The 125,359-nt window shown below is 32.0% G+C and overlaps 3 protein-coding genes and 2 long non-coding RNA genes across 8 annotated transcripts; 2 read left to right on the plus strand and 3 right to left on the minus strand.

Moving 5' to 3' along the window:
• The first annotated feature begins 42,708 nt into the window (after positions 1–42,708).
• Positions 42,709–51,559, plus strand: LOC121132594 (vacuolar protein sorting-associated protein 26C). 3 transcript variants are annotated; one of them, XM_071894161.1, is made up of 3 exons: positions 42,709–42,899; positions 50,252–50,712; positions 50,775–51,559. In XM_071894161.1, exons 2-3 carry the CDS (start codon positions 50,392–50,394, stop codon positions 51,363–51,365), a joined length of 912 nt encoding a protein of 303 aa, XP_071750262.1. In that variant the 5' UTR covers positions 42,709–42,899; positions 50,252–50,391; the 3' UTR covers positions 51,366–51,559. The 3 variants fall into 3 exon arrangements, with proteins under 3 accessions (XP_071750262.1, XP_071750261.1, XP_040583957.1); XM_071894160.1 differs by lacking the exon at positions 42,709–42,899 and adding an exon at positions 49,310–50,107; XM_040728023.2 differs by lacking the exon at positions 42,709–42,899 and having other exon boundaries at positions 49,310–50,712.
• Positions 44,281–44,863, minus strand: LOC139907692 (uncharacterized). The gene is made up of 2 exons (XR_011784420.1): positions 44,497–44,863; positions 44,281–44,421 (listed from the first exon to the last, which is right to left on the minus strand). It is a non-coding gene; the product is annotated as an uncharacterized lncRNA (long non-coding RNA).
• Positions 51,560–52,014: 455 nt separating the features above from the next.
• LOC121113888 (uncharacterized) lies at positions 52,015–56,840 on the minus strand. The gene is made up of 5 exons (XM_040707751.2): positions 56,436–56,840; positions 56,076–56,377; positions 55,371–55,499; positions 53,664–55,194; positions 52,015–52,645 (listed from the first exon to the last, which is right to left on the minus strand). Exons 1-5 carry the CDS (start codon positions 56,670–56,672, stop codon positions 52,532–52,534), a joined length of 2,313 nt encoding a protein of 770 aa, XP_040563685.1. The 5' UTR covers positions 56,673–56,840; the 3' UTR covers positions 52,015–52,531.
• Positions 56,841–58,998: 2,158 nt separating this feature from the next.
• LOC121132593 (uncharacterized) lies at positions 58,999–61,404 on the minus strand. 2 transcript variants are annotated; one of them, XR_005869375.2, is made up of 3 exons: positions 61,153–61,404; positions 60,305–60,651; positions 58,999–60,026 (listed from the first exon to the last, which is right to left on the minus strand). It is a non-coding gene; the product is annotated as an uncharacterized lncRNA (long non-coding RNA). The 2 variants fall into 2 exon arrangements; XR_005869374.2 differs by having other exon boundaries at positions 61,145–61,404.
• Positions 61,405–61,806: 402 nt separating this feature from the next.
• Positions 61,807–91,729, plus strand: cno (adherens junction formation factor afadin). The gene is made up of 9 exons (XM_040728021.2): positions 61,807–62,198; positions 81,019–81,481; positions 86,622–87,017; positions 87,074–87,456; positions 87,521–90,079; positions 90,145–90,252; positions 90,317–90,799; positions 90,878–90,993; positions 91,053–91,729. The coding sequence occupies exons 1-9, from the start codon at positions 62,076–62,078 to the stop codon at positions 91,246–91,248; spliced, it is 4,827 nt and encodes a 1,608-aa protein (XP_040583955.1). The 5' UTR covers positions 61,807–62,075; the 3' UTR covers positions 91,249–91,729.
• The last annotated feature ends 33,630 nt before the right edge of the window (positions 91,730–125,359 follow it).

A 125,359-nucleotide genomic window follows, 5' to 3' on the forward strand; every position in this document is an offset into this window, starting at 1 on the left:
TGATATGATAGAAACAGCCACAATCTATAAAACCAATGTAGTAAATATCAATGTGTATGGATTGACACTGGATAAAAGGTTATCATTTCAATGACATCAGTTGTATTACATAGTAGCTTTGAATAGTTACATATCCATGGGAGAGGCTATCTGTTATAAGTGATAAGTCTTAAATCATGTAATATGTTATTCAAAAGTAAAGAAGAACTGCACTTTTTCGTAAGGAATCAGATGAGTAATTTATGGGTCAAATCAAGGTTAATAGAAATACAAGGTTATACAATAACGCTTTTCCAACTGATGTTTGACGTCTAAGAGTACATAATGTTACTCTTAAACATATAATTACTAGTATTATTATGCAGTTAATATACTGTTGCTATACCCTATGACGTCAAAATCTGTCGGTCTTGCCCAAGAGTACGTATTACACATCAAATTGAAAATTCTGGCAAGCCTGATTTTATGATGTTATAAACTTGGATCAATTATTATTTTCTTCGCAGTTAGTGACAATAAATAGTGTTGTGTCGGTCCTCATTGAAGACTGAATACTGTAGTCCTGTCCAGGTTAGTCTGGTCCAGTTCCGTCCTGCATATCAGTCCTAAAAAATTATAAAGTTGGGTCTTTGTGACGTCACTCAACTTTATTTCTTCTTTGTTTAATTCGTTATATTACTGACAGTCTTAAAGACCGGACCGAATAAATAGGACTAATTAATCACAAATAAAAAAATAAAAAATTCTTTTATTTCTTTCCCTATTTAAAATAAGATTTTTTTTTATATTTTAACTTTTTTGGAAAGAAAATTGGGGGCCTTTTCTTTTTTTCTAGTTTTTTCTTTTTTAGATAATTTTTTTTTCATGCGGACATTTTACTTATAATGGTACTTATCGAATGTCTTCTTTTTTTTTTTTGCCTAAATTATATACCAATCAAGAGCAGGTGTCCCGGGGGAAATGAACTTCCCTAAAACCAGCGCTGATACCCCCTTGTACTTCCTAAAGGGTCACTAATTGACTGTATTGAGTTCATGTTCTCAAGAACCCCAATTTTATTTCAAGAGGATGGACTACTGCCAAAACTGTCTTGGCGAGTTGTGCGTCCAATTTTGAACATTTTTTATACACCTGATTGATACCCCCTGGAATTTGTCTTGCTGCAAAGAAAAACAAATTTTATATTAAGAGTCATTAAGGATCAGCTTATGGAAGTTGGAGAAGCTGATTCTACAAGAAACTGTGGGTGCTAACTGCACAAGTGTTTTTAAGATGATTAATGCCCTGTTCCATGCCTAAGAATAATATAATAAAAAAATTCTTAATTTATTTAATATCGATATTTCTATCGACAATAAATATTATTTTATAAACTTTTAATCATTCTTATTCTATGTAAAACTGGAATGAGCTCGTTTTGAATGGACGATAAGGTGTAGCAATCATCTACATCAAGTCAATACATTTTGAAAGTTAAAACAAAAACAATGTTGAAAAAAATCAAAAAGAGGAGATAACCCTTTGTAGCATCCCATATACAGTAGATATTGCGCAATAATTCATAGAAATATTTTGGTCAATTAAAGGCATTGTATTCAAATTTTAGGGATAGGTTGAGATTAGAGATGGGACGATTTATCGGAATCGGTTGTTTTTACTGGAAAAATAATGTTTAATTTTCGATACTGATTCTTAATTATTACTGGTATTTAACTATTTATTACTTTTCAAATTTTAAATTTTTTTTCGTACAGTTGTGGATTTTTGAAAAAAAAATAAAAAAAAAATTTAATTTTAATTTTTGGAATGTTTTATACAAATTCCAAAAAGCAAACCTCCCAAAAAAAAAAAAAAAAAAAAAAAATTATATATATGGACGACCCTGATACCAAAATAGTATTTTTTTTTAAATTATTAAAGAATCGGAATCGACATCGGGAATTTTTACAAAAATCGTATCAGGATTTTTTTTTTTTAATCGTCCCATCCCTAGTTGAGATACCCAAGACTGTTAGCTATAGTTTGAAGGCTTCATTTGATTTATGAAACTTAATTTTTATTGAAACGATTCATATTTGCTCCTTTAAAGTAAAGGATTAATCCAAATAATTTGTTGATAGAAATTGACAATAATTTGTATAAGAGTACAAACGTAATCCAGACTTAATTTGGGGGGATATTATTCTATGTTGTTTTTGTATTGGCAGGACACTATAGCTCTGTACGATATAAACAAATATGATAGATAATTGTTATGTCATTTCGTTGAGACTTCTTGTCATAGAGCCACCAAATCAATAAACAATTTAATCATAAATATAAATATTGACATTTCAATATAATATGACAAACAAATTGATTCGTACTTACAGTGTAATAAAATAAAAATAGTTTTTGGAAAATGTCGAGTTGTATCAGTTGGTCCTTGAAAAAGTTCCAATTTTAAAGCGCACTCTACAATGCATTATTTTAACAAATACGATTGTCGTTTTAAAAAGTCTGTGCCGCCAAGGCCGACAGTTAGCACTTCTAGCGCATCTAGGTTATATCTAGTTAGTAGAATCTTTTGGAAGAACACACGCCAACTTTCCGCCAGATCCGTCTATTTCTTTCTGTTTGGAATTCGTTTGAATCGAAAAAGTGGAGTGATTTTCAAGAAATGGACGAAAAAAAATAATTTCATATGCTAAGTAAACATTACTTTATGAAAGGCAAAACACCTCATGAGACTAAAAAGAAGCTTGATAAACATTATGCCGATAATGCATCTTCAATTAGAACAATTTATAAGTGGTTTCAAAAAAATTTGGAGTGGTCATATGACCACAAGTGACACTGAACGTTCTGGACACCCTGTTGAGGTTAGTACTCAAGAAATTATTGATAAAATCCAAGATATGGGGATGGATGACAGAAGAGTGAAGGTGCTTGACATTCTTAGTGCTCTGGGTATCTCGAGGTGGAACTTTATTTCCCTACATTTTACGACCACAACTGCTGATGTGTGAGCTGGTGCATTGTCTTGATGGAAACGGACATTTTTGTGAGCCAATCGTAGGCTTTTTTCATGCAGCTAGATTTCCAAACGGTCCAATACCGATGAATAATATGCACCTGTAATAGTTTTACCCTTTTCCAGATAGTCGGTTAGGATTATTCCTTGATAATACAAAATACATTCATTATAATCTTTCCCGCCAATTCCTCGATTCAAACGAATGTCAAACAGAAAGAAAAAGACCGATCTGGCTTAAAGTTGGTGTCTGTTCTTCCAAGAGATGCTACTAACTAAACATAACCTCGATACGCGCCAGCAGTGCCATATCTTGGACCTTGTACGGACTTTTCAAAAAACCCTCGTATTATACAAAAGTATTTGGGTACAATAGAATATTTTGTCATTTATCTTGCTTTAGTCCTTACTAAAGGAATTATTATTCGCACAAAAATGGTGAAAATTGATTGATCGATAATGATGTCATTTAGCAAAGATTGTTCGTTCTATACGATGATGCATTCTTTCAAGGGTACCAATGATGTCCGAAAGTTCACCTCCCAAATTCAAATATCGGCGAATTTGATTATTTTTTCACTATACTGCAAAGACTGTGGACACAAATATACAATGATCTCAAAAACCCTTTTGACAAGTTCTAATATATATATAATATTTGATACTACTTAATTCCAGACATATTGTAGATTTTGAGCCAGATATTGGATAGCGTTTGTGCTACCCGGTATTTTGACTAACAAGAAACAGAGTTCAGATGAGAAAAGAGGAATTAGTGCATCTATTAGTAGCTATAAAGTGTTTATTGCTCAACGGTCTGATGAAAGATAAGAGTAATTTACGGAAAAAATCTGAAGACTATCTTGATATTGGCTCCCGCTAGATACACAGCTTTAACCCCAAGGATTCCCCTGCCACAATACTCATTGTGGAATTATGCGTCTGAATTCATTAAATATTCTCCATCAATCTCACTTCTGTATAAAATGACTCTTAGGCTAATTATTCATCGATATAAAAAGTACAAGAAAGAAACTGCCGACTGAGATTTTTAGTTTTTTTAGTTTTTATTTTATATATAGATAAAGTTTTTTAAATATTATATTTTAAGTACACAGATTTGTTTCTAATTAAGTTAATATTTTAGTGTTTGAAGTATGAATATAGAGATCATAATAAAGGAAATTAATTTCAATCTAAAAAAATTATTTGCCTTTTTTTAAATTACAAATTTCTTATTTGTATTTTATTACATGATATTGAATAAAGACCATGCTTAAGAGAAAATTAATATATATGAATATTAAAAGTATTTTGGTAATTTTAATTTATTTATGCCGAATTAAACTATTAATAATTCATATAAAAAAGGTAATGATTGATTGTTGATGATTTTATAAGAGAGTTTATTCTATACGATAAGTTTTTTTTTTTTGTTTTTTTAATTCTCCTTTAATTTGTGAGATGGAGTTGCACTGATCAAGTATAAATAGAAATTATTGCATTATAATTACTCTATCTGAATTAGGAATATACATTAAAGTAACTCTAAGAACGACCGAGGCACGAACTTACGCACATTGATTCAAGAGATAAATATCCCCCGAGCGCCTTGTCCATTAATCTACGTCGTTCCATGACAGTTTTCGGACTGATTCGGGCGAAGCCTTAAATTTTTGAGAATCGATCCATCCCTATTCAAATGTTTAAAATAAAGGATGTTTACAAGAGATGATTCATTATTATCAGTGGAATTGATATTTGAGTGTGCATACAGATTCAAGTGCATATATAATTAAAACTCCGTCCTACGATTTGTGTCTTTAATGAACAATCTTCTTTAAGGGATGAATTCCTTTGTAGCTACTACATATAACGAGTGCGTACGTAAAAAGGTACAATTAAATTGTTTTATATTTTGTAACAAAAATGGCCAAATACGACTTATGACTTGAAAAATGAACAGCAGAGGTTCAAGGCAACAGCCCCGGATTATTCAATATCTTCATGCAAGTCGGAGGAAGAGAACAACTATATAATCGTGATACCATCAGGGAAGACCCATTTTGTTGTAGTTTTTTTTTTGGGGGGCATTTGGCTTTTTTGTCAATATTGAGAGAATGTTTTTGTTTTTTTATAAATGGAATATTTGAGAAATAATTTTTTTCTTAAGTATTAAAATTTTTGGGAAGAGACTGAATTTGAAAGAATAACCAAATTTTCATATAATATTATGACATATATAAAAACTTCTTAGAAGATGAAGTTTTTTTATTGTTGTAACTATAAAGGTTCTACTAATGCGGGAATGGGTGGCTTCTTGGCCCCTATGGTTCAAGTAATGGTCCTAGATGTTCTAGACCAAAATTATATGTCCGCTTACTTCTTCAAGGGAAGAGAAACAATTTGGACTGATGCTTACAACAACAAGGTGCTGAATGGTATGGGTACCATTCTTCCACGGATCAATTCAAATGACAGCAGGATAAAGAAAACTGTCATAAAATTTCTGGCAACCTTCATAACCACATCACAAACTCTATGATTTTTTTTTTTTTTTTTTTTTTATTTTTTTTTTTTGGTGTGGAGTAAAGACTAATGTCACACTTCATCCGAATGTTGGAATTGATCAAGGCTGCCATTATCAGGGAGTGAGTCAAATATCCTGAGGATACTGTCATTAAGGTTGTGCCTTGTTTAAGAACCGATTCGAGACTTTGATCAAGGAGAATGAAGGACATATGTCACGTCGTTCCGTTCTTTTTATCACGCAGCCTTTCCTCAAAAAGAAACAAAAGAAGAGCGCGAAATCATCTAGTTGTTAGCCAAATAAGTCAATCATACCGACTGATATTTATATCTTAAGTACTGTTGAACTATCATTTTCATATTATTTCGCCACATTTTTTAAAATGAATTACATATATATATTTCATAATATTCAAATCATACATAATATTTTATTTGATTCTGTCATATAATTAGAGATGGGATCTGTGTAAGAGCGCGATGAAAAGGCAGGAATGAGACATATTCTATTACTGAATGAATATTGTTAATATGAGCTGCTTCTTTTAGGATTTTGGAGGTAGAAAATGTATTTATTTTATTATGCCTTTTTAAATTGGTGGACATCAAAGATAAGCAAGAATTCTTCTACCAGAGGGAGATGTTGAACACACTCAGGGCTTGTTAAATAATGAACAAAAAAGAAAAATCAAGCGCTTTTCCTTTTCTAATATATATCTATACTTAATTTTTTCTTTACACACATCCCCTCTCTAATTATAATATTACTCAGTATATATAAATACAAATGTATAGCTACGCTTAAAATAAAATATTACTAATTAAAAAAAGGCTACCCAACTCCTGCAGGGCTAGTTTTGCCGACGATCCCACGGGAGGAAGGCATTGTGATCCTGATTCTATCCTCGTTACCACTGTTGTGTCTTGACGAGGTTGAATAGACGCAAACTATTAAATAAATGAATCCAGGACGAGCGAGAGAAATGAGGAGAGAAAGAGACATGGAGGAATAAAGCAACGATGTAATTTAATAGGAATACGTATGTATTCCTATTAATACATAATCATTACAACTCCAACAAACATACCCAATGCACGGCTATTTATAAGAAGAATAGTGAGGGTAGTACTTTATACATGTATTAACTAAAAGATGAGAAGGAAGGAAAATATTACTGATAGCCAAAATTTATCCATAGAAATATTAAGATGGCCTATACATATATACAAATATACGGCGAGAGATCAACAGGAAATTATTTCTTGTCCTTTCAGAAACGAAGCATAAGTACAGTATAACTTATTACTTTTTTATTCATCAAAAAGAAAACAATATGAAATAGCCATGATGTCTGAGGTAAGGCTAGGGAATCGACAGCTGACAACCAAATACGTAGGGTGTTTTTGTTCTAGCGAGGTAACACTGTGATGTAAATAATATTTTGCTTAAAATATATGAATTTGATTTTTTTTTTTCAAATTTCATTTCATAAATAGTTATAAGCATTTAAAGTTTATGTTATAAGAGCGGAAATTTTGGCATACACACCCTGTACTATATGTACATATATTATATAGTTAGAATCTCTCCCAGATGATTTTTTTTTAAATATATGTTTCCTCATTAAATTTTCTTTGAAGATATCTGCTTTACGTTAGAATAAACATACAGGAAATTGCATCTTTTATTTATGAAGTCCTAACATTTCCTCTCATGAGTCGAATTTCTGACTTAATGAAGATTATTACTGAAATAATAAAAACTGTGGTCCCCCCCCCCCTTAAAAAAACAACCACATTATCATTAAGGCATATACATAATAGTCAAGTGAGAAAACGTTGAAATGTCACACAAATGATTAATTATTATACCACCTCACTATGACTTAAATTAAAATATTATATATACTTAAATTTTGAGAGGATTGAAAAGAGTAAAGGTAAATTCTCAAAGCACGTAGGTATAAAATATTTCAAGTAAAAATAACTATTTGGTAATACAATCAAACCTTGTCTAAAGGCTACCAGTTTTAAGTCCGTCACTACACGAAGTGACATATCTAGATTTCAAATGTATCATTGTTATAATATAGGAATCCTGGTTTAAGGGCCAATCGTTAATATATGTGGTGTGTTCACATAAAACAATCTTGAACAAAAATCAACAAAAGGAGAAAATACAGGATACAGGCCAATACAGGACCGTTAGAAAATCTTGGAACAAAATGAACGTTGAACAATTAATTACATCTTGCGACTTTAAATGAAATTCTAGATAATTTTTTTTTATTGGACCTTGTTTATTACTCATTAAATACCATTATTTATGAATTTGAGTACCTTCGGCCTCAATCACACGCACTATGCGATCCCTGAAAGCTTCGCAATCGTTGAAAATAGTGCTTTGACATTAATCGCCACTCTTCCTCAACCGATTGCTTTAGGGACTCACTCAGTCTGTAACGTTGTCTACAGACCTTGCTTTAAATTCGCCACTAGATACTCTGATCAAAATGTGATCAGAAGTCCTGAACTTCATTTTTTTTTTTTTTTGTCCATTCGGTCCTGCACCATTTTTGCCGTCAGTGCAGGAGCTCCGTCCTGTTGCAAGCAATAATCGGCTTCCTTTAAATGATTTGTGATCTTGCAAACCTAGGGAAGCGCTTTTGTTTGCAAAATCATCAAGTAATCCTTTTTAGTCAATCTGTATCCAACGGGGAACCAAACTGGCTTCATTTTGTGACCTTCAGATGAAACAATGCCTAACATCATTACAGAGGGCGGATGTTTGGTGGCAGACACAGAAACAGGTTGCAGTTGACTTCTCCAAAAGATCCGATCCGATCATTTTGTCTTTTGTACACGGATCCACTGTAAATGTTTGCTCGTCTCAGAAGAACAAAATTCGGTTTCCGTGATACCTCATGGCATTGTAAGCCTTTTGCACCGATCAAATCTTTATTGTTGTTGAGTGAGCAAGAGTCTTTCAATATGTCAGGGAGACTTGTCAACAGATTTATGAAGCATTAGAACGATCCCTTAATCGCCAAGTATTTGATCGTCATCTACGGATTTTTCAAAAAAGCTTTATTTGCCGTTTCAGGCTTTAATTTTATCTGCATTCCACTTTTATGAGGATCACTGATGTCTTCCCCATAGTTGACCTTAACCCTTACCCTCAAAACGGTGATTCTGCAGAGATTAAGGGTCATTATTATATCAGAATTGCTAAATCTGGCGCCACTAAACGAGTCACTAATTGCCTTTTTTACTCCATTTTCGTTAAAATTTATCCTCTTAAAATTAGAAAATAAAGCTTTTAAAAGGTAAAAAATCAGCTATTATTTTTGTTAACGCAACTTTTGCCTAAAATTAACCAGAACCTTATCCTTCTTTTAATGTGAACATCAAATTTGGCTGCAATTAGTACAATTTGGAGTACACCCAAAGGGTTAATGTGAATAATTTGTTGACAGAAATTTACCATAATTCTTCAAAGAATACAAATGTAATTCACTCTCAATTTTGAGAAAAATCCCTCTAGCTTGATTTTGTGTTGATGGGCCACACATGTTTTACACAGAATAAGACATCTTCCATTCTCTCTCCATTTCTCATATTCACCGTTGGTATAGTTGTCAATCGTCAGACTGTTGGTAATTACGATCCAAGAATCATTTTGTGAAGATCATCTTTATTAAAGAATATTTAGTAGTGTGCATAAAAAAATATTTAATTGATAAGACAATTAAATGCATAGAATCCTATGAATAGTATATTGATTTTCTGAACCAATAAATGCAAGCCCGGATCCATATTTTTTTTATAACTGCTGATGTGTTACTCTAGTTTCCACAGTAGCAAACGAGGGAGGAGTTAAAAAGTCTGGAACATCAATATAGAAATACCCACATATTACTCGCAAAAATGGATCCTCTATGAATAATTACTCATCGGTCAAGTACCCGTTTTTATCCGTATCAACCATGACCTTTTATGTACAAATATCTGTGTAGAAGTGATGACCAAGCAAACAAAGTAGCCATTACGGTTTTTTTACTTACTCATCGGTAAACAACAAGTAGCTACATCGAAAACATGCAAACACCGTAAGCATTTGGTTGTCAGCTATCGATTTCCTCGTCTACCTTAATAGTGCATGATTACATTATTTTTAATAAATAAACGAAGTAATAAGTAAGACTATACTTATAAGTTCCGTTTACAAAAAGACAAGAATACAATTTTTTGTTCATCCCTCGTCTTATATATATATATATATATATTGGCTATTTCATTATGTCTATGAATAAATTTTGGCTATCCTATAGAGATACAAATGTATAGCTATGCTTTTAATACAATATTATAATAAAGTATCGAATGAAATACCATGTAGGATTTTATTATTATGAAATAAACATATACGGGTTTTTATAATTCATTTTAAAAATTGTGGAGAAATAACAATGACAATGATAGTCTGCCCTAGAGTACTTAAGGGATAAATAATTGTTTGTAGGATTGACTTATTTGGCTAACTAGCCAGATGATTTTGGGCCTTTTTCTCTTTCTTTTTCGATGAAAGGCTTCTAGCTACTTAAAAAGTAACAGCGTCTCAAAACTTAACAAGCAAATCTTACGTAACATAGAGAAATAAATTGTTTATTTCCCAAACTTCATTACCTTCATTATGTATTACAACTTTTCCCTACTAAAAACATATAAAAAACAAAATGCTTTTGTAGTTAGCCAATTATTTCCAACAGTGGAATTATTATTTAATAATTGTGTTTCTTAACTTTTGACATCTAAACCAGAGCTAATTCGAATTCAACCAAAAGATTGTGAGAACACAAATATGGAGAAGCTAAGAAGCAGGAAAAAAGGCAACTGACAACCAAATATATAGTATTTTCTTTATGTATGTTAAGTGTTCACTCATCTTCAGAGGATAATTATCAATTCAAAATTTAGGAGTAGGCAGTTTTATTAAAATGAAGTCTTACATATATTGATGACAAAAATGGTCATATATTGTCTTTCAAAAATTTGGAGAAAAAATGGTTCCTTGCCCCTCCTTTCAATGCTCAAAGCTAACATATAGCAAGTTAAAGTATTCCAAACTTTTAGAAAGTAGTTTTTACTTTTAACAGCATTTAAATGCAGAGCAAAAAACGACCAACTGTTGAAAGTATTTGCATACAGAAATATAAAAGCATTTTAATAATAAAATATGGGAAAGCTATTTTTGACCAATATCTAAATGGGTAACGCTGGTATATACCTAGCAGTAAATATGCTATGTAAACAAAATATTTGCTGGGGTTTACTTTCTTTCAGTCTATTATTATGTAATTATGAGGGTTATATGTTATTTAGCATATATTAAAGATACAAATTACTCACAGGTATTAAAATACCTGAGTCCACCCGGCTTGACGAGGAAAAAAACCCGCATCCATCCCTATATTCAAATAAAAAATTTATTTTAAAATCTTGTGTGGTATAATCTATAAACCATACAAGGAGTCGATTGGTTATTATGATGTTTGCTTGTGTGCCTATAGCCATTTCGAACGACACTGAGCTTCCTACATTACGTGTTTTTTATACATTTGTTTTTTGTTTTTTATTGCCACCTTTTAAGGAAATGATAACTACAAATAGGATGTGTCATTCCTCCAGTGGCCATTTTAAATTGTTTTTCATGCACATTTATTGTATATTATCTTATGGGTACATAGAAATACCTAACTAAGGAAATGGGACAAGTATCAAAATGGGTAATTATGGAGAGATTTGTAACAACTACAGTGATTGAAATACTCAATTTGAATATACGTAATTGGGTCGAGATATTATTTTGTTGCCATATTTGTTTTGTGAGCTGCTGTGATTATTCGACAAATGAAATTTATTTTTTGTTCTGGTTTTACTATTTTTACCAAAGACAAAGTTTATAGTTAAATGACTAATAAATTTTTCAAGAAATGAAATTATTATTGAGAAACACTTTTACTTCTTATGGAAAAAAGTGGTTCCAATATTGGGTGACTACATCCTCAGTCTCCCCACAACAATCAGCAGTGGAAAATTAATACAGCACTTTCTATTCATTGGCCATTAAAAATTCAGAGCACCTCTTCTTTTTCTGTCCGTCCGTACAACAATTACTCAACAGTGATGATACAACAACAATAGGAATACAACATCATGAAGGTTAGTTGCAACATCGTCAATTCATCCGGAAAAGTTCAAAATATAAGCCTTGATAACAAAAATAGCGACAGGTTATGTACGCGGCAAGAAGGAATAAAATTACGAAAAATAAATTGTAATTTTTGACTAATTATAAGAAATAATTAAATTAAGATCACAAAATGGTAAAGAATAGTTTGCAAGACCTTCTAAATAGATATTATGGCAGTCGATAATTTTAAGCTCTTCTTCTACTGAGTATCCACTCTTTCCCTCGAGTTCTTTAGATACGAGTATAATATACAAAATTATCTTAATATTTGGTGTCTTATATTGATTGTAATATGTAGGTGTTATTGATAATGAAATATGATCTCTTTCAATCTCGTCATGGGCACAACCTTACATGTCATGGATGGATAACATCATCGCTGTTGATTTATTCCTGAGACTAAATCATCCGCTAACAGCATAAAAGACAAGTATTCATAATATGTGATGTCAAGGGGGTGGTGACGATGATCAATATCAACGATGGAGCGTTTTATGATATTGGAATACTGAATGGTCAACTAACTCTTTATAGTATATTTTTTTTATTTCCGAATATTTGTTTTTAATAAATGGTTTGATTGATTTTACTGTCTTTAATTTATTTTTATGCACGAACTCTATCTTTTATATTAACAGTGTAATACGCTGTCTTAATCCTGCAGTTTGGTGTTTATCTTTATTCTAATTATTTTAGTATATTAAAGAAGTAGGAAGTTAGATGAATAATAAAATAAACGAATTGTGTCTAAGAAATGTCAACAGGTCTATATTATTACTATTTTTCTTTTTTGGGACAAAAATATATTTTTATAAAAAGACATCATCCAAAAGTTTTGGACAACATTCAACCAAAACTGTGAAATTTACAAACAGGGTTGTTTTTTATTGTTTTTTTCAATTTAAGGAGGGAGGGGAGTTAATTTAGTGCCATAAGCAACCTTAACTCAACCCAAAGTCTCATTTAAAAACCACTCTAATGATATTATTTGTCGATAACTACAGGATTGATCCTACCAAGTGGTACACATTTTATTATTTTCAATCCAGAATGACATTGGTGCAAATCACGGAGGAAGACAAAAAGACATCCTTTTGGTCATGACACTCTAATTTCTCAGTGCACTCTGATTTGTTTTTTTGTTTGCTTACAGTTTCTTCAGACAAGTTTTTAGAATCAGTTATTAGGGTTAAACATTGAAATATAACAAATAGGAAAAAGGATTGCATTTTAGACGGAGAGGCCTGTATATAAAGTAATCAATGGACAGTGGTAAAGCGTATCTACATTCTAAATACTAATGCTTTTCATTCCCTGAGAAAAAAATTTAAAATTTCGGGAACCCAGGAAATATTAGGATATCGTAATTAAATAATAAATAAAGTGAAATTTAAGTAATAATTTTGACACTTTCCAAGAAAATAATAAATTTAAAACTAGTCTTATTCATATATTTTCAGAAGTAAATTTTGGTAAACCTGGGATTGTAGGTATAACTGTGAAATACACAAATAACCTGTGGTCTAAAGGATAATTCGATATGCATATATAGTTATAACAATCAACCCATTGGCGTTGATGTATACAAACAGTCCAATATTTGAACTAGTTTAAACATTAAATTTTTCCATCAACTTATTTTTTTTTTTTTTTTTAATTCTTCTTTAGATATGAAGTACTTTAAAAATTGACATTTTTAGCCAAGGACATTTCTAGCATTCATCCCTTGGGACCTCAGAGGTCCAAAAATATCATAGGAACATACTTGGCTATTTTATAAGTCTACTACCTAAATTTCAGACTCATCTGTCCAACCATTTTAAATTCCATGTCTGATAACACCAAACACAGACTTATAAATATATACCTATAAGATATGATTATATATATATATTTTTTTTTTTTTGGAGGGGCTTCAGACACTTTTAGGGGGACTCACCCTCATCCGTGTGATTTAATTAAAAAAATTTTTTGTATATTTTTACAGGTATACTATTTTTTTATTTTCCCTACTACTATAAAAATAGTCAAGGGAAGTGCGTACAAACTTCCAGATATATGGACCACTTTTTTTATTTAAAAATTAACTCTTTTAATAGGAGGAAGTTTTGAAATGTGTAAATTATTTTTCCATTCTCTGGATGGTCTATCGTGGAAATATGTGTGGGATCTTATTCGCTACTACCCTTAGAGTTTGAATGACAATAGTAGGGAGTGTCTGCGTTGCCTAATACGCATCCATTGACAGTTTAAAAAGTTATGAGCCTCAAAAGTTCAATAGTTGTCCTTTTTTTATTGTCCATACCAAATTTCTAATGCCCGTAGGTTACATTGAGGGCGGGAAACACCTTCTTGACCAAGATAATATTATATTCTTGGCATTCATGGTCCCTGTTATCCACAACCGATGAAAACGCCTAATAGTAAGAACCAGCCATGTAAGCGTTCAGCTATTTTGGTGTTCCGTTCTGCGTTCCGTTCTATTTTTCTTCTTTTGTTCAGCGTTCATCGTTCAGCCATTATTTTCGTTCCGTTCCACGTTCCAATTATAAGGTAGTACCAGGCTTGTACAGTATACATACATACACTAACTTGCTCGTTAAATACAGCTCTACAGTTTTTGAGGCATAAAAAAGTCGGATACTCAAAATGAAATTGCTGAATTAAATTGAAGGTAGAAAAACGATAAAACTTTGATTTATGTTTGGGGCGCCAAAGCTTTTTTTTTTTTTTTTTTGGTAAAAAATGTATATGGGAATAACAAAAAAAAGTTCAAAACACTAATAATGTAGCAGACTAAAAATTACAATATTTTATTTCCACAGAAAAAGAATAGCTATGTCCGTTGTGATTCAATCATATCGATCTTCTCTTAATTCCATGTGCAAATATAGATGAATTAAGTCAAAATTAATCATTCAAATCTATAATATATAACTTATGACCAACTCTTAATAGTACTGAGTCATTATAATTAAATTACATATTTGTAGCACGTCAACCCAAAAGAAAGCTAGAACATTTTTTCACAAAATTGAACATCGAAAACATTTTCCAACAAATGATAGTTCATTTCAATGAACAAATGATTCTGATTACTCCTTTGGACTTAAAGTAGCCTAAATTCACCGCCACATTATAGAATTAGGAAATTCATAAATTATATTTCGAAGACAAGATTGGGCCAAATTAAGTCAAATAGATAGAACGGAGTTTTTAAACTACTGTTAACACTCGGATATTTCAATTCATCCCAGAAATTTGAATTCAATGCCTTTAATTGACCGTAATATATCTTTGAAATATTCCCTGTTATTTGATAAATATAAATAATTGAACCTTTGTACATATGATTCGTGTATTTTTCATAAAAATAAATAGTGTGTTTTTTTTTTTAAACTAAACCCTGACATGTAGGCGACATTGAAAAAATACATTGCAGCCAAGATTAATAGAAATCCTATCAATCTTGATTGCAACCAGTAATGTTAAACATATTATCTCACTCAAATATCCACTCAGAGTGAAGTACTTTAAATCTATACAAATAATTACAGCCAAAAATCAAAAACAAAGAGCTTGAAAATGTGTTTTCATTGACTACAAGATAAATTAAATTATTACTGCGTAAAAGGGACATATGTAATAGTTACTTACTTTTTAGAGTGGTTAATTCACATTTACATGAATATTAATATCAGGGGCGTCGGAAAGGGTGGAGACTTTAGGTCCCTCCCCAATTTCAAAAATTGCCCTTGAATTTGCATTGACGTGCTTCTAGGATACTTATATCGTTGAAAACTACACCCCCTTCCGAAATCAATATCACCTATTGGAACGCTAAAATCTCATTTTTAGCGTTCAGCGTTCAAAAAAAAATTCCGTTCTGTTCACTGAACGCATGTTCCATGGACCGCCGTTCAATTTTGCGTTCCGTTCACAAGCCTGATCTGAACCAATGACACCGATCATCATGAAGTAAAAAAAATAAGGACTTTCCTATTGTGATTCTTGAATTGATTAAGGAAGATGTTCGATTGTTCCAGCCTCTTTTGTCTATGTAAAGCCGTCAAATCCCGAACTTTTTGTTACAGTCCTAGACTTGAGGCCCAAATCCTCTTTAACGATGCGCCGGACAGCTGTTTCGCGAGCTCTGAGGTCCCTAGCTATTTGGCAGAATTTGTCACGAGGGTTCGCGTCTATCTTCGCCTTCACACTCCTTATGAGGCTCTCTCTGCTGACCGATTTTGACCTTCCAGACCTGTGACGATCGACAAAGGACTTGGTTTCGTCGTAGAGTTTCTTGGCGTTCTATACAGTGGTCTTACCGATCCGGAAGTTACGTGCAATCACGGAAGGATTGCCACCAGCTTTGATGCGCGCAATGATTTTTTCACGAAGTTTTTCAATTTTTGTATTTTGGAACTCCTGATTTTATTTCTTCAATAAACACCTACAAGGAACTCGGTTTTTTGTTAGTTCTCTCTTTTTATGAAACGCGCGAAATTTAAACGTTATTATCTGTATAAAAGTGTACAAGGACTTATGACTCATGCGTAATGGGTTAAATGAAGCTGAATCACCTGAAAAATCCTAGTATCTACTTAATTATTTCTCTTTCTAAATTTATATTTCTAATTTGTAGACTTGATCCTGAACAACACTACGGAAATTAAAAGGTAATTTTAGTCTATGAGAGAAGTAACGGAGCGTTAATCTAAATACATATCTACAATACTTCTAGGTACACCCTTAAAACTTCCTTTCATACCTCTTATTAATCAAATATTCAAGAAGTCTTTTTTAATTAGTTATTATTTTTACGTGATGCTATTTTGATAATAATTTATTAAATTTGTTGATATTATAAAATGCTATTTTAGGTATTTCTCAGTCTTTATAAAAAAAATATTTTTTTATATAATAAATATCTTATTCTGTATATGTAAGAAATAAAATACTTAAGAGTCTGAGAAAAAATTGGACTTTTTACCATGAACGAATGTTATTATGTAGAGAACAAAATAATTAATCACGTATATTTATGTTATGAATGTGCGTACATATTTTTTTGAAAGTCGTGTTCTTCCATTAACTTTTTTTTCCTTAAAAACTTGTTATTGATTACATCAAGTTATAGAATAGAAACTATCAGTACCTAGCTTGTATGTACAATGTACATTAGGATGAGGCCAATGTCCAACAAATTCTGATGGATAACGCTTAAGCTTTTTTGGTACTGGTTGTTATGGATCCAATCATGACACATTTCTACCATTTCCTAGAAATATATTAGCGTTATTATTTATTCATTTCTAGTATGCAAATTTTGAGATGTTAAGAGTCATTTTTTTACAATATTCCCATGATCAATGTTGTAGAGCACAAAGTAACTATCAATTGCTAAGAAAAACATTGTCCTAGTCGCGCTGAGCACACAGAACGAGAAGAGGATTGAGATCGAAGTACTCATGTGCGGGATAATGTCCCAAACAGCCATCTGGCAGCACACTGGGGCCTCAATACGAACAATTTACAATATCTCCATGCGGTTGAAGGTCAAACAGGACCTAAGACCCTCTCCAGGAGCAGGAAGGAAATCTTCCGTGTCCGTCAATCGCCTCAATTCGGTCTTCAAGAAAAAACCAAGTTCCTTAATAGCTGACAGGACCATAAAGATGAACAAGTTCACATCAGCAGTATCCACTGCTCTAAAAAAAAAAGGCTATAGGAAACAAGGAATCTGTGGACTCATTGTAATCACTAATGATGAGCAGAACTTTACTCTTGACCCTGTCTTCAAAGGAAGAATGATCGAGTAGTGACATTTGTGGATATAACAAAGGAGCACCAATATGTATCCACCACCAAACACCTTGCTTCAGTGATAATGTTAAGCCAGGTTGCATATAACGGGAAGGCCATGAATCCCGTATGGTTCCCTCTAGGATACAGGCTGATGAGTAAGTCAAAATTCTGGACACCAAAGTTATTCCATGGATCAAATCATATCGTTGGTAATTCTCAACAAGATGGAGCACCAATCTACACTACAAAGAATACCTTAGAATGGCTCCAGCCCAACATGCACTTCTGGCAAAGGATTTCTGGCCGCTGCAGAGCCAAGACCTTAGCCCCTAGAATATTCTATCTAGGCGCACGTGGATTCAAAAGCATACAGGAGACGCCACAACAACACCCGCGCCCTGAAGACTCCTGTCAACAATGCCTGGGCCTCCATGAGTGTTGAGTATATCCAGATTGTCAGCAGTAGCTTTTGCCACCATCTGGAGCTCACCATGAATTCTGAGAGTGGATATATTGACAAAAATATGTTCTTAGGGTTTCAATTAATATATACTAAACTTGTTTCCTAAATCACCCAAGATCATGTCATGTACTTCAATACATTATTGTGTTAAAATAATGGTTGGCCGGATATATCCATTATTTTAGGGTGGATTTTAAATTCTTATCTAAAATAGATGTCTAGTAAAACAATTATGAGTTCCAGTCAAAAAATGTGATTTTTATTCTTGTTTTTTTCACTTTTTCCCAAAATTTCACGGGCTTTATTCTGAGATAAATATAATTCAAAGAAATTGGTACGACTAGTTCATATTAATCATGCGCATTACTCAAATAAGATTAAGTTTGTTTGGACAAACTTGGGGCATTAACTCACCCTAACGTATATACTATACATAAATGCAAGTAAATGATGACTTGAAGAGATAATAAATCAATAGTGAAATAAACACACAAAAAACACGTTGATTTGAATGTGAGTACATAGACACAGAATAGTAGATATTTTTTAAATTAAATGTATTAAAGGATGTCTCATTAATTGTGTCGCAGTGTGGCGTTTTCAAAATAGTAAGCTAGCTTGGTTATAAAGCAATGCTGTATGCACTAAACTTGGCATGGAAGCAACACTTTACAGAATTGGGATCAATCAAGTTAATATAATGATACATGGGATTTGATTTCAATGAGAGGTGTATAAAATATGTCCTAGAAAGCGGGAATGGCTTTTTCTAATAAGAAATATAAATAGGGTGTTATCCAAACCTGTCATCATTATTTTTTCATTGTTGAAAATAGAAGATCTAAGTATGAAGTAATACTAGTTAGGGTGCTCATAAAAGACGGAGAGTAAAAATGAAGGTTTGCTTGTTATATACGGAGTGGGATTTGTGTCTATTTCCTTCCTCAGGCAGCTGCTTGCAGCTAATTTAATAAAACGGCATTATCTAAGTCATTCTCTCCTCTGAAACATTCCTCAAATTGTTTGAATTATGCCGTTTATTTGTGTTTTTTTCCTTTATTTTTATCTACAGGCAGGATATGTTTAATGCATCACTGTTTTCAATACATTTCGTTTTATTTTTTGCTTAATGTCATGAATCCAAGGCAATTTACTCGTGAACGTACTGTTGGCCTTCTTCAAGCAGAAATGAGTGTAACTGCAGCAGCAAAGAAGCTATCCAGACGCTCAATTTTTCAATGATGGAACAGCCGTAAGCAAAGCCTTGAAGACATGCCTCAGCCGGTACAGCCTCAAAAGTTGATCTGAGAGGCAAAAATTGCTATTTCAAATTCTATGGGAAAATCACATTAAACTTTAAAAATGGCTAGAGCTAACGGGTATCCAGTCAGCAAGGATACGGTTTTATAATAGTTGTTTTTGTAATGCATCGAGGGAATTATCATACATATAAATAATGTATAGCTGTAACAAATAAGTGGGTTAGGGTGGACATAGTCGTAGAAGATGGGGATTGGCCTCCTCCTCCCCTAAATTATATGGGAACTATTAATATAAATTATATATTCCGGCATGATGAACGGCTGCTCTTGACTTGTGGCCCCTTGAACTGAATATATTTCTTTGAAATTTAAATGTACATATGCATAAAAGGAAACTTGTTATGAAAACACTATATAAAAAGTTAAATTGAAAATAATATGAAAAAAAAAAAACGACATCAAGAAATGTTTAATTATTAAAAAAAAGTTTATCAAGGAATTTATTTAATTAAATAAATTATGAATTTAGAAATACTTTACCTCACACCACGTTTAAGTTTTTATTCGTCTCTATTCTTGTTGTGCACCTCAGAAGAATAATTTATTTCATAAACAAGCTTATTTTTATATTGGGTACTTGAGCAAATAACAGTCATTTTGTTGATTAAATACTAATTATGAATCCAAAGCTGTTGCCAACTTCATGATTCATTTTACTGAATAAGATTTATGATCAAAATAAGTTACTTTTTTATTTTAGTAAAATCCAGTCTGCAATGTTTCAATACTGGCCTAAATTGAAAAACTGTTCTATTTTCGAGACAATAATCGAAAAATATAAGATGATTATTTTTTTTCATCATAATGTTTGGCAAAATTCCCTAATTGCAATACGTCAGGTATAAATTATCATTGATTGAAGAAAGACATCTAATCATATGATGAATCTCCAACATTCTCTAACATTGCGAACCTTATAACTGATTATGATTGAAAAATATATTGGAATATTATAGAATACCTAACCGATTTACCAATTAAATAGCTATAATTGTTTCCTTGTAGTCAAATAAAAATACTTTCCAACAAACTATGGTTATCATAAAACAAAAGATTTTATTTTATATTTTGTCAATATGATCTGTGGACATAATAAATGATATGTTCACTAATTTCCCACAACGAAATCCTTAGTAAAGACAGTGTTTAATAAAATATAGCTGAAACATGTAATATCTGATGTTATTCATTCACATTTTTTGGTAATTTAATTAGTTTATGAAAACATAGAACCTACCCATTTTAAGTTAAGTATCACTGATGATCAAACCCCCACAAAGAATCATTTATGCTAATGTCCATAGAATGGCAGTTGCAATTTGAGTTGACCTCAAAATAAGTCAGTTTTCCAATTTAAGGCAGTATATTAATGAGTAAAATAGCAAATAATTGACTAATGGAGCTAAGTGTCCTTGTTTGATAAATTTATAATTTGGGAATGATTTGTCAGGAGATAAAGTAAATCCATGTAGATACAAGTGAGATCATTTTTTTTTTTTTTTTTTTTTTTTTTTTTTTTTGGTTTGGAATTGATCGATTATTATTTCTAGAGCAATTTGAACCGGTATTTCGTTCAAAACCATAATCTCAAACCGTAAAACGAAATTTAGTCTTTTTGAAATTAATCAAATGCATATATTTTAATGGTGCCGATGTTCTGAACTTGGATATACACATGACATCATCAACCATTCATGAATTTAATTCTGAACCAAATTTATAATTAAATCAATCTGGAACAAATTTTTGTAGTGAAAGGGGTTCAATCGAATTTCTTCAAAATACTGAACTAGTTTGTACCAACAGAAATTTAAACAGTCTGAGATACAAAATACTTCATATGTCATTAATAAACTCAAAGATCATTCTTGATAGGATTTTTTAAATGTTGAAAAAGTTAGTAATTTCTAAGTGTTTAAAATAGTTTCAAATGTATTATTTTGAAAATAAATTAAAAATTAGATTGAGTATTAATTATTGTATGATAACATTAATATATTGATTTTAAAATATGATGAAATATATGTTTATTATTTGTGTAATGGGGTTTTAATATAATAGACTGTAATTCATTTCTAACTCAAATCAAAATATCTTTAAAATAAAAAATTGTATATCTTGTCCATATTTACATGGACAAGAAATGTCATTTAGTGCTAAAAGATTAACTTGATCTGATTAAGATAAAATTTGATTTAAGCAAATTCAACATCAAAGGAATAAAATAAGGTCCAATAACGAGCTTGTATGAAAACTAGTTATGAATATTAAAAAAATCATTGATTTTTATATCTAAGAAGTATCTTATTACTTGAAATTGTACACCAGGTTCAAAAGATGTGACAATTTCAAATTTGGTGTGCGCAACAGTTTTTGCTAAAACTGCAAATATCCAGGAACCACTCATTTGATTCCATGAATCCATATAAAAATAAACTTTTAGATGGAGCGCCGTAGCTCAGTGGACTACAGGCTCTTGAGAAATCATTCTCCGGATATCAATTTGCGTAGGGTGCAATAACCGATCGTTACTAGAGAAGGAAATATAGAAAATGGGCTGAAAAGTCCCGGGCTTCAACCATAGATCGCACTATTTTTTTTAATTCACCTCACTTTCTGTTAGTCCCAACCTTCAAAGGACAGCTGTCAAAATTTCAAAAAATTTCTACTAAGTGTACCGCTACTTTTGTTATTTCCAACAGAATGGATTTAAAAAAATTGGTGTTTTAATTATACACTGATTCATGATGGGAAAAATATCGTTCAAGCTAAGTAATTGCTTCAAATGTGTTACAGAAACAACAATTGCTGACTTGGTCGTAGATACACCAATGATCCAGAACGCAATGGATGTCCAAATGAGGCGGTAACAACAGAAAACATCAAAAAACTCCGCAAAAATTGTTTTGAATGATCGTAGGTGAAGTTGCAATGTTAACTGACATTATAAATGTATCAAAAGAATGTGTTTCCTATACATTGCCTGAGAATTTGTTGATGAGAAAGCTTTGTTCAAAGTGGGTGTCACATTTGCTCACTGTTGACCAAAAACAAAAAAGTATTGATGATTCTGAGCAGTGCTTGGTCATTTTTAAACGTTACTAACCGGAATCCTTGCGTCAATATGTAACAATGGATGAAACATGGATCAATCACTTCACTCCAGAATGAAAAAACAATCATCATCAGAGTGGACAGCAACTAGTGAACCTCGTCCAAAGCTCCCAAAAGCACAATAATCAGCTGGAAAGGTTGCGGCCTTGGTTTTTTTGGATGAGCATGACATAATATTCATAGACTACCTGGAAAAGGGAAATAGCATCAACAATGAATATTATATAGCGTTATTAGAGCACTTGAGGGACGAAATCACGGGAAAACGGCCCCATTTACAGAAGAAAAAAGTGTTGTTTCACAAGGATACCACCGCACCGTGTCACAAGTCAATCAAAACAATGGCAAAACTACTTGAATTGAACTTTGATTTGTTTTTGGATCCAAATTAACCTCCAGATTTGGCTTTCAACGCCTATTGGCTGTTTGCAGATAAAAATATAAATGCATACTAATTTCATGGAATACACTAACAAGGGGTTGAGCAGCAAGACTGAACAAATACATTAGCCGTCATAACAAACCTAACTGCGCACACTAAATAAATGATAGATTTTTTTCGAAATTTGTATATTTCGAAAACGCTTTTAGTAATTTGATCAATAATAAGTTCGATAATTAATTGAAACAAATAAATCAATATAAATGACTGAAAAAACTGAGAAAACAACATTAATTTAAACGATTGTATTAAATAATATTAATCTTATCTTTAATATACTACAAACTATTTATAATGTATTATTCATTTTGATATGTTTTCTGATCGGTAGTACAATCTTTTTTGTCAAATTTTCGCCCTCATTCTTTACTTTTCCGATCATGATTTCTCTTTCCTGTAAGAAAAAGTATCTTAAATACAGAAAAGCATTTTCCTAATAATGATTTTTGCTTTGATACGGAAAATATAACCAAATCTACATTTTTATTAGATAATATATTTTATTAAGTCTTACACTTCAATTTGTTGATTATTAGCAGCAACAAAAAAAAAATAGGTTTGCTTTCTGAAATTATAACTAATTTTTGGAGGATAGAGTTTTTCCAAATATATTCATAGACATTGCTTACAAATTAAAACTATTATATATAACATTTATCATGATGCAGAGAGGTCATCCGCCTCTATCACATATTTTAGAAATCTAGTATTAAAAGGTTTTTGATATTTGAATAATAACGCTAAGTTTTTCTAACGTGTTCACCCTTACAATTTACAAAATGTCATGATGTTTCATTATGATGATAAACACAAACCCCACTCCTTATCTAGCAATGGTAGTAGTAATTATTCCAATGTTGATCCTCAATCTTACTCCGAGTCCAACAAGGACTTATATTTATAACTCTTCAGCTCCCCTATTCGTGAGCAAACACATTCGTGGTTACACTTAATAGTTTAAACATATATACATAACAAATAGCTTGAAAAGTTCCGGGCTTAACAATAAAAAACATAGTTTTTTTATGTTCAAAATTGACTTTTAAAAAATTATTTTAATTACTCGCTTTATTGAGCGGAGTCCCCATAACACTTTACTAGCCATTTCTTAGCTTGAATGGTACTTTTTCCTGTCAAGTCCAGTCCTAGGACTTATCGATCTTTTGTGGAAACTACAACAGCTGAAATGACGTAGTTACTACCAATTATGTAATTTGAGTCGCTCAAGTTCCATGATATTTCATAACCTCTTTCAATGAGACAAGTACCTGCAGGAGATGTGTAACTAGAACGTATTATTATCCGTTCTAGCTATACCTTATTATTTTCTTAGTTTTTTAAATTCTTTAATCTAGCTAGGAGGGAAGAAAATAAAAAGATAGCTTGGACCGTAGGACTGAACGAATGGAAAAAAGATCGGACTGATAAAAGAAAGACTAAAAGGGGTAGGGGAAAACGACTGTAAAGGCGATCTGTCCTTAGACTAATCCAGCACTATTACAAACTGAAAATGAGATCAATACAAAATAGCGCCATCTATTTGTTGAAATCCGGGACTTTTCAGCCCATGAGTTTTTCCTCCAGAATCAAAAAAATATCTATTGAAGTAGGAGCTACAGAAGTATAAATTAGTATTATTTTCAGCTATGGTTATGATAACTAACGTATAGCACGCAATGAAAAAAATGTTGTATTGTTCCTATCCTTCTTTTTTTGTAATCTATGACTAAATTTCATCTGATTTTGAGTTATTGAGGTGAAAATCTATGAGGAATTTGATGTACTCATCAACATCACACAATTATATAAATAAAGTGCCAAATTTTGTGGGTTTCTTTTAAAGATGTTTGGAGATACGTAAAATGAAAAGTATTGAAAAATTACCACGTCTTCCCAACTGATGACCTACAGTTACTTCAATATTAGGGATATTTAAAGCTTAGCAAAATATAATTCGAATTCAACTCATCAATGTCTAAAGAAAAAAAACTGACCAATAATAAATATATTATTTGTTAAACAGGGCTGTTTCTGGCATTTCGAGGGTTCTAGGTCTGTCCCTTAAAGTTGAAGTTACAATTTTTAACATCAATGAAATTATAGAGTTAAGTTTTAATTTTTTATACATACATTCCAAACAGAAGTTTTAAGCCTCGAGCAGAATCCGTTGTTTATTTGATAATGAGTCTCACAAAAAGAAGTAAAGTTAAGGAAAATAGACTTTACATAAAGAAACAAGGCGCCTGATTATACACCTATAGCATCTAAAAATTAAAATTTTTAAAAAATAAATAAAAAACATCTGAAAAACAAACATTATGCTAACTTAAGTTAATTTTGTAAAAATGAATGAAGAATAGTTACGCATATTAAATATACATTTTGACATCTGAACTATTCATTAAAAAGCTCAATTGAAGAAAAAAAGGAAAGGGCCTGTATTTTATATTCTAGGAAAATATGTGAAAATGTGTATTTTGTTGTAGAAATACTTGTCTCATTTAATTATTTTATAAAATAACGATTTAAATCATTAATCAACCATCAAATAAATGAAATACGAATACTTTGTCATTTGACTTCTGACAATCCCCATATTTCCCCTAAGAAAAATACATATGTTATGGTGATTTACATTGTAGGCATACAACTAAACAAGGTCGTTCTAATATTGTTCTATCAACAGGTCTAGTTATAGGTGGGACATTGGGGGCATTTCTCCCTGTCATTTTAGATATTGAATTTTCAATAATCATAAAACATCATTCATAAGAAGGACATGGTTTTAAATGAATTTTGCGTCTATCTCGGTATATATTTAACTACTTTTCTATAACTTATCTATAATCCATTATTTTCTACAATATTAGATAAGATCGTAGGGACCTATTGTTTAATTGGTAAGGAAGATTGCACCAATTAGAAAAAAGAACTGAAAGGACAAGAGAGAAAGGACTGATTGGAAACGCAGTTCTAGGACCGCTGGCTGATATATTGGATCAAAATCGGAAAACCGATATATCGGGTGAAATATCCAATGTTAGCGTCATATTGGAATCGTAGAAAATTTATTAAAATTTCCATATTTACTCCGATATGTTATTTGTTGCAATTAGAAAAAAGGAGGGAATGGAAAAAAAATTGTAGCAAAAGAAAGCTTAATATACAAAGTACTAAAACTTAAATAATTAGCTAAATGAATACCTCTGTTAGAACTTACGTTCTTTTTTTTTAAATTTGGACACAAAGCTTGTCACCTAACTCATGATAATATAATAATAAAACATAAAATATATTTATTACAAAGGTTTGTTAAGTTTGTCTTCCAAAAAAACTATCATCTTGCTAACTTTACTAAAAAAAGGCCTGTATTGTATATTCTAGAAAAAGATGTGATTTTTTTTTTTTTTTTTTAAATACTAAATTTCTTTTTTTTATATCAAATTTAAAAAAAAAGGATAGACAGAAAAGGGTTCCTCACTATTGATATAAATGAATAATTTAGTTGGCCTTTTTTTTGGAATTGGTAATCTGAAGAATGAATTTTCTTTTTCTTAGCAGATATAATTATTATTTAATTCCTGAGTAGTGAACATGCTTTCCTAATTAGATAAATTATATTCAAAACCTGATTAAACATTCGTGTGTTTGATAATACTGCTTATTGGCTTTGGTTCAATAAATTGCAAGATTATCAATTTGAGATGCAACTTTTAATGTTTTTATATGAATAAGTTATGATTTATCCTACATAGTATTAAAATAATTAATGTCTTATGTACGGCTTTGAAAACAATGATAAAAACGCATTTATTTCGAAAACAGAGAAAGATACAGACTTTAGACATAAAATAAAACTTGTTCAAAATTTTAAATTACGTACGTAAGGACCATGTTTAATTCTGATCACACCAGATTCCCGGATTCTAGAGGATAAGTTTGTTTTTCTAAAAATAAATTGATTTTTTTCATAAATTAAGATCTGCCCCACGTGTTTCAAAGTTTTTTTAAGGTATGGGTTGTTGATAATGCACCAAAATAATCCAAAATCCAAAAAATCGAATTATTGTACAACCCGAAAAAGGGAGAATGCATATATATTACATTACATACGAATGAAAAAGCGAGTTAGATAAATGATTCAAAAGGAAATAGAAGATTAGCAGGTTAGCCTTAGAATGTATTTTCATGATGGATAAAGGAGGAACATAATTCTAATTATGAACAAGGAACTTCAGACGTTGTCTGACCCAAAGTTTTACTAAATTAAACTAAATTTTAATAAAATATATCCCTTTTTAATGTGTGTAGTATTAATTAACATTATAATAAAAATTGTCGTTGTATATATATGTAAATGGCTTCATAATATATTTTTAATATAGTGAAACCATATTCATCTTGGAGAAGCCAAGTAAAAGGCTCCGGCCTGCAGGACCTAGCGGGCAGAGCCCTGATAGTGATAAAATAACAAATTTATTTCAGAATGACTTGCAGTATCTTGATGGATATTTTTTATTGTTGTGCTTTTGGTATTTTTGTTTTTGTGGTAGTTTGGAAGGATTTAATCAAATCTATGTTTGGGGTTTGAGGTGACCACACCATTAAAAACTTGTAGTTTGTCACTTCATAATGCAGGCTTTTTGGAAAGGAGAGCGTACTATATCTCCTATAGATTCATGTAGTTTTCTATCTTAAATGATGACTTAAGTAAATAATAACAAGTAGATATCCCATTAATTAGGATATGTATCGCAATATTTGTATAAATTGCCATATATATTCAGGGACTAAGTAATAAGGCAGTAGTGTACTTACGATACCGATATTTTCCGCACAGATTACTGTACAAAATTATAATAATTATTTTGATACTTTTTCATCTAAAGATGCACTTTAGAAGCACTGGCATCGTTTTGCTTCGTTGGTAGAGTAATATTTTCTTATATGAAAAGTAAAAGTTTATATTTTAAGCTTAATTAACCACAAAATAGTGTTATTATTTTACATATTTCAATGACTTATTTTAGAAATACTCTAATTCTACATGAAATATATCATTCAACCTAAAATCAATTAACTTTCATTTCAAGAAAAGTAAATAAATATTAATAATGAGCGATCAAACGTGACTTAAGCCAAAAGACAATGCCTGTCTATGATCTTTAATTTATTGCCCTTCATTTGAAATGACGAGAGATTATTATTCATTCATTTATGGAGGAGAAATTGAAGATTTGATTCTAAGCCTTGGAAATATGATTAAGGATCTATTAATTATGGTAATTGCATGCTAATAATAATCTATAATCAATATTTACATATTTTTACCACATGAGTAATCATATGAAATGTATATATCTTTCGAAATTATCCCATTTCTATATTTATTTACAGTCAGATCAAGTTCTTAACTAAAATCCATAAAGCAAATAATATTTTTTTTTATATATACGAGGTGTGTTCAAAAACCAAATTTATTTTCCAAATTTTACGGGCAACGTATATTTGGTATGCTAGATTTCTTAGATTTTTGTATGGTAGTTCATTCGAAAAAGAATATATATTGTTTAAAGCTATATAATGGTTAGAAGTATTTTGCATGTTCGGTGATTTTTTTATATATGTCCTGGGCTCTTCCATTTGGACGTTTGGGCTTTGCTTTTGATATCATAACCATATAGCTATGATTCGTCTCCAGTTATGATTCTTTTGAGCAAATCAGGTTTATCATTATTGACGTCTGCGATTATTTTTGTTAAAATTAAGCAGTTTTGGAACAAACTTCTCTGGGAGTCGTCTCATGACCAAAATATTCAAAAACAATTCATGGCACAAGCAATACGATATGTTGCAACTTCTCTGATAGTCATTCCAAAATTTGAAAAACAAGTTTCTTTACTGCCTCAATGCACTTGGGCATCCAGAGCAAAGCTCGTTATTGGCATATTTCCGGCCATCTAGGAAGAGTTTATACCACCTATAAGCATTTTTTTTTTACTCAGCACTGTTTTACCGCATGTCACCGTAAATATTTCAAATCTTTTAGAGCACTTAATTTCTTTTTCAATGTACTAATAAATAAATAAAAATCTAGCATAATAAATATACCTTAGCCGCGAAATTAGATAATTCATACCTCGTATATATAAAAGTTAGCTAAATATTTTGAATCACATCATGTTATTTGGCTTTATACTAGGAATGGCTAGGTGGAATACTCGTTTACATGCTAAGTGGAAGGGGCCACAGGGTCTATACTCCCACAGTTATGAATATTTCATAGGGTTCTAAAATTTAAAGGGTAGGTAAATTAAGAAATACACGAAATTTTATTTTTTAAAAATGATTAAAGAAAACAAATTGAAATTCTTTCTTTAAAAAAAAGGCTGTATGAGTAAAAATAATAGAAATTCCTCGTTTTTATAAAAAGGCTTGGACCTTCTCTTTAAAAAGTCATTTAATGAATATGTATAATATTTATTTAAACAAGGCCGACTAATAAAAAGAAAATATTACAAAAAAATCTCCTAAAAAAAATATATGGAAGGGCTTGCATTTTATTTTCTTAAAAAAAGAGTCATTTTTGAAAGTGGCCGCATTTATATATAGTAAAAAAAGTACAGTCGCTTTAAAAAAAAGTATATATTATAAATTTTAAAAAGGAATAGGAAAAAAAGTATCCAGCACATGTATCTTTGCTTCAAGTGTGATTCACACTAAAAAAAAGCACTGGCGTAAGACCAGTGAATATTTTGAAGGTGGTGTCAATTCGAAAGAAGATCTCATATTCTACTATTTTTTTTTTTTTTTAATTAGTTTTTGTTTATTTATAGCAAGGAGGGTGCGACAATTCACAAATGGATTCCCCATGAAAATGTGCCAGTCTGCCACTACCCAAGGACTCATACCCGTAAAATGAATGTAAGAAATACCCGCATAATACCTGCTAAAATGGTTATCTTATGTTTAATTGATCGTCGATGGGTAAAATTTAGAAAAAGTATTTCGATAATTATTTATTGGTGGACACCCGTTTTTACCCGGATATTTACCATACATCTATTACTATCGATGGGTATTTTTGGGTTTCTTCCCTTTCTGTATGAATACTTACACTGCAAGTGATAACTGAGAAAATGAAATAGTTCATATTTTTGTTATGTCATCATTTACTTTATTTTGTCTTATAGTTTCCTTAGTCTTTCCATTCAAAGACTATATAATTTAAAGCTAATATAATAAAAATCTTGATTAAGACCTACATAATATGGAATTAACCTAGAACAGTAATTCCCAACCGTTTTGGTGCCTTGCCCCCTTGATAGTATTAGCCAAGTTGCGGTGACCCCAAGGAAACAAAATTAGTTGAGTTATCCTCTTTCACCGCATTTTTTGGCTAACTAGTGACGAAGTTATTAGACAAGGTTATTATATTCAATTTTTTAGACTGCAGATACAAGCATAACTCGAACTCTTTAGGTTCGAGTTGGCAGTAATTACTCGACATCAGTGTGATGTTTCTTGGATTTGGCGGTTCTAAGAGGCACTAAATATGAAGCTTCAATGACAGCCACGTTTTGCTGTTGGTACATATAATTACATAATAAAGCAAAAAATCGAGCCAATAGTCTAAAATTCACAAAACAATTACTTCCCAAAAGTTTCATACTATTTAATAATTCACTTCAAAATGTTATAACATTTTACTGATATTTTCGGGTAGTATCGAACCAAATCCGCTCCATATTACCATCCCTAACCAGACACATTTGGAATCCTCAAAGAGAAGGCCGAATATCACGAAGTAGCAGGTATGAAAATAGTTCGCAATTCTTCAGCCCCAGTGGTTGATAGGCACATACTTATTCGCAATTAGGGCTTTGGTATAAGAAACAAAATCCAAAATGTCTTAATATTAGCATCTATTAAAATTACATGGTTATTTTGTATTTAGGAGTAATATAACTAAGTATTTGAACTTTATGATGTGCCTCGGAATATTATTATATTTTAGTAATTAGTATTAAAATAGCCAAAAATTACATCATTAATATATCTTTCATTCATGGGATATTCAATTATTGAAAATTCCTTATTCCAAGTACTCTAAATCGTTCATTTAAAATTAGTCATCTCATTTTTTGTTTGCAACTTGTACACAGCATATATAATCAACCAATTTATTTAAGTAATTGAATAACGGTGTTAATAATTTTTTGGAGAAAGACATACCTCGTTTCCACTCAAAAAATAAAAAAATAGTCTTTTTCAATTATACTTTTAGAAATTCTTTCGAAATGTTCTCTAAAATTAAAGCTATTACAGCTATTTTATGTCAAGAAATGTATGTGATCAATTCAGAACATTTCCTTTTAATTGAAATATAATATTTTTAAATAAGTTGAAATATTCCCTTAATTAAAATTGAATTCAAAGATCATCAAAAAGCAGTACCTGGTTTATGATTTAGTTCATGGTTTCAAAACTCAAACATGAAGTAATAGGGGTTTTAGACAATACCGGGTGGTACATCGAAATCTAAACACTTACTAATTCAATGATTAATGAAGGTTGAGTAATTGAAATTAATTCTTATTACGATATATTAAAACATTAACAATTAGTTAGATAAAAAAAACAAGCTTGAGCTCTCTAGCTTATGTACAAGTCGAGAAAATGACACTTGAACGTGATCTAATATTTTGAATTCCCGTAGTCCAAGCAGTTGGCCGTCAACAGGACCACTGTCTACGCCGTCAGAAAGTAAGAAACGTTGGAGAGGAAGAAGGGCTCTGTCGAAAAGGCCAAACTGGACGCAGAGGAGTTAAAGATAACATCCCAGGCCAATCTACTCAAGTCCATGAGGGCACATACAACAGATCTTGGGATTTCACACCAGAGAGCTATCAAATAAGTGGGTGGAAAGAGTCTTGTGACGTTGGAGAGGCCACTTTTGACACTACCAATGAAAGATATACATCAATTTATAGTATTAATTTTGTTGAAACTGTATTGTTAATTAATGAATTATATCTTGTTGAAGTTTAAAATTCAAAGTGTTTAGATTTTTATGGTCCACTCGGTATTGTGTTGAGTAGTTAGGTAGGAAAAGCTCATGAAAAACGGAGAAAAACACAAAGGATTTCCCGGGGAGTTATCTTCTTTATTATTAAAGAAAAATGGTCTGTTAGCCGGTGTCTAATTATTCTGAGCCCTGCCGGGTACTAGCGATAGTAAATTTTATTAAAAAATTATATCTTGTTGAAGTTTAAAAATCAAAGAGTTCAGATTTTAATGACCACCCAGTAAAGGGAGCTCTATACAGCTATAACATGTTTATTTAAATTAAATTTGATGTTAAGTATAATTAAGATGACTTAAAAACTAGCTTCGAAATCATGAAATTTGTATCAAAAAAAATATATCATTATTTTTATGAAAAAATTATTATGTATGCTATAAAAATTTGATACTTTTGAAATATTGAACCTAATTTTAAGTGATTTGAATGGAGTTATTAAAATTTTAAAAATCAGAATTTGAGTGGTGAATATATTTTCTTTCTGGCTTCACAGCTTTGAATGCATGACTATATCTACATAGTAGGGTGTCATTTGAACAAAAAAGTGAGATACGTCATTCCTCTTTTCTCGAAAGTTGCATATTGATAAAAGGAATTCTTACAAATAGATGAAATTTTCCGAACCCCGGTTTGTGCTTAAATGCTTCGGTATGAAGCAAAACTTTTTTCATATAAAGAAAATTTTTAAAAAAGTATTTATAAACATTATTACTCATATCAAAAATTAATTTTATATATTTTTTTTTGTTACTTTATTACCCTGGCTTCTATGGAGCAATATTGTTCGTACCCTCCCCCTCACTTTATTGTTATAAATAAATTACGCATAAAAATGAGATTTACTTGAAAATGTCTGAAGTACGCAATATTATTTTATCCTTTGTTTCTTCACTATTTCTGGTAATTATGAGGTTGGATGCACTTTTTTAATACATTTGAGTATAATTATCCTCTTGATGAACGTTGTGTTGATTTAAGTGCTGCATCCGGCCATTCTTCTGTCCTCTACACATGTGTTTAAGTGTTTGTTAAAAGTGAAGCAAAGCCTTAATGAGATACGTCTAGGAAAATGGATGAGATTTGATGCATTCAGTCAAACAGCGGAACTGGTCATTTCTGTTTGGGAAAGCTTCAGTCTCCCGACAATAAACAAATGTAGTGTGACTAGAAAAATAAAATGTCAAGATTCTACTGTTAAAGTTCAAAACCAATGAATAGTTGTTTTATTTCATTATTTTAAAGCCAGTCTTGACAGTGTACCTTTTAAGAGGCCGACCATATATACATTGACCATGTTTCACCGAAAAGTGGAAAAGCTGAAGATCAATTAAGAGAAATACTTTCAGTAATAGAAGAACATGAAAGCTTGAAGTCATTAATTGCATTGTATGTGATGGTCGCAATACAAACGTTGGGACTTTGTCTGGAATCATTAGAAGATTGGAGCTCTCGATTGGAAGACCAGTGCAATGGTTCATATACCTTCTACATATGAACGAATTACCCTTCAGATAAATTTTTAAATACTTAGATGGTCCACAAAAAGGACCAGGTACTTATGGAGGACCAATAGGCAAAGGCTATCTACAATGATGTATCAAAAAGACCAATAGTTGAATTCAATCCAATTCCAGGAAAAGTAATTTTAATTTCTAGAGATTTAATGAAAAATTTAAGTTCAGATCAGCAATACCTTTATGAAATCGCTATGTTAGTCAATTTGGAAAAATTTCATCAAATTCTTATTTACCACACAAGTCATCTGGAAACTAACATGAAGCAAGGTGGCTTACTAAAGCCAATAGAATTTTAAGATTTTACATATCTGAATCATGTCCAACTAATAAACTTATGAAAATTGTAAGATTTATTTTAAACTTCTATGCTCCGATGTGGTTTAAGATAAAATTCAATCCAACATGTAGTGAATAGGCATTTTCAGTATGCAATAACCTTATTGAAAGATATAGAAAAAGGATATCGTTCCGATTACCAAAAAGGTTCTTAGAAAAAATAGCTTTTTTTGCACATCATGAAAATATATTAATAACTGGTTTGTCTGATAGCGATTCCTTAGAATTAGAAAAAGTTTTAAATGGGAATGTCTCCAGAACCCAACGGTCTAATTACTTACTTTAAGGAAGTTTTTTTTATTCAAAAACTTCTGCTTCTCTTTTCTTTAAATGTTGTTTAGTTGGAAGATGCATTTATTGTAGCACGTGACTTCATATTGGTTTTCTATTATACTTATTAATTGAAAAGGATCAAGTGATATTGTATATTGGTATAAATCGTTTATACTAAGAGACAGAGACAGGTAATTTTACTCTACACTTGCCACTCTACTTTCATTTGAGTCCATATTTTGAAGTCTTGCAACTCTACTTGATCTTATAATTAAACTCGCGAATTGACTTGGACTCGAAAGTTAACACTCCATACTTAGTATTTTCCCTATTCTATACGCAACTAGTCATTTTATCTTTTCGTACAGAATTGCCTTTATCACGAGAATAAACCCTACTTCTACTTACTCTTTCACGGTTCACTATTTATTCCTAAATTAGCGACATGCTATAATACTTAATACATATAAATATGTAATGAACTCACTCACAATATCTCAAACCCGGCCTTTTGATACAAGATTCAACTTTCAAATACCTCTCACATAATAAGTTCTGAATTAAAACTGATAATTTAGGAACTTCCACAATTCATGATTAATATAATTAAAGTAAAATATATATTCTTGTACGAAATAGTCAATTCCTCACAAATATAAAACTATTAATAAATAATTACTATGAATTGTTCACAGTATGACAAGAGCTAATTCTAACTCAACTCACCAACGTTCAAAGCACATATGAGCAGAAAAAACCGGAAGCTGGCAACAAAATACAAAACAATTTTGTAGCTTAATGAAGTGCATATCATATTTTTCTATCCACTCTCAACTAAAATCGAGTTTTTACCCTATTTAAGTATGCTAACAAAACATAATAATTTTGAACTTTTTATATAACAATAATAATTGTTATTTAATTTTAGCTGAAAAATACAATTATACGAAAATTATCTTACCTGGTTGGATACAAGAACATCTTTTACTATTAGGTTGGATATAAACAGAGCAATTGCAATTTGTCTTGGCAAAAATTAACACTTTTTATCACCTGCAATTTTTTCATGAGTATTTGTTTGTTTAGTCTATTTGAACACTAGATGGCCTATCGAATTTGAAAACATCTTCATAACAAACAGAACATCGCTTATTTATTAATAATATTAAGTATGCACCATTTAGTATTAAGTTAATACTGAATAATTTATCTTGCACTTAAAATTATGACTATTGTCACTCATTTAGGTCTGATAAAATTTGGCCACTTAATAGATAAAAAGACTATATTTTATCTCAGATATAGGTTTGTAAATATTCCTCAGGTGAACCAGAGAGACTCGGAAGTCGAAAAATATCAAACATATCGGGAACAAGAATTTGAACACAGAATATTAATCACAAAATAATGTAGTTATAACTCACGAAGTTTATTAATTGAAACTTATGAAAATTAAGAAACTAATAGTTTAGTATTCAAATCAATTATAAGCAATGTGTTAAATAATAAAAAAATCGCTGAATAACTAGTTAGAAAAAGAATTACATTGGGTACAACTACTTAATCCGATCGTAATTATTTTTTTGTAGTGGCGCCCTCTACATTTTTAACATAACTACACTGGGATATAATGAAGAGGAGTGAAGCATGGAGATTGAAATTACACAACCTCGTTTTGCTGAGGTGAACCTTCAATAAATAAATCTTTGATATTTGGCATGATTTTGAGACAAAGCAAGGAACAAAGTGAAGTATCTTAATATACATGGAGATTATGCTCTTAAAAAAAGTATAGGACTTCACTAAAACAACATTTATAATGTAGAAAACAATTTATTAGCATTATATAAACTAATGAAAACCAATACGATCAAGACTGAAGCTTAAACAAAAATATATGTACAAATATTATTTTGAAGTGCCCTCACAGAAAAATATTTAGTGCAGTAGAATAATATTTCATCCTGAATACAGAAATGAAACCCACATTTACTTGCATCAATATTATAAAATACTATTATAATATTAAATACAATAATTTTTGGACAATGAATTCAAGATATATTTTGACAGATTATTCACTCTTCTATTTGCTCCAAGATCACTATGTCTCTTGTGTTTTCTATTTTTTGCACATTAACAAATGGACCATAGCTTTTAACTATGAAATTAGACGTTTCGAAGCTATTAATTCAATTAATAAAAAAATCATCATATAATTTTACTGCGAATATAGCACTTATGGACAAAGTTCATTGTATATATTTGTCTTCCTCTGTCCTTATTGATGGTGAAGAGGGGAAAATTTGCAAATTTTAACTTATTAATATACAAGATAATAGAAGAAATCAATTTCTCAATTTTTTTTTCAAATACGCTGTAACGTTAGGAATTACATCAACAATCTTAACTTTATTTAAACTCACAATATACACAAACTTTGGCACTGGAAGCTTCTTATAATTTCGATAAGGATAAAAAGTAAGCTATTACTCTAAAAACAACCTTAATTGGATGTCTGACAAACTGTTGAGTTGATTTGAAGAGTCAAACGCGTCTATTTTTTCGTTTAATAATTCCAATTATTTACTGCATCTTGCTCAGAAGATGCCAAATTCGTATTTCACCTTTCGTAAGATTAAGGAGTGTTTTGGGTACAAAGACAGATGGGAATAATTTTTTTAGTTTGTTTCTTGTAAATAGGGCATAATATGTAGAACGGGAGGATTTGTTATCCGATAGGATATCTTTAAAGTCCTTATTCAGAAATGTAATGAGTCCACACTTGAATTATGGTAGGTTTCTAAAACTTTCTACATATGTATTTAATGTTTCATTGTAAAAAGATTGTGGTATAAAGATTGCGGACAAAAACATTGGGGTAATATCGTTGTGTACATTATCATTGTAAGACAAAAACGTTGTGGGTAATATCATCGTGAAGCAATATTATTGTGAGTAATCTCATTGCAAGACAATTTATATCCTGTGCAATTGCGTTGCAATTTATATTATATTCGGAAGATAAAACTATTAAATGAAGAAGAAACATCCCAGGAAAGAACCCTTCTAACATGTTATAATATTCCCCGGCATGTATGCTGTGTAGGTGAAGTACTGGGCCCCGAGGCAAGTTGAATTTATCCGCCGCCGCTTTCCTGAGTATCAATGTACCTTGCTAATATCCCAAAATACACTCTGGCCCGCAAGTTGTACAGGTGACGTGCTGGACCCCGAGGCAATAGAAATTATCCGCTGCGGCTTTCTTGAGCATCAATTTATCCTGCTAATATCCCAAAATATACCCTGGCCCGCAGGTTTTATAGGTAAAGTGCTGGGCTCCATGGCAGTTTAAACTTCACCGCCGTCCCGTTTATAAGCATTAAGGAACCCTTCTAACATGCTATAATATTCCCCGGTCTACAGGCTGTATAGGTGAAGTACAGGGCCCGAGGCAAGTTGAATTTATCTGACATCGCTTCCCTGAGCATCATGGTACCCTTCCAATATCCTAAAATACACCCTGGCCCACATGTTGTATAGCTGAAGTGCTGGACACCGAGGCAAGTTGAATTTATCCGCCGCCACTTCCCTGAGCATAAATGTACCTTTCTTATATCCCAAAATACACCCTGTCCTGCAGGCTGTATATGTGAAGTGCTAGGCCCCATGGCAGTTTAAACTTCAACGCCGCCCCGTTTCTAAGCACCAAGGAATCCTTCTAACATACTATAATATACGCTGGCCCACAGGTTGTGTAGGTGAAGGGCTGGGTTCCAAGGCAGTTTAAACTCCACCCCTACCGCGTTTCTAATCACCAAGGAACCCTTCTAACAGGTTGTATTATATATTAGAAAGGTTCAATCCTGGCATTTTTCTTCATCATTCAATAGTTTTATTGTAATATAAATTGCAACGAAATTGCACACAATAACATTGTCATTCAATTAAATTAGTCACAATGATATTGCTCACAATAATATTGTTTCACGATGACATTACCCACAAGTCACAACGTATTTGTCTCACACAGATAATATACACAACGATATTACCCCAACATTTTTGTCTGCAACCTTTTTACAACAATAATTTTACCAGACACCATAGCCTCCAAAGATTTAGGATTATCGGTTGCACTCCTGCAGCTCACGACAGAGCATTAATCTGAGTAGGGAAAACGTCCTTATAATGTAAGTTTACTTCGAATCTCAAGTCATGTCCAAGTCCTTGAATATATCCATCGAGTCCTCATATGACATTCAAGCTCATTTCAAGTCAATTACTATAATATACATACTATATAGGGTCCATAGTGCTAACACTTTTCCTGAGTCCGTAATATAATAGCTTTGGAGTCGAAGACGAGTCGTAACATTTTTTATTTACTTGAAATACTCACAAAGCAAAATTTGCGAAGAAAATTGCAAAAAACTTATGCACAGTCATTTTCCAAAAAAAAATAGTTAATAGCATTTATTGGAATTGTAAAACAAACAAAAACTAACCAATATTTTTTTCGTACTTGAAAAAAACAAAATCAGTTATGAAGAAGAATGTTGTCGAAAAAATAACACTGGATAACTGGTTCATTTTTGCAAATATTGAAAAAATTATGAAATAATATATTCTGGAAATTGGAAAAACGCAATGTATCTTGTTACGTCGGCATTTGTTGGTGCAAAAAGCATCGTCCTGCGTCATTTTTTCTTTAAAAAAATGAAAATTGACGTTTAATGAAAAAATGAAAAAAAAGAGAGGAAAAAAAATTATTCAGAAAGTGGCATATATTTAAGTTAAACATCAATTTTTATTTGGCAAATATATATGCAATCCCATCAGACAAATTTCTACAAACTATATTCTTTTTACTAATCGCATATTCCATTGGAAGTTCATTTTTATGCACCTGAAATGAATGAAATTGCAATTTTTACCGATTTCTTTTATAGCCCATAATTTTTTTTTTTTGATGAAAGTTCATGAAGTTTGATGAAACGGTTTTTTTGTTTTAGGTATAGCATAAGACCCCCTTATTTGACACCCCCTAAAAATCGGCATCCCCGTCTGAGCCTGTCCCAGCTCAAAAAAGGGACCCATGCAAAATGTCAGCCTCCTAGTTTCAACCGTGTGGGAAGATATAAAGGATATTTACACACACACACACAATCTCTCTTTTATATATATACAGATAACCATAAATCTAAAATATATATAACAATTTGGAATTTTATATGCTTTTAATTTGACAATTGCTCATTCGGAGTTCCGAATTCAGAAAGAGAGACACCCATAAAAATTCCTATGAGCTATCTCTGTTTAAACTTTGTATGACGTCATTGTACCATCTTCACAATTTGATAACACATATGATGTCATAGACAATTTATGTGTAAAATTGGTCTAGACTCAATTTTAAATCCGTCCATCGGGCCGAATGTTTGACACCCATGATGTAGATAATACTTGTGTATTAAATTTTTTTCATTAATTTATGGTCATTGGCAAACAAGGCATGAGCAAAGTAACAGAAAATTTAAGATGTCAAGATGGCGCATGTATCCTGAGTTACAGAAAGCAAACAAATGTTTAAAAAACTACAAATTAAACTAATAGGCAAAGGTGAAAATCCAGTGTGGAATGGGCGTGTTAAAAAAATGAAACTGAAAATCAACATGGTGACCCTAACAATTTGAAGAATGTTTTGGAGAGAGAAAGAATAATGCTATTGACGTTCATTAGATCCCCAAAACACTTCTAGACTTCCGGGCACGCCTCCTGCAAGTGTTTCCTCTGTAAATCAGCTGTTTATAACATATTTATTATATATAGTTTCAAATAGTTTTACAAAGAAAAAAACAGATTTGGAGATTGAGCAGCAAATGAGTTCCAGTCAGGCTGTTCGATCATTTTTGAGCACTTGAGTACTTAATGGGAAAAAATAATTGAACAGTGGTCATATGCACGCCCTATTTTTGTTTTCATTTATCCTTCTTTTTTTTTTCTCTCTCTCTCTCCTTGACCTTATACAGCTGAATCAAAAAGGCTTCTTTTAAGATGAACACAATCCTCGTAAAAAAATTCTTAAATGAGAGGCTCTACTCCAAAGCCAAACTGTTGCATTTCCGAAAGGGTGCAATTTTCTGTCAAATATTTATTGAAACAGCTTTTTTTAATGCCAACGATTGCTCTTAAGTTGTGTACCCCTCCCCCCTCTGTGTTAAATATCTTAAGACTACAAGGTTGATAATCCTGAAGAGAAAAACGCATTCAAGGAGAAGGGGGGAGAAAGACTTATGTTATCATTGTTTAAAATACTGATGTGATTATCAGCTGCCTGCTTTATTATGATTTTTGAGGGTATAACGAAAGTATTTAGTAGCAAAATGTTTAATGAAGATATACTACGTATAATTGACTTAGACGTTTTTTATCTGTTACAGTAGATTCAAAAACGTCACACTTCATGAAATTGTAATTCATTATGAACCATAGTCTCAGAATAACAACTAATGAAACAACAAAGTAGAGTATTTCTAAATATATTTGATGTTCCAAGCTTAAAAAAGAAGGCTTAAATTAAATATAATCTACATACTATAAAATAAACTATCATACATTTGTGTTAAATATACAAAATTAAACAATTGGAATCATATAACTAATAATAACAATAAATTATAAATACAGAATATTGAAATAATAGATTGATCCAAGTAATATTTTCTTGTTCTGACATCGGAATTCAGTTAAATATGTCATAACTTTAGGTTGCAAGACACAAGCCAGACGTGGAGTTTAATCAAAAAGAAAATCACTCATTTTTCTTCATGTGGAATTTGCTATATACAATTGTGGACAGGATAGATATATCTCTACCGATGAGATCTAAATAATTATTAATAATAAAGTAAATGTCAAAATCATAAAATTGGACAATAAATATACAAATAAAAAATGTTAGAATTAAATCCATCGGAAAGATTTAGAGCAAAAGCTAATTATGTAGTAATGTCCGGGGATATTAATACTTATTAAGAGCATCAAAAAATATTTTTTTCCCGTTATTTATGCTTATATAACAACATACTATTATGATGAATGAAGGATACACACAATTGCTAATTATAATGCTACACCCAATGCAACTATCCCGTTGTTGTGACCATTTAAGAAGTTGTATTTGCCTTTTATGAGTTTTCTGAGCACCATTTCTTGCAGCCTATCAACCATAGCTAAGCCTTAAGTGATAAAAAAGTAATATTTATTGACTATGTAATATTGGAAAACCTAATGATTATACCCAAGTCTTTAAGTGAAGAAACTAGTGTCAGACAAACTAGTCGCAAACCATCCAAAGCTACTACCCCCGTTGTTGTGACCATTTAAGCAGTCGGTTTTGCCATTTAATGAGTTGTGTATCATAATTCTTGATATTTTTAGCTAAAATAGAATCATATTTTATGGTTACATTTAAAAAAATTGAATATTTACTGTTAGATAGTTCAAAATTCAGAGTTCCATTTCGAAATTAGTAAATATTTTATACTTTTTACTGATAATTTGATCGTCGTTTGGTGTGGATGACTCAAAACATTTTTATATGTATTTCTATAAAGGAAATCAGTACGAACATCCTCCATTAATTTAATGATGGTTCCTCGGGAAGGGATAGGTTTGACCGTGTATTTCTCCTAAAGTTTTTTGAACGTAGATGATTAGCAATGGATAAGGTTATGTTACATGCAATAAGCATCTTTGTGAGATCAGAGTTAAAGTCTGACTTGATGTATTCATCATTAACTTGATTTTTTAGATGAATATCCATGCTTTTGATATGAGATGAGGATAATGAGTGGCGTGGAATTCTTGACAGGGGACTAAAGGCACATTTATATCGACAAATCCAACAAACCATCTGTTTCTCATCCAATAAGTATTTTCCAAATTCCTGGGCCTCCATTTTCAGAAATCCGGACAGAAGGCGACGTTATTTTAGGCATTTCATTCAGTTCTCGATCGACTATCATCATCTCATATATTAATATTAAAAAATAAAGGCGGGAGTGAGAACCTTCTTGATAGAAGAAGATGTATATTATTTAATCAATGACGCCCTAAGTATCCCTTCTCCTCGCACGCTTTTCTATTCTTACCAAAATTATCAACCTTACTTATGTAATGAAAAAACTAAATATAGAAACTGGTGACTGGTACTTTTGCCTTAAACTATTTTGTCTCATGACATTTTTCCTTAGGACATTTAGCTTTAAAGCTTTTTCTTTTCCTGAAAGATATTTCGCCTTAATATATAAATTAATGAGGTTTGTACGTTGTTATTATTTTGTTTTTAGTTTAAATTGATGTTCCTTCTGATTTTTTAAAATTAAAATATGTTATATTTATTAGTATAAAAAGTATTAAATGGTTGTTTTCTGCAGGAATAATGATGGGATTATGCACCAAAATTACAATGTATACCATCAAAATTTCACTATTTAATGAGTTCGAACGAGAAACAAAATACGTAATATAATAAGAAAAATAAACAAACACCGAGAACTGTTCGAATGGAAGAAGTGTTATTCCCTTCTCCATTATTAATTGGCATTATTCATTATGGATTATTAATATTGGGAAAGAAAGACTCATGGATAGACGAACATGCATAATATGAGGCAAGATCATGCATATCCACTTTGTTATGATCCAGGATGTGTCAGAGGAAGAAGTGGTTGACTGTGGTGAGGCAAATTATAAATTCCGTAAACATATTTATAATATCCAAATTATTTAGCACAAATGAAGGGAAACATATGTATATTATATGTAACATTATTTAAGAGTTACATGAATATATTATTATTAATTAATTAAGGAAATGTATAGCAAAAAAGAAATAGAAATGAAGCTAATTTAAAGTGAAAATATTTTATTTATAACAGGTTGGGGAAAAAGTAATCTCATATTTCTTACTTTATTTCAATGCTTTAAAAAAAATATTGCAATCACCCGATTTAAGCCAAGTATGCTCCGTTCACATCAATAACTTATTGCCAACGAGAATCCAACTCCATAATGCCCTTCTCGTAGAAGCCCTTGTCTTATTGATAAAAAACTCGGACAACCAATTTTCACAGGCCCCTATTGAGGGTTTTTGATGGATCTTAGTCGCTTGACATTGACATAAGTGATCCCTTACCATCGACAGTGTCGATCCGCTTCAGAAATTATGCGTTTTTCCCTTTCAGGTAGTAAAATGTTTGTAGTATATACTCACACCTTTAAACGCCTTTTCGTATGATTAGGGTTGTGGGAATCGTTACAACTTATCTGAAAATTTACTACATAGGGAAGCTTTCCTTCACCAAAATATAGCTTTACTTGGTAATATTTAATCAAAATAATATTATGTAGAAAATGTCTTACTGTCAGTTATAATTTATTGTTTGATACAAATAGTATTAAATATTAATTGTCATAATAGAAAATTTTGGTATGCAAGTTTAGAGAAGCACAATTAAGATTATTTGATGATGCAAATAAAATATGAGAAGTATATATTAATGGAGAATAGTAGAAACGGCAAAGAATAATCAAAATAGTCCAAATTATTTAGTATCAAAGGGTGTTAGCGCAAATACAAAGTCATGTGGATTCAATATATATCAAAGAAGTCAAAGTTGTAGGAGATCGTGGAACAAGAGCCAAGAAAGATTGTGTAGACAGTGGGGGTTTCCAATTTCCTCATAAGAATGGGAAAGTTTGTTTGCAAAAAAAGCGTCGACTGCACAATATGTAGTAAGAGAGACACTATGCAAGAGTATGCGGGTGTCTAAAAGAAAACTCTATTTCTATCATCAACTCTATTCAAAAATTTGAACTGAATAAATTACCCATCGATGCGTTGAATGCCCATGGAAATTACTTCAAAAATATAATAGCTACATATGACAGTGGTGCAAATTGTATCTGTCGATGGATCAAGAGTACAAAGTAAATATTGATTCCAACCCAATTAAAAGAGTATCGTTTAGAATATATCTTTAACTTAACTTATTTATTTATTTACACATGAAGGAAGAGGGATTGTTGTATCTTATTAATATATAACTGCTCTATAAATAACTTAATAAATGTATATTAAATTCTGTAAATTTATGCACGACAAAATATATTGTAAGTTAGAGAACATCAAACCCATCATTACAGGAAGTGTACGCGTAACTTCTTAGTGACCACTGACCATAAAGGATGAATAGGTAACTTTGGCACAAAATATAAAGAATAGAAATGAGGCAATAAAGTAACAAATTATTTAGAAATTTTGTTAATAGTTACATGCTGACAATTAAATGATAACAAAACATTCATTCCATTTGGTGATCAACAATTCCCTCAATTTCTTATTACTTAGTTTGGACCTCCTTTTCGTATTGAGGATATTCATCATACTAAAGACTCTCTCAGCATCGCAATTGACAATTGGAGTATTTTTGTATACAAGGTTTTCACTTCTTGAGAGTTCCTTTAGTTTTGTGTAGCCAGGATTCTTTTGAAGCACTTCTTTTAACTTGGTCTTGAATGGTTCTTCCTTCAAATCTTGAGTCAGATTTTCTACTATGGTTAGGCTGGTAAGAAAAGGCAATCTTTCCTCAAGTGCAGTTATTGCCAAAGGTATTTGACGAAAAATTTCCTGCATAAATACGACTTCCCTATATTGTTATAATTTGTGATGGAGGGAGGGGAATTTCGTACGAAGCAGTTAATACTCTCTTTCTTCTTCCAGAATTCAAAAACATCTTCTTCAAATTGGAAATAAGTTCTTCCATTAGAGGAAACTTTTGTTGAACCGTATATATGCAACTCCATGAAATTTTTCATACCTATTAAGGCTCTCCTATGGAATGGGATGTCAATAATCACTTTGGTTGGATAGGAAAGCAATCAAACCCATATTAAGAGGAGTTGTCGTCAAGGTAGTACAGTGGTCCTCTGTTGTTCGTAGCTTCTATTGAAGAATTTGCCCAGACAAAGAAGCCTACATTTTCTGCCTTTGGCGTAGATTTTGGAGCTTTCAGACACCTATAAGACATTTATCCAGATTATATTACTTTGTCAGAGGAAGGAAATTTAGAATCCTAATAAAGAAAGAGGATTTGTGCCCCTTTTTCTTTCATTTCTAAATTTTAAAAAACATCCCGGTTAGAATTGAACGTAAAGAAAACTGTTGTCATTTCTCTTGGATGATGGAAACCCGAAGAAAACTCTGACATTAAGAGTTCCTTGATTAAAGATAAAATTAATATTCTTGGTATAGTATAGGAGAGAAGTCAGATTCGAATAAATAAACTTTAAATGTCTTAATCAAGTTTATACTACTTCAATGGAGGAAATTATGTTTACAGACGTCTATAGATCTATAAAATACCCGATTAATTATCTATATATTATATGTGGCGACTGCATCACTTAAAGCGACCATTTGGACATTAGAGGAAGAGGAGGAGTGGCTCTGAATTTTGTTCCATTATAAATATACTAAGACAAGACCAAGAAGTTAAAAAGGTGGAGGCCTCGTTCCGTTAGCTCTTGCATTGCCAAAAATTTATAAGACGGTATTCATTGATTTGTCCAGAAAAGGAGTGGAGCACAGTGATCTCTAAACAGCTCAGTTTATAGCACCATCATCATTGGAACGGATCTATTAAATCTTATATGCACTTGGCACAGGCCTTGCTCTCTCACTCTCTTAGACGTAGAAGTCCAAGGGGTTCATGTTGGGAGAGCTGAGGGCCAGATTTAGACGTAAAAGTAAACTGGTACATTGTCTTGGAGGCAATTTTTGACGATTTGGGGCCTCAAAGTCCCATCGAAACAAAAAAGAAAAGTGCCAGCTGCGGCATTGTTTATCCACAGAACAACCGTCTATTTGAGGAGGTGTAACCCGGGCCGAAAACAGCAAAAAAAAATCATCTGACCCTATAATAGTGCTCCTTGGTGAGGTTTTGTTATTGCCGGAAGAAGGGCAGCATGACTTTGCCCTCACTGGACACAACGCCGAGGGCCATGATGGGGTGGGGTGCTGACTATTCCTTTTCGGGAAGATTCGGGCTAACTCTCGTCGATTCCCCAGTTGTTCCTTCTGTTGCTGACTTTATTTTTCAACTCCATTAAGATTTTGGGTCAGCATTTCAGACGTTTGGATTTGACAGCGGCCTGTTGGACCCTGTATTTTAGGCAAGGGTTTGCGAAAATTGTTATATATGTTTCAAAAGAATACAAATGTGATGGTAGCCTATAATTGAGAGGAATAATTTTAAATTAGAATGTTCATATATAAATATTTATTTTTTATTTTATTTTCGTGATGATATGTATATTTTTATGAATAATAATAAAAAAGAAACATATTTAATATAAATATAACATTATATGAAAACTAAATTAATTAACATATATTTTATTATTAATTAATTAAAATATATAGTTAAAAAAGATATAGAAATGAAGCTAATTTAATATGAAATATTGTATTAATATATCGAAGAGACTATTTGGTTAAATTAATTGTTAATTTGGAGCTGAAATTTTTCTTAATTTATTGCAAGAAGTTATATTATTCAAGAAGTTGTAATTTATTAGTTAAAATAATAATGATAATTCAACAAATGAAGGAAACGAAAAAGCCAAATTAGATATAAAATTCAAGAAGTGAAAAAATCCTAGGTTGCGAGGCAAAATATATTCGTTCCGAGAATGTTAAGTTAAAACTTGAGAAGGAATATGCACATTCAATGAATACTAAAAGTTGTTAGGATATATCATATTATCGGCACATCATGTTCATTGTTTTCCCATAGTGACCCAATACTAGCGCAATTATTTTATTTTTTATGTCAGCTACTCATTTTTCTATTCATTTTCTCATTATTAGTGTTCACAACGTTGATTGGTTGAACTCAAATTAGTTCTTATTAAGTTTGAACCCGTGGATAACTTTAAAACATCATTATTTCTATCTATGTAACTATAGTTCAATCTTTATTGCGAATTGTTATCAGCTTAAATTTATCTTCTTTTTCTTTCTTGAAAAGATTGTGGTAAACGTGTGCAAGAATAAATATTTAACACAATCTATTTGAAATAACTACGACATAATATCAAAATACTATTAAATGAGAGGACTAATTTTGAACAAATTAAATAACTTATGAATTTATCGAACGTTTTATAGACTATTAAGTAATAAAAGGACTCTATAAAAAGAGCAGTTAAGGTGAAAATAAACAATTCAATCTAAAAACAAGGAAGACTATCTATGTTCCTAACATCGACCTATAATATTGTGTTATTATTGTGACGTACTCGCCCTTATTCTTCTCTTTTCACTAGGGGGGAGACGGCCTATCCAAACTGGCTGCGTGCCTGGAGGAACATGTAGCAGCTTTTAATTTTAGGCCAATCATAATTGAGAACTACTAAATCCTACCTTCCTTTCCCTGAGCCCTTTAGGTAGACTCATCATTCCACGGATTGTACTTTAACCATTAGAATAAAAATTTATTCGAACATCAATTTATCACTAAAACCAGATCAGTTATGAAAAAACAGAATTTTAAAAATGGTATAATTTGCATTAACTCTGAAACCTGACATATTTGGGGGTTAAAAAGTGTCCCAGTAAACATTTTTAGCACATAATATATATTTTTCAAACTATGTAGTTACTATCATTTTACTCTCAACCATCAATATAATACTTGTCGTAATATACCAAAAATTATTTGCTTGCACTTTGTACTTATAAATTATAAAAATAATTAATTAATCCTAAAAAAAAATTTACTAATAATATAAGATTAAAGATAATTTACAATAACTAATGAAAATACTCGAACTATACACTATATCGATTGATGATAATTATTTTTAATTCCCTTGGGGTTTTTTTTTTATGTTCTTCACAATATTTATACATCTAATGTATTCTACATATAGCAGATCCAGTTTTACTGCTCCAGTACCAGAAGCGTCCGCAAAAAAAAATTTACATTTGTTTTCTCATTAAATATTTTCTTTCAATGAAATATTTTTTTATAGTAAAAAACAAGAATTCCTTCCTGTTGAACCCCCTAAATACTCAACAGATTTATAGTTTGGTGCAAAATGGAGATAAATTGTAGCCTATAAGCTCCAACAAATCTTCCAAATCCGACCCGAACAAAATATAGTTTGTACTTCTGTAACATATCAATAGTTGGTTATGTTGGTTTTCAATAGTTTTAAACTATGGTAAGCCTGTGCTCCAAGGTTTCGATATATTTTCTTTATTTTTTATGGTTTTATGTACTGTTTTAGACCCAAAAGACATAGGTCCCAAGTAGGGTTGATTGTAGGGGGTAAAAAGACTAAAAAAGAAGGAGGAGACAAGATGCTGAATAAAAAGTAAACAAAAGCTATGTATATGAATTATGTTCAGGATTCACGTAACCTCAATCATAAAAATATAGAATTTAAATATCCTTCGCAGATGATAAGGGTTAAGTATTTTTGTTTTAAAATAACTTTTATCATTTTTTAGACCATACTTATGATTCAGATACTATGAACTATAATTTTAATTAATAATTCATGTTTTTGGTTTATTCTAAAGAAAAATAGATAACCCTGTCTGAAATGTTGACTTCTATTAAATTACATTAGATGAATCTTAGTCAAAAGACGTGATGATATGACAATGAACTACGCAAGAGATGAACAAGCGAATATACTGAATTTTAGATGAATCAGAATTAGAGATAAGAAAAAATATTATTGATAAATATACAATACGCCTCTTTACACTCATTAATAGGGGGCACTGAGGACAAGTATATAGTCATATATATAGACAAGTGACACTCTTGACTGGGGGCTTGACTTGATTTTGTGAAAAATTAAATGCATACATTAAGAAGAAATCTACATATAAAGACCATAAAAATAGAAAAAGGATTGATCTTTTTTTTTAAAGGTCATTTTAAAAATTGGAAGAAGTCTAAAAAAATGTCGTCAAAATTAATATAGATAAAATTTATTTAAAAGGGTAATAGAAGGCTTGGTCTTTTTTTAAAATAAAATATATGATTATTATTTTTTTTTTAATTTGATTAATATTTCTAAAAAATTTGTAAAAAAGGGCCCAGCATTTTATCTTTTACAAAAGTTTTTATAAAAAATAAAAATATTTATTAAAAAAATTACATTTAAAAAAAAACAAAAGGCAGATTTACTTTTGCCCCAGGCACTGCTTTCGTTAAAACCGACCCTTGTCCGTAGTAGAGATGTAAATCAAACAAAAAATATTTACGTGTAAAAAAAAAATCCTTAAAAAAATAAAATGACCTCGCTTTTATTCGAAATTATTCAATTATCGTTAGACAAAACATACAAATTTAAGATATTTGTCTGCTTCATTACTTTTTTAGGATAGTTTTAACATCTCTACTGCCAGGAACATTGTTATTTAAAAAAAAAATAACTTTAAACTAGAAACTTGAGTTTGAAAATGGATCAATCCGTTTTCATTTATTATTCCTTATGGGGGAAAATGGATTCGTACCTGGACTACATCACTTCTGGGGAACGAGTTAGCATCGAGTTCCACGGTTCTATACAATATAGTTAAATACTATGGCATGAAAAATTTGTTTTTAGCCTATTTACTTCCTATTTGTATTTATTAACAATGTGTGTTGAACTTACAGCTTGAACTTAATATATAAATTTACTGCATTACATCATTATTTGTTCGATTCGTTTGAATTTAAAGCTTAATTGATAAGTGAATATAAAACTCCTACTTGTTTACTGAAGTGTAGTGAAATAAAGTGAAATTATTTATCAGTACAAGTTTTAAGTAGGCGTCTATCAGAGTCTCTTATTTCGTGTTTTTATCCAGTCAATATAGGTAAATGATGTAATAGTGTATAAAAACTTTTCAAATACTATTTGGAGAAAAAAATTATTCCGGCCTAAGCTTCTTTCTCATATAATATATTACTTTATGCTTGATAAAATGTACTTTCCTCCTCTTTTCTTGCTTTCTTTCCAGATTTTTGTAATAGTTGACAGGTTGGTTTGGTGATAATGTCAATTGCATTGTGTACAAATATAAAATAGGATGTCACTGCAACAAGAACAAAGAATCATCAGGATTATTTGAGATTATAATTAAATGAAAATAAAAACATAATGTCCATTGAAGTCGATTTTGCTCGTTGTGATCCTTGTTACTCTGAAGGAGAAACAGTTACTGGAAATGTTATTGTTAAGACAAACTGTGAATTTAAATTTAATTGTGTGAATGCCACGCTCTTCGGAACTGTTGCCTTGATTGACGACCCTGAATTTTTCCCCATTATCAATTATTCCTTTCAGATTCTAAAGTCCAATGATAGTTTAAATAAGTTTGGGAATAATTCCCAGATTCCATTTTCATTTACTTTAAAATCCTTGCATCCTAATAGTACTCCTCTTTTAGAAACATACTATGGATCAAAAATTAAGATCCAGGTAAATACGTTACCTAGTTTTTACGAAATACTATATCAACTACATTACTTCATGCATTCCAGTACTTTTTACGATTTGAAATTAAAAAAGCCGGAGTTATTTCTCAATCCATTACAAAGTCCTTGGAAATATTTATTCATCAAACCGTCAAAGATCCTCTTCCTCCTCAAAAATTTTCCTTCCTAATTACACCCGAAAGTATTGCTCGCTCATCATCCATTACAAGCATTTACAATCTAAAGGATGAAATGAGTATACCCAACTGTCGGATCTACGGAACTATTGACAATACAACAAATCCTTTAAATAAACCCATTAGAGGTTTCATTAGAATAGATCAATGTGAAGAAGAGATCCGCTCCTTAGAAGTTCGCCTCATGAGAGCCGAGTTCATACCTGAAGGGCGAAAGTATACCGACAATTTATTTAAAGATACTTCTGAGATACAAAATCTTCAAATTTGTGATGGTGATATAATAAAGGATTTAGAAGTGCCTATTCACATGTTTCTACCACGAAACTTTAGTTGTAGTTCACTAAAAATAGATGAGGTTCCATTTCAAATTGGGTTTGAGCTTCACATTATAATTGTATTTAAGAACAATTACGTAATTCTTGAGAAAATACCACTTAAGCTATGGAGAAGCAAATAAAGTCGGGAGTGAATCCTAGCAAAAAAGAAACTTAGAATCAATGTTCTTCCTAATAACTTCAATTTATTATATTAGTCATTATAAGTATAGTTCGACCACACAATTTCGGGCAACAAGTATTATTAATTTGTTCATTGTACACATACTGTAATACAATTAAGTGATATTGTATTAAATAGAATATATCAACAGAGTTTTTTTGTTTAGTTTTTTCTTTTAAGAAATATGAGATTACCTGGACAATTTATTAATTTATTTTGGTTGACGAGTTATTCTAGACAAGCAATTAGTAAAGATCTCTACTATCTCTTATTTTATGCCTTAAACATAAAGGTCGTAAAAAATTTCTCAACAGTTATAGAAAAAGGATAGTATAATTATATTTGAAAGGTCATATTGGAGATTTAAAAAAAAACATAATATGTTAAATGAAGACTCTTGGACTATAATTAATACTACCATTGTATATCAATCCATTCCAGAAATTATAATATAAAACCCATATTTGACAGAAATAATTTAGTGAAATAATGGTTCATTTATATTTATGACTTAAAAAAAATGAAAAATTCACTTTCTATTGTTTTATGTGTAAGATTGGTTTTATGTTGATGACTTATTGATAGATATTTCATGTACGTGCACAATATTTTGTTAAATTTATTTATTTTCTAAAAAAATAATACAATGATGATTAACGAAAAATAAATAAAACAACTGAAACAACATTATGACAACGTTTTTTTTTTTTTTTTAAATTAAGTGTGGCAAACTGAAGAAGTCAAATGATGTTACAACCATTCTTGCTCAATGAATGACTCGAATTATTTATGTTCAAATTATAAAAATCAATGAGAAGTATTCCAAACACTTATTGTGTATTTTTTCTAAATAATTAACATTGAATAAGTTGTATATTAATATTGCGAGTGATAAAAGGAATCACCCATCAAAATCCCAGGGACACTTACTCAATTTACTACTTGTAATATTATTTTTTTAACTTCATTATTTTCCGGGAAAAAAATATATAATTACAAAGTTCAATATTTCACATCTAGTAGTGGATAAATATTTCAAATAATACATCATATGGTATACAATAATATATAGAGGAGAGCCATCATCAAGTAGTTCTTTGTTTGATTAGAAAAAATAACCATTAATTATTCAGATGAATCATCGTCATCCGAGTCACCTTTCTTCTTATTTTTCATGGACATGAGTGCCTTTTCACGCAACTTCTTCTCGAGCTCTTCAGTATCTTCTTCACTGCTGCTCTGAAAAAAGGAAAAATTATTGTTACAACTTGATCTAATTACCTCGCAACGAAGTTTATGAATTTGCCTCTGTTTGTTTGTTAGTCACCAGGATTACGGAAAAAGTTACAAATAGATTTTGATCAAACTGGGTCAGAAGATTATATATGGTCACAATAAGAGGCCATTAAATTTTGAGATGTCAAGGTAAAAAAAAACATTAATTAAAAAGGCATAATCGACCATAACTTTGAAACATGTTGAGGTAGATAGCTCAAATAGATATCATATAGGTTAAATAAAGATGCTTCATATTGAAAAATTCCAGTTTAGGAAAAACGAACATAGGCGGAGGTTTGTGCTCTACCAATTCAACATTCTAGTTTAACTGTAAATGTTATATATAAATAGTTAGGTAGATACAAGGGCTTCTCTACCAGGATTCCTTGGGGTTATACACCTACGAAGAATGCCAGGAAAAACTCTCCATTTAATTATTACATAATATAAGTTTATTTAAATAAAAGAATAAGATATGGGTAAGACTATCCTACAATTTATTCGTAATTCTTAACCTAACAACGGCCATTTGATTCTTGCGTGGTAAATAATTTCTGATTTTTTTAAATTAAACACTTAATAAATTTCTAAAATCTAAAATGGCGCGGTTTTTTTATTGAAAATCTTGGTAAGAAATTGAGATTTTTTTTTATTCAAACTAATTGACAATTTTTTTTATATTTTGGAGAAACTGAAGGATTTTTCTCCATAACACACATATAAAATTTGATCTGTAAATTTTCAAAAAAACAAACAAACATGGTTTAGCATGTGTATATTTACTTCAGGATATTTCCAGGCCATATGAATTAATTGTAGTACTAAAATGTCTACTCATACGTAACCGTTGCAACTCAATCTGCCCATTATGAGAAGAAGAAGAAAAAGATAAATAATATCCTTTTTTGGATCATCAAAAATATTTATACGTTACATTACATTATATATATTTAAATATTTTGTTCACTTAATTAATTACCTCTTCTTTTCGCCTTTTATGCTTCTTATGTTTCTTGTTCTTTTTATGTTTCTTATGCTTCTTTTCCTTTTTCTTCTTTTTCTTTGTATGTTCTTCTTCGTCAGATTCGTCTTCGGATTCACTCGAGGTTTCCTTCTTTCTCTTCTTCTTTTTGCTAGGTGGTTTCTTGTGGGAGCTTTTCACAGATCCTCCACCCCCTTCCTCATCGGAAGAAGATTTAGGTCTACGTCTTCTTTGTTTTACCTTTTCCTCAACTTCTGAATCATCTGAACTCTCTTTATGCCCTCTTTTAGGAGGAGCAGGGGGAGGAGGTGCTGTATTATGCTCCACTTGTCGAGAAGGAGGAGGAGGAGGAGATTCAGATTGAGAACGCCTACGAATAATACGCCGTTCTTCTCTACCGCTACGACTACTCTGGTGTTCATCTTCAACTTCTCTAAGACGTCTTTTTTTAGGCTCCGGTTCAGAGCGCCTACGACTTGAAACCTCTTCATGTCGGCTTTCTTTTCTTTTATGCCTTTTCCTTTCAACGGAAGATGAGTCTTCGGACTCAGAGGATTCATCGTCTGATGAACGCCTACTTTTCTTCACCTTCGAACGAGAATGATGCTCTTGATGAGAAGGTCTTGGAGATGGAGAATTTCTATAGTGTGACGATTGCTTTTTCTTGACTGATCTTGGAGGGGAATGATCAGACTCAGAACCGTCTGATGATTCTTTAGTTCTATTTGGTCTTCTACGATCCACCTTGGCACGTTTCTCCTCTTGAGGAGATGCTGCCTTCTCTTCTTCAGAAGATTCTGAAGATGAAGACGATGAGCTTGAAGAGGAAGAAGAACCCCTTGAACGAACAGCAGCTCGGCGTCTACGATCTTTCTCAGCGGCAGCTGTTGCAGCTGCTCTAGCTCTCTCTGCCTCACGTTTTTCACGATCTCTTCTTTCTCGATCCCTTCTCTCTCGATCCCGTCGCTCCCTTTCACGTTGCATTCGTTCTTCCTCTCTTTGCATTCTTTCTCGACGTTGTCTATCCCTATCACGCCTTTCTTTTTCCGCCCAATAGTGTCTTTCACGACGGCGGCGTTCTCTAGACAAGGATCTTTTTTCTCTAGAACGGGATCTCCTATCTCTGGAACGGGATTTGCGGTCCCTAGAACGGGATCTTTTATCTCGAGATCGAGAGCGCCTCCTTGAGCGTGAACGTTCTCGAGACCGAGATCTTCTTTCCCTTGACTTCTTATCACGAGAGCGTGATCGTCTTTCGCGAGAATGACGATCGCGACTATGAGATCTTCTTCTGGAGCGAGACCTACGTCGTCTTCTATCTGTAGATTCTGTGGATGAATCTTTCCGACTCCTATAATGCCTTTTACTTTGGACAGAGTCCGCCTTTTTCTTTATATCCAATCGCCCATTTTCATCTTCTTCGCCACTAGAGTCGCTAGAATTTCTCTTTTTCTCACGACTAGGTGATCGACTCTGTGATTTTGGACTATCTTTTTTTACTGGTACTCCGGTTTTCAGCATCATCATCCTGTTTAGATTGATCTTTCTCAGATTCAAAGCCTCTCTTGTCATCAGCTGAGGTAACTTCGACATTAGATTTATCCTCATTAGTTGAGTCCGGTAAGATTTCCTCTTTCTTATTGTTCTCTTCTTTATTACTAAGTTCGTCCGGTGAATCTTCTTTAAATTGATGTCTACTTGATTCATTTTTTTTCGTTACCAGGACGAAAACGATTGCTTCCACGTTCCCGCGAATGGCTACGTCGATCCCTTGATCGACTACGATCTCTAGATCTTCCCCTACGATTCCTTTCTCTAGACCTACTACGACGCCTGAAATTAAAAGAAAAACGATGCAATAAGTAGGTTAGAGTTGGAAAAGTAAGATGAATACACATAAAAATATACATTTAATAGGTATATAACCTAAATTAGACATTAACTAAAAAAGATATTTTCCGGGGAAATTATTTAGGCTGCATTTATTGACAGCTAATTATTAATTATATTGACTTTAATTAAAACGTAATGTTTAATTTAATAATTCCCCCGTTTTTTCATTTATCCATAAATAGAATTATATTCTACTACAAAAATTTCAAATGCATGTACGTAGTATAATTTAAAAATTGCTCACATTTTCAATATTTTTAATATCAACTTAGGATTATTCCCACTTGTGCGACATTTTTGTCAAATGAAATAAGTTGAAGGTATTAAATCTTTTGCCAATAAAATCTATTTAATCTCTGTCCCGATTAGACGTTCTAATTTATGACTTAGGAATGTACCGAAGCATTGTCATGAAAGCTACTTTGTTCAATACTTAATTTGCGAGAAAAAGAGTTTGTCGAAATATAAGTTGAAGGAAAAAGTGTTAATGTGAAGTTGAGACTCGTATGAATGTACCTATCTCTGGATCTGGATCTCCTGGAGCGACTGTCTCGTTCCCTTCTCCTGTCCCTTTCGCGGGACCTTGAGCGCGATTGAGGAGATCTCCGTCTTGCAGCATTAGCAGCAGCCGCTGTTTCACTCTCTGCTTGCCGAATCTTGATTTCTTCCTTCTTTTGGTCCAAAATCTCTTGAGGAATGCCGCTATCATTTTTTTGAGCTGAGTCGAGGAGAGTCCAAAGTTCGCCCATGAAAACACGTGCATTCTTTCCATTCAGGAACCCCGTCAGATTGATTTGCATTTTCCGAGGATCCGGGTTCTAAAAAGAAGGTAAAGAGAGGAATGGAACCACAAGAATTGAGAATCCAAGAACTCACCTTTATCTCCAACTGATTAAAAATAAACTCCACAACCACGTCATCCTCCATCCCCAAGAGTGCTGCAATCTTCTTGGTGATCCAGGGCTTCAGAACATCCAGTTTCACTTTAGTCAAATCGATTTTCGTTGCTAGAATCTCCTCAAACCGCATTTGCTTAAGAAGCTTCTTCTCTTTGTCCGAAAAACGATTGTCTTGGTCCGCGCTTGTCCCTCGGAAGAACCCTGCATCCGCCATCCTCAATGTGCGACTTACTTACAACAACAAAGTACAATTGGAATTCTAGACTAATTGATTTGGGGATCCCTTTTCCTTACTCTACCATTTCTCCTATAAAGAAATAACTAATATCCAACTACTCTGATGATCTGATTTCAGTCACTACTACTACGTTAATCAGATTTCAGTTCATTGCGCTTGCGCAGCTGCTACCCTTATTTTATTATGCGGCGTCGGAACAAATAGTGTAGCAACGGGCGTTGATCTGGACCGAACTTTTTAACTCTACGCTTCAGGATCGTGGATTGCCACCAGCTAGCACATAAGCTACCAAATAACCGTTTGAAATTATATTTACGCAAGCACATGCTTTAATAGTTTAAAAACAGGGTTTCTTCTTGTATTACTGTGGAGCAATGGAATCAATACGATTGTAACAAAAATGAAGTAAAAGAAGGTCATTTCAAAAGGAAAGATCAAATATTAAAAATTTAGACACATATATTATTTACTTTAAATATTTTTTCACGTTGATACTTTTATTGTATGTATCTCGCAAGCCTTATATCAATAACAAACAAGGGATGAAAGGTACCAAATCAGTTGGTCGTCATTAGCCCAATTTTTAATTGTAGAATTATTATTCAATAATAGTTCATAATTTTTTAAAGCTTATAAAATATAACTAATTCAAATTCAGGCCATATAAACACTCAGAACACTTAATTGAGGAAAAGAAGCAGATTAATAGACAACTGACAACAAAACACTATTTTTATGTCATTTCGGGACTTATTAGTTATTATATTAACGCCTTGATAGGCTTAGTAGGGTATTTTTCAAAATAAATATAAAAAAACTACTACATAGCGACTACTTCTTAGTAATACTTTTTGTATCTAATTCATTATATCAAAAAGTTAACTTGTGAATGTTTTTAATCTATTTTTAGATGCAGCAATTTCACAAATTAATTAAATTTACCTTTTTAGCATTGATATTTATTACCAACAGATAATTCGAGTTATTTTCGTATTAAATGACCAATAAAGGATCCATTGGGGTATATTTGTCCAAAGATATTCACCAATTTATATCATATGAGGATCATTGACATATAATTAGACCTCTTGGCAACTTATTACTCATTCTAATTTGGATTTTAGATACTATAAATTATTATCATAAAACGTTTAACAAAGTATTATTTCATATTCCTGACTTGACTTGTCAGTTGTAAAAGTTATATTATTTTAATGAAACTTTTATTAACGAAGGTTTAAATAATATTAGAATATGGTTAAATAGTCTTCATACCATGTTAAAGAAATATTTAATACCACAGCTTCCGTATCAAAAAATGTATTTAATGATTTAATTACATACATATATTATGAATTAACACTGCAAGGATACAAATTGTTTTTTTATGTATCCTTATTATTATATATGTAGTATTTTTCACTAATTAATTCAGATCAAGATTCAAACCCCTGCTCTATGAATAAAGATTTTTAAATACATCTCACGTCTTCCCCATCAATGAATGAAATAATCTAATGTTAACGATAGGTATATTATACTTTTTCAAATGTAGAAACGAATCGTCACGTTGTTACTTTTATTGTATCTCACAAACTTTCCTCTGAAAGGAAACCGAAGAAAGGACCAAAATCAATAGGTAGCTAACAGTTAGCCAATTCTTCCTAAATTATGTAATTATAAATATTCAATAATTGTGCAGCTTAACAAGAGCTAATTCTAATTCTACTGTTTTAAAGAATCGCATTCAGAAAAGCATATTTTCTTAAATTAACATTAATTAAAATATATATTACAAAGGTTAAAAGCCGAAATAGAATAAATCAAACCTATAAACACGCATGTTAGCTTGAGCGGATTCCTTGTCCATGTGAAATATTTCTCCTCTGCCAGAAGTTGCTTTTTATTATAATAGCACAGATGACGTTACATTATCATTTCCCTTCATGACATGTGCAATTTTTTCCTCCATTTACAAAATTCAACTTGTTAATTCATGGAGGTTGCGTAGTTACTAATTAGTTATAGAGTAATATTCAATCTATGAATAGTTGTCATTGTATTTATGAATACTCAGTGCCCCCTAATGAACAAAAAAAAGTCGCGTAGACCTCTGCATTGGACAAATATTGATAACGTGGTCTTCGTTTAGCCGCTTGCCTTTATAGCCTTGCAATCCATGACTGTCGATATTCTGATTTTCTATTATTATTGTTCTTAATGATTAAATAAGTCAACCATACCAATCGTTATTTATCCTTATGTCCTCTCAGACTATCATTGTCATATTATTTCTCCACAATTCTTAAAATGAATTACATATATATATATTTCATAATATTAAAATCATACATATTATTTTATTCGATACTGTTTTATAATATTACTTAGTAATATTATAAGAAAAACGGAGCAGCATAATAACAAAACAACTTATTACTTCAACAGCTGACAACAAAATACCTAGGTCATATGGTATTTTTGTGTTAGCGAGGTTACGCCGTGGTAACCCTCAACGACCCTAGTGGACGAAATTTTTTTTGTCAAGTAGCCAAATAAATGTGAACAAATATTGATCGCTAATTGGTTTTATAGCTTTGGTCCCATCTAGAACCTTGCAATGATTTCATTTTTTGGGTTAGTTACATAGCTGAATTCAAGTCCACTTTTTCCGTATTTAAATCAAGTTCGAATCTATATAGTTCCGAGTTTAAGTTCCAAATCTATAAAAAATTACTCAAGTTCTACAGATCTGAGTAGATTAAACAATTAAGTAAAAATATTATGTAGAAATATGAGACAATGAATTGTTAATTTTGAAAAAAAATATCCAAGTTAGATTCGATAAAAAATCGACTTATGTCCAATTTTTAGACTCGAATACTACCTTTCTCGTTAAATATGATTTATCAAATGAAATGGTTCGTTATCCTTCCTTTTTCTCACTAAAAGATACGACCTCATCGTACATATAATATTTCCAACAAAGAGCCTTCAAAATGCAGTTCACTTGCCATTAAAGTTTAACCGTTAGAGTCCTTTGAATCAAGTCGTACGTACTCGGCCACAAAGGGATTTTTCTCATGACGTTTAATCATCCTTTTCCTGGGTATAGAAGAAAGAAAAACAACACCATATTCAGGTTATTATTCCATGTATATGAAAGGGTGTCCGTACAAATGTTTAAATTGTGAGTACGATTTTGTTTTTCCTGTCAAAGGAGTTGGTTGAGTCAAAGTAGTAGAACTAAATGTCAAAATATATCAATGATATAGGTAATTTATACTCACCTTAACAACTATTAGAGCCATTATTCATTCAATCTATAAACTAAATATAATTGTTTTTATGATATAGATAAAAGTTGTAACTTGTATAACCATATTGTTCAAGTTACAGTTTGTAAAAAAAAAAAAAAGTTAAAAATTTCACCATTCATCTAATATACAATTATTACATTGCCTTCATCATATATACTATAAATAATTATGCATTTAATATACTTCATCTCATTTTTAGGTGTAAGATAGGTAGTTTATATTTATAGAAATTTAAAAAAATACTTTACTTTTCTCATGAAAATTACTAATAATTAATAAGACTCTTACTCAAGTTTTGAAATGAGTTCGGCGTTAGATTTTGAATCATAGAATGTGTCGTTATCAAACGTATAACATCATTCAACCAGCGGCTCTCAAGTTTTTAATTAAGTTTTGAAAATGAAGGATGGTTATTCATGCAAAGAAAAATATTTATTGAATCTCGATAAAACATTAATCATACTTTTTGTTAGGCCTCTGTAACGGAAATGAGTGGGTTCTGGGCCCTATTTGAAATATTGTTGTTCTAAATAAGCCATTTTTACTTTCATGATTGGTGATAGAGTACTATGAAGTACCCAATTGTTTCTAGTTTTGGTATTGTTAAGTTCAACGATGAGTTAGTTAATAATTTTCTATGTTGAAAAAAAAAAAAAAAAAGTGCGAGAAATACAATATGTGGCGTGAGAGCGAATATATGCGAGTATAACGCCAATTGCAAGAGATTTGTGAGCCATAAATTCAATTATGTTGGCCATAGTTACAATTTAACATAAATTTGTTCAATAATTAAATCCGTTTAATAGATCAGAATGAAATTGGCGCATCAATTAATAGTTGCTACATCTTTAACGGCCGGAATTATTATAATGATTAAAAAATAAGACGTTATGAGAGGTACAAAGAACAATTTGTAATTTGATTGTAGAAGTACAAATTACAATTCTACTCTGGTCATACAAGTACCTATAATTTCATGTAAATACAATGTACGCAAATAAAAAGTCCCTAGAGCCCTTTATTTGTTCTACTCTTAGAGAAACTTAATCATTTTACATGAATTATATTAAGAATTACATAAGAAACAACCATTTCATACTATAATTTACAAGTTGTAATATAAAAGACCCTTATACTTGTACAACACAATGATGTAGGACTTGACATGAAGGAAAGAGTGTGAGATGGATTATGCAACAGATCCTTATTCAACAATAACGTACGTCATCGGAGCTCTCATTATCAATAACAAGTGAATTCGTAGTCAGCGTCTTTCCCTTGAATTGTATCGTTATTTCTAAAAGCAAAGTAAAAAAAAAAAAAAAAAAAAAAAAAAAAAAAAGAGGATGATTTGTACAGGTAAAAAGAGAGGTAAATATAATATGAATTAAATATAGATTTAAAAATAAAATACAACATAGCAGAGCTTGTAGCTAGAGAAGTTATTGTCGTTTTTAAAAATGGCGGCGAGTGTTTGGAGCGTGAGCTGCTAGCTAAGGATGTTGTGGATGGTAGCAGCATCTAGTGGAACACTGTTGTTGCAGCTAAAGCCTATAGGGAGTGGATGGGAAGAAAGAAGTTGCTGCAAAAGGATGAGATTGGGAACAACGAGTGCGTGCGTGAAGAAAAGAATAAGAGGTGTTCCGTGTTGGTTTCGCGTTTTATTTTTATTATTTGAGTGAGGCACCTTGGCTATATTTACTACTACTACTGCTCGTTACTACAACGTTTCCTCCACCATAAGCTGGAGCGCGGAAGAATGATTCTTCCCTGATTTTACTCGCTCGCTCAGTAGTTGTAGTAAGTTATTTAGTGAAATAATACAAATCTTCCTTCCTCCTTGCTTGAGCGTCATTCTTCTTCAAAAAAAGAAGAACTAAAAACAGGGAATTAGTTGAGTGAAGTGCAAATCTGTTTTGTTTTTTGAAACATTTTTTCGGAGTGTGAAGATTGATAATCAATTAATACATCATTGTTAGTGACTCTCATCCAGACTATGAAGATGCGTTAGTTCTTCTTCTCCGACACTGAATTCAAACCCCAAAAAGTGACAGCAGCAATGCCCTCTATGATGAATTTAGTACCTCATCAAATGATGGAAAATTACGAGGCTCTCAAGTCCATCATCACGCAATGGAACGCGAATCGATTGGATCTCTTCGAACTCTCACTTCCCAATGAGGTCAGGATTTAAGAATTATTTTACGTTTTTTTATAATATGTGCAGTTTTACGTGGAATAGATTTGAAATGAAATCAAATGTTTTTAACTCTAAAGAGTGTGACTTGAAAAAGAAGAATTAAAAAAGGGAGGGAGAGACACAGAGAAGGAAACACAGAAAAAGACAGTGAAATAAAGGAGGGGAACAACTCGAGAGAGAGAGAGAAAGAAAGGAAGAGAGAGAGAGAGAGAGAGCGAGAAAAAGGACCTCACTGATTTGAGTCTTCCACTCCGGGATGGATGAGTCAAGAGTGAGTGCTGATCCGCAACAAAAATCCTAGCCGTATTGTTTATATTTCCAAGATCCTCTAATTCACTTATCTCTTTCTTTGATTTCTCTTTTGTTACTCGATAGAATCAAGGATGATTCTTATCCAGTTACTTAATTTAATGCTGAATACAGAATATTGGATTTCTATACTTTGACGGAATTTTCTGTCCTTTGTTTCATACAGCAAATAAAACGCTCACAATGAATAAATATTCGAGTGTCACTTAATAGTAGTGAACAAAGACAAACACTTTAGTTTTCATGTATAGGGCCAGGGGATGGGACTCTAATAACATGCCTATATTGAAATCTAAAGTATATTTCCCCTTATAACTTTAAGTGCGATTAGTATTGACTATTTCAACATTTGTTGTTGTTTCTTCCTATTATATTATTTAAGACGTGTAGTTTTAATTATTGATGATGAATTTGCAAAAAGGTCAAACACAGAGTCATGTAACATTAATAAACATATACTTATATATTTGAAAAATAACATTAAAGTCGAAGCCGATCCCCCTACATGTTTAATTTGGCGTTCGTTCTATTTGTGTTTAATGTGTATAACTCTATGGAATCACTGAACCTGTTTTTATAGGGCAAACAATAGTTCTTATTAACTTGCAAAAAATTCAATATGTTATTGATTTATTTTATATATAGATTGCACACTTATTTGAGTCTCTTACAAGCATAACAAGTTTTTGCAGGCTATGCTACCGCTCATGACTCTTCAAAATGCATGTTTCTCAACACTTAATCAAGATCAGAATAAGGACACTTCCTTTTCACTCTGTTGTGATAATAGTATTCCTCTTCTTATATATCATACTATTATTGGACAAATAATGATTGGTCGGTTAGTGTGTAATCATGCAGTCACACACTGCTTCATGCCTCCCAAAGTATCATATATTTCTCACGCTATTAAATTGACCATTAAAAAAATATTTTCTTCCTCATCCTCTCTGTCCCCCATGAAGAATATGTATGGATGACTCAGGAGAAGACGAAGCGATTTGTAATTTTTATTTATCTGCATTTTTGATTCATGACTTGATTTTAAATTCCTGGAATTTTTTTATCATTCATGTGAGAACAGTGACGATGAGCATTTGCTTGTAACGTAAATTATATAATATGACGAAATGATCCCCCCTTTCCATTTCTACCATTTTAGCAACTCTATTAGGACACTGAGTTAGTAAGTAGTAGTATTTGTTATACGATACCAATATTTTTGAATCGGTTTCGGTACTATCATTTGTATCATCATTTGATATTTTTTCGATTAAAATAATATAAGACAAAAATACCCGTTGAAGAAATGCATTTACTGGGGTGTCTGCAGTATTTTTGTTGGAGGGATAGTGCTTTTGAAATTGAAGGAGTAGTGTTGTCGCCATACCAGTAATATTTTAGTATAGATTCGTTTTAAATGCGTCGGTACTGTACCAAACAGCACTAACAGTAAGTAGTTAAATCTGGATCCAATAGAAAGGAGCTGGAAGATATTTATCATTCATTATTTATATATATTTTGCATCGAGTTTAAATAATGAATTAATTGATAAACTGTATCGAAAACAAAATATAGTAAAAATATTGATACACTTTGCATTAGTTCAGCGCGATCTCTCCATGATGATTCATGCATTCTTTAATTTTTGTTTAATTCTATATACACATACTTCCATATTATAAAGAGAGATATTTGCTATCTTGTTGAATAAATTCCTTCTTCTAAAAAAACATTATTTATCATAAGATTTGTTGAAGTTGATTAGATTTTAAATAAGTTTATATATATAACTTAAATGATATATATTATGAATATGATAAATCGTCCCCTTTTGGATAGAGGGGAGGCAATGAAACGGAATATTCTTATCCCATTTGTATCTTACCACAAGTTATACTTCATTCTATGCATACAGGGAGTTACGTAAACAAAACTAGGCATTTTTCAAGCCATAATAAATCAGCTATACAATATATATGTATTATATAGTGTTGTCTCAGTAGGAATGAAGACTACACTCCCCTCCAGTTTAGTATCGGTCCAGTTCAGTCTTCCGAACCTATATAGTTCGGTCCTTGACGACAGTGAATCAATTTTTTTAAATCATTTCTAGTACTGACAGTACGAAAGACCGGTCCCAAAGACTGATAGGACTGTTCTTAAGCCTGGACTGACGCGTGTTGGATTCGAACCAAAATTCTTAGATTAAATCAGTTCGAGTTTTTAAGAATTTTCACATATATGTAATCTGGTTTATTCTTGCTAATACATCAACTCTTCTTGTAATTAGCAAGGAATACGTCTTTAGTATTTTTCTTACAATCCTCTTGAGTGATACTTGAGTAATTTGACTTATCATCATTAATCGAATATTTCGAGTAATAATTATAATTAGAGTGCAAGTGAGGTCGAATTTTCAAAAAAAAATATTTTGGGCGAGTTTGAGTATTAGAAAAGTCGATTTTCCCCCCAAAGATCCATCACTATTATTATATATACAACCTTTATCAGTCTATTGATTGGTAATGGGAAAACAGAATAAACATTTTTTTATTATCCCGTGTAAATTTTAGTCTAATTATAATAATGATTTTCCTTTGAGCCTATTTATTTACTTCTATCTGTAAGTAATTTAAGAACAAGGTTTCTTTTTGAAGTTTTATATATACTTATGAATTCCGCTGAAAATGGAACACGTACAATATTATAATATAATTAATATGATATGTAGAAAAAAAAAGTAATTATGTTTTATATAATATTATGTAAATATGTTAGAAAATAGAGAAGTCAAGGAAGAAGATCTGACTCTTACTGAGATATTACTATTTCTCCATTATTATTTAAATGGAAATTATTATAGATTACTTTAGTCAATTATAACAATTCTGCCACGGCTGAAAAGTGGAAAAACAACACTTTATTTGAATGCAATTTTCATCCAATACGATCAGGGAAAAGATGGAAGAGGGAGGAACAATTACAATAAGATGGTTTCCCTGCTCACAATACCAATGTGACCCATTGCTTTCTTAGCGATCACATGTCATTTTTGGAAAATATTATTGGTTACCATTTTCACCTGGTACCACCCCATTGGACAGCTGTTTTTATGTGCATGTTGAGAGTAAGTCCTTCTGCACTAGTCACTCACTCCAACATCAATGGTCTGAGTGTCCCAGTCAATACAGTGGGGGGGAGAGAGATAGTTAAGCCATGGAATTTTCTTCCATGGTTAAGGTCATGATGGGAAGAGACTACATCGTCTTCAGGACCCGTTTGGATCCCATTATCGAGCCTAAGAGTGGTGTCATTGAGTTTTAAATATTTAGCAAAAATATTAATTTAATATTTGACTAATAAAACCTAGTTTTTTGGCTAGATCTTGCTGAAATTTTTGATGGGTGACTATGGAAATAGTTATTTACACCCCTCCCATCTTCGGTACATAAATACCGGGTGCAGCGAAAAAATCTTAAGACTTCGTTTTTGCTACGTTAATTAAGGTGTTTGTGAATGCAGTAAATTGTTCCGGTCAAATATTTAAAAAATGGAATAAACAAAAAAAAAAAAAAACTAGATCTTCCTAATTGCCTTAAAAGCTGAGAAAATATCATCTGAACGTGAACAACGAATTTCGGTCCGCGCACCTTTGGGCACTGGCAAGAAACCAACGGAGATTGTTTTGTTACTATGGGTCCAAACCAACTACTGGGACATTAACGTGGTGCTCCAGCAGGATGGTGCGCCTGCAATTCCGTCAAAAAAAAGCCAAGAAGTGGTTGGAAAGTAACTTGCCTTTGTGGCCAAAGAAAATGTGGCCCCCTACTCACCAGATGCCAACCCATTGGACTTCACTTTTTGAGTGTATGTTAAGTTCAAGAGCTGCACCGTCTGTCACCCAAATATCAACAACCTCAGTGACACCGTCAACCAGCACTGGGATGCCATGTCTGAGGACTATAGGTGCATTGGTTGCAAGACCTTCCATGGCCGCTTATAAGCCATCATTGCTCCCAAGAGAGGGCTTCATCGATGATTAGGCTAGCCAAGACATCAAATTAGTTATTTTTATTTTACAGACATACCCTATTATAACTGGTTGCTGAAATACATCTTGATAATGTTCTAGATTGAAAGTGTAAAAATTTTTTCGCTGCACCCGGTATAAGAAAATAAAATAAACTATGTAGTTTGTACCCCACACTCTCCAGATTCTTCTTGCAATGCATACTATTTAATTTGATTACGCTAATAATGATTATGATAATATATACACAATAGAGAGCTCATATCCCTTACATATTACAGTCACTATGTACGACGTACGTACATAATATTTGGCAATTCGTGTATCTGTCAGTTATTCATATAACTTAAATATGACTTTGTCTGTGTCAATTTTTTTTTTTTTTTTTTGTTATGATAAAACATATAATATGTAATAATATGAAGTTATTATATCAGTCCAACAACGCAACTTTACTACACAATTATTTGTCAAGAGGGCGGAATGGGATGAACTTTTTCTTGAACCTCATTTTTTTTATACATATATTTCTTAAATGTTAAAAGTTATAATTTGGCCTCATTAATATATTAGACTACTAATATATTTTCCTTCAATGAACATTAGATAATTTGATTTCATTTAGATTTTTTGAAATGTTAGGAGGAATATAGTCCAAAAAACTTATTTTGTGCAAAAAATTAAGAAATATAATGTTTAAGCCACATTGATCAATGTTTAGAGATTGCGCCCGAGTTTTTAAATTTAATAAAAATAAAACCTAAAAAATAGTCCATAAATGTCAAAATATAGCAATTTGTAAGACATATTTTATCTATTTTAGATCAATTAACAACCTTTCATAAGTTTGAATACGGTAGTTCCCTCAAAGGATTATTTATTATTAAAAATGACCAATAAAGTTTTTTTGTACAGCGTATAACGTGTAATTTTTGCTATCCCCCCTCCGCTCAAAATGAGGAAATTTGGAAACTTCAAGGATGATGCGCGCAACCTCTAAACAATCATCCATATGGCTCAAACCTTACATTTTTTCATTATTTTTAGGAAAAGAAACATTGAACTTTGCCCCCTCAGAAATAAAATCAGATTTAAGAACCAGTTCAGTGTATACTGTATGAAATATGTATATCTTAAAAATGTTGAAAAAGTATTCCAGTGTAGGTCCCAGCCTACAAGTCAAATGAAGTTCAAAGACAATTTAGAAGAATACCTGTCTTCCTCTTGATGTAATCTGAATCCCCTTGACTTTGCAACATAGGGAGGGCATTACGGTTTCATGCGCTATAAGGACTCCCCGATGTGAATAAGAGAGTCAAAAATTCTGGAAGACGATATATGTTGTGTTGTGTTCTTCCTTATGTAGAACGGAAGACTGCAGTCCCTTATAGTTCAGTCTCGGTACGGTCCAGTTCAGTCTGGCATACCTATAAACTTATAAAGTTATGTCCTTGATGACGTGACTTAGCTATATTTATTCTTTTTTAATCAGTTCTAGTACTAATAGTCCTGACTCAGGACCGACAGTCTTAAGGACCGATCTTAAGACTGGACTAAACTTGACCAAATAAATAAGAACTAACGCAACACTAGCTTCTAGTCTGTGACAAGCGTTTCACCAAATTGTTCATAACAAGGACACACACATTGAATGATTTATTGATCAATCGTAGGACAATATTAAACTTGTAAAAAAGTATTGATACATATTATTCTAAAGCAAACATAATCGTTGAGTAATTTAATTTTTTTGACAGGGCTCTTATTCTGGATCACCCTGTATAGATAATATGTGTTTGACTTTATTGTCTTGAATTACTCTTACACATGGAGGATATCCTCCGTTTGCATGGCTTACATAATTATTATTCCTATTATCTGCTAAAAAGTAAAAAAAAATCATTGATACATATAAAGGGTTTCTTTGTTATTATGAAGTATTTTTTTTTTTTTCACTTCACGTGATGGTTCTTATGAATCATTATGGTCCTTCTTTTTATTAACCTTTTCTTACTGCAATAAACATGATGAGATGTGTGTTTTAAGAAAGAAAAAAATCTAACAGACTTGCAAGTCTCAATGATTTGATTTACTTTCTTCCTCATGACATGGATATGAAAACCTGGACACAGGTTATTCTACTTTGAAAATCAATGTTCATGACTAAGAAACTTGTTTAAATTACTTTTAGTTGTTGCATGCAATGATCTTATATTTTTTATGGTGGTATCTTTAATTAGTAGATACTTTTCCAAGTGATAATTAATTTAAATTAACTATATGTATGTACATAATATATATTTTTATCTCATCTTAAAGATGCATCCCCCTAGTAGTAGTAGTAGTAATAATAATTTCTAAATCCTTGAATTCCAACCAATTAAATTGCTGTAATTTTAAGATAACACTTTTTTATTGGTTCATATTGTATGTACAATTTCCTTTTGTGATTCACAGATTCATAGGAGAGTGCAAATTTGACATGATAATTCTTTGCAATTCAAATTATCTTGATTTTTTTTTTGCACAAGTCAGCATATGATATAAAAATTCATTCAATTTTAATCTTGTCATGTTTCAATTGAAGAATAATTTTAATACATGATCAATTTGTATAGTATATGAAACAGGCTTCTTATAAATACATTTTTATAGAGTCGTACTTTTAGAGAAAGTAATGGAAGGTGTTATTAAATTTCATTCTTCATTAAAATGGAATTTAACTTAAATATGGTATTCTTAGTAAGTAATTTATTATTCAAGTGTCTTTAGTACAACACTCTGCTCTTTCCTTAGTCAGGAGTATGAATATTATATCAACTAATTGAAATACTTGAATATGATGATTGAAAAAATAGCGTGGTACATGGAGGCAGTTGCAACACTTCTTGTTTTTGACTCTTTTACACCGAGCTGGTGTGACTTTGACTCGCCAAGTTTGCTATTATTTGAATTTATTTACCATAAAGGTTGTACAAATCAATATTCCCCCTAAAAATTGCATTTGAAAGCAATTCATCAAATTTTGTCACCTTCCCTTTAGCCAGGGAAGGTGACACCAGCTCAAAAATATTAAATTCGAATTAAGAAAATTATACTAAATAATTTTTTGGTACGAATAAATAACTAGAATTCCCAAGATGATGAATTATTAAACTTCAATGTATTATAGTAAATTCAGATATACATATAATAGATGAAGTAAAAAATGCTGAGAGTTTTTTCGCTTTATTTTGACCATAAAATTAGCATAGTTGGGATTATCCGATTTAGTTGGTCCCAAACGGTTTTCAAGCTTATTACAACTCTACGCTTTCCATTATTTTATCGACATTTTACATACCCATATTAACAGAACGGAATCGTTGGAACACAACTTTGCTTTTGCATTCAATACTGTATTGGGCCCATAAACAGCACCATTTTATTTGGCCACCTACTCCACCTTTTCACCTTGGCCGTAGTGAGGCTGAAGAATGTATCGAATTTTCTCCTTTTTTACTTTTATTTTAGAACACTGTAACACACAACTGGCTTTGCCAAACACGAAACTGTAAATACACTTTTTTTAAAGTGTAGGCTTAACCTTTAAGCATACTTTAAGCTTTTTTGATGCAATGTACTTGTATTAATCGTGAAATATATCTCACTTAGAATATCTAGCGAAAAACGCTCAGAACTTTTTACTTATCCTATTATTATAGAACATTGGTCAGTATTATTTATAGATGGGATACATTCAATCTCAAAAACTATTCAAGGGCCTTCTCTAGTTTAAAAAAAAAACATTATTGATATGAAGTTACAGCTTATAAAATAATGAAGTAGAATAAAAAATGCGAGGAAAATTCAAGGAGTTTTGCAATCTCAGTTACATGAGAAACAATTCAAAACGTACGGCATTCTTACAAAAATAATGATCTTTCAAAATATGATTTTACCTCTCATAATCAGTAAGAAATCCTGTATCTCGTATCTTGTGTCTCCCAACCTCTCTTCCAAAAATAAAAAGGAAAACCCCCAAAATCGCTTGGTAGTTAACTATACAGGGTGGGGATTTTAAATCCGGAACTAGTTTAGACATTAATATCTTGGCAACACTAAGATCTATGTTTGTCAAAGTGTGCTCATCTGATAAAACTTTATGAGAAAAAAATACAAAATTCTTGAAATGGTATCCAAATACGAACCCTGTGCGGCCATTGTTGTCCTATCTTACCGGATCTGAACTACTATAAATGGGGCACCCTGGAGAGTCCAATAAACGTGCATAGCGCTTCCATTCTCGAGGCAGTGGCTCACTTGGACAAGGAGTTCCTCGTCAAGGCCTTTGCCATGTTTACGTTCAAGGTTGCTTTGAGTGATTGACGTCACTATTGACCCCGTCATGTAAGAGCAAAAGGTTTGTGAATTACCGAATTAATTTACTGAAATAAATTGTAATATATAGGTACATAATACTTTAATTTTTCGGATTGAAAATCCTCAACCTGTATATGAAACTACTAATGAATCAACGAATCAACGTACAGAACACTGATTGAGAGAGAAAAAAAAATCAGATATATCGATAGCTAATAGCGTTTCTGTGATTTTAATGCCTGGATATCTCAATATAAAGTTGATACTAATTATTAATTTGTGTCTACAATAATCTGTATGATATTATAGAATTGTGATTGTAGTTTTTTAATGTTTGAGAAAAAGGTATTATTGCAACTCTCCTGTCTCCCCTACGCATATTATATGTATGTTATGTACTTTATGTTGGTCTTGACAAAAAAAAAAAAAAAGAGCAAATCATATTATATGTATCTTTTATTTTATATGGTTTCCCAGAGGAAGAGACTTAAACAGGTGCAAAATTACATGGTATAGTGTTGTTACTTTACGGTTTTGCTTGTAGGTACTTTGACTTTGGCTCTCTTAATGATCTTTTAATAGTACATACATACATAACATAATATATAAATCTGCGTGCGTCATACTCCTTGTTCATACGTAATGTTATTTTTTTAACTAACATAATATATAAATAAGTCTTTGCATTATATTACATGCAAACCCACTGTACCCAAAACTACCAGTAGCAAATAATTATTTTTTTTAATTTAAAGGTTTTATTACGCAACCAAACGACAGCAGAAAAAAATAAGTAAAAATGTCGGTAGTTAATATGCCTCCAAGATGACCTATATCAACTACACAAAAGATTTTTATTTGTAAAAAATATGTTGAATGTTCATTGAATCTAATAATTATCCTTCAATTAATGAAGTCTCCCAATAAACAGCTGCTCCTCCTAGCTTGTTCTACAATTATGTATATTTACATATTATATTGATATAAAACAGAAAATTAATTAGGCTGTCGTCCACATACATACTGATTTCGTCATGAATAAATGAAGCTCACTCATTACTTAGGGAGAGTGAAATAATTTTACTTTCTGGTTATTATTATATGTATTTAGTAATGTACAGGGTGGAAACTATAAATTTAGACAGTTTGCATATTATTCTTGAATGCTTTATATATTTCTTATTATATATGTCACAAAACTATCTCCAATACTGTCAGCTAATTCTCTGTTCAATTATGTCACCATCGTGTTGACTGCTACTATGGCAGTAATCCATAATAGACAAATTAGGAATGTACATGCCAAGGTAGGTGACTACGGGAAGAAGGTACTACACCCTCCTAAATAATTTTGTCAGTCCTTATTTAGGACTGAAGACCGCAGTCCAGTTCAATCTCGGTCGGATTCAATCATTGATGACGTTATTCAAATTTATTTATTCTTTGTTTAATCAGTGCTAGTTCTGACAGGCCCCGAAGACGATAGGATCGGTCCTAAGATTGAAATCCACCGAAATGACACAACTCCTGATTAAAATGTTATCAAATTTGTGTTAAAGACAGCGTTTTTAGTCTATAAATGAATGTTTGTTGTCAAATTTTTGTTATTATTTGCACAATTAACAATATTCATTGTCTTTTCTAAAAAAAATGTTGTGTCAAAAATGCCCCCCCCCAGAAAAATCCTTGTAATATCCCTTCGGATGTAGTCCGGATCCCTTTGAATCCAACCGTAATCAGAAGCTTCCTTCATTGACTCCTCACTTTCTGGCCACTCCAATTAACTTTGAATTCTCAGTTGTAGTCTGAGCTTACGAAGTAAAGTTGAAATCCCGAGTCCCACTCATTCAATTCTTAGCTTAATAAGAAAATAATAAATTTTTGTGAATAACTGATAATTCATTTATAGATACTAGATAGCATTGGAGTTTATAAAATCAGTCTCTTAGAACTTCAGAATTTTGAATTGTAATAGTGTGTAAATTTGTAGTTCCCACCCGGTATGTGTATGTAATATAACTGCTTCCATAAAACATTTTCACTTTATCGCATTAGATTATTGTGTATCTACGTGCATTGAAATGTAAAGCATTCACGTAACGCAATATGAATGTATAAAGTAGGTATATTAAATAGAGTCTTTGGTAAATAACTAATGAAAAGTTATTGAATGCGCCAAATAATAATATAAACAATAGGGACTTCAAACATGAGTATGTGTTTCTGTCTGGATTTTAATATTAAAATGTAAATATTATGTTTATACTATCTTGTACATATATATTTTTTGTTTATAATAAATCAAAAAGTGAAGCTCATATTTTATGCTACATTCATACGCTTATACTATATTAGTGTTGGCTTTCGGCCTGGGTTCCTAGACGACCGGATCCTGGACATTTAAACTCATAACTGTAACAAGGGTCTCGTTGTAAAATTGTGTCTTGTTCCGATCCCAAAAAAAAAAAAAAAAAAAACAAATCCGAAATCATCGGAAGATTTTGTGTGGGACTCTGACTCTCATGAGGGTGATCTGAAAAGTTACCGACCTCAATATAAAGGTAACATCCGTTGACAGTTACTACTAAAGTTTCACCCATTTTGGATGTACAGCTGCTATATAACAGTCGTTTGAGTGAGTTGATGTGAGTATTTTTTTGAAAACAAAATCGAGTATGTCAACAGATGCTAGATAGATGTGACGAGCTATTTCAGCCATTTTGGACAATATTTATTTAATGACAACTCCATACTCGATATTTTCAATTTTCACACTTCCTATATTATATATAAGGAGGGGGGGGTATGAGTCTAAAGAAAAAGCTAAGTATAGAAGAAAAACGCTTGATTCTTCTTTTTTGTTTATTATTTATTTAATAAGCCCTGTGTGTGTTCAACATCTCCCTCTGTAAGAAGAATTCTTGCCTATCTTAGGTTTAAATCATATTCTCCCTCGAAAATCATAAAACAGGCAGCTGATATCAATTCAGCTGTACCATATGTACTGCTCCCGTCTTCTCTTCGCCCTCTTACAAAAAATAATCTTTAATTATTCATACTAAGTATGAAAATGAATAGAAATTGCCCCTGGAATACATTTCCAACTCTTGGCCCTTTAATAAAAATGATTTCAAACTCCGCCCATGAACGAAATATCTGTCCAAATTAGTCTTTAAAAAGTAATTTAAGACCGAACTTGAAGAAAAAAAATCTCTTGGACCGAGTGTATCACTATTTTATACGTAATCGTTCCCTCCTGACATATTATAATAGCCTTATACACCTATAGGAACAAACAATTTAGTATCCTTGTGAAGTTATGATATATTTATATAGCTATCTACCTTGTGCTTATTACATTACGTATATTAGCAGTAGGAATACACCGGGTGTAGCATATTTATCTTACATTTTTTTATTATAATGGATATAATTGAAGAGTTATTTAAAATTCAAAAATAAGGTAATAAAGATTGGTGTTTTCTCCAGTTATTTAATAATGCATAAAAGATTTCATAGTTCTTAAAAGATGGGGAGAAGTCTTCTTTATACAATAAATATATGAATTTTTTTTTAGCTCCATGTCCATATATGTCCATTGAGTCCCAAATATCTTACGACCTACAGGAAAATGAGTTCTTTTTGATCTGCATGTATAAATTATCGTGAGAGTCTTTGCGAATATCGCCTCCTCTTTAAAGTCCTCTTCTCCTCTCATTGTAAGAGCAATTAGCCAGTTTGACGAATTGAAACTTATAGAAAACCTATCGGTTATGATACCCCATTATTTAAACTGTAGCATAAATCGATAAAAAGTGAATCTTCAATAATTATGTATTTAACTTTTCATTTAATGAATTACATGAAGGAATCTTATATTATGAAATATTAAATATATGATTTTTCTGAAAAATCCAGGAAAAACATTATCCCGAGAGATAACCTACTCAGTACACACTATCAGAATTGTTTTATTTCCTCAAAATAAGGCCAGGCAACATGAAAAACCAATTGAGTCTTCTGCACAACTTCCTTTCGAAGTCGCCAATAAAGGATAATTCTGAACAGACTGGAGACTCCTAGAGAACAATCTATACTCTTTTCATGCATCAGAGAAGACCTTCATCCTCAAATTGGCATTACCCCCAGCTCAATAGACCTGACCAAATAAATTCTAACTCTCTCTGACCTCAAAGGCGCATTTGAAGCATGGATTACCTCTAGACAACTCCTGTCAAGAGCCGCATGACCCTCCATAAATTCCTGGTATGTTATAAGTATGAAGCTTAACTACATATTTAAAAATTGCTTTGCATGGATTTTGCTGCAGGTCAATTTCCTTTGGAAATGTGAAAACTTTATAAACAGACGGAATAATTATTAATCTGTTCTGCAGACCACAGTGTGCGAGGAAAAATCGTGTACTTTCTGAAACCGAACAAATGGGGCAAACGTTAGTAAGAATGAAAAAGAATTCAACATTTAGGCTTCTTTAATGATATATCTTTCTATTTTTCAGGGCCTCTAAAGGCCCTGCAGCATTTCTTGATGAATACCTTAGACATAACTGTCCACTGTTGCTCGACGGAGGCCTTGAGGTCATCCAAATTTCGATGAGGAGTTGCACAAGCTCTCTTCTAGTCTACGCCCCTACTGACATAGTTGAGTAGGAAAAGTCTGGGGAGGAGGGTAGCCAAACTGGCCCATTTTGCTGTTTTACCCTTTTCTGGCCTCCCTTGACCCGTATGGCCTTGATTGCTGTTGAAAGTAGTTGCTGATACCGTCGTACTAGAGAAACCATCCCAAATTGTTCACATACTTCATCACAGTCCAAGACTTGGCCGGAATTCTAGTCATCCCGTTGTCTATATCCTCCATGATCCCTATTTTCCGGCGTCTAACACGTTCAGGGTACCTCTCAAGACTCTGAATTGAAGTCACCACGCTTTTAAAGACTCTGTCAATCCTCGATTTGACCTCGCACACTATAATTACGTCAAGTTAATGGTTAAGTCCGGCCATTTTTGCCAATGGTCCTGGTTGATTTAAATATAATGTATTTTTTATGATATTGACATCATACCACCACAGGTTTGACCTTCATTTAGTCAGCTTCAAATATCCGAGTATAGTAACAAGTAACAAATGTGATGACCTCAAATTTTTAAAAATATATATCTTTTAAACGCATCTCTGACACGCTATTCATCGACGTCTTACAGCAAATAATAATAATAATGTGTAGCTTCAATCTATCTATCTACCTACCTACCTACCATTCGTAATGGTGGTGTGACGAGTATTAATAGTTATTGAACCATTAAGTCATTAGACTCGGTTAGATGAACCATAAGCTCTTCATGAATACATATTATATATATTTTACGGAACTTCTTATTCTTCCTCCTATTTTATTACGTGTACACTCTGTGAATGATCGATGATCAGTATGAAAAAAAAGGGAAGATAATAGGGCCTTTTCGCTGAACCATCTGGGGGAGAGGGGCTCTTGCTTAAATTTCCAATAAACCTAAACCTTGATTAAACTCAATCAAATGGCTCAACACCTTAGCTTTATTGTGTCTCGTAACCTTTTCTCCAAAAAGAAACATTAAAAACTAGTATGTGCACTCGGTAGAGCGCAAACCCTGTACTTATACTCAAATTAAATTATGTATCTAAATTTATTCCAAAGTTATGGTCAATAGTACATTTTTTACAATTTAATGACCTACTGTGACCATATATAATTTTCATACAAAGTTCGATCAAAATTGTTCTTTAACTTTTGGCGCAATCCTGAAGACCAACAAACAAACTAAAAAACATTGGCAAAAGCATAACATCTGTTCAACTTCGTTGGCAGAGATAAAAAGACCAAAAAACCATTGGTAGCAATTAGCCAATTCGAATTCAACCAATCAATAACGTCTATAGCACGGATACCAGAAACATCGACAGCTGACCATAAAATGCACTGTAAATTTTCATGTTATTGAGGTAACCACATGGACTCTTTGGGGCTCAATTTTAATTATTTTATAAAATAATCAAATTTCCAATAAATCTTAAATTTTTTTTTGATATTCAACAATATAAACTTTAAAATTCAAACTTCTGAATCCCTTTACATATAGAGAATGTAATTAAAAAAAGTCATTTTCAAATGGCCATTGAGGTCAAAAAAACACCATTTGAAGACTGAAACTTTATAAACATAGCTTAAAATGCAACAAAAGATCGAATTAATAGATCCCCCTAAAAATTGGACACACAAGCTAAAATAAAAGTTTAGAAGAAGTTAACTTTTTTTGTGAACTTTTATATGACCTTAACCAGTACTTTATCAGCTTAAAATGTTACAGAACTATTGCTTTAAGGATAAAAAGGCTTTAATGACCACGACATTTCCAAGTTTTTTATTATGACTTGTAAAATAGATTATAAAAATACACTTTCATGTGTAAAAAAGTATTTTTGGGGGGTTGGCCGGATTTTTCCAGATCCTTTTAATCAGAAGTTGGGATAAAATTTAATTCCTCCTAATAAAATTAATAAGCTTGCCGTTAGAGAGATGATCTATCTTTATTGGTCCCATTTGTACATCACATATACACGACAGTAGTGTACTAGTTCATCATTTCTCTTAATATTAATGATTTATATTCTTATCCGAGACTATTGTCATTATTATTTAATTCCTGAGGAGTTAACTTCTTTGTCTGCTTAATTCAACTATGTTCTACATCTGATTGAACATTCGTGTGTGCTCAGACTGAGCGTAACATTGGTGATTAGTTGGGGATTAATAATTGTAAGTACTTGTGGGACTCGGAATATAATTGAGGATCGACATCGCTGTAAATTATTCCCAATGTACTTGTTTATTTCCTTCCCCCCTCTCTCCTCACAGCTGATTGTAGCTGATCCATTGAAAAGCACCTCGTCCATAACATTCTTGAAATTGTCGGGGTTACCATGTTGATTTTTGGCTTCTTTTTTTTAGCATGCCTAAACTACACATGATATTTATAACCACTTATTAGTTTTGGTTATATAGGGTCCCAAGATGGCAGACATCAAGAACAATGCTGACGTCACGCTCTATTAGTCATTATTGCAACAATTATGATTCATTTCCATATTATTATTTTATAATGATTCATCATCAATAGGGGGAGGTTCGTTATGATTAACTTTTGAGGTATTGGGTTCTTTTTTTTATGCATATTTTAAAAAGAATTCGTTCCTTTTGATAAAGTGAGAAAATTGAGGAAAAATTAATTAATTATAAACACATCTTTATATTCCATTACTTTTATTTTTACGCCAATGCGAAGAATATTGTTTATTTGTTTCCATATATTTCAAAGTATACACTTTGAAAAATTATACATATATATATATATATATATTCCTGCATTGTGCTCTGATCAACGACTACTAGCACTAACAATATTCTACACGCACATTTTCAAGAAATCATTGTCAAAAAATTTGCTTTATTGTCATTGTTAAAAGTAGTACATATTATGTACATTGTGGGAACATATAATAATAATACATATATTTTATTCATTGACATAATATTTATGATAAATGTCTAGGTAGGTCTCTGTTGAGCAATGGCCCTTACAATCACGGTTTTATCGAGTGTGGGGGAGGGAGTACACATTTCAAATTATTTCCTTGTATGTTCTAAAACAAAAAAATCTTTGTAATTTGATATACACATTTATGTTGTTGTTTAATTGCCTGACTTTCTTACTTCTTTTTCCAATACTATTAGGTATCTTTTGAATACGACTATATGAGGTCTTGAAATATGATATGCCCTTCTCCTATCTATGCATTATGTATCTACCTATGATAAGTTGCAACTGAAAAATGAGATGAATAATTTTAAATGAAGGATTTTCACTGCTTGGAATGGGAGGATATTGCAATAATTGAATATTCCACGGATGTTTAATATATATTTTTGACTAATTTAATACAATTGGTTTTTTCCCTTCTTTATAACCTACTACTCCTTTTATAGTCCCCTCAAGTGGGAATAAAAATTCTACCTGATTATTCTAGGAAAACCAACATTTTGAAGACTTGTGGAATCACCAATAACTAATTATTTAATCAACTTATCATCTAGAACTTTAAATTGAGATATGTTGCCAGTTTATTAATAATTATCCGTCTAAAACTTCTTAGAGAAGTTGATTTAAGGGGTACAAAAAATCAAAAAAATCGTTGGGTATTAAAATACGGTTAATGTACAAGGGGTGACGTCACCTATCTGATATGATTTTCAAAAACGTGTAAAACAAAATTTTAAATGTGTACTATCATTATGAAAGAAAAATAAAAAACTTTCTGGACTATTAAAACTTTTTCCAAAAGGAATTTATGTTGTCGCACCCCGTATAATAATAGGTTGGGGGAAAAAGTAATTTCGTATTTTTCGTTTTATTTCAATGCTTTATAAGAAATATTACAATAACCCAATTTAAGCCAAATATGCCCCGTTCTGTTTGATAACTTGTTGCTAACGAGAAACTTACTTCGTTATGCCCATTTCGTAGAAGCCCTTGTCCCTATAGGCAAACACTCAGATATCAATTTTCACATGGCTCTATCGAGGACAAATTTATACCTCCAAGTGCGTTGGGCATAGACAGGAACAGGTGGTTGTCACTTGATGGTAGGGGGGATGCATAAAAACTTCCGCGTCTGTTCGATTGCCAGCTTCAAATGGTCGAGTTTTTCACAGTAGAGGATATAATTAAGCGAGAAAAAAATCGCTCCAACCACTGTTGTGCAACGGTTCCGCATACATCGTAAATCTTCTTGTTTGCTTTCGACGCGTTTTTCCGTTTCAATTAGTAAGATTGTAAAATATGGCGCCTTTTTTCCTTTGAAACTTTCTTACTCGACGCATTATAATTTACGACAGAACCGGCCAAGCCCAATACTGTCCAAAAAGTGTTTGTAATAAACACTTACACCTTCATAACACCTTATCATATGATCTGATGTGACCAATAATAAACAAGATATACTTAAGCAAAAAGCGTGGGAATTATAAAATTATTTTTTCCCCAACTTGCCACACGTATAATGACATGAAGTCTACTGTCTATTTTAATAAATGTGTAATTTTTTGAGAGAAATTTACACATTTTTAGGAAAATAAATCATTAGTGATTATAGGCGACTTTGGTCAATTATTGATTAATCTAAAACTTCCTACAATTGACTAATTTAATATATCCTACCGATATATAAGTCGAATTCCACTTTGAATTTCATGCTGTATATTAGTGTTGGGTTTCGGTCTGGAGCGGTCTCGTTATTTTTTAGAAAAATAATTTTTACAAAAAGGAAGAATTTTGGTCAAACTTGGAGAAAAATAACTTAAGACCGACTCGCAAAAAAATCAGTCTCGGACCGAGTCTCAACAATACATCTCTGTGATCCATGAATGAATGATATTCCTCCCTTTTCATCTAGATGTCAAGCAAAATTGTTTTTTGATGTAAACAAAAATATGTATACTTATTCTCTTCGTAAACAGATAAAATAAACAACATATTATTTGGCTATTTATATAAATAAGATATTTATGGTTTACTTCGATGTCATCTTGTGAGGAGAGGATCAGATGCTAATGGAAAGACTCATTGCTAATTCATTATCCATCCCTTTTTCATTTTTACATTGTTTAATATCCAAGGGATATTCTGTAATACACAGAACATTGGAACTAACATTCTTTTTTGACCAATTATGTGCGATTTCATGAAATGAAAGAGATAATTAAGTTAAATTAATCGTTTAATGAATCTCTTCAGGAATTAAAATAACTGATAATAAATAGATTGATAAAAAAAAAATTATTAAGAGACTCATTATACATACGATTGTTTCAATTCAATTCCCTCTTTCAATGTATGACGTATCTACTCTAAAAAATTCCCTTAGTTTGACCATTTTTGCGTGAAAAAAGTAAGGATTTTCCATCTCTATATGGTGTATTCCTGTAATTAACCAATGTCTCACTTAATTCTAATAGATTTTATCCTTCATTTTTTTTATTTTAGCAACTGGAGTTCCATGGTGTAATGCGCTTCTACTATCAAAGTCAAGACGCAGACGATACAGGTCAAAAAGTTGCTACCAAATGCATCCGAGTTTCATCAACGGCTACAACGAAATCCATAATAGAAACACTAATTGAGAAATTCCGTCCTGATATGAGAATGTTGGAAGTTCCGGAGTATGCGTTATATGAAATCCATGAGTCTGGCGAGAGGAGACTTAATCCTGAAGAAAAACCTCTCTTAGTGCAATTAAACTGGCATAAGGATGATAGAGAAGGGCGATTCCTACTCCGACGAATTGATGAAGCAAGTCGGATGCCTGAGCCTACGAAGGAGGACTCATCATTTAAAAGGAAATTGTCCAAACGAGAAAAGAAACAGTTGAAGAAACAAGAGAAAATGAATAAAATCAAAGATAAGGAGAATTCCAAGGACGAAAGTGTTGCTGAGAAACTATACACAGGTATGAGATCAAATCACATATTTTATTCTTACATATCATCCCTTTTTGATTAGAGTTTGATCAGTGCTTACAAATCAGTTATAAAATCAAACAAACAATATCAAATAGCCCAAAAAAGCCAATTTTTAACCCCAACACCTCAAGATTTGATGAAATTGAATATACACGTAGAACCAACAAACTCCAAATCTCTCTTCTTTTTTTTTTCAATCAAATGATTTGTTTTCGAGATATGGAGTACTTTAATTTTGCAATTTTAGAAAAAAACTGTAGATGACACCAAATTTAAAATAGTCACATCTTCTAAACCTGAGAGTAGTTCAATTTCATGAAACAAAATGCCTCTGAAAAATAAAAGGTCATATAGGACCTTAATTTGAACTACTATATATAAAAAAAGTTTGAAATAAAACTTTTTTCCCATATATTTTTACTTTTTAGAAGCACTTTCTTTTTTGTAATTGAAGAGCAGGTTCAAAAGATATGACTATTTGAAATTTGGTATTTATACAACATGGTTTTTGCTAAAATTGCAAAATAAAGTGCGTTTGGAGATAAAAGTTTGCATGTATACTATGTTTCATCAAATTCTGAGAAGTTGAGATAATTTTTTTTGGGGGTAATTTGATGTTGAATGACCCGTAGGCATTAAATCATTTAAATATACAGTACATTATAATTATGAATTCAATTAATGAAAGCCCTCATTTAAAGTTAAAGTTCAGAGTAGGCCATGACGTACATCTTGATTGTGGTATAAACGAAGTTTTTGAATTCCCCCGTTGAATTAAACTCCCATCTATTAGTCGATGGCAAAGAGTGCAGGGCCATTCCTCATACTCCAAATAGTAGTCTCTTTTCCACTCCAAATATTCAAAATACAAATTGTTGTGCTCATGAAGGTACTTAACATAGTAACTTAGTGTCTTTGGACTCTGACTAAGTGCATCAATATATGATTTTGTAGGCAAAAGTTCGGAATAGTCTAACCCTCCAAAGACAATAGGCACCATATCCGTATTTTGAAGGACTCTCCATAGTCTATCTTGCACATGATATTGACATATATACGGCTCAAAGACTAGGAAGAACTTGTAGTGTTTTGACAAATGTAGAAGACAGGTCTCTTCATATTTCCCTGGACAAGGTGCTCCACAGTCTCCATAAATATGCACTTTTAAATAGTTCATCATTTCCCTAATGTAGTCTTCTCGTTTACTTGGAGTCTGGCATTGGTTAAGGATGACGGCTGCCATTCTTTTTTTATTATGTCTTCGAACACTTCGCATGGAGTTTTCGGCTTTTTTTCTTTTCATTTTCTGTTGACGTGGGTGGAGGGTAACGGCACTGTTTTGGATCGTTGCATTTGGTAGGTACGATATAATAAATTCATTCGAGAAGTTGAATGTTAGTTGTGAGAAAGTAGGTGAAGGACTAGTGAATAAATATCCATTCAATGCTCTATGAAAGGTGGTCCTTTTTGAATCCTTCTCGCTACTAATATTACTAATTGTAGTCCGCAATATGACAACATCGAATCCCGCAACACTGCTACTGTTTTGATTAAAGCTGAAGTTACAATATTCTATGTTTCTACACTTTGAAAAGTCTTTATAATAGTTTATCCGCCGTTTCAAATAGCGCTTGTTCTGTTGATATTGATGAGGATTTGATGAGTCTCCTCCTTGGATTAAAATGTTAAGGACCCTGTATTTTGAGTCTGTATGTGTCTTTTGAAAATTTGGAGTTATTGAGCTATTATTAAGTACTACTATAGGGTCTTTTGTGCTTTTGTTGCTATACTGAAAATAATTTATGGCCAAGGCAGATATCAAAATGACACATGTTGTAATGATGATTATTCGAAAACCAATTTTGGAGTTTAGAAATTCCTCTACTTTATTGAAACACGAAAGACACATGGTGTATATTTGTATACCAGAGGTAACATAATAACTCGTAAGCCAAGAACACTTTCCTTGATCAAATGTTGTTTTGGACTAATTCGTATATTTTGTATCTTACTCTGTATGTATTTATTTATTCACAACAAATAAATAAAGAAGGAAAATAAGAGCGGAGAAAAAATAAAAATAAATAACTTCTTTCTTTTTTTAAGGAGTTCGTCCTCAAGGAAACTAAAAGTTCTTATAAAACTATGCCACGTAAATTCATTTCAAATAAATCCCTTTTTGCTCAAATATTCTTTAATCTATTTGTTGTTCGATATACAGATACTATAGTTAGTGCTGGTTTTAGAGGGGGCACTACCTCCAGGCCCTGCTCATGACTAGGGGACCTTTGCAGGATAGATTTGTTCGTGGCCGGTTATTGTGATGCCGGTAATTTTACCTCATACATTTTTTCCTCTGGTATTTTTGCTGTCTTTTTATGTTGTTACCTATGTTCGAACTTTAGTATGTACTGTTGTATCTTAGCTGTATTCTATGAATTAGAAGAAAAAAAAAAAGATAAAATATTATGGAACGACGTAGCTCGATGGACAACACACAACAAAATTATTCTCTTGAAATCAATCTGCGTAGGTTCGCGCCCCATCGTTCCTAGAGAAGAAAATATTATTCACGTATATGGACTTCAAAAAAGATTCCTAGGCAAGATGTAGTAAAAATATTTATTTGAATGTCTTCTCAATGCAACTCCATCTGACCAATGAAAGGAATATTTAAAAAAAAAAAAAAAGTCAGGAAATAAAGAAGGAATCATAGGTATTTATAAGTAGTCTGGGATCATGGATCTATTTCGAAAGGACTCCCAGACTAGTGTTATTTTATTCATAATCATGATCTTAGTTCAGGTGTGAAGACATGTCCGAAACTCTTATCAATAGAAAGAAAGAAATGGTTCAACAAAAATTAGAACATTATAACAACATAAAAAGGTGGCAAATATGTCATGTGGTAAAATTTCCAAGCGGCGAAATTACCGGGATGCAAAAGTGTATGCGGCAAAATTATATAGGATAAGATTTTTTAAATATTAAGTTTGCCAAAAATATTTGGTTTCTCCCGCCCCTTTTTTAACTAAGTATATCTTGCTCTTGTTGGTCGGATCATTCGATAACTATAAGGTGTTGTAAAGGTGTGAGTATTTACTTCAAACACTTTTTGGACAATATTAGGCTTGACCGGTTCTGTCGTGAATTATAGTGCGTCGAGTAAGAAAGTTTCAAAGGAAGAAATGCGCCACATTTTACATTCTTACTCCCTAAAATGGAGAAACACATCGAAAGCGAACAAGAAAATTTACGATGTCTACAAGACCGATACTCTTTCGATTCGTGCTACACAACAGTGGTTTGAGCAAAAAAAAATCTCGCTCAATTCTGTTCCCTACTGTGAACAAATCGACCATTGAAGCTAGCGATCGAATAGAAGAGGCCAGCATTGGTGAATATGAGACAACTAGACATCGTCAAGACAGCGCCAGGGCGCACACATCTTCGATGACGCGGCAGAAGCTCCGGTAGCTTGGATGGGAAGTTCTTAAGTCCGTATCTGCCACTAAGTGACTACCACCTGTTCCTGTCTATGGTCAACCCACATGGGGGTGCAAATTTGTCCTCATTAGAGGCCTGTGAAAAATGTTTGTCCGAGCTTTTTGTCAATAGGGACAAGGTCCCTTACCGAGAAGGGCATTATAAAGTTGGATTGTACATGTGTACAAGTTATTGAATAGAACGGGCATACTTGGCTTAAATTAGATGATTGCAACACTTCTTTTAAAGTATTGAAATAAAGCTAAAAAAGCAAAATTACTTTTTTGCCATCCTATTACATACACTCATAGTCACTCAGCCCACCTATTTGGACCGAATCCAATCATTTTGGGGTTAAAAACCTGTTTCTCAGTTAAATTTCTTCTCATCACTAAACACAATAGTGGAAACCGTGCTAGTCCACAGCTTCTGAAGAAGGACTTTGCTTCTCTCAAGTCTTTAATCCTTGGCCATCTTGATGAGGTTCCTTCTGGGATTTCTTTCAATTCTTGCCTGGATGACTCAGGGTGTCATCTTTAACCTTGGTCTGCCTGATCTGTGTTTGTCCTTAATAGATTGAGTCTCCTCGTACCTCTCAATGGGTCTCTTGATGAGCATGGGGTTGACCTTCAGGTTCCTCAAGATAGCTAGTCGAGATTTTCCTTCAGGTACTCCTTGATTATAGCCTCTGCTTTGGCTTCCACTTTGGTTAACAAAACTTTTATTTTATTCAAAACTGTTTGTTTTGATCTAGTTTCAACCCAACTGGAGTTTAAACATAATATATCGTAACCTTACATATAATTATTTTATATAAAGTTAATTTAACAGGACTTTCTGTGGACCCTGTATATAAAAAGGTAATTTTAGGAAAGTTAAAAAAAAATGTTTTCTTTAAAAAAAGAGATTTCAATAAAAATGCGTTCACCGTCTCCAAGAAAAAGACTATCCTAAAAATAAAATATCATTTAATGAATACCATTTATTCATTAAAAAAGTGCGTTATATGTTTTTTTTAGTTATTTTGAAAGGAATTGGAAAAGGCACTACATTTTATTTTCAAATAGAGAAATTTAATATTTTTAAGGTATCAAATTTTAACAAAAGTTAAGAAAGAAAAGAGCCCAGCACATTTATCTTTGACCTAGGCCCCGATCAATTTAAAATCGGCCCTGACTATAGTGGTACCATAATACTAACGTATATACCATGGTACTATACTATATTAGTATTGGAGTCGGTAGCTGGATTGCTATTTTAGTATACCAAAATTGGCACATCGATGACGTAACTCCCCAAATTTCTGAACTAGTGATGGAGTGATCCCATCCTATCAATATTTTAAGGGGGCCAAAAGTTAATGAAGTTATCCTTTAAAAATAGGATCATTTACTATCATAGGGGAGTCTTCTCCGTATTATAGGAAAGTCGAAATCGAAAAAATTTCTTAAATGTATTTTATAAAGAATACAAGATCTAAAATTCCTCTAATAAAAAGCTATTTAAAAAAATATATAGGTATACTTTTGTAAATATGTATCGTTAAAAAAATTATCAGAAATACGGATACCAATTTTGGTACCGAAACCAACATTATTTGTACTTATATAATAATAATGCCTTCTTTTTTAACTATGTTAGAACTTCCTGATACAAGTTTTACCCGGTCCATATCGAATCCAGAAGCAGTCATGCGTCGGAGACGACAACAAAAATTAGAGAAAAAGTTACAGCAATTTCGTAGTAAAGATGGAGGTCCAGATACTGGGGGTACTCTCAAAATATATGGGGAAGCTCTATGTCGTGATGTACCATATAAAACACTACTGCTTTCAATATCAGATACTGCAGTCTTTGTTGTTGAAGAAATGCTTGAAAAATATGGAATTGATCGAAGAAGTGCTCCTGGATACTGTCTCATACAAGCTGCATCTCAGTCCACAAATATGGATGAGTCTGGAACATTACCCAGGGAATATTTTCTGGATGACGATGATTGTCCTCTTGCTATACTCATGAATCATCCACAGTCCAAGGGTAATAATCTAGTCCTTGTGTTAAAAAGGTTTTTTACTACTTATATATCATTTCAGGAACTGTTACATTTCATGTTATAAGGAAACCTGCGGATTTTCAACCTAGGAAACGGAAGAAAAAGTTATCTCCTGATAATATAGTAATAAATGGTCCCTATCCATCTCCTCCAGAAGATTCGCGTCTTCCAGTTCTAGTTGAATTAAATCCTGACGGTTCGGAGATGGAGCATTCCTTTGTCTTCCAATTGAATATCAGTGTTACTAAAATTGGCAGTGATCCGTCCATGGGCCAAGCGCTACTTTTACCTCCCGGGCCTTTCATACATCCCAGACACTGCGTCATTGCGCACACTGATGGGATTGTCACCATTACTCCAAGTCATAGGGACGCTGAAACCTATATTAATAACCAAAGAATATTTGACATTACAATACTCCAAGTAACTATTTATTCTTAACTTATTATGTGTCTAACAATTAATTTTTCTCGTCTTTAATTTTAAGCATGGAAGTGTTGTTCGTTTCGGGAGAGGAAATTATTTTCGATTTATTGATCCAATGTTTGAAGAGCGTATGCGGACTTCCACTACTCAAATTAATCCACCGCAGAATATAAATCATAACAATAACAACATCTCCAGACATACACCAACAAATGACTCATATAACTCCAATTTAAACCATTCTAATTATGTGCATTATGGACCTCCACAACAACAGTCTCAACTCTTTCCAGGAAAACATGCTCCTCCTCCTATGGGCCGAGATCATATTCTTCCCGCAGTTCTGGAATTTAGTGAAGATACAGAAAATGATTTCTTTGATTCAATCACTATGAATCTTGATGTAAATTCCGTCCAATTCAAACTGGCTCCTACTTATACAATTTACATGGCTACGAGATTTAGAGCTTCTACTCATTATAGACCTGAATTAATTCCTCAAGAAAGAGCTGTCCGATTGACAGACATGCTAAGTCGTGTAGCAGAAAAGATATTTGCAGTTATAAGGACTTATCCGAGGGATGCACCTATCCTTGCATTTTGGATGGCCAATTCATCGGAATGCCTTCATTTTCTTAAGTCGGATAGACATATCACCGCATTTTCTATTGAAGCTCAGGATATTCTGGCAGAAACTGTCCATTCATCTTTTAAACAATTAGTCATACGTCTTCAAGCGGATCTAGAATTAGTTATGCCACAAATATTTGCCCTGGAATCTCCGGATTTTCCAGATGCCACAGTTGGGATTGTCAAAGTTCTTTCTTCTGCAATGAGTTTACTTCGTAAATGCCGTGTTAATGCTGCGCTTACTATTCAACTTTTTTCTCAACTCTTCCATTTTATCAATATGTGGACATTTAATAGAATTGTTGTTGGAACGGGCACAAATTATTGCACTCACTACTGGGGTGTTCTTTTGAAGAAGCGTATAGCCAAGGTTGAGCAATGGGCTGAAAAGCAAGGGCTAGAACTCGCAGCTGATTGTCACTTAGCACGTATTATTCAAGCGGCTCACCTCCTTATGGCAAGAAAAAATAGTGCTGAGGATATTGCCTCCGTTAGTTCTATTTGTTTTAAATTAAACTCCCTCCAATTAAGAACCTTGTTGAAAAGATATGAGCCTGGTCCTGATGAGAGCCCTATTTCAATAGATATGATTGATACTATAGTTCGAGTTGCTGAAAACACAGTCGACGAGCTAACTAATTCTGAGGGAAGAGAAGTAAGGTTAGAAGAGGACTTCCTTCTTCAACTTCCCTTTCTCCTGCCTGAAGATGGGTACTCTTGTGATATTGTAAGAGGTATTCCAGGAGGCCTAACGGAGTTTCTTGCTCCTCTTCAGCGTATGGGCCTCTGTGTAATGACACCTCAACCAACTTCTAGTGGTTTGTGGACCATTTACATGGACTCAGCTCATGTTATGTCAACTGCTTCTTCTCCTCAGCGAAGTCCAAGTCAGTTAAGTCAAATAATTCCACAGGGATATAATAATATCGATCATAGAGTAGCCAATGAACCGGAAATTCAAATAATTAAGCTATCAAAATCTAATTCTGGTATGGGCTTGAGTATTATAGCGGCTAAAGGAGTTGGAAAAGATAAACTAGGGATTTATATTAAAGCTGTTGTAGAAGGGGGTGCAGCCTATCATGATGGCCGATTACAGGCTGGAGACCAATTGATTAAGGTTGATGGTCAAAGTTTAATTGGTATCACTCAAGAGAAGGCAGCGGAAATTATGATGCACACTGGAAAAGTAGTTGAATTGGAAGTAGGAAAGCAAGGAGCAATTTTCCATGGTCTAGCAACCCTTCTTTCCCAACCATCTCCGCTGATGTCACGGCCCACTCCTACTGATATGCGTATGATTCCTCAATCAAAATCTGTTCCTACTCTAGCTGGTGAGCTTCATACTTATCAAAATCACAAACCTGGGCCACCGCCACCTTCAAGAGGAATGGTGCAGCCTGTCCTGCATTCTGGAGGCGGAAGGTCCAGCTCCTTTCAGAATTTAAATGCCCACCAACAATATGTCCCACCTCCCTCGATGGGATATAGACAAGGATCCATTCCTATTTTAAATCGTTATTCTAATCAGACATCTTCTAATGATGATCAAAATTACTATCAAAATATAAATGGATACTATCCGCCTCCTCCACCCTCGACGAGACCAAACCATCCTCAATACCCAGTAAATCATCCTCAGTATCCTATATCTCATAATAATCGCTTCGGCTCGCAATCATCTCTGCAACATCCTCCTCTTGGACGTTCTCCTTCCACACCCATATATAACGACAGAATTCCAGAGGAACATATTCACCATGCAACTCCTCGTCTTGTGGGGACCCCTGTCTCTTCCAATCATCAACCCCCCTACATATCACCCAGACCTTTTGAAACAGATTCTCGAATTGTGCATTTTGATAATGCACCTCCTGCTTCCACGGCATCATCTCAATCCTCTCCAGTTCGTTCGAATACAACATCAACCAATAGAGTTCGATTTCAAGAGCCTCAAACAATTTCTGAGCCTGAATCTAGTCCAATAAGTGTAAGTCAATTATTTTGTTATATTCCTTATTAATGATATTTTTAAATTAATGTAATAATACTTAGGTCGCTGAAAATGAGTTGGAGACCCAATTAGATAAGCTCAGAGTAGCAAATGTTGAGCAAGAGTTCCGACGTCGAGTAAATGAATATGAAAATGAACATGGGTCTTCGGTGAGTACCGAGGAATTAATTTTAAATACTTATTATTTTATTATCCAACTTCTACACTGTTTAGGAATTTATGGAAAATGAGTCCTACCATCACCTTCACCAGCAACAACAACAACAATTTGATTCATCTTCGAAGCGAAGTCTACTTCACAAGAAGCAAAAAGAGCTTGAAGATACTAAAAAAGCAGAAGATAGGATATTAAATGATGCCCAAAACCGTACGGTTCTTCCCCCAGTTCCAGTTGTTCCTCCTCCTGCGTCTTCCGCTACACCTCCACCTTCGACCTCTGGTGCTCAGAGATTAGATCAATTGATTGGTACAGGAGGGGGAAGTAATAGTAGCGGTGGCAATGGAGTCCTCAAAAATGGAAGAACGAGTTCCATGGAAGGAGGAACCCCAACGAAAAAAGTATCTTTTTCTACAGACAAACTAAATGTTGAAATAGAAGATAATGATGAAGAGGACCCTGAAGCATCTTTTGAAGAGTCTTCTTCCTACTATGAAGAGCATTTGCTAAGTTTGGAAAGAGTCAAACAAGATCCAAATGTAAGAGTCATGTGATGGATATTTAAAAAAAAAAAGAAATTTGTTAAACCCTTAAATACATATAATATATTTTTCCAGGCATTTATTAATGAAGCAGAATCCTTGATGAATTCATCAGATCTTGAGGCACGTTTTGATTTTGACAAGTCAACGGGGCACACTCCTAGCGTCATTGGTGCTCAAGAAGTTTATAGGTACATTATATAGTTTTGTACAATCATTTCGATGATTAATTTTGCATATTCTATTATAGGGATCCCAGAACGAGGAGACTTCAAAGAGAGCAAGAGGAAAAGGCCGCATCTGCTAGGAATCCAGATGGTGCTAATTTAAGTTTCAAAGAAAAAATGAGACTTTTTGCCGTGGAGGCTGGAGAAGATACTCCCAAAGAAAAGGCAAAGATATCACGGGCACAGAGGAATATTTCAGAACCTGCAATTGAAGATTAATTTATTATAGTAGTACTCTTCACCTTTCGGTGGTACATGTTGTGTGGAAAAAGATCTTCTTCTATGACTATTATGTGCTTACCATTCATTATTTTTTCTCTTATTTTTTTTCTCTATCTCGCTATTCTAATCTCTCTTTATTATAATTTGATAAAATGTAGATTTGTTTATTCACAAAAGTATATATATATATATATAAACAACTATATAAGTAATATATATCATTATAATTATTTAATTATGAAATTTAAAAAAGTGTTATATTATTATTAAGCATCATACATATATATTTATATATATCAGTTAAATTTTTGTGATATCCTGTGTAAGAGCTCGATCACCGTTTCTGCAGCTACTATTATTATTATTTTTTTTCATAAGACTATTATTCACTTAAATATACTATTAGAAATATATGAAAGTCTATTTTTATGTATATTATTTTCCCTTGTTTTCTTAAACAAATATAAATTAATAATTATTTTTATTTCTAATCTTATTTAAATATTTTTGTTCTGAGGATCAAAATTGTTATAGGTTCTTTAACAATGTATCAAACAACATATACGACTCGTCAAAACAGAAGCAATATAAAAATATTTTACTCAAAATTGAACCTGAATTAAATTTGTTTTAATCGACACACTATTATTTTCAACTTCTATCAACAAATTATTTAAATTAATCCTATGGATGTGCTACAAATTGCACAAAGTTGCGAAAGTTCAACCGTCACATTAAAAGAATTTAAAATGATATGTTTGGTTGGAAAGGGTATATCGGGACAAATTTAAGTCTCATGAATCAAATTGAAATTCTTAACTATAGTTAACATTCTTAGATATATCAACTCATCCCAAAAAATTGAATAAAAAAACCTATAATTGAGCAAAATATGTCTATAAAGTATAGGTTTGTATTTATAATAATGTAAAAAAAAAATGGTTTAAGAATGTTTATGTGAAACTACCAATCAAAGTATTTATCTATTTATAAATCTAGGTATAAGAAAATAATTAAAACTGTGTATTTTAATCTTCAATATTATCATTGGTACTGATAATTTATCAATTATTATTGTCATCGACATTTCACCCGGTAAATATCGCTATCGTATTATTTTCAGGTGCATATAATTTCAACGACTTTTTAATTTAAAGCAAGATAGAATACTTAGCTACTAAATATATCCAAACATTTCATAAACATTGTTTAAAAACTTAGGTTGCGAACTCTACGGTATTTTGTGCATATTTCAAATCTTGAATTGACTCACTTTTTTTTCTTTAGAGTAAGCTCTCTCACTGTTCTACAAAAGCAATTAAATCTTGCATAATATTTTTTTTTGCTTTTGCCTTCAATTAATATTAAAATTGTAAGGCCCACTAATGAGAAGATCTAGTCATGGGCAATCATAGTTAAGAGATCTGCAAGGATGTCGAAATTCGCTCGTCCCTCCTAGAAAAGTACGTAAAATGCTCCACAGATTTTTCAATATCGAAAAAAACAAAAAACAAGCCCTACTATAACTTCTCTTCATGAGATGATACCACTCGGGTGGATAGGGATAAAGTCTCATTGACCTGACACAATGAGATTAAACAAAATTGAAAACCTGTGGAGAATCTTGTCGAGAAAATATTGCAACAATGGAACGCGATTTGATGACAAGAAAAGTTTAAAATCTTACATTTACCAATATTGGACTTAAATTTCGCTGAAATCCTGTAAAAAATAATAATAATAATCATTGGGTCGAAGGATGGAAAAGAGCATTTAAATTTCAAAAGCATTACGATGGAAAGGGAATACATTTACTTCTTATTGAATTAATAATATATATAAATTAATAGCTTATGTCTTAGACTTATTTCGACCCTTAAAAACATACTTTTATTTAAAAAAATTTACTTTAGACCCAAATAGCATCATAGTATACAACTAATTTATGTTCCACATACAAATTTTCAGATAAATGGCTCAGTTTAATCAATAATATGAATAATCCAGTAAAAAATAATTAGTTGATCATTTCACCACTTGGAAAAAAATAATTGGCCACCTCTTCTCTAAATGGACTATTTAAAATAGTATATACCAGAACTTGGGACATGGAAATGAGTCTGTATATTGAAAACTTGACTTGAGTTCAATTTCAAAGACCGAGAGTTAATTTGCACTCAAATGCTAAGAAATCTATAATTTTATAACATATTTTCTCACAATCATTTAATTTTTTCACTGAATATAAAATACTCTTCAATGTTACCTTTTAGTTTAGAAAAACACTTCATTTGAATCAGAATGATTAGAAAAATATCAACGATGAATGAATTGCTACCAAACAATTGAAGTTAGGTAGTGGCCATCATTATTGATTTGTTATAACAACTAATTTATACGGGATTCAAGATTATAATGAACAAATAAATAATTATAGACTTGCAATGAAATCGAAAAGCAATCTGAAGACTCGAACTGAACTCGTTAAAGTTATTTAAACTTAATTTTGTGAGCAAAAGCTTGAGACTCAACTTAAGCCTTGATAGCAAAGTTTTTGGGTCCTAACTGTATTTGGAATATAGGGACTTTCCTCCACCATCTTCGTTTTATGGAAATTGCATGCCTTTATTGCCCTGAGTGATCTGCAATCAAGGTAAAACAATTATTATTGACCTTAGTTAAATTTGTTCTCTCTTATTGTTAGTATGAAATTTTTAGTTTAACATATTATGAGGAAGAAAGATTTTTTTTGTATATTCATAATTTTAGTGGATTAGTTTATAAATTCGTACTAATTAATCATATAACCCAGAAATGATTATCAGGAGTAACAAAATAAATAATTATAGTAGAAAGCGTTAAATAATATAATGACAGCATATTTAGCTGACAAGCTATTTAATTAATTATTTGTATGTACTTCATGGGCCAAATCAGGGTTAGAAAGGGATTGGTTGATTTTTCCGACCTGATTTGATTTGACTATTATCCGTGGATTTGAATATCTTAACTTCATTCTCGACCTACTCTATAGTCTCGTGACAACAACGCAAGGAGAATTTGCTATATTTTAAATGTTTTATTTCAAAGTAAAACACTCGGTTATTAAGATTTATCGAAATGTTAAAATAATTTTTTTTATAGATAAGACATTCAATCATCAAACTAAGTTTCAGGTAGACATATTAAGCCATACCAATATCATACCTAATATTTGATAAGTGAAAAATGCAATTTCTGTAGCGAAACAATGCAGTTTTATCATTTTAAAAGGAACACGGTTGTTTATGCAATCAGTTGTAATAATTGAATTCTAATCATCCTTGTCAGGACCATAATCAGTGACGGTTATATGAGGCTAGCATATAATGTAGAGGAATGAAGCACGGAGATTGAAATCACAAAACCTCGCTTTTGCTAAGGGGAAACCTTAGGTAAATAAATCTTCGATGTTTTGCATGATTTGGAGACAAGCCAAGGAACAAAATGAAGTATCTTAATATACATGAAGATTATGTTATTAAAACAAGCAAATACTTCAATAAAACAACATCTACAATGTAGAAAATACTTTATTAATATTATATAAACCAATGAAAACCAATACATATATTCAAGACTCCAGTTGAAATAAAAATATGCTTATTATTTTTTTTAAATACCCTCACAGAAAAAAATTTAGAGCAGTATAAATAATATTTTACCCTAAATACAGAGATGAAATGCACATTTACTTTCTACAATATTAATCTACAAATCTAATATCAAATACAATAATTTTTGGATACATTTAACAGTTTATTCACTCGCTCCAGGATCACTATGTCTCTTGTGTTTCCTATTTTCTTGCACATTAACAGAAGGACCATAGCTTTTAACTATGAAATTAAACGTTTCTAAGCTATTAATTCAACCAATTTAAAAATCGTCATATAATTTTACTACGCATATAGCACTTATAAACAAGGTCAATTGTATATATTAGTTTTCCTCTTTCCTTATTGATGATAAAGAGAGCAACATTCGCTAATTTACGAGACATCAGCGGAAATCAATTTCTTAATTTTTCGTAATCATCTCTTTTGGTTGCACATTATAGTCTTCCTACCCAAGAATAACTTACAAATAAGCTGTAGCGTGATGAATTGCATCAACAATCTTAACTTTATTTGAACTCACAATATACACACACTTTGTAACTAGAAGCTTTTTATGATTTTGATAAGGATAAAAAGTAAGTCATTGATCTAAAACAACCTTAATTGAATGTTCGACAAACTGTTGAGTTGATTGGAGGAGTGAAACGCGTCTATTGGTTCATTTAATTATTCCAGTTATTTACTGCGTCTTGCTTCAGAAGATGCTCAATTCATATTTCACCTGTCACAAGATTAAAGAGTGTTTTGGGAACAAAGATTGATGGAACTATATTTTTTTAGTTTGCCTCTTTTAAATAGGCCACGCCATGTAGAACGGGAGGATTTATTATCCGATAGGACATCTTTAAAGTCCTTATTCAAAAATGTAATGAGTCCACACTTTAATTCTGTTAAGCGTCTAATCTTTTCCACGGATATCTTTAATCCATAGTCTCCAAAGATTTCAGAGTGTCTGTTCAACTCTTGCAGCTTACGACGCATTTCTGATCTGATTAGGTAAAACGTCCTTATACTGAAAGTCCACGTCGAATCTCAAGTCATGTCCAAGTCCTTGAATATTTACATCGAATCCTCAGATTTCATTCAAGCTCATTTTAAGTCCATAACTATAATATGGGGCCCATAGCGTTAATGCTTTTCTTGAGGGTACAATATACTAGTTATGGAGTGAAAATCAAATCTCGAGTATTTGATTGTGAGATTGTCATCGAAATAAGGACTCAACTCCAAGTCGAGTCGCAAGCCTTGAATCCAAGTTCCCACCTCTGGCAATAATTGACCACTATATCTTAAATTATACATTTATTACTATAATAACAATTAATAAATCCTAAATGTATAATTGATAACTCACCTTCTCTCTGGAGGGAATTTATAAAAGGAAAAATCAAAGAACAAAGTAATTTATTCTATTATATTATATTATTTACATATATTTTCTAAAAAAATGTCATTAAAGCACAGCATTCAATTAATAATATTAAAATCAAGTAAAGTCATACAAAAAAATTCCTAAAAAAACAAAAACATAAATTTCACCTAAACAATAAAAAGTGCCCTGCATTTCGACTCTGCCTGAAATCCCACACACGTTAAAACTGACCCTGCCTAGGTCCCGCACTTTAAAGTAAAAATAGGACTCTGTTCCAAATGATTATTGAAAGAGGGGACCTTTAGAATTAAAAAAAAAAGAAAGACATAAGTGAAAGACTCCAACGACAAGTATTAAATAACAATCCAATCGAAAAATTAAAATATATGAGAAGCATTGCCTGATATCTCCATACATTTTAGAATTTTACCATCAGTTATGTATTATGTGTCTTCTTATTTTAATAATTAAAACAATGTATATAATCGTTATTATAGAAAATGAAGGATATTAAATCATCTTATTAAAATATTTAATTTATATGAATTATAACTAATGACATGAGTATATATATATATAAATAGACATAAGAAAAACTATCGGCTTCTCCAGAGCTGATCTATAAATAGATGGCATAAAAAATAAAAAATGCAAAATCACATTAAATAAAAAGTAATAAATTAAGTATTACGGTATAAAAAGTCGTACTCCAAACGCAAGAGTAATGAAAATATGATAACCTTCAGGGCTGGTGTATTTTTCGATGAACAATGATCCAAACAAGGTTGACAAGATAACCCTCTTGATTGAGCATGATTGAGAGAGTTCCAAGAGGGAAAAATAGGCTTCTGAAGAAGGATAGAGTAAATTCAGGAAATATACAAAGGAGATCATTGATTAAGAGATAGTCCAGCATGATGATTTTACTGACCATCTGGGATAGAGCTATTTTAAAGTAGTTTGTCCTGATAAGATTCTTTGGTGAATTCCAGCTTGAGAAGGAAGTCGAGGCGGAGTCTACAAAGAATGAAAGAATCAGTAGTAATATCGTAATAACTAATATTAATAAAATATATATTACACAATGGGATAATACTAAGGCTAAGGGAGATGAATTCATGAAAGAGATGCACCTTCGTGAGCTATTTAATCTCCATTGATAGTAACAGTAGTTACGATAGAGAAATATGAGCTACCCACAATGTTCGGAAAGAGCTACGATTCATCAATAAATATTTCATTTCATCTCCGTAGGTATACAATTGTATTCCCCCCCCCCCCTCATAGAGAACGGTTACACAAACAACAAAGGCGTTTGGTACCCCTGTACCCGTCTTTTTGGTTCTTAATTTCTATGTACCACCCAACCTCCGTTTAAAACTTCCTCTTCTTTTCTCTACGCCGTAGAGAAAGGTCACGTGCAACAACGCCAATAAATTTTTTCAACTTTATTAACTATGGATTCCGATGCTTCTATTGACGACACCTCAACTAGGATCAGGGATCCTCCTACGCAGGAATTGGTATCTCCAAGAACATCAACGGAGACTAATCCGAACAATATAAGTGCTGACCCAAATCCATCAACATTAGGGTCATCAACACAGGCACAGACTACTCCGATAGCAGGGATGCTTTTCCCAATGTTTCCCTTTGCTCCACCAAATATGAATTGAAACAAGGAAAACTTCTTCAACTACTACGCTGGGATGATGAATGTTTTTTCATCAAAAGAAAACACAGCTCCACCGCCGCCGCCAACATCAAACAATGAAATTGAGACTGGAGAAAGGGTGGGTGAGAAACTGGTAAATTTCTCACCATTCAGATAAGATTTTATAACTCTTTCAAAAAGAGTTTCTTTCAACGGAAGCGAGACTCAACGCTTCCGATTTAAAGTATTTATGAACGCCAATTTTGGCCTTAGCTCATTGAATTATGAAAGGTTAGGGATCCTGGAGGCTAATTCGGATTTTTGAAGTATGCAGCGGAGGCCAACCTAACCAGTTGGACCATCCTCCGTAAAACCTGGTACACAGCCCTAAGACATTTCATTGCCCTATATGAGGAGCTGAACAAGGCATTGAAAATGTCTTCTAATCTCATAGAAACCCCTAACGATTCCTTGGCCTTAGATTTAAGGGAGGCTAAGGAGTTATTAGCAAGCTCATACCCTGAACTCTCTGCCAGTCTTGGCAAGGGTGTCTCTTCAATATCTGACCTTGACAAGGTTGTCAGAGAAAGTAAGGAAAGAGGTTGGGAGCTCATACAATCCAAAAGAAGGATTAAGTACTTGATTACCAGCTGTAACAGAGGAGCATTAACCGCCAACATACACCAAGAGATAACATCGGCGGTTCTCGCTAAGAAAGCTAAGGAATCAGAATTCATTAAAAAACTGGAGAGGCTGGAGTCTTAATTTACTAGTAATCTACTACTACGGGTTAAGTAATAATTATAAGTTTTTGACTACTTATTGTATTAGCGACTTCTATTAATATTTGTTAGTAAATGTATAATATAAAAATTTGGATGTTTTTTCATGATTTTCACGAAGTAAATCAAGTATTCCTGAATTTAAAAATTTCAACTACTTTTTATATTCACTTTTCTAGTGTAATATGGAATATAGAAGATTCTCATTTTTATACCAGCATCATATGGTACTCTATCCTCCAAAACCGTAACTTTTAATCAATAGTACCATATGTCCCGCTCTCGCTTTTTACATACACTCGCTCGATGCCCAGCCCTACAAATTATATTCAAATAAAGGATGAAGTAGAAGGTCAACTTTTTGATTCTATAAGATCCTTCAGGACAGTCTCTTATGTCAATGGATGATTATCTTTCATGATTGTAGGAAAACATTTCACAAATTTGTAAAAAGTATTATACAGTGCCTTAGAAAAGGAGAGTCTGGTGATGCACGCCATCTAAAGAGAAAACTATGAACTAATAACGTAAAACGTTTGGACAACAAACAATTACTATGCTTAAAAAATGGTATCATATCTTGTGATGTGGAGAACATTTCAGCAGCAAAAATTAACTTATTGATATATTAGATAGCTTTGAATATGTGCGATGTGTGAGGTGTAAAAAGAACAGAATTTTATACTAAAAAAAACAACATGTAACTGCAATTCAAAAATAACATTTTTTTATTATATAAATTGAGGACGGATATATACCAAACAATTGTACATTGCCAGTTAAAAATAAAACAGAATTTAGCTGAACAAGGAAATGACACTTTCAGACTTTGAAGTTTGTCCAAAAATAAATCAGTATATTTCTTAAAGCTTACATAGCAGTAAATAAATACAATAAAACGAAATATGGTTTTTCATGAACATAATATATTTAATACATTAATAAAATAAGCTGTAGTTGACATATATTAACAAATAAATTTACAATGTCATTCAAATTGTAACAACTACAAGTATATCGACATCAGGCTGTCATCATACATTTTCTCAAACTGTCCCAGGTTCCAAGACTTGATCCACCAGGGGGCACAGGATCCTTGTTGAGCAATCAAAAGTCAAAGGTTAAACTATGTACATAACAAATTGTACATTATTATATTTAATACAAATGAGGTATTCCAACAACTATAGCAGTGTAGGATATAATTATATTAAAATAAACATGATATTTGATACAATACAATCTGAAATGTGATAACAAAAAATATTTCTTACCCTGAGAAGAGCTGCAGCCACCTTGAAGTTCTGCTGAATCTTCTAAGTAGCGTCTCTTTCCACTCTCCTGTTAACTTCTTGGTGAAGTCCTTCTCCACAACAATCTGAATGAGACAGGAGTTTCTTTTGTGGAGCATGCTCCCTTTTTGTTCACTGAACACATTTTTTTCGAGTTGAAAATAAATTATCACATATTGTAGTTGATGCACCGAGGGTAAGGCTGAGCTTGAGTTTTTTTTAGCACAGTAGGTATGGCTGCTAGAGGCTCACAGTATCGTATCAAAATGTACTGTGTAGTCCAGTTTTTATTTGATTTGGCTATTTCGTCGAGCTGAAACTGCTGTGCTACAGCAAACTCAGCTTCCTTCATCTCTGTGCCTGTTAGGTCAAGCAGTTGTCTCACTTTGTTTGTGTTCAGGAAATCTTCACTCCTTGGATGTAAGGTGCACAAGGCCTGCACCAGTTGGATGTTTCTTACGTTGATTCTTGCTTTCATCTCTCCCACTACAGCATCCGGAGTACTGAAATACAGTCTTTTACACCCAGTTCTCTCTTTCACTTCCTTTTAACGGTAACCAACTATGGTGTCTACCACATAGTCACTCAAGTGGCACAAATTTCGTGGTTGTTTCTGTAGGGGTGCTGCTGCAGAAGGATCTGTGGTCTGACTGTATTGAGAGAATTTATTCCAAAATTTGTCAAACTGAGTATCATATCTCAGCTTCTCAACAAACGCCAAGGCACTTTGGAACACTCTGACACCAGTGTAGAGACATGGACATCTTGAGCTATCCGGTCTTTATGCAGATTAATAAAAAAGAGCCTGCTCCAAGCCACGGCTTTTTTTTTAAATAATTGATTAGTCATCGTTTTCAGTAGTGAAAGATAAGATGCTATACTTAAGGCTTCAGGATTCCGATCGTGACTGTTAAGTTTAAGGTGATGGGATGGAAGTGCTCTGCCCCCAGATGCTGTCAAGGTTATGACGGCACCCCCAAGAATCCTAAGATTCTATCCCATAGTTTTCCTGGTTTCAATGTGCCTCCCAACTGGAACTTGAATCCAAATGGGAGAGGACTGTTCCAAGACCGAAAGTGGATCTCAAAGTGAATTAAAAAATATAGCCAATTACTAAGAATTCAAGACTGTACAGACTCAATTTCACGAAATTGGATTATATTACCCATTCTTTAGACCAAAGATAGGCCAGTGGTCGTCAACTTAATCGGTAACTAGAACTAGGGCTCTTATGGCACAAGCTCAAAAACAGGTTCTAGCTTTGGGTAAAAGGCTAAGTTACTTTAAAATGAAAATTTAGAACTAATTCAAGGATTGACAAATGTACTTAACTTTTCAGGAGAGAAAATTCACACAATATATAATTTTGATGAAACTGGGATCACATCAACTCCAAAAATACGAAAACTCATTACCTCAGAAGGATGTGGAACAAGTTGTGTCGCGAGAAAAGGGCGAATTTTTTACCATGGTAGGTATTGTAAGTGCAAGGGTAACTTTTCTAACTCCTGTATTTGTTTTTCTATCAATAAGATTGGATAAAACCAAAATATATCCATTGAATTCTGAATGGTTTCAAGAAGTTGACTTTATGATATCAAACGTAAGTGACAGTCTCCACTTTCACCATGTATTAACAATCCTGAATACAATAATAAAAGAAAGGGCAGAGATTAAGATAATTCACGGGAAATATCCTTCGAGGATATCCGACCATTTCCAAAGGCTAAACCTAGAAAGAAAAGTAATAGAAGAAGAAACCCAGTGTGCTAGATGGTGGCTATAGATAGCCTAAAAAATGCTTTCCTTCAAGTCGAAAAAAAAAATATATGTATATAAAATAGAGCAAATTATAAACAATCAAAAACTCTTAACAAAATTTAAAAAATTGAGTATTCAAAGGTTTATTTAATGTTTACTAACCCCCCTTAATAGGAGTTGACTTCCTACCTTTATACTATCAACATGTCACGCATTTTGTCTTGGAGTTTAATTCGTTTTAGAGAGGTTTAAAGTTCATTTTCATATTTTTATTAATTTAAAAATTATTATAAGTGTACAAACAATTTTTAGCTTAATAATGCTGGTTCAGGATGGACCTCAGCCATTTTCATACCAACAATATCTGGATCTTCAATCGAAAAGTAGGACAATGTTCTTTTCTTTTTCTTCTGCAATACAATAGGGGTGTTTCTTGTAATTGGAAGCACTCTATTATTGAGCGGAACATTTTCGCCATTTGTCACTCAACCTTTGACGAAGGGTGAAAGTGAACAGTATAATAGTAATAAAACAGATCCAAATAAAAATAGCAATGACGTCAACCTGAAATGGAGACCGTCACATATAACGAGTGAGCTAAGAGTGTTAGATCCCATCCCACGATGGGAAAACAAGGTTCTATGGAGCCTCAAAACCAAAAATAACAAACTTGGAGTCAGAAAACCTAGCTCTATTGAGCCTAGTAATCAGAAGGTGCAGCTCTCAGCGCATGAAAAAACTGCAAATCAAGGCCCTCCAAGTAAGAAACAAGAGAGGGATGGTTATTCTAACGAAACTTCTCCATCTAAAAGGCCTCAAAATTCAACACAGGAGTCTGCTAAGTAACAAAAGGTTCCGCAATCGAAGCCTAAGCGTAAATTTCAATATGCAGAAATTGCCGAGAAGGCCATAGAAAATTACCATTGTGATGGTGATCACATCTCCCTTGTTGAGTGGAACTAAGTGATAAAATACTGGACACATACTATATACGTCTCTTATCCATCAGAGAATCCTCCACTAAACCGTTACCTGACTATGAAGGTCGCCGCTACACCAACAAAAGAGACGTGATATATGTCAGTGATGAAGCTACTTAACATTACGTCCGAAAGGTTATCTTGAACGATCCACCTCCTCCCACCCTCGTGGGGAGAGGTGGAGAAAATGAGAGAGGAAAAAAATGCCAAGGAAAGGCTTACTGGATTCATCAGAGGGGTCACAGGAAACATTGGCGATGAGATACTTGCTCAGATCATTGCATATCAATGTAACTTCTTTCGTGTTAGAAGTAAGGTTGAACTGACCAAATCTTAAATAACACAGTTAGAAAAAGTCCCAGACCTTGATGTGGATCAAGCAGTATTAGAAGATCAGCAAGCAGGAAAGGTGCACTTTCAGGACCCTTGAAAACGCACACGTAACTCAAGAAAGTGAGGAAACCGTGAAAAAGGTGATAGACCAAGATCAAAATTGTGAACCCTGTATAGATAAGTATAATCAACTCAAAACAACTGCCATTGTTTATGATGGTGCAAGTAGTTGCACGGAGGAAATTGTAAATGTCTGTGTTGATGCTGGCACTAATAAAAATAAATGTAAAGATACTCCAAAGGCCAAGGATATCGTGGTGTCAGAGAAACTGCTACTGAGGATCACGGAATACCAGATGAGTCAAGAGAAGACCTTCTAAATTAAGTAGCAGGGGTGAAATACTCTGGAAAAAATTCAAATATTTATTCAAAAAGTCGTGATGGCAATAAGTAGTCCAAAATAGATATGTTCTTTGATTTGGCTGCCGAACCCCTATGATTGGACAAACCCAAACAAAACAAAACAAAATGATTAGCTGCTCTTATATCAACACTCAACACTGCAAAGCAGCTAACTATGAATTAAATCTCAGAAAATCTCAGATAACCTTAATAACAGAGCCATACGCCATTAACGGCTAAGTAGGTATACTATCCATTGCAAACATGGGTCAAAACAAAGAGCATGCATTCGAACTGCTTATCCTTAACATGGCTTGTTTCAGAATTATCTATTAATACATGTCCATCCCTCTCATATGTGAGATACCAAGCCATTCAAGAAGAGGATGAAGATCTTAATATTCTTAAATTTATGAAATGTACAAAAATGAAACAAATTATTGACAATAACTATAAAATTAAGTAGGGCTTAAGATCAATTTCTACTGTATTAGCACATATACCGCTTTGTGTAGTCGTGTTCTTTGCCGTATGTATGTACCGTATGCGTCATAAGTCCTTGTACACTTTTTATACCGATAATAACGTTTAAATTTCGTGCGTTTTCTAAAAAGGAGAAATAACACAAAAATTGTTTCTTTTTTTTTTCATTGAAAAAATAAAATCAGCCGTAGGTCTTTCAGGTGTTCCAAAATACAAAAATGGAAAAACTTTGTGAAAAAATCGTTGCCCGCATCAAAGCCGGTGACATTCCCTACGTGATTGCATATAACTTCAGGATCAGTAGGACCACCTTATACAACGCCAAGAAACTCTACTACGAGACATTGTCAACCCTCACAGGTCGAGGACTCACCAAAATCCGCAAAAAGCACATAGAACCAGGATTGTGAAGGCGAAGATAGACGCAAACCCACGTGACAACATCTGCCAAAGGGCCAGGGAGCTCAGGGTTCACAAAACGGCTGTCCGGCGCATTATTAAGGAGGATTTGGGCCTGAAGTTTAGGGATGTAACAAAAGTTCAGGGTTTGACGGTTTTTCAGAGACAAAAGAGGCTGGAACGATCGAAGATCCTCCTTAATATATTGAAGAAACCCAATAGGAAAGTCCTCATTTTTTAGGATGAGAAAATTTATACAGTTGACCCAGTCAGAAACTCCTGCACCCTTCGGTACCAAGACCCGTAAAGGTAAAATTTAACGGTCGTTCAAAACACCCAGCAATGCATGATGCTCTGTGTCATTAGTTCAGACGGTAAGGCGTTTCCACCGGTGTGGATAAAAGGGACCTTGAAGGCCAATGAATATAAAATCATCTTTGCCAAGAAGATGTTATCCACCCTCAACACAACCTACGGCATTGGAAATTGGTTATGGACATAGGATGGAGCACCGTGCCACACTTCCATAATGACCCAAAAGTATTTGACCAACAAATTAGGGGCGGTTGGATTTTGGTCAAAGGAGATGTAGCCACCCAACTCCCCCGACCTGAACCTACTTGACTAAAACGTGTGGAGTGCCGTAGATAGGAAGGCCAACGGCCACTACCACAGCAAGGTGGAAGAGGAATGGGCCAACATTCCGGCAGACGCCCTCAGGAAAGTCTATTGTAAGTTTCGAACCCGCCTGGAGCTCTGTATTGTGGCAGAGGGCGGAATTTTTGAAAAATAATATAAATTTTAACATCCTTAATCTCCTTTTCAATAATTTTTTTTCTATCATTAATATTAAGCAAAGTTTTCTCTTTCTTTCTCCTCAAGGAAAAAGGGTACAAGGACTTATGACGCATACAGTATAGTTTTGTAATGTATATATATTTATACTATTTTATAATGTATGAATGTACTTTGATGAACAGCAATAAATTCTTAACTAACTAACTAACCCCTATTAATATTTTGTGTATGTCTGTAATTGTAAAAGAAAAAGAAAAAAATATATTTTGTGAAAAATAACTAAAGCTTTACAGTTTTATTTGGGGAATTTTCTTAATTTTTTCTACGTAACATGGTATCAAATAAACCTTTTATGTTCATATAGTCAAACTATTGAAATATTAATAAATTTTTATAATTGTATTACTTCAAAAATTGTAATATCTAAAGTGTACCATATCGCCCAACGAGAAGGGTGACACCAAACACTTAGTTAGATTTAGTTACTAATTTGTGGGCCTCAGGCAAAGCCAATTGAAAAATTAATAAAAAGGCGAATGGATCACGTTTGACGCTTCTCCCTACTCTTGTTCTATGTATTTAAATTTCTTTTTTATAGTATTGTGATCAATCCTGCAATCGAACAGAGCTAATCCAAATCAATTTGGCGCCCTATACAAAATATTAGACCCTAACATTTTTCTATAATATTACAATATTATACTGTTACACGAAGCTGAATATATTAATTGCCACAGACATTCATGCCAATTTAAAATTGAACTATGTACAAAAAGAAAACTGTAGACAAGTGTTTCAAAAATAAAAAATTATAACTGCACGAATATATGTATAGTGTATACCATTGATATACACTTATAATTTTCATACTAAGATATGCAGTTATTAACTGATCGGAACAGTGCATTCAGGTCGTGTTGAAGCCGAAAATATAGAGAAGTTTTTATCCTCTCGGAACGGAAAAATGAACAAATTAACGGCGAACGGATTTTTTTTACAAAATGAACGGAAAAGTAGTGAACGGGTACAAGCCTGGGTTTACCATATAGTTGTTTCTTGAATTTTTTTATATCATAAAACATCCTTTATAATAACTGAATCAATATAACCTCTGAAACAATCTTTCTAAAATATCCAAAATGGTGATTTCCAATCTAAAAAATATCAATAAGAGATTTTACGTAGTTTAAATTTAAAACGATTCAATTTAATCTGTAAAAGGACCTGAGGCTTAAAATAACAAAAGAAAACTATGTAAACTCATTAGTAGTCCTTCATAAAAACATTGATTATATAAATATATACAATATTTGAATTTAAATTTTAAAATTTTCAAGTCTTACATTTGAATATTTTGGATTTAAAAAAATGGTGTAAATATAACAAATCCTATCGTAATGATGGGTAGGAGCACATGGAAGAAATCGCCCCCTAAGAATGAGATCTGAATATGGGTCTCCATATAAGTATTTGTATAAATATTCTAAACACAATTATATAATTTTTTTATAATCTTAGTATGGAAATAATTTATTTGATTTCAAAAATATTTTATAAATAAATTTAAAAAAAACAACTCATCTATCTAATTGTTGTAATATTTTTCAAATGGAAAAATAGTTAATTCTCAAAAGAAGCTTAAATGTTGTCTTCATTTTAACAACTAAGATTTTTAGACTGTATAAATATGCTCGGACAAAACTTAAAACAAATTTTGTTGAAGAAAGATATTTCCGTCACACAATTTTCAAAATACTTTTATAACTAAGCTTAACACCTGAAGAATATTAAAAATTGTCATTGAAAGAAAAACTGGATTTAAACTCCGTTCTGAAAGCTATTTGGATTTAAAATGAAGCTCAATTTTGTTCATAACTAAAAACTATGTAGTCATAATACAATTTAAATAAGATATTGAAAGCATTAATTAAATCTTGTAATAATAAAAATCTTTATTATACAATAACTATAGAACACAACCAACAAGAAGTAAATAAATAAAAAATCAGAATTTATCAACCTCATTTATGAATTTCATAAATTTAAATAACGTTACACTATCATTTTAAATAGTATCTTGCTTATTATAAACTATAAAAAATTGATTACAGGATCTCCAATCGTTGGAATAGTTAGATCATATCAGTTAATTGAAAATTAAAAATTTTTAGATCAAATTTTAAGGCTCAATGGAACATGTTATTCACCTTCTTGTAATGAGTTCATGTGCTTCAGTATTACATTTTCTTGCTTTTTTGAAGTCAAAATATAAAAACTATATAAATGAAGATATTCTATTAAGTATTCAAAGTTATACTTATATTATACATGGGTTGGCGCAAGAAATACAAGATTTTGTTTATTGGAGAATAATTAAATTGAATTGAGTCACAAACATGTAATTAATGGCATTATTAGGAGTCCAAAGTATCACAACAGTAATATAACAAACAATAATCCTTGAGTAACTAAATAAAAAAGGTGAGTTTTAGAGGTTTCCTAGGTAGTGATCATCCATATAGCATGGTAATTCATGCATTGCTACATAAAACTTCTCTGGGTTTTTCAGAATTATCCTGTCAGAGACAGTAAGAGTTTTACTTTTTCTTAAATTGACTATATACAATGATGAAAATACAGAATAGAATGGATATATTAAAAACTCTTTAATTCTACTATGGATCCAAAGAGGACTTACAATAATAAATCCGCAACAAATCCCAATACGCTCTGTCTTTTATGAGAACACCATATGTTCAATCAGGTTCATTTGAATATAATTGAATCTATTTAGGAAAGGATGTTCGCTACTCAGGAATTGAATAATAACTACGAAGGAAAATAAAATTCCTTTCTTATATTACAAACGACTAATTAACGTGGGAGCTAAAAAACACACCTGATTTACATCATTGACTATATTGACATGGATTACACTAGGTAAGTATAAGAAGTAAAGGAAATATTTTCCTGTGTTCTATACAGCAGTGGTTCCCATAGTGGGGGTCACGGGACACAATGGAGGTGTCGGGAGATGATTTCCAATGAAGAAGAATATAATTTAAATTTACATTACTTTGAGTGGCATCAAAACTTAAGTAATGATGACTGTACTATTTTTTATGTCTATAAGAGGTAGAAGCATCGACAGTTGACAACAAAATACACTGTATGTCTATCAGGAGTGACGTAAATAAATCACCTTGGTGCAACCTACGCACATCGAGATCAAGAGAATAATTTCTCCCGAGCGTGTTGTTACTGAGCTATCATTATTCTTTAATTCTCGAAGAGAGAAGGTATATGTGTATAGTAATCACTAGTGCATGAAAGACGAAAAATAACACTGATAATTCGTTGCAGATATATATGTGTAAGTCCTTGTTGGACTCAGAGTAGAATTGAGTATAGACATCGGAGTAATTCCTATCTTTATAATATTTAAAAATATTCTCTCTTGTTCATATACTTCTTTTTTGTAATCCATTATTTCAACAATGAATTAAAAAAAGGAGAAGTCTTATTTCATATAGCTAGAACAAGTCTTTTTTGATAATAATTAAGTTAAAAATAATCTATACTCCACTCTACAAAAGTTTAATATTATTTTCTCCAACTAATCTTTTAGATGATTAATTAACAGGTAATCAGTATAATTGTAAAAATGCATTGATTTTTTCAGTCAAACCATTGCATATTTTTATGATGTCTAAACAACCGAGAGGAGTTTTCGCTTTAAGATTTTAAGAATTCTAACAGAAGGTTAATTATTTGATTTATTTATTGTACTACAACTCTAAAGATTCAAACTACATACATACTACTGTTTTGTGTTTACGTAATGATCATTAATCCATATAATTAATAAAAAAATATATAATCTTGCAAAAAAACACTCATTAATTTACCTAAATATTATATGAACAATACCTATTTATTATAATATCAATTTAAATTGATTTAAAATATACAATATATATATATATATCAATAGATTAAATTTTTTTTTGGCTAAATGTCCGTTCTGCAAATCGTCCCTTGGCAATATAGTTCAACAAATTGTTTTATATTTTACATATATTTTGAAGTACAAAATACATCTGATCACAACATTCATGCAAATACATGTTTTTATCACTACAATGAAGAGACGCAATACTGTAAACTTTTATTTTTCAGTGAACAGAATTCTATGAATTTCTTATGGTACAAAAATCTACTACCGATTTTCTTAATTTCCATCAGGAAGGACTGTTATGTCAATATGTAAATCAGTTATATACTTTGCGTCTTTCCATTGTCTGGTGGAATGTGCTGCTATGATGCCCGTTTATGGGACAAGTCATGTAACGTCCATAACGTTTTTTTTTGAGGAAAAGTTGTCATTAAGCATACATTTTGGAAGCAATGTCAATAAACTTTCCAAGCAAAGCTAACTTTTATAAAGATAAAATATTAGCAACAATTGTCATCCTTGTCTTTATTGTTATTATCATTTCCGGGTGTTACGGACGTTACTCGTCGACAAAGCGCTGATTATTTAAGATCAAGCATGCTAAAATCACTGTATTTAAAAATAAATATACTCTTTTACCAGAGCTGCTACAAACAGATGCCCAGATATCACCATCGAACAGGCGACTCCTGAAGAGATTAAGAGCTTCACAGACAAACAGGAGCTTGAGGGCAAGTGGAAAGATGTGCCCACCCTTCATGGCACACAGGGAGTGCATCATATAGAGATTGTGTCATAGGGACAGATCAAACACAGGATGTACTCAACTGCTCATTCATCATACCTGAGTACCTTTCTTTTTTTAACTACCAGAACCACAAAAAGACGACACAGGAACCGAAATTCAGTTCCTACGAAAAAATGAGAAGTTGTTGGTTCCATTAATTTTGATTTTCATATTTAAAATATTATTTTATGTTTTCAAAATGTATTTAATATGATTTAAGGCCTAGCTTTTTAGCTTGTAAAAAAGAAATAAAAATCAACAAATAACATCAAATAATAAAGCCCTGAGTCAGTGTGTGATAATGTGTCTGGATATATGCATTTTTGTTGATAGTTGTGTGTGTGTGATAGAACTGTCTGATTCTATAAGAAATAATGAAAAGATAGGCATGCATTAAAAATGTGCACAGTTACAAACAGCTCTTTCCATACCTTTCTTCAACAACTGAACAGTTGACCGTTCGTAGTTTCCAGGAGAGGCTGCGTTCTCCCTGTTTGGCTGACAAGCAATATTCCTAAACAGGGGTAACTCAAAACGTTCCCTACAAAATGCTATTTAACATTCTTAGTCTCTGAAATATAAATTCACAGAGTTTTTATCATGTGCTCAGTGAGACCAAGAAGCATGTCCATTTTCGTAACGTCCGTAACGATGGGTATTTTGTCACGCCTCTCAAAATCCAAAGGTTCCAAACATTTCATATTGCAGGCTTATCTTTATACCAATATGTCTAACTAAAATATTTATATTCCATTTTCTAATTCAAATTAAAAGTTTATTAATTTTAAGCTTAGTTTCCAAATTTCTCTCTGAATTTAACGTCCATAACATTGGAATTGACCAAGTTTATTTTTTTCTTCGAAATTTGATCTACTAAATATAATCTTCTTTTTCCTATTCAAAAGGTGTTTATTCTATTTAATGATTAAATCCATAAAAAAGAAGAAATTTTGTGTTGTTTAGAAATATAATCACACATTTTATTTTTAATATTAATTTACGATCCCTATGTCAATGTAAAAAATGCTGAAATGTTTTTGAAATAAACATTTTTATAAATGAATCCGAGAACACAATAAACAATCCTCTTTAAAAATAAATAACATGATAATTAATCCTCAGTTACTTGTCCTAAATTTTAACGTAAGTACTTTCCTGGGAGTTAAGTGAGCCCATTATTAGTATTGTTAAAATTAATTTGCCCTTACTTCCATATGATGCCCACTATAAGCACTACTTATTTACCATTATATTTTATAGACCTGTGAATTTATAATCTTTAATTCTAGTTGGAGGAAAGAATATTAAACATTTTAGACTATTAAGGAAAGGTTACTTCTAAATAAATAAATTGTTAATTTTCAAACTAGACATGTTATATAAATATGAAATAGAGTTTAAACATTTCTTTGAAACTTCGAGTGTTAATTCAAAAATGTGTTAATTACTTAGAAACTACCATCTCAAAAAAATTGATATAGGAAATATATGAAAAGTTAAGAATTTAAATAGAAAACATATAAAAAATCTTTGAGTCTTTGGGTTGATAAATACCTCAGCGAAGTAACAGATGATTAAATATTAAAAAAAAAAAGTAGTCCGTTATTTCTTGTCTGTACTTCATATATTGATTTATATAACTAATCCAACTATTAATTATTACCATAGTTTTCTTTGAAGTTTTCATGTCTGTTGGTTTTTCAAACCAACGAGAAGAGGAGTTCAGAAGTTGAAAAATCAATTGGTAGAGGAAACAAAGTCATTGTTCAACAGCTTACGGAAGACAATATGATTGACGGGGGGGAAATTGATGACCATTTTGTTCAAATGCCAATAGATGAACTTTATCTTTAAGGATTCTCTAAGCACAGAGGTCATCAACGAATTATGCAACCAAATTAGTTAGATCCTTGGTTCTCAAACTGTTGTACAGAATTGGATATATATATATTCAGTCTTTTTATTGTTAATAAAGTTTGGTCAACAATTTTTTATACCGTGTTTGGGAGTAAAGCAAAGACAATTTTTATTGTCTAGTATTTTATTTTTGGCTTTAATAAATTTAAAAAAGATGCTACAAGAAAAAAAAATTATGATTTTTTAAAAATAAATTTATAATATTTAAATTAATTAAATTATTTTATTTTTTTGATTGGCTTTCATTATTTAAAGATTTTTGCCCAAGCATTTAAGTTATAGTTTAAGATCATTATTTGATTTAAGAGGCCTTATTGAGTGCCTCCCAATATGACCTTCCAAATAAGATCCTTCCATTTCTTTTCCTTGTGACAATCTATTTTGTCTACATTAAGTGTAATTTGTGGCGCCTACTAAGGCTAAATAAGAATGATTTGTTGATAGAACATTAGGCTTGACCTATGTTGGCCAACTGCTTACTCGAGGGGAACTTGTGCTGGATGACGTGACTTGAGGCTAAGAATATTTTATTTAATGCCAAGTTAAAAGAAAAAGCTTGGTTCCTCCCACCCCTCCACAAAATCCAAAATCAAAACACCACAACCCATAGAGAAACTAATTATCAAGAGACGAATAAAAAGATTGACCTTTGACATAGGGAGTTTCTTATTCTTCATTTTTTGAAATGTCCGGACACAGGGTCAAAATCCGTTCCTATTAGACCGTCAAAACTGGTTTTGTTATATTTTGACCACGAAATAAGAAAATAAAAGGTCATATTTTATATTTAAAAAAAAAGAACATTGTTACTAACGGCGTCTTTATAAAACTAGTTGCAGATTTCCTTGTACCTATAGTTTCCTTTTTGATTGGATGGTTTAATTTTATTTTATTATTCTCGTGGTGTCTTATTATTGCTTGTCTTTGTATAGATTTTTTTAGGAACTGTACTATTTTTAAAATATTGGTTTTTGGAAAATGAAAAAAATAAATAATTTGGAAAAAAAATTCCAATTTTTATTTTTTTTTTATTTTATTTTTATTTTTATCAACAGCTATTCATACAAATTACATTTTTTTTAATTTAAAAAAAAAATCTATTGCTACTCTCAAAAAATTTCAAAAATCCACAACCTAAATTTTATAGTAAAAATCAAAAATATCTTAATTGGGCACCACCTGCAGACGCCTTGGCTATGAATATCAACATGTATAATTTCAAAATATTATATAATAATTAGATGATAGAAATTGAAGATAATTCGTAGAAGAGTACAATTAATTTTGGCTGCTTTAAAGGCAGAAATTGACTATAATTAATGTTATCCTTTGTGTTCACTGTTATTAATTTTAAAGCTTAACGCAAGTACCACCGAAACCCCCTAAAACTGACGCTCCTTGATGATGATCTTGAGATTTCCTCAGATGCTATACACTGTAGCAAATTTGAGAGGGTGACATAGTTTCGTAGGCAACGCACTCAGAGAAGTAGTACTACTGAATTTTTTTGCGAAAAATTTCTTAAAATAGCTACGGATTTTTAAAACTTTTAAACAAAAATTAAATAAACAGGTGAATCCAAAAAATTTATCTTGAAATATTTTTTTTTGCAAAATTTTCGTTATTGTATTTTTTTTTGCAAAAAAATTATTTTTAGTAAACAGTAGAAGATTTTTTAACTTTTATTTCCAATAAATTTAATATTTGAAATTTAATTTTTGAATTTTTTTTTCAAAAATTTTTGGAAAACTGCAGTGGACTTTTGAAATGTTTTTCATTTTTCTTTTGAAAGGTCTCTTAAAATATCATTGAATACCCTCCACCCTTGGATTGGTCCAAACGTAATGTGGGATTGCCAAAAACTACTGCAAATTCATTCAATATAACCAAGTATTTATTAGCAAAATGTTTAATAAAGATATACTATGTATAATTGACTTAGACGGTTTTTATCCGTTACAGACGTCACACTCCATGGAAATTGTAATTAACTATGAACCTTATTCTCAGAATAATAACAAATAAAACGACAAAGTAAGAGTATTTCTACATACTAAAAAATAAAAAATAAACCATCATACATTTAAGTTAAATATACAAAATTTAAAAATTAGAATGATATAACTAATAATAACAATAAATTATAAATACAGAATATTAAAATAATAGATTGATCCAAATAATATTTTCTTGTTCTAACATCGGAATTCAGTTCAATATGTCATAACTTTAGGTTGCAAAATACAAACCAGACGTGGAGTTTAATCAAAAATATAATCACCCTTTTTTCCTCATGTGCAAGTTGCATATACACAGGATAGATATATCTCTACCGATGATATCTTAATAATTATTAATAACAAAGTAAATGTCAAAATCATAAAATAATGATAGATTTAAATCCATATCTTCTTCCAATCTTGGTACGAACAGCTTTTAGGACCACACTTTCATTTATTTCATGTTTATCTAAAAAAAGAAAAGTTAATCTATGCAGTCAAATTTTAAACCTTAATTACTTATCTTAGATATAAAAATAAGACTCCTTTATAACTGATAAGACAATTCAGGCAACCATTCTTGACTTAATGTAGTTTTCTAACATGACATTGTAAAGATTTAGAGCAAAAGCTAATTATGTAGTAATGTCCGGCGATATTACTCCTTATTAAGAGCATCAAAAAGATTCCCCCCCCCCTTATTTATGCTTGTTAAACAACATACTATTATCATGAAGGATACACACAATTGCTAATTATAATGCTACACCCAATACAACTACCCCCGTTGTTGTGACCATTTAAGCCGTTGTTTTTGCCTTTTTATGAGTTTTCTGAACACCATTTCTTGGAGCTTATGAACCATAGCTAATCCTTAAGTGACAAAAAAGTAATATTTATTGACTATGTAATATTGGAAAACCTAATGATCATACCCAAGTCTTTAAGTGAAGAAACTAGTGTCAGACAAACTAGTTGCAAACCATCCAAAGCTACTACCCCCATTGTTGTGACCATTTAAGCAGTTGTTTTTGAAAGTTTTCTATTTCTTGGAGCTTATCAATCATAGTAAGCCTTAAGAAGAAACTAGTTGCAAACCATCCAAAGCTACTACCCCCATTGTTGTGACCATTTAAGCAGTTGTTTTTGCCTATTATGAGTTTTCTGAACACCATTTCTTGGAGCTTATCAATCATAGCTAAGCCTTAAGTGAAGAAACTATGTAGTGTCAGACAAAATAGTTGCAAACCATCCAAAGCTACTACCCCCATTGTTGTGACCATTTAAGCAGTTGTTTTTGCCATTTAATGAGTTGTGTATCATAATTCTTGATAAGTTTAGCTAAAATAGAATCATATTTTAGGGTTAGATTTAAAAAAAATTGAATACTTAATGTTAGATAGTACAAAATTCAGAGTTCCATTTCGAAATTAGTAAATATTTTATACTTTTTACTGATAACTTCATCGTAATTTGGTGTAGATGACTCAAGACATGCTGAAAATTATCTCAACTTCACAATTTACAATGAGGGTATTTCTATAAATGACATCATTACCAACATCCTCCATTAATTTAATGATGGTTCCTCGGGAATGGACGTGTTTACCCGTGTATTTCTCCATAAATTTTTTGAACGTAGATGATTAGCAATGGATAAGGGTATATTACATGTAATAAGCATCTTTGTGAGATCAGAGTTAATGTCTGACTTGATGTATTCATCATTAACTGGATTTTTTTAGATGAATATCCATGCTTTTCATATGAGATGAGGATAATGAGTGGCGTGGAATTCTAGACAGGGGAATAAAGGCACATTTATATCGACAAATCTGACAAGCCATGTGTTTCTCATCCGGTAAGTATTTTCCGAATTACTGGGCCTCCATTTTCATAAATCCAGACAGAAGGCAACGTTATTTTAGGCATTTTATTCAGTTCTCTATCGACTATCAGCATCTAATATTATATTAATATTGAATAATATAGGCGGGAATGATAACGTTCTTGATAGAAGAAGATGTATACTATTTAGACAATGATGCCATGAAAATTTATTCCTTCCTCCTCGCACGCTTTTCTATTCTTACCAAAATTATCGCCCTTAACTATCACTAAAGCATTAAACCAAGTAGCCAAACAAGGACAAAAGTGATAAACAGCTAAAAAATTTCTTGGTCAGAATTTACTTTCTTTGTCCGGCAGAGGGGGTATTTTGTTATCATTTCTACATTCATAAAAAAAAACTCTAGCTAAAAACTATAAACTATAATATATTCGTGTGGAGGATGATGTGGGTTTTTTTTTCCACAACGAATGACCTATTTTTAGAAAATAAATCCTATTTATATTTTTTTTCCTCGATTAAATTTTTTTTCTAGAATGAAGTCCTTAAAAATCCCTTCATTAAATAGTCAACATTGTTTTATAATTCTATACATGATTCTTAATAAACAGAAGTGTCCGCAAGAAGCTACTCAAATGAAAGAATATTTTTTTATAGGATTATTTTTTGCTCAGGATGAAAAAATTTCAAAGAAAAATAGTAGTATTTTTTTTTTCCAAAATATTTAATATTTGGAATTTTGGTGTGAACATCAATGAATTTTCGATTATTTTTTTTTTGAGAATGTTGATTTTTTTATTTTTTTTTTTGCAAAAAACTCAATATTTGCAATTTCCTTTTTAAATTTTTTTTTCAAAAGATTTAATTTTATGTAAACCGCTGTGAATTTTTGATATTTTTTTCGATTAGCTATGGATTTTGGAATTTTTTTCAACAAAATCAATATTTAAAATTTTTATCCAATAAATTTAATATTGGAAATTGAATTGTGAATTTTTTTCCAATATTTAAAATTTTTTTATTCAATAAATTTAATATTGGAAAAAATCCAAAAATTGAATTTTCAAAATATTTTTGTAAATAGCTTTTTTATGGATTTTGTTTTTTTTTAATTTAAAAAACCAAGCCCCCCCCACATAATCCTTGATTTACAGCTCCATCTATGGTCAATGATATTTTACCTTAATCACTTAGATTATTTTTACATAATCAATAAATAAATGATGTATCAAACTTAAATAAATAAAATCCTTTATTCAAATATATATCACATAATTTTGGTGATATGAATGTACAAGATCCAAAAAAGATATGACATTTACATAAACTACATTGTCATATGCATCACATTTATGTAGGATATCATTTAACGATTTTTACTCAGACATAATCGTCTAATATTAAATATATCTATTAGATACATTTAATGAACTTACAGTTTGACATTAATTAGGGACTCTTATCCATTAATTGAGATATACGTAATTACTCAAGATGAAAATATATTTTACACTTGATTAGTACCTTTTAAGGCCTAAAAGAGATGCAAGTGAAGCTGCACATAAAACACTATATTATCTAATTTTTTGGATAAAAATAACATATTTTCTACTTTTTTTTTTTGGAGAAAATGTTGGATTTTGCTCTGACTAAAACATTTTTAAACTTTCAGTTTGTGGAAGGGTATTTTGAAGCTGTACTTACCAAGTTGTTATTTCCAAGATATATAGAGACAAGGTAGTACAGAGATACATTTCAAATACATTAAATAAATTAAATAAAATACATTTCAAATTATTTATTTATTCCTTTAACTTTTTTTTAAGTAAAAATTAATGTTTTTGAAATTGATAGAAGCTGCTAAAATTTAATTAAAATAGTGTGTTTTAAAAAAATATATAATTACTAAAAAAAAAGGTCTTGGCTTATATTTTTCTGAATTACAAAAATAAATAGTACAAATTTAAACATTAAATAAATGCCAAATCATTATTTACAGAAACTATTAAATATGATTTATAAAAAAAAAAATCTAACCTAACTGATAACTTTTCTTTACACGACGATGAGTTTTTGGTGGTCTATTTTTAAATGTATACTCCACTTTTTTTGTTTCAATACTTAAATTGTTATAAAAGTCCTTAATCTATAATTTTTTTTATCACTTCCAAGGGAAGTTTAAATTCAGAGGCTAACTTATACTTTTGAATATGATAATTAAGTTTTTCAATTACAAATTTATTCCTTCGAATTCCATCCCCATGAAATTTAAAAAAAATGTATTCATGTTTTTTTAAAGCTTCTATTAGATGTTCCAAGGGTTGTATTAATCCACTTTTAGAGATACTTTGAAGCCAGGGAGATATTTCTGACGAATTCAAGTTAGTAGTTTTGTATAGATAAATGAGGGTATTCTTCTTGAAATTTGTAGACAATACAATCACATATATAAATAAATCCCTGATTACCCATAAAATCGTCTTCAAAGTATGAGTCTTAGATTACTTGGTTTGTAAAAATAAACTTGGGAATATAACCCTCATCTGTTAAAGCAACACAAGATTCAGATTATATTTTTTCATTGCTTTTATGAGCCATCGAAGCTGTAATGAATTATCCTTTTTCAATAAGATAACACCTGTTTGATTCATCTAATGTAGCTTCAACAACTTGTTTACTGCTACATTGAACTGGAGTGGATGGGATAATGAATTCGTCTTGTCACCCAAACATAAGGAGATGTATACGATTAAGCGCATCTACAGAAAGGTCGAAGCCCAAGTATATGGGTTCACCAGTGTATGTATGAACGAGAGTAAGGTGAAAAGTTATCAGCCTGACAATGAAACTTTGTTTTAGATGGTTGTGAAAATATTCATCGACGACCCTCTTATTTTTCCATATTTCTTTAGATTTGTGAACGGATGGAAGTCTCAGGGTGCCATATCAGAATAATATGGGAGATGACCAAGCAAATTATACACAAAATTCCCCAGTTTTCCCATTGCCAACGCACTCTTGTATTCTGTTGCGTTCCTGATGAAATATTATTTTTTTTTCTATAGGCCAGGCCTCTTCTCGCGAATTTGGTCATCCAACTAGCCAAAAAGGTTGGAATAATAATTGTTTGTAAGTACTTTACTTTTTTCATAATTGTTTCCAGTGTGGTTACAGTTTTTGGCCATCCATCACGTGGGTTATCTTCGAGGGACGAGAAATCTTGTTTAAATTCTGCTGTCCCTATTTTCAATAGTTGACAAAGCACTAAAAATATGGCGTTTTTCAACTTTAGGCCATTTTTTTTTGTTAATCTATCCAAAAACGAAAATTTTTATACCTGAACAATATTTAACTTTATCCATTTTACAAAAAAAAACACGAAAGCTGCTTAGTAAAGCAGTTGGTGTAAACAAACTACATGAGCAAACCAGTTGAAACTAGTCATTAAAAGGTATTATTACCCTTTCACCCAGAAGGAAACATATTTTTTTTTTGTAGATTGCAGCAACATCTCTATATCAAGCCGATAACTTTTCACCTCACCTTAGTATATGGAAAAAATGTAAATAATTTTTGTCAAGTGGCTCAATCCAACCAATTATATTTTATTTTTAAACTTAATTAAATACCATCTGGGTTATTTAACCATCTTAAGAATAAATCAATTATTCTCATTATTAAATATTTATTAACAACAGAGCCCCTTCATTCGACCGCCTCAGTACAGGACATATTTGGAGTTTCACACAAAATTATGATAATATTTTGCCACTGGGCTCAAACAAAACACTGGAATCCAAGTCGTGTGCACCGACTTTTATAAACAATATAATATTTTGGTTGAAAAGTATCGGGCTTAACAAAGAAAACAGGTTTTTGTAAAGTTCAAGCTTGGCTTTATTCCTCTATATAATATCCATCAAGAGTAACAGAATAATTCCAACGTTGCTCTAATATTTTAATGACACTTGTATAAAACGCTTGATCTTCTGCCTCAAAATAATCCTCACTTTAAGCGATAACCTCTTCATTGGAGCAAAATTACTTACCTGCAAGCATTTTTTTAGGTATGTGAAAAGCCAATAGTCTCAAGGAGCCAAATATGATGAGTAAGGTAATGCAGAAGCAATTTGAAGATCAATTCATGTAGTTTTGCCATAGTTTTGATGACTTGTGGTATGGTGCACTATCCTGGTGAAACAATACTTTCTTCTTTTTCAAATGGGCCACTTTTATGTAATTTCTTCATTTAAACGATCTCATGACTCTATATAGTTTTAACGTTGATGGTATTTTCCTTCTCAGGGTATTCTATGATTATTATGCAATGCCCAGACCATATACTTTCCTGCAAATTGTTGTGATTTCAGTTGCTTTGGACGAGTTTCACTAGTTACTACCCGCTCAGATAATGAAATTTCTTATCTTAGAGTGTAGTGATAAATCCATCTTTCATCTGTTGTCACAAACTGACGCAAGAATTTCGGTTTGTTACATTTAAACATGACCAAACACTACCCGAATCATAAATATGTTTTAGCTTTTGGTCAGCACTTATTTTAAACAAAGCCTTTTCATGGACAAATGTTCATGCAATATAAAGGCAACACGTTCTTTTGATATCTTTACGATGTCAGCCAACTCACGAACTTCCCTTTCCGATGATTCAAAACGGGTTTGTTGATTTTTTTATATTTTCTGTTGTTACCACCTCATTCGGATGTCTACGATATTCTGATTCATCGGTGTCTCTAGAACCACGTTTGAAATCACCAAACTAACTTTTGATTGGTGTTTCTCATAGAATAGACACTTTTCATGCAATTGCTGGGATTAAATGCTACTTTTTTTGGCATGAAGAAGTAGTGTAAAATTAAAACACGAAAGTATTTTTGATCCATTGTTTTGGAAATAACAAAAGCACATTTAGCACAATAACTCACAAACTAAACAGATTGTCGTGAAATTTTGACAGCGGTCTTTTGAACATCTTTGTGTGAAGCCCGGGACTTTTCCACCCATTTACTATATTTGCTGCTTCGGTCATAGGTTCAAAAGTTTATAGTGTTGTCGATAGGGGTTCAAACAATTGTAATTCTAAGCCTATTCTGTATTTTTGTGGTTTTTCGTTGTGTAAACAAAAAGAAACATGGTCCCAAAGAATAAATGATAGAAAAGCGGACGAGGAAAACGGTTAGAACAGAAATTGAGTTACAAAACGTACTTCGCAATGTAAAAGAAAAATTTTTAGGAAAATAGTTTGAAGGTTGAGAACAGATTAATATCTGATTAGTTATTTCTTCTCCTCGCTCTTTCTAGAACGTATAAGATTCAAGTTCTGGGGGTTTACTGTATGATAAAGGTATATATCGTAGTCATGAATAAACAATTCGATCTCTTTTATCTATAAAATATGGACAGTTAATTTAAACATTTCATTTTGAAAGGATAACAGTACACACATTAGTGTTAGGTTACAGCCTGTAAATCATAGACTGATCTGAGACCGTTATACATAATGTTTGTTAGACAGGATTAATTCGGTCCAAGTTCCGTCTAGACCGGTTTCGTGGTAAAAAGAAAAAGAAAATGATTTCAAATTGATATAACAAATTTGTTATTTTTGGGCTTATTTTAGAAAAGTAATTTTTGATCCACTTTAATGAGCAGACTGTTTGAATCGAAATATTAGCCCATACTGAAGAAAAAATCCCCAAAAAATCGGTTTCGGACCAAGTCTTAACACTAGTAAAAATGATTAGATTCTTCAATTTACAGGTCTTAAATTACACTTTTTATACAACGTATTCATATCATTTAGTAAAATTGAAGACGACGATTATAAGCAATTTTCAATAGAATATTATATATGTAGGTCTTAAGTTTCGGAGCAAAGATTTCTCCATTCAAAAGTAAGTTAGAGAGATAAACCCTTCAAAACCATTTCCATTCAAGAAGACATCTTATTAGACCATCATCTTGAACAGTTAGATTTTATAGCTCATACAGGTTTTTCCGTTATGAAACCCTTAAGATAAATGTAGAACATTTTTAAAAGATAGAATAAGGGGTCTCTCACTTTCCTAGCAACATTACTTTCCCTTATTTCTGTACATTTATAATATTAAAGAACTTGTATACTTTGACTCAAATTGTTCTGACATTTTCTTAGATACATGGGAATGTTTTTTTAAAATGTCCCGCGGACATAGTTTGATCCATTTTGATCAACTATTGGTAGTACCCGTCATTGCTCGGAGTAATTAGGTTTGGGTTATAAGACAAATTTTGCTTCAGTAATATAGACATCCTCAGTCTTACTCGCCTTTTTTCATGAGCACGCCCACAAAATAACTACTCTATACATATATCAACTCATATTTATTCTGGCCTTGAGAATCAAAGTATAATAATAAGAGTTTAAGAACAATAATTTAATATATTGAGATGAGTACTTAGTCTATAGAGCGCTCATTAATAAAAGAAAATCACAAAATGTATTTTAACATACCATTTGATTCAAATTTGTACATATGCACAGATGAATGATGAAATACATAAGATACCAATATCAGAAACAATTTTTTTTTTTAATGTTCACTTAATTGGTTAGATGGAGTAGCACTGATTAAGTATAAGTAAACATTATAGTATTACAATTAATCCAATTAACCTGTGAATCTTTTGGTGAAATCCATATACATAAAGAATATTTCTTTCTCTAGGAATCACGGGGGCGGGATCATACACACCTCAAGTTCAAGAGAATCACTCCCGAGTGTGCTGTCCATGAGCTATGACTATTCCATATAGGTTAAAAGCTACAACTACCCTTAAAGATAATATTGTGTGGGTCATTATTTAGGACTGAAGACTAGAGTACCATCCAATTCAATCTTGGTCCGGTTCAATCCTACATTTCATTCCTTAAAAACTTATAAATCTCAGTCCTTGATGACAATACTCTTTTTTTTAATCAGTTCTAGGTCGGAGAGTTTAAGGAAGTGCCAATCTTAAGGACCAGTCCTACATAAGAACTGAACCAGCACTAGTTTTAAATGCGTGTGTACCCTCGTAGCTCTATAGTGGCGGTATACGGAACAACTCTAATGTACATACCTTACATATTGTGGCGGATGTGACAAAAATGAGACTCATTGTTATACAAAAATATTTTTGGACTGACCCATAAAAAATTTTATGAAGCATTTACATATTATTATGTATCATTACTTCTTTCTGCGGACAATAAGTTTCTTATTTTCGCATAGAGAGAAAAAACTGTACATAATAATAATAATAATAATAGTATAAGGAGAATGGACACAGAGAATCTAGGTCAGTCTCTTTGCCTTGGAAAATAAATTAACCCTTTGAAAGCCATTAAAAATATATACATGAAAAGGCAGGCTATGAATATTATATATTCCTCATCTTTATAAACACTTCTTTTAAATAGAATTTCAAACCTTTTCATAGAAATATTCTTTACTTAGATACTGTGATGTTGTGTAATACTCCTTAATCCTCCGTTACTTCCTTTCATTATAACACGAGTACTTCACTGGGGTGTTTAACAACCCCACAATAATAAGCATACTTTAACTATATTCGCCTTTATTAGTTGTTATTGGTTTTGGTAATTTTGCCCAATTCATTTTTGAATCTGGTGATTATCCCTCTTGGAAATTTTGCAGAATGGCATATATGCCGCATTTTTATATGATAGGTTGAACGGGTTGACGGAGTTTCTTACATTTCTTCAAGCCTCGACTAAGACTACGACTATGATTCATTAAGGTGTTACTCCAAGCAACTTGGAATAATATTGTCTATCATGTTTTGAAAGACTCACTCACTACCTAAGGAGAGTGCCTTCCCAAGAAGAAAAAAAAATATGGTTTTAACGACGGGGCCCTTCTGTTCAGAATTTGATCCAAATCTGTTGCAAAACAAGTTTGCAATGCCCAATTTTGAAGAAATATAGCATTTACAACTTAAACTGTATTTCGTTCTTTAACATGCGTTTTATTATTGTTTTTATTTTTTAGAAGGGCATTATTTCACTACTTTTATAAAATGGCTTAAACAAAAAATCATTTTATTACTAAATTTTTGAAGCTATAATATAAATACATATAAAAAGTGAAAATGTATTAAGAAAAATTGGTTATAAAAAGGAAAGGCGGTAGTCCTTTGGTGCTAGGATGCATAAGAACTTTCCATCCGAACTCCTGGAGCTTTTGACACGTTATCAAAGATGTATGCGGCCTGGTTTCGCGTTGGTTATGTCTTACTGTCTCCTATTCACCATTGCTGGCAGCTTCTGTTCAATCGCCACCTTCAAACGGCCGAGTTGTTTACAGTAGAGAGGAGGGGAAAAAATTGCTCGAACCACTGTTGTGCAATACGAATCGAAAGAGTATACCTCACAAAATTTCTTAGTTGCTTTTCTTTCTCAGGTGGGAAAAATGTAAAATATGGGGAAAGGCTTCCTTTGAGATAATTCACGACTAAACCGGCCATGTACAATACTTTACGAATGGTTTTGTAGTATATACTTACACCTTTACATCCCCTTATCGTATGATCCGATGTGACCAATAATGAACAAGAAATACTTAGTTAAAAAAAGGGGGGGGGGGACACCAAATTATAATAATAATACCAATATGTAGTTAGATAAAATATTACTCTTTGGGAAATATCATATTGTTCTATTCTTCCTTGCTAAGAAAACCAATACTATGACAGGATCATTCCACGCCAAAACGACTACGCAAGTAACCCAATAATCAGCTGAAGATATGAAAACACAGAAAAAATTAGATCAATAGTTAAATTAGTTTAAGAGAAATTGTCGTCTCTGGTTAGCAAAATAAAATATATTTTATGAAAAAAATAAAGATGTTGAAGTGTGACTAGTCTCTCACTTCACTATCAATAAATCCCTCCATTTTTATTAAATTATGTTCAAAATTTAATAAAGCATGTTAATTCCAAAAAAAGAAAACTGCAGGTCTGTGAAACGAAATCATGCAGAAATAAAACCCCTCAAAAAATAGCTTGCAGTAAATTATATCACAAATTATGAAGGTCTATTTTAGGCACGTGTCAGAAAAGAGTAGAACTTAAATGAAATTTTTGTAAACTACATATACTATTGAAAAATAACAGCCTGAGAATCCAATGGGGTGGACACTTATTTTAAGTTTTGCTTTATGACACTCACAATAAGTAAAATACAGTTGTATTATGTATTCTGTTATTAAAATATATCTAAAAATCATAAAAATAGAGGCTTCAGGCTATTCAGAAGTTGTGTTCTACATACTTTAAAAGTAAGCAGGTTATATAAAGTTTTTAAATGCATATACGGTAATTATTACCGTACTAGATACTTGAGTGTTTAGAATATCTTCATATTTCATAAATGAACGACCACTCTCCATAAAAGAACAATTTAATTTTTGTTAATATCAAATGTATTGAGAATTGCCATTGAATGGGTTTTATTAAGTAAACTCACAGTATTATCGTATAGTTTTGGCTTACGAGAACAATATAAAAAGGATGTTGTTTGTAATTCAAGGGTTTACTATGAGTTGTTATATATATTTAATTCATTTATATGCATATCAGTATATCAATAAGCAATCAATTAGAATTAACTGCTATGTAATAT

The sequence above is a fragment of the Lepeophtheirus salmonis genome, chromosome 2, assembly GCF_016086655.4.
Source record: "Lepeophtheirus salmonis chromosome 2, UVic_Lsal_1.4, whole genome shotgun sequence".
NCBI lineage: Eukaryota > Metazoa > Arthropoda > Copepoda > Siphonostomatoida > Caligidae > Lepeophtheirus > Lepeophtheirus salmonis.

Excerpts from the sequence above, each read along its gene's own strand:
- cno (XM_040728021.2), top strand. The coding sequence starts at position 62,076 with ATGCCCTCTATGATGAATTTAGTACCTCATCAAATGATGGAAAATTAC. Across the intron at positions 62,199-81,018 it reads AACTCTCACTTCCCAATGAG|CAACTGGAGTTCCATGGTGT; the intron begins GTCAGGATTTAA and ends TTTTTATTTTAG. Across the intron at positions 87,457-87,520 it reads TTGACATTACAATACTCCAA|CATGGAAGTGTTGTTCGTTT; the intron begins GTAACTATTTAT and ends TTTAATTTTAAG.
- LOC121132594 (XM_071894161.1), top strand. The coding sequence starts at position 50,392 with ATGTCCATTGAAGTCGATTTTGCTCGTTGTGATCCTTGTTACTCTGAA. Across the intron at positions 50,713-50,774 it reads GATCAAAAATTAAGATCCAG|TACTTTTTACGATTTGAAAT; the intron begins GTAAATACGTTA and ends CATGCATTCCAG.
- LOC121113888 (XM_040707751.2), bottom strand. The coding sequence starts at position 56,672 with ATGGCGGATGCAGGGTTCTTCCGAGGGACAAGCGCGGACCAAGACAAT. Across the intron at positions 56,378-56,435 it reads TTAATCAGTTGGAGATAAAG|AACCCGGATCCTCGGAAAAT; the intron begins GTGAGTTCTTGG and ends CCTTCTTTTTAG. Across the intron at positions 55,195-55,370 it reads CCTGGTAACGAAAAAAAATG|GATGATGATGCTGAAAACCG; the intron begins AATCAAGTAGAC and ends CAATCTAAACAG.